General features: G+C 48.8%; 8 protein-coding genes, 1 long non-coding RNA gene and 1 pseudogene across 34 annotated transcripts; 4 read left to right on the top strand and 6 right to left on the bottom strand.

The window, feature by feature from the left end:
- Positions 1-13,885: 13,885 nt before the first annotated feature.
- LOC129196275 (uncharacterized) lies at positions 13,886-18,249 on the bottom strand. Its single transcript, XM_054803468.1, has 5 exons — positions 17,816-18,249; positions 17,138-17,256; positions 16,570-16,658; positions 15,047-15,159; positions 13,886-14,715 (listed from the first exon to the last, which is right to left on the bottom strand). The coding sequence occupies exons 1-5, from the start codon at positions 18,247-18,249 to the stop codon at positions 14,127-14,129; spliced, it is 1,344 nt and encodes a 447-aa protein (XP_054659443.1). The 3' UTR covers positions 13,886-14,126.
- A 3,309-nt stretch (positions 18,250-21,558) lies between these two features.
- BAK1 (BCL2 antagonist/killer 1) lies at positions 21,559-40,531 on the top strand. 4 transcript variants are annotated; one of them, XM_054803699.1, is made up of 6 exons: positions 21,559-21,726; positions 25,816-25,935; positions 32,222-32,349; positions 32,499-32,642; positions 34,775-34,955; positions 35,148-40,531. In XM_054803699.1, exons 2-6 carry the CDS (start codon positions 25,903-25,905, stop codon positions 35,250-35,252), a joined length of 591 nt encoding a protein of 196 aa, XP_054659674.1. In that variant the 5' UTR covers positions 21,559-21,726; positions 25,816-25,902; the 3' UTR covers positions 35,253-40,531. The 4 variants fall into 4 exon arrangements, with proteins under 4 accessions (XP_054659674.1, XP_054659672.1, XP_054659675.1 ...); XM_054803697.1 differs by having other exon boundaries at positions 21,560-21,726; positions 32,222-32,357; XM_054803700.1 differs by lacking the exon at positions 21,559-21,726 and adding an exon at positions 22,997-24,043.
- LOC129196351 (uncharacterized) lies at positions 32,559-45,504 on the bottom strand. The gene is made up of 5 exons (XR_008574155.1): positions 45,466-45,504; positions 44,567-44,672; positions 37,741-37,908; positions 33,693-33,798; positions 32,559-32,684 (listed from the first exon to the last, which is right to left on the bottom strand). It is a non-coding gene; the product is annotated as an uncharacterized LOC129196351 (long non-coding RNA).
- Positions 45,505-49,812: 4,308 nt separating this feature from the next.
- Positions 49,813-54,766, top strand: TSPO2 (translocator protein 2). The gene is made up of 4 exons (XM_054803701.1): positions 49,813-49,978; positions 51,578-51,784; positions 52,223-52,361; positions 53,311-54,766. The coding sequence occupies exons 2-4, from the start codon at positions 51,612-51,614 to the stop codon at positions 53,491-53,493; spliced, it is 495 nt and encodes a 164-aa protein (XP_054659676.1). The 5' UTR covers positions 49,813-49,978; positions 51,578-51,611; the 3' UTR covers positions 53,494-54,766.
- Positions 54,767-61,698: 6,932 nt separating this feature from the next.
- Positions 61,699-70,808, top strand: APOBEC2 (apolipoprotein B mRNA editing enzyme catalytic subunit 2). The gene is made up of 3 exons (XM_054803605.1): positions 61,699-62,054; positions 68,997-69,544; positions 70,168-70,808. The coding sequence occupies exons 1-2, from the start codon at positions 61,927-61,929 to the stop codon at positions 69,535-69,537; spliced, it is 669 nt and encodes a 222-aa protein (XP_054659580.1). The 5' UTR covers positions 61,699-61,926; the 3' UTR covers positions 69,538-69,544; positions 70,168-70,808.
- Positions 70,809-71,359: 551 nt separating this feature from the next.
- Positions 71,360-76,185, bottom strand: OARD1 (O-acyl-ADP-ribose deacylase 1). Of its 6 annotated transcripts, none has more exons than XM_054803608.1 (6): positions 76,068-76,185; positions 74,425-74,492; positions 73,740-73,884; positions 73,529-73,587; positions 73,119-73,231; positions 71,360-72,829 (listed from the first exon to the last, which is right to left on the bottom strand). In XM_054803608.1, the coding sequence occupies exons 1-6, from the start codon at positions 76,078-76,080 to the stop codon at positions 72,727-72,729; spliced, it is 501 nt and encodes a 166-aa protein (XP_054659583.1). In that variant the 5' UTR covers positions 76,081-76,185; the 3' UTR covers positions 71,360-72,726. The 6 variants fall into 6 exon arrangements, with proteins under 6 accessions (XP_054659583.1, XP_054659586.1, XP_054659582.1 ...); XM_054803611.1 differs by lacking the exon at positions 76,068-76,185 and adding an exon at positions 75,642-75,966; XM_054803607.1 differs by lacking the exon at positions 76,068-76,185 and adding an exon at positions 75,012-75,089.
- NFYA (nuclear transcription factor Y subunit alpha) lies at positions 75,214-91,642 on the top strand. Of its 17 annotated transcripts, none has more exons than XM_054803592.1 (10): positions 75,214-75,397; positions 78,491-78,611; positions 80,310-80,390; positions 82,816-82,962; positions 84,272-84,403; positions 85,043-85,148; positions 85,685-85,851; positions 86,648-86,821; positions 87,172-87,273; positions 88,084-91,642. In XM_054803592.1, the coding sequence occupies exons 2-10, from the start codon at positions 78,537-78,539 to the stop codon at positions 88,135-88,137; spliced, it is 1,038 nt and encodes a 345-aa protein (XP_054659567.1). In that variant the 5' UTR covers positions 75,214-75,397; positions 78,491-78,536; the 3' UTR covers positions 88,138-91,642. The 17 variants fall into 17 exon arrangements, with proteins under 17 accessions (XP_054659567.1, XP_054659564.1, XP_054659565.1 ...); XM_054803589.1 differs by having other exon boundaries at positions 80,310-80,393; XM_054803590.1 differs by having other exon boundaries at positions 80,307-80,390.
- Positions 91,643-97,050: 5,408 nt separating this feature from the next.
- Positions 97,051-103,149, bottom strand: LOC129196274 (uncharacterized; annotated as a pseudogene).
- Positions 103,150-103,674: 525 nt separating this feature from the next.
- On the bottom strand, positions 103,675-109,398 carry LOC129196539 (triggering receptor expressed on myeloid cells 2-like). Its single transcript, XM_054804188.1, has 4 exons — positions 109,255-109,398; positions 106,290-106,634; positions 105,879-105,936; positions 103,675-105,472 (listed from the first exon to the last, which is right to left on the bottom strand). The coding sequence occupies exons 1-4, from the start codon at positions 109,295-109,297 to the stop codon at positions 105,256-105,258; spliced, it is 663 nt and encodes a 220-aa protein (XP_054660163.1). The 5' UTR covers positions 109,298-109,398; the 3' UTR covers positions 103,675-105,255.
- A 589-nt stretch (positions 109,399-109,987) lies between these two features.
- On the bottom strand, positions 109,988-120,578 carry LOC129196523 (polymeric immunoglobulin receptor-like). 2 transcript variants are annotated; one of them, XM_054804137.1, is made up of 9 exons: positions 120,451-120,578; positions 119,069-119,419; positions 117,542-117,892; positions 116,854-117,174; positions 115,995-116,315; positions 114,863-114,938; positions 113,943-114,058; positions 113,480-113,529; positions 109,988-113,012 (listed from the first exon to the last, which is right to left on the bottom strand). In XM_054804137.1, the coding sequence occupies exons 1-9, from the start codon at positions 120,491-120,493 to the stop codon at positions 112,806-112,808; spliced, it is 1,836 nt and encodes a 611-aa protein (XP_054660112.1). In that variant the 5' UTR covers positions 120,494-120,578; the 3' UTR covers positions 109,988-112,805. The 2 variants fall into 2 exon arrangements, with proteins under 2 accessions (XP_054660112.1, XP_054660113.1); XM_054804138.1 differs by lacking the exon at positions 119,069-119,419 and having other exon boundaries at positions 120,451-120,573.
- Between the last annotated feature and the right edge of the window lie 4,522 nt (positions 120,579-125,100).

Genomic DNA, 125,100 nt, shown 5'->3' with positions numbered 1-125,100 from the left:
GCGGCCCCGGGCCCCGCGGGGGGGGGGGGACACGCCGGACTCACCACCGCTCCCGTCCACGCGGCTCCCCCCCCGTCTCGCCTCCCCACGGCCAGCCGCCGTCCCGGGGTGCTCGGACCCCGCAGCCCAGGACAGACCCCCCCCTCCCCCCCGCCAGCCTCCCCCGTGGGGGTTCCCCCCACTTGCGCTCCTCGCTCCGAAAGGCACCGGGCGCTTTCTCGCGAGCCGTGGGGGGCGCGGGGGGTTTCCCTGCACCGGAGCAGAACGGCGGGTGCAGCGGGCCGGCCGTGAGCACCGCCCCGCTCGGCGCCCGCCAGCAAAGGCGAGTGGCCGGTGGGATGTGCCCCATGTGTCCCCCCAGCCCCCTCCCCAGCCCGGCAGAGGCAGCGGGGGACCCCGGGTTGTCGTCCCCCCCCCGAGCCCTCTCCTGCCAGCGCAGGACCCCACAGCCCGGGTCCTTGTGTCGCCCTTGCTGCATCCCGCTCCCCACTCCGCAGCAGGACGGGACCCCCGCAGCCCCGCGCCCCGCTCCCTCGGGCCAGCGCTCCCCCAGCCGCAGCAGCACCGGCCCCGAGCGGGGAAAGGAGCAGGGAAAGCCCCAGGGCAGGACGAGGCGGCTCTCGCTGGATTTTTCTGCCCCAGGCGAGCGCTTGTGGCTTCCTGAAGCCCAGGTGCCTCCTGCCAGCGTGCCGCTCCCAAGCCGGCCCGGTTCGTACCCGCTTGGCCTCTCGCCACCTCCATCCCCTCCTGCCCCCGCACCATCGCCCAAACCCTCCCGCTGTTCAGTGCACGAGCTTTCCCCCTGCACCCCCAAACCAGAGTGACGCTCCAGCCCCATCCAACCTGGCGGTGCCTCAGGGTTCACCCAGCACCCAACACTGCCGTACCCAACCCACCCATCGCCACCAGGAGCTGTGAGCAGGAAGGAGCCCCCCACACCCGCCGAAGCCCACCCTGTCCCTGCAGCCTTGCCGCAGTCAACCCAACGCCGCAGGGCTGGGCAAGCAGCTCTGGGCTCCCAAAGTAGCGCCGGTGGAGAAAGACCGCATCCTCAGAGCATCTTCTGGACAGCACAAGTGCCCTAGTTCCTTACTTTTAATTAAAACTTACCTGCCGTAAAAACAATATCAGAAGGGGGGGAAAAAAAGCATGATGCTTTTCTCATTTATTTCCCTCCTGTCCTCTTTTCTCACAAACAAACACACAGGTTTCAGGAATATAAACCTTGCCCTAAATAGTGATATTTTTTTTTTTCCACTAGGAACCGGACAGGTCCCTTGGCAGAACAAAGGGAAAAAAAATTAGTGCAATTCCTCCGGGGGAGATGCGAATTCAGGTCCATCAGGATTAGCTGCGTTTTCAGCACAGGACAAATTTAGAAGCCTTTATCTCAGGGCAACAGAGGGGGAAAAGAGAAGATCATAAGAAAAAAAACTTGCTGCTGTTAAAAGCAAATGAAGTTTTCACAACAGGAGCTCAAAGAAAGCCCCCAAGGAATCAAAGACCAAAACTTTGTGTACAGATCAGCTGCTTTGATCTAAGGCACAAACAGCGCCTCAGCCGAGGGGCACCGCAGCGTGCTCATACTGGTGCCCACAGCGGTCCCACCAGCCTCGCTGGGCACAGCCGGGCCAGACACCACCTCTCCCAGTCTGGCCCAAACTGGGCTCCCCATGCACCAGTCCTCCCTTCACCCCAGGGACGGCTCACGTTTGCAGATCGCTGCGCAGTGAAGATCATTTGGAAGTGCAAAACTCCCCTTGCACTAAACAAACAGGCGGGCAGCCTGGTTTCTCCCACCCAGGAGAACAGGCAGCAGCAAGACAAAACCTCCTGAAGTCTCCTTCCCATCCCACGGCAGGAGACAGCCCCCTCCCCACGCTCGGGGTGCTGGACACCACGTCCAGCCCATGCTCGGGGCTGAACATCCCAGCTCAGCTCAGTTGAGGATGGGGAACCCAAGATGTTTCAGGGGTGCACTCCTGCCTACCCTGCACCCTGCACTGCACCTCCACATCTCCAAATCCTCCCTGGATGGATGAAACCCTTCCCGTCCTCCAGCCCTGGGAGGGCAACAGGCAGCTCCAGCTCCCTGGCTGAGCGGCTGGGACACGGCAGCTCTGTTGCTGTGGTGGGCACAAATGGGGACCCCCAGCATCTGCCACCCAAGGCTTGCCAGCACGCAGGCAACAGCACACACAGGTGGCTCCTAGGAGAAAAAAAAGTGCATTTCCCCTGTGGCTCAGTCGCTCTCAGCTGCGCTCAGCACAGCTATGACTACACTGAGCCATCACACTGCCCACCCTGCGTGTCCTGACTCTGCACAGGGTCTCTGGGCTGCTCGCAGCCCGCAGGGACATTTTGTACGCGGGCTCAGACCCGAAGATTCATGGGGAGCTGCAAACAGGCTGCAGATGAGTGAGCAGCCCTGGCCGTGGGGATGCTCACAGGCACATGCAGCAAGGTGGCCACCTCGCTGTGCCAGCGCTCGCTGCCCCAGGCCCCGGGGAGATAGTGGAGTTAAAAATAAGAGCGTTTCCTTCCTTACCCCCTACTTTAAGCCACACGATAAATAAAAACTGGGAGTTGCTGCCTCCCAGAGAGGAAGCGGCTGCAGAGAGGCAGCTGGTGAGTCAGTCCAGCAACAGTCATCCCCATCCCTAAGGTATGGTGTCCATCTCTGGCAGGGTCAGAGCCACGTTCTTCTCATGCTGAAATTGCTCCTTTGCAGGCAACTGCTCAAACTGCAGGGCCACCTCCCGGCCCCCCAGCCCTGTCCACAGGATGCTCCTTTGGCAAAAGCTCCCCTCTACCTGCACGCCCTTCCCACGACGGCCCTCGGCAGCGAGCACTCCCTGACACATGGGATGATGTTGGCTTCCCAACCATGCCGCAACCTTCTGACAGCCGGGATCGTATCCCCCCCAGGACTGGACAGGAGCCCAGCTAGAGGTCAAGTTTGTCCAGATGCTTTGGGAGCAAATATATCGTTGATGGAGAAGACAGCGAGCAGGGATGCTGGCCGGGGAGGCAGACGGGTTAGTGGTACCCGAGCAGCATCCCTGCGCCCTGCCAGGTCCCCATCTGGCTTTTGCATGGGTCTCCTCGGGCATCCCAGAACAAGGCTGGGAACTCAAGGGTGAAGCCACTTGGAAGAAGAAAGCAAAAAAATAACTGTAGCCTCCTTTGTTCGAGGAGGAGGAAGGGAGACACTCGGTCCCTTGTGCGCAAGCAGAGGGGGGAGCAGGAAGACTCTGCTGACAGACACGCATAAGAGGGGGATTCTTTGGCCAGGAGGCGAGTTTGCCCCCTCATCTCACTGGCTCCAGCTGCGCCCTGACCCCACTGCTGCCCACGGATGAACACAAAAGCCGTCCAGGCTCTGTATGGTGCCTTTGACGCTGCTGCACCATCCTCCCACCCCAGCCACCCCACGGAGAGCAGCAGAGCTGGGCCAGGACTGACTCTGGGCTGTAGCTGTCAAAAAAAAAGGGGTTGGTTCAATCTCTTTCTCCTGAGGATTTCAGAGCCCAGAGTAGCTACCGCTGAAGGAAAAAAAAATCACTCCTTCGGTGCAGAAGATACTGTGTGCATCCCCAGTGACCAGGGTTAGACCCCAAGTCTGCTTTGCCTGAGCTGCAAACCCAAACCTTTCGAAAGGCGAGCCAAGGTCTGCCGGGGCAGGGCTGAAACCCCCTCGGGCGACTTCATTAACCAGCAGAGACGAGGGCTGGTTCCCTCCTGCCTGTCCCATCTGTGCCTCCGCTCGCGCCTGGTCGTCTCCGACTGTGGCTGTGCCAAGGTCTCACGGGAGCAGCCACGGTCCCCCAAAATAGCTCTCAGACTGGATGACTTTGGCCCACATCCTCAAAGGTATTGAGGCTCCGGGTTACCTCAGAGAACCTGAGCCTCCGTCCCCGCAGGGGTGGCAGGAGATGGCCTGGGAAGGAGAAGATGCTGGTGCACGCGTGGTCCTGCTTGGACGGACCCTCACCGCGCGGGGGAGGATGCCCACACGCTGGTCTCACCCTGAGAAGACAGAGAGGCAGCGGCCGTAGGAAAATAGGGCAAAACAGAGCAATTCCTCAAGTTCCACGCTTGCTCCTTGCCCACCCTCCTGCCCCCATGTCCAAGCCCATGGGTGGGTGCATCCCACCCCGAGGATGGGCAGGGGGAGCAGTGGGAGCAGAGAAGAGGGGAAGGACCCCCCCCGCTCCCACCCTCCCTCCCCGAGAAGGGTTAAGCGACGCTCGCATCGAAGACACTTTGTACTTGGATTTAAAAATACAGCCAATGCCCCGGTGGCTCAGCTCCGTGCAAGTGGCAGGTATATTTCCACACTTGAGCCAATAACCTTCCCCGAGGGAAATTTAGGCTTTTTATGATTAAAAGGGGAAAAAATAATAGTGGGGAATTAAATATAGTACAGAACGAGAGAACAATTAGCAGTTGCCGTTAGCGACACCGGGCCAAGTTTGGGACAAACACTGCGGTTGTCTGGAGAGCGGCGGGGCTGGGGACAGCCACCGGCACGGCCGGGTGACACGGGAACCGTCCGGGTGCTCAGGGCAGGGAGGGACTCTGGGTCCTCAGCAGATGGCTCTCGGCAGCCCGGACCCAACACGACCCAGACCCACACGAGCAGCCTGCTGGGACTGGCCACACCTCGTGGGCACGATTTTTTTCTACCTTCACTTTATCAAAAGCAAATGGAAGTGTTTGCACAGGCTTGTAGCTTCCCTAATAAGCAAACACAGGTTAATTGTGGGGTGGAGCAGGGGCTGGGGCTGCCAGCCGTACCCTCGCCGTGGGCCAGGATGGCAGCCGGCAGCAGGGACAGAACGGGCGAGGGAAGAGCCCTGTTCCCATCCCTTCCGGTGCATTGCCCAAGAGTTTTGCGTTGCACAACCCTCCCTTGCCTCGCTGGCCGTCCACTGCCCCGCACCTTGCTCATCGCCTGTGTGCAGCTACCATGCAGACTTCTCCACGGTTGCACAACCGTTTTGCTCCACATCAGCTGATTTGTTGCCCACGACAGTCATGCCCATGTGAGAGCATCACTAACGGCTTTGCTGGCTCATCTCCAAGGTCACCCACTGATTTACACCCCAGCAAAGCCTCCCGTTATTTCCCTGAGCTCCCCTCGCTCCCGCACACCGAGGCAGGCGCCCAGACTAAACCTCCTCGCGCTGTCCCCATCGATGGGCAGATTTTCAAGAGCAGTCAGCAGCTCCAGAGCAGCCCTGAGCACTGCTGGAATCAGATCACACCAGCGTGTCTCAGCCCCCGACGAAATCCAGAGGGAACTGCTGCAAACCACGCTCCAGCACGGAGGAGCCAGCAGCGCAGCCTCTTCTTTCAATAGCTCTTTCGGAGATGGATTACCACGCCAAGCAGCATTTCCTCTGCCTCCAAGTGGACCACGCAGGCCCTCTTGCCTGGCTTGCGGTCAACACGCAGCGATGAATGAACAACACATCTTATCGGAGAGCGGATGGGAAATGCACTCCAGCTACAGCCCGGACGGGCACGCTGCCCACCTCCGCGTGCTGCTGGCGGCAGGACGGGCTCCGGCTCCATCCCGCTGCATCTTTGCTGGGGACGGGGATGCTTCCCCGGGCTGGTTTTAAACAAGGTGCACCCAGTCCAGCTCCTCTTGGGGTGGGTCTGAAGGGCGCAGGGATGGGCGGGAACGTGACCGAGAGGAGAAGGGAGAGCGCAGAGGAGCTGGCTTCCCACTACAGACCTGTCCTGCCCTGGCCTCCCTTTCTCCCTGTAAAGTTTCATATAAAATGGCTGATCTGAGGTTTTTCCCTCCTCCCCAGCTTTTTGAGACAAGTTAGTGCCAAGCAGCCTAATTACAGTCTTCGCTGAGATAACCACATGCTTTCCTGCTGAATGACAGGCTGGGTTACCATGTGGCTCAGGGCCAGGACCAGCTGCCTCCCCGTCTGGGCCAGGCCACCGCCTCCGTCACACCAGTCGCATCCCCGAGGGATGGGGGGGGGGACAAGCAGATGCTGCTCCCCTCCGGCGAGGGCGTGCTGAGAACAGGAGCATGCAGGCAGCCCTGCCTGCAGGAGCCCGGCCACCGCAGCCCGCGCTTGCACTCAGTTTTATGGGCTCCCTTAGTGCGACAATGAGAGGAAACACGCTGCGAGCGCGGCCAGGCTGCTGCACGGGTGTTACAGCTCCGAGATCAAAGGAGATGCTCAGGGCAAGCTGGGCGATGATGCAGCACGAGCGGCTGCACGCCCCGCGGGAGAGGGATCCCACGCCGTGCTGTACCCCCATCCCGGCATTACAAGCGAGGAGTGCCCTGGGCACCCGGCACAGCCCGCTGTCACCTCAAATTGGGGACCGGCTGCAGCACAGGACGGTGGGAGAGTTTCTGTGCATGCAGCACATCAAGGGCTGGCTCTGCACGTGGGGTGTCCCTGTGCTGCTGGTGGGCTCCCCGCTGGGGTCAGAGCACCCCCATCACAGGAGGGACATGGGGACACAGGTGCCCGATACGGCGATGTCCCGCGCAGGGCTCCGTACCCTTCAGCATGGGGCCCAGCTGCAGGCACTGCATGGGGGGGCGAGCGTGGGGAGCGGGGCTGTGCCCGTGCCCTGACCAGGGGGGCTGCATACAGCCAGAGCCAAACCCAGCCCAGGGCAGCAGAAAACCCGCAGCAGGGGACAGGGCTGGGGGCACAGGGACACCCCCAGAGGCAGCCAGCACACAAGTTACCAGCCCAGGCTGCAAAACATATTTTTGCTTTCACCCCAGGGGAGCCCTGTCCCTGCTCTCTCCCTCTGCTCCTCCAACAAGCCCCATGCAGGGGTGGGGGAGCAAGCCCAGCGCAGCGGGAGCAGCTTTCCAGGCTCACATCTCTTGCATGTGCCCCGATAGAGCAAATCCCAATTGCAGCAGCTGCTCACCAAAGCCCCCCCCCCTCCCAGTGCACTCACAGCTCAGGACCCACCGTGTCCTCGCCAGGGTCGGCATCACAGACCCCGTCAGCCCCAGCGCTGCATCCCAGGCTGCCAGGAGAGGATCCCCCCAAAGCCACATGAGAAACATCCCTGTGCCCCCTCCCTGGCTCCCTCCCCTTTAAAGGCTCCCCACCCACTGCTGCAATTAAAGGGCCAGGGTGGGCTCACCTCCCCACACACACTTGGGTGTTGCTGGACCAAAGAATTGGGCTCCCGGCTTCTTCCCACTTAGAATTTGCTCAGCAAAGAGAGAAAGGAAAGCTGGGGTGTGTGGTAATGGTGCCTCATCGGACGCGTTTCCACCCTCCCAGGGCTGGATGCCCCCCGGCGAGGGACGCCCTCGCTCCCAAGCCCATCTCACTGCGCTGGGGGAGAAGAGCGGCTGGATGCGAACCCCAGCAGCAATCCGCTTTGCAGTGGACAAACCCCCACAGCAGGTCCAAGAGCTGCTGGGGAGGAAACAGCCCAAACAGCACTGGGAGGATGGATAACAACCGGCCTGAGCTCTGATATCAAGGGACCGGCCACATCCAGCTCTGAGAATAACACTGGGTGTGATCGAGGGAGCGCCGGGCTCGGCGAGGGCAGGAGAACGCTGGCTGCTCCGCCTGCCTCTAGCCCGGCATGGCTGCGTGCATCGGTCCAGCCCGAGCTCCTGCAGCAGGATATGTGCAGAAGTGGCGCTGGACGACCTGGACATCCTCGTTTCCCGGAGATCGGCACGCACCTCCTTGGGATGAGTCACGCTGCTGTGCCAGGGCGGTTCATTAGGCAGCTTCCACCAGCACGGAGGAATTCATTGAACAAAGACCCAAAATCCCTGTTTGTTGTAGAGGGAAGAGTTAGTCATGCCTGTGCTCCACGCTGCTGAGTCACCCAGCAGCCACGGAGCTGTGGGATAAGGGACTGGAGAGGGTGGGAGCGACTGTTTACTGACTTTTACATGTAAATCAATCAGGAGGTTGTGACGATGCCGTAAACCAGGACAGTGACAAGCTGAGAGGGAAGAGGAAGCGTTGGGCAGAGTTTATAGCTGTTAAAGAAAAGAAAAAAGGAACCATAGAGGTATTTTATTTGCAGGACTGGAGCTGGCTTTAAAAATTATAGGTAACATTATATTGCATGTTATATACCACCAACAGACCCAAAAGCTCTTTTGTATGCTGCGGCAGACGCAGCTTCTTCCTGCCTCATTCAGAGCAGCAGCTGGGCCACAATTTCTGAAGGCATCAGCATCTCGGCTGGGCTGTGGGAAGGCAGCTGTAACTGGGCAGCCGGTGGCTTGAAAACCCCTCGGGGCTGTCCCAGGAGCCATGCTGGTTCAGTGCAGCTAATGGACAGCCCGCACAGAGGCAGGATGCAATTGCCTCGCTGGACTTTCACACTGGGACACAAAGCATGTTCGTGCTGGTAAAGCGGAGTTTTCTTTATCATGGATGCCAGCTTAACAGCTAGCATTTAATTTTAACACCAAAGGCTCGAGTCTCCAATGACTAACGTTTCCTTTGATCAAAATCACAGCTCTGGCGAGCAAAATGCCCCGACGCTGCCAGGAGGGAGGTGTGAGCAGCACGCAGCCGCCTCGCAGCGCCTGGCCCCTGCCCCGTGCAGGACACGCTTGCTGGAAACCCTGAGGTGGATTTCTCCGGTGAGGTCGGGCCATCGGCTGGAGCGAGCGGCCTCATCCCGGCCAGGAGCATCTCTGGGGCTCTGCCGGCAGCGTGCCGGGGTTTCCCGGGTCTCAGCTGCTTTGCCCCATTGCACGAGCCCGAGGCATCCCTCTGGGAGGGCTGTGGATGGGTGCAAACAGAAAATAGGTGTATCTGGAGCCTCCATCCACAAAGGGATTCAAATCATTCCCGAAAGTAAAGCAGGAATTATATCTGCTTGTAAAAGTAGCCCTCGCTCCCGTTGTGGACGAGGCAGGAGAATCGCTCAGCCCATGACACGAGAATTTCCTACCCACGGCTGTCTCGGCCGCTTGCCTCCAAGGCTTGAATCATTCCTCTCATTCGATGCAGAAGTTGGAGATTTCCCTGAAAACAGAGTCTTTGTTTGGCAAATATTTCTCCTGTCTGGTGTGGGGCTGTAAGTGCTCTTTGTTGATTAAACGACAATCTCTTTCTCAGCCAGCGCGATACCATCGGCAGAGGGAAAGGACTTTCGAGGCCCGTCTGAATTGCCAGGGAAGGGTCGGTGCCTGCGCAGACACCTTGCGCGGAGGAAGTGCTGTGTGTGTTAGAGAACAGGTTTGTTTTTAAAAAATACCAGGCTACATCCTTAGCGGTTTTGAATTTGGGGCACAGATTGTCGAGACGTTCTGTGATTTTAGAGCACCTGAAATAATGGGATCTTAGGCTGGAGGCGATCTCCTAGAACCTCCCAGCCACCATCATAATACAAATGGGTCGTAATAAAAAATAAATTAGTGTGAGTCCACAGAAGCCAGCAGAGCTCTATCCCCTTCACAGGCTGAGGATCCAGATGAATATTTCATTTAAAATATTCTATTATGTTGGCTCATATCATTGTAATATCTGAGTGTCTCACATCTGTAATGCAACTTTACATCAGCTTTGTGAGACTTGGAAATCTCAGATTGGAAATTATTTCAGGCACCAGCCATCTATTTTACTCCGTGTTGGCACAGCATCTTCACAAAGGAGTCCATGCCTGGGACTTCGTGGTGCTACTGAAGATGCAGAACAAGCAAAGCAAGACCGTGCACCTCAGGACAAGGTTGCACGGAAGCGCAGGACGATGCAGGAAACGGGATTGAGCCTCCCAGTGCCAGTGCAGTCCCACCGGCCCTTCCAGCCCCGCAGCAGTTACGGCACTCCAGCACTTGATCATCTTCTACCAGCACATGGGAAGAGAAGGAGCTTTGCAGAGGTTTTTCTGTCTCACAGGGTTTGTGAGCAGCCTCGCTTGCTCTAGCACCACATCAGTGTTTGTAAACAACGCTCTTAAAATACATCGAGCAGGATGTGGGAGCATCACGTGAACGTGCAGCTTCTTGTCAAGGCGACGGGCCCGACTCTGCCCTCGAAGGGTAGAGCAGAATAACTCACCGAGCTCATTTCCACCAGCCTTCCCTGAACACTGCCAAGGCCAGCTCGGCGTAGGCGTCTCTACTTCCCACCTACGCAGTGGGAACAGCACAGGGACAAGGACTGTGCTGACCAGGGATGCTCGGATGCTGTGGAAATGACTTGCTGTCTCTGCCAGACCTAATTTAGCAGACGACACCAGCTGCTTCCCAAAGAGGTGCACACAACCCTGAAACGAGCTGCTGTGAAATGACTCAGCCAAAGCAAACCCTTCCTCCTAACACCTCTAGCCATGTGCTGGTGTTTGACATATGACCTGGCAGAGGGCGATTGCTAATAATACCTACATTTTATATAGCACTTTTCTTCGGGAAATCTCAGATGGATTTACACAGAAGTCGTCTATTTGGAGCTCAAGGCTTCTAAGGGTGTGTCAAGGACAGAGAGTTTTGGTACCCAGGAAGGCAACGTGGGAAGGGTCTATTGCCAGGACAGATCTGCAAGAAAGCGATGATGGCTGTGGTTAATTTGCCATTGATAGGGTCCAGAGTAAACACCCCAGAGATGATCAGGGAAGGGGTTCTCTCTTTCACAGCCATGGTTTCAGGTTAGCCAGCAGAGTTTAGATGCTACAGCCCCATTTCAGGATGTGCCCCAGAGACTGGCGGAGCAGGAGATGGCTGTGAGAGCATCTCACGCCGTGCCAGGCCAGGAGCCCTGTCCTATCGCAGGAGGACCCAGCTCTGGCACTGCAGCCCAAGCAAGGTCCCGACCCCTGGGCAGGTTCGGGGAGGGGACCAGCGACCGCTCAGAAATAGCCCCGAGCCGCGCAGAGGAACGCCTGGGGAGAGCTGGTGCGTACACTGCAGGCTTTGTCCCGGGCAGGTCGGCTGGGTGTGTGCTTCCTGGCATACAATTCCCAGATTAGCAGGAGCCCGGCTGCCAGCAGCTCCTCCAGCTCAGCCGTGAATGAGCCGCTCGGGGCTGGGAACCGCTGCCGAGGTCAGTGGTTCAAGTGCCCGGCGCTGGCGAGCGGCTCGGGGCAGAGGCAGGGGATGGGACGAGGCGAGGATGGGACATCTCCTCCCACGCACCCAAGGGAAAGTGAAGGGGCAGGGGGGCACTTCTCCACTCCACGGAGGTAGGACCCCCCCACCCCTCTCTGGTACCTCTCTAGGAGGTTGGGTTTGCCTTTTAGCTCCGGGGGATGAAGACCACCACTGGGCAAGGTGACCTCACTGCTCCTTTTGCAGTGGGTGGGGAAGAGAGGCAGAGATCCATCTCTTCATACTCCAAAATTAATAAATCAAAACCTTAAAAGCCACAGAGAATAACTAATGTGGACAACATGAGAAAACTGGAGGGCGGAAGGGTTGGGAAAGGAGAAAAAGTAATTCAACCGGAACTGTTTAATAAAGGAAAGTGAATAATCAGAGGGAGAAGTGAGAACAGTTTATTCACACTAAATGCTTAATCTAATAAAACCCCAAAATTCCAACCAAAGCCAGGCCATGCCAGCCAAGGGGGTTGAGACTCACTGGTCCTTCCCAAGGAACAGGAAAGGAGAAAGCAAAAAGGGAAACGTGGTTCGTTCATTGAAGAGAAACATCGGGGAAAGAAGAGGAAAAAGCTGGAGCTGAGGAGCTCTTTGGGACAAGCCTAAGCCTGGCTGATACCGGCACGGGGAGCAAAGAGGAAGTGTCGGTCTCTCCTCTGGGAGCGCTGCCGATGTGGGGTGGTCCGTCAGGGGCTGCTCCCCACCTCTCCCAGGACCTGGATCTAGGGGGGAAAAAGGATGCACCTCAAGGTGCCACCCTCAGCACAGCTCTCACATGCACCTGAGAGGCCACCGCAGAGAGGCACTGCCTCCCGCCAGCCCTCCTGCCCGCTCCCACCCCTGATGGGACAGGGCTCCCAGTGCTGCCCTGTGCCCCAAAACGGGCTCTTCCCTTCTGTTACCTGCAGCCGCTGGGCAGCACGGGGCCCTCGGCACCTCCAGCATCTCTCGCTACGAGAGCTGGACCCATGCCGGCACGTTGCAACCATTAGCATGAAGCAAAGGCTGCTCCAACACCCCTCTGGTGCCCGGCTGCTTGCCCCCCTCCAGCCTCCAGCCCCATTTCCTGCCTCAGAGAAGCTGCACACAGCGAGTCCCCTCCGACTGCAGCTCCGGGAGCCGCGCCAGGCACATCCCTGCCTTTATTTGCCTGCAAAGCCCATGCTTATGAATCAGCATCTGTTTGCAGACACCCCCTCAGAGGCTGAAAGGAGTTACTGTGCGGGCTCTCGGGATCAGACCCGCACCCTGGACCTCATGGCAGATGGGTTCAGACAGAGAAGCATCCCTGTTAAACTCTGCTTTCCTAAACGCCCAAAGGCTGCTCCTGCCCACACACCGCAGAGCAAGGTGGCTGTGGAGAGAGCTGAGCATGGAGGGAAAAAAAAATAACCAAGCAAACAACGTGCTAAAATTCCTGGCCCGCACGGCGTGAGACAAAGAAAGTGCCTCCACGCTTCGGTTTCCAGCAGTATTTGGGAGTTTCCCACCCCCTGTTGCAGCTACTCAAGACAAGACAACACATCTGGTCTCTGCACGAGCGAGAAGATGGGATGCTGCACAGTGACCCCCAGCGCACACGTGCCCGATGGGCAGCGAGGGTGGGCAGCGAGGGTGGGCAGCGAGGGCAGGCAGCCCCCCAGCACCCTCTTCCCACCTCCCAGACATTCTTTTCCTGTGCGCGGAGCAGAGGAAGTCGCTTTTTCCTCTCTCCCGGGCTGTCCCTGCCTTTGGGAAGAGCGTGCTGGCGTTCAGCTGCCCTCATCTCACACCAAGGAGGAGCGATAACCAGCGTGCGGATCTGTCTTCGCAGAGCCAGGCTTGGAAACTCCCCACGTTTCCTCTGCGTGGGCACGGAGGGTTTCCGTAGCCAGTTGTCTGGTGCTGCCCGGAGCCCTCGTCAGCCCAGATTTCAGAGTCCTTTAGAAACATGGCACTGATCTATGAGGTGCTCTGGGGGTATGCAAGCCCTCGTATGAAAGGGGAAACTGAGGCAGGGAGCGCAGAGCCAGTCTTCCCAAAGGGGTGACTTAAAGCAGGGCTCATTTAATAAATAACCTCACTAAAACAGGCCGGGTATTTTTCTGTAGAAGCCACCAGCTTTTCTAAAATGGATTTATGGACCTGACCCCATGCAATTTTAAGCATATGGGCCCAAGTGCCTTGCCCATGGTCCCACAATGACTTGGTGGAGGCAGGAATACAGCTGTGGCCACAGAGCACCATGGTGGCACATGGAACCAGGACAGATATCCCGTGTCAGTGCACCGACGGCGTTTTTTATCTTCTAGACTGACCTCAGCCTTTTCCAGGGGTTCCTCCTCCACTTGCTCCCAGCCGTACCCAGCTTCTCCCAAAGCAGCCAACAGTTTCTTCTGCTCTGTCTTCAGAAACCCTCGGTTAGAGAAGGAAATGTGTCAGAGCGACAGACACTCCGAGTACTACAGCAAATTGGAATAACACTCTGAACATGTCCTCACAGCCAGGAATCGACCCCAGACACTGACTGCTTGGCCACATCCTCACAGACCCGCAGGACCTTATAAGCAAGTTGTCCCCAGCTTCTTGCCTGCAGAGAGGTCTGCTGCCACTCTTGAGGACTCTCTGTGCTGACATGCCAAGGACCTGAGAGTCTTCTCAAGGTGCTTGCAGGAGCTCTGCGCTTCAGGACTCACACCAAGGATGGGATGGGTTAAGCCCGTACGATGACACTCAGCCCCCCCCCCAATTTATCAGCTCTCTGATAGATACACGGCGTCACAGAACCCCCCCCTCCCTTCCCGTATTTATACAACAGATTATCAGAAGGTGTATTTATAAATTATTTTGTCCTAAACAGATTGTAGCTTGACGGTTCTTCCCATGCCTGAAAAACACAAGCTGGCTTATACTGGCTCCTCTGGACACAGCAAACAGACGGTTTGATTAACGTCCAACGTGCTCCAATAGCTATTATAGGAACAAGGCCTGGATCTGTTGGGGTTTTTGTAATCAATTTGATAAATCTGGTGCGTGTGAGAAGCACTTTGCCTGAAGCCTCATATTCTCTCTTCATCCAGAGCGCAGAGACAGCCGTGATAAACTCGGCGTGGAGACACCCGTGGTCTTGGCACAGCGGCTGTGCTCTGTGGGGAGCCGGTGCATCGCAGCTCCGACCTCGGTCCCCAGGCGCTGGGCACTGCCACCACCTGCATCCTCCCACCCTGCCCCACGGGGAAGGGTGCCGTGCGGCGCCGTGCGCTCCCCGCAACCCCGGAGGGAACCAGGAGGAAACTGCGGATAAAACCTGACGAACAACAGGGGGTTCGCTGTTCCTTTGCACATTGCAATTGCTCTCCGTACCCCTGGAGAGCTGGGTGCTGCGAGGCCAGGCGAGCAGAGAGCAGCCTTCCCTTACTCACATCCTCCGGACGGTTAAGCAACGCCATGGTGAGCCGGACCGAGCCGTGGGCGACGTGCACACGCTGCTGGCACTGTGGCCGGGGCTCACGGCCGCACTGCACAGCCCACGGCCACCCGTGCTCCAGCACTCTCGGGGCAGGGGTCGGAGCACTGGTTTTGCCAAGGGTTTGCAGGAGGCGAGCCTGCCCGCTCCCGTGACACCCACGCTGCGTGGGGGGACCAAACCTGTGTGTTGATGGAAAACCTCCTTGGCCCGCGCAGGGATGGTCCCTCGACACACCCCATCCTCCTGTCCCCACCGTCCCCCGCTCCCAGGCGCGGGGCAGGGAGCCGGGGGGGCCCCGCACCCCCCACGGGTGTCAGTGTCACCCAGCCGGGTTAGCCCGGCTCGGCTCGGCTCGGTGGGAAGTCGGAGAGTGCCATCTGGTGCTGCGAGGAAAGTTCTCTCCCCAGCAGGTTCCCGCAGCTCCGCCGAAGGGCTGGGGGCAGAGCCGAGGGCGGGTGCGTGGGGGGGGTTCTGCTCCCACGCGTGGCAGGAGGGAGGGGAGCTGCTCACCTCTCGGCCAGAACCGCGCCGGGGGGATTCGCGGGCAGGACGGGCCGGACCGGGGCGTTCAGAAGCGGCTCCGCTCGGCTGCCCGGCTCCTTCGGGCTTCTCCGGGCAGGAGGCTGCGGCGGGGAAAAGGAAAAGCTGATGTCAGCGTTGACAAAAAGTCTCTGTACAACAGCTCGGTTCTGATGTAACGCTAATTCCAGGAGCTGATCTTGAAAAAAACCCTCCACCTCTTCCTCCCCCTCTCCCTACCCCGCCATGCCAATTTATCGTCCAGAGATCTCAGAGAGCTTCATGCCACTGAGTAGATGTCTCCGGGCACAGGTGGGAAACTGAGGCAGGCGGGGGAAAAGGTTGGCCCAGGGTCACAGAGGGAGCGAGCGACAAAACCCAGCAGACATCTGGTCTCCAGGCTCCCACGCCCGACTGTTAACTTAGCTCTTGCCTCCCGTATTTTGCCAGGCAGAGGCAGGATCTGTAGCGTGGTTATGCAGTATAGAAAGGAAATCTATTAAAAAACTCCCAACTTTTTAACAGCTTCAGGCAGCTCCCCCAGACTATTGTTAAAACACTGCCCTGGAGTCCCCCTTTGCTGTCTGGAACAAAATATTGACCATTTCTCAAAGAGCTGATTTAATGCGCTGCACCATCCAGCAGAGAGGGGGCCTAATTTGTCTTTACATCTACATGCTGCACCATTCACCCCCACCCCCACGCTCCGGGCAGAACGGCTTTATTAAACCACCAACCTGTCCACCACCCCGGCTACTTCCTGCAGCTCTACCAGGTCCTGCATCTTTCTCAGCGCCTGTCAGAGCCCTGACCGAGCAGCTGGAGTCTCTGCTCTGCTGCAGATTTGTTTCTCTGCTGGAAACCTGCCCTGTTTACATTGTCTGGATTGGAGACACCCATCCTGATCCATCCATAGCCTCCTCTGGCTTGCTCATGCTGTCTTGTAGATACTTGGAGAAATCACCAGCATCCCTGACCTGACCCTCATCTCAGATGAGGACCTAGCCTGCAGGGGCATCCCGTGTTCTACTTTGGATCGACGTGTTAGGGACATCCAGAGCTATTACAATGAGATTGACAAAGACTGCAAGATAATTTTGCACACACAGCTTGTTTCAGGGCTGGTGGGTAACCAGTTACCCCAATTAAACAACCATAGTCACAGCGGGGGTCTGTAAGAAGACCAGGAAGGGAATCCCGAAGGCCTGGCTCTTGCCACCATCCCTACTTCACTCCCATCCATCCCATCTCAGCAAACGTCCCTATACCATGTGTTGCCCATCACTGACCAGCAGCATCCTGAGACCATTCCCTGCTCAGCTGGAAAGGAGATACAGAACAGACACCCCTGAAAGCCCACAGCCTCTGACCTTGGCAGTGCCAGGGATCAGTTTTAGCATCCCCCATCCTGATCTATCCCTTTGCCTTTTCTAAGGCCTGAGATCTGCCTGCAGGTAGATCCTGCTCAGGAGTGATCACCGCCTTAGCCCCATGCTCCATGTCCTTTCACCAACCTTATGTGAAGACCGTCGATGTCTGTTCACGTTGAAGAGCCAGTTCCACCAGGCCAGCTCTGCTTTCGGGGATCCTGCACCCTCATCTGCTGTTTAAAAGAAGCCCAAAGGAAACAGTGACTGCCCAGAGCTGTCACCTCCCTTCCTGCATGCGGTCCTTGGCACAGCAATTAAACATGCCCACAGCAGAGTGTCTGAAAGGGGATACCATGCCCGGTCCGGGTCCTCTAGCACAGCAAAGCAAAGGGGCTTCTTGCCAGGCACACGGGGCACTGAATTCAGTGGGCAACTGATGCCCCTCGCATCCCCGGGGCAATTTTCAGTGCGCTCTCTGGCCCGTGGGTACTCTCCCAAATGATCTGACTCGCGCAGCTTTGATGCCAACGTTTGGCCAGCGGACAGCGTACAGCACTAGCCCTGAGGCTCATCTACAAAACGCAGCATACAGGCTGGGAGAAGGGCTACCAGTCAGTCCTCAGGACTTCTCCCACCAACCAGCTGCCCCAGGCAGCCCTTGAGTCCTGAGGGATGAGGAGGGATCTCCTTTACCTCTGAGCTGTCCTCTCACCTTTCAGGAGCTGCTCTTTCTCCCATTCAGCATCAAAATCCACAGAAAATATTGGCTTGGGGCTTGCACTGCAGGTAACATCTTCACCATCAGCACCCAGACCTTGAAGGAGCCCATCCCTGGAGGCAAAGCAGAGTTAGGTGTGTTCAAACGAGGGCCAGCAGCACCAGCAGTGCAATTCCTGACCCTCTAGCAGCAACACTAGCACAGCTGGATCTGGTTGCACCCCTTGTCAGCAGCCTAGAGAAGCCAAGGACTGAAAAGGGCTGTGACCCGGGTGGGTGCCACATCCATACAGAGCCGCCGGGGACCTTCGGGGAGGGAAGAGCAGCACAGGCAGCGGTGGGAACGGAGCCTGTCTGCTGTGAATGCAGGATGCCCTGAAGCTGTGTGGATTCTGGAAGCCAACTGCAGCCTTACTGGAAACACTGGGCTCACTTCAATGTTTTAAGGAAATAGGGGGAAATCTGGGTTTTATAAAATCCATCTGAGCAGCTGTTTATAAAAGTCCAAACGAGCAGCCTTCTGCAAAACACCGGCTGCTCAGGATCTGACAAGGCTGACGCAGCCAAGCGTCCCTCTAGGGCATCCGTGTCTATGAGGACGTGCTCCCTTGATAAGGACGCTGAAGCAAGCTGGGCTTTTGGCCTCACCTCACCCCCCCACCCCAATGCTTACGTCCCCACAGCTTTGTCACCGAAAGCTTCTGGCATGGCTGTCCCCTCCTCGCTGACCACCCCGCTGCCTGCACGCTGCCGGGCCGGGCTGCCGGCAGGAGTGTCCACCACCTTGCCGGCCACCGCCAGCTCTGTGTCGCTGGTGCTCAGCGTCAGGCAGCTTCTGCTCGTGCTGCTCCCCAGGGAGCCGGCGAGGCTGAGCTCCTCCAGCTCCCCCAGCAGCGGCTCCGTGCTCTCCCCCTCGGCACCCCCCCAGGGCTCCCAGCTCGGGTGCTGCTGGCCTGACGGCTCCCCTGGGCCGCTGCGGCCCCCGACAGCACCCAGCTCCTGCCCCTCCGCTCTGGGCTCCCACGTCCCCCACGTGCTCTGTGGGAGCCCAAAGAGACTCCTGAGGAGCTGGAGCAGGGAGCGGTGGCTGGGAGGCCGGGCGGCCATCGCGGCATCCATCCGTGCCAGTGCTGGTGGCTCAACGGCTCAGAACTGGATTTGAATCAAACGGCCCCAAACGGCCCCAAACGGCCCAGAGCTCAGAGCTGTGGCACCGAGACGGTGGCAGGGGTCTGAAACAAGGCTGGGGGGGAGGCAAGATGTCACCCAGGGGGGCAAAGGACGCACAACCCAGGGCTGGGAGGGGGATTCAGACCTCCAGCAGCGCAGTACCACGGCCAAAGAGAGAAAGATTTCAAATTACCCCTTCTGCAGGCAGCAGCAGAGCAAACGGCTCTTAAAAGCAGCGTCTGCATTTGCTCATCGCAATGCGATACATTCCTGACAAGAATAGCAGGAATTGAAACAGCAGCAAACTCAAGGATCCGTTTCTCCCTTGGCCACTCGGGCACGGGGCCACCGCGTATTTTCCCGGGACCACAGCCTCAGGCAGGGGCATCGCTCCCCGCGGTGTTCCTGCGCTCGGCGGAGCCGTGCTGTAGCTGCAGTAACACCGCCATAAAGCTGCTCTCGCTGATGTCACGTATCCCTCGCAGAGGCACGCTGGTAGGAGTTCAGCTTTGCTTCTACGCTAGGAGTTTCTTCTGGCTGGCTCTGCCAGCGTCTGCTCATCCTCAGCTCAGCTAGCCCACGAGCTGCTAGCTGCAAGAGGTGGCTTTTTCCTCCAAAAAACTCATCTAAAACTGCCATGTCATCATGACTAGTTGAAACTGAGACTTTCCAGCTGCATCCTCCTGTTTCCTTTCCTCTGCCATCGCTGGGCTCAGGTGGCCAGCGCAGGGCATGGTTCCTGCAAAGCACAGACCACAGCCCCCCTCTCGGCAAAAAGTGTGTTTTCATGACAGCTCCTTGCTCTCGCTGGCACGAGAGGGCTGGGGATGCACAGCTGAGTGCAGCCCCCCTTCCAGCAGCAGCACGAATTACACTACATCAACCAATTGGTGAAACCACATCCTAAAACACCACGTGAATCCTGAAAGCAGAGGGTCCTTTTCTGCATCTGCCGTGCATCTCTTATTTACAGCAGCAAATATATCTCTTTATTTACACCAGCAGAAGGGGCTGCCGGTGGAAGCGGGGAACATTTCACAGGAGCATCAGCAATCACAAAGCCAGTGTAGCAGAGCCAGCTGGGAATTTCTTCCCTATTGCCTTAACATCTTAAACCCACTGCAATAGCAAGGCGGGCTGTCTCCGCAGCAGAGCCACAAGCAGGATTTAGACCACTCATCAAATGATCTCCTAAATCCTTGCTTGCCACCACCATTTCTTGATGTCCATATTGGCCATTCCCATAACAGAGCCAGTGCTTTCAAACTGATTTCCCTTTATCCCTGATACCTGCCCCCTCTCTGACACCCTCCAGCAGCCATTTGCAGGCACATCGTGGTTTGAGTCTCTGCTGCCCACCCACAGCTCAGTCCCCACCAGCTCCTTGCTGTGGACACAGAGGAGTTGTCCAATCCTCCCGCACAGCTTATTTTGCACAACTGCTGCTGCTCAATGTGATTAGAAGCAGCTACAAATACCACACAACTCATGCTTACCCAGTACCACTTTCCCAGCCAATTTTCTACAGCGATGCCACAGAGGTGTTACGCAATGTATTTGAGGTGGAAGAGAAGTGGTTTGCAAAAAGGAAGAAGGATTTTAGATGAGATTTGCTTTTGCAAAAGTTCTCACCGATGCTGCCACCTAATGAGGTAATACTAAGGGATACTAAATCTGCAATGGTGGTGAGACGCAGGAACAGCCCAGATTGATGTAATGTGGCAGAGAGAAGTGCAGGATTCATCCTGCAGCAGTCAGCACATCCTGCTCTGCCAGTATTCAGCTTAAAACCTGGCCAACCGCCACACTGGCTGTGCACAAGGACAGCCAGCACCAGCACAGATCAGCAGGGACACTGGGATAACCCAGGGATGGGGACACTCAGACTCAGCCAGCCACCATCGCTACCTTCACCACCAAAACTCACCCCAAGGCTCGGAGCAGAATCAAGGTTGGTGGTGGGACCTTGAGCTCCCTCCAGGACCAAGAGTTTCTCTGTGAGTGCACGCAGGGAGGAAGGCAGACCCCTTGCTACCAGGCTGATGGGGACAGTACCCACTATTGATTCCTCACCTTCCTCTGCTCCATGATGAGTCTTACTTCCCTGAAAGCCATCTCTCACCAGAGCACATCTCTGCTGGCCCCCATCCCCTGCCATCACTGCAGGCATCCTTCGCTTCGCCTTCCACAACCTCCTTTTTGCTGGTGGCAAAGCAGCTGCCACCCTTGGAAAGGTCTGCCAAGGCCACGTCCACAGCAGCCCCCACCTCCCAGGGGACAGGGCATCTCTGGAGCCAGAGCAGGACCCTCTGCACCCAGGGGCCCATTTTCCCCAGCAAAGTTCAGCCAAGTAAGTCAAGAATTCAAGAACCTTTCTGTTCGGCCCTGGGGCAAGGAGCATCCCGCAGGGCATGTCGTCCCCGGGCATGAACAGTGCTCCTGCCTTTGAACAGACAGGTAGTCTGATAATTAGCAGTCAGGCATTTATAACGGCCCCAAACCTCGGCTTATCTGGCATTTTTTAGCACCAACAGTGAAGTCCCTGGCAGTCTCCCAAGGACCCTGGGGCAGCTCACTGAGCCGAAGAGCCACCTCGAGCGAAGATGCTGTCCTGCGCCCAGGTTGAATCACGCCCTTTCCTCCAGCCACTGTGATTTTTCCTAATCTCAGTGGATTTCAAATTTCCTAAGTCAGTTGGTGTGAATCACCTCTGCCGCCACCGACGTTTTTTCTGGTGGATCAACACAGAAGTTTCTTATCAGAAACCAGAAATGCTGTAATAATGACTTTGACGGGGCTGCTGGCCCTGCCTGCCAGGGAACCTGACAGAGGGCAAACCGATCGTCCTAAGCTGCCACAGCCTTTACAAAAAGGTCAGAAAATCACTGGAGAATCCACGGAGAAGCCGAAGACTCCCGGGGAATCGTGGCGAGCAGGGTGCGGGGATGTGCTGTGCTGCACCATCACAGCAGCAGCTCCCAACCCCGCGCACAGCAAACCCCCCTGCACTGCACGGTGTCCCGCAGCCAGGCGATGCCCCGGCATCACCCCGACCCCCGGAGCCCCCCGAGGAGCCCCGCCGCCCCCGGTGCTCGGCGCTGCACAGAGCCGCTCCGCAGCCGCTTTCCCACGCTCCGGCCCGGGAAGGTGCCTCTAGAGGGAGCTGAGCCCTGTCCGGCTCCGCGTCTGCATCTATGGTCTGGGGTTGGGTTTCTTTTCTTTTTTTTTTTTTTTTTTTTTTTCCCTCTTCTTTTCCCTCCTCCTCCCCGGCCCTGCTCGCTTCCTTTCCCCGCGCCGCGCCGCTGCGCTCCGGGGAGGAGGCAAGAAGGGAGGCGGCGGGGATGGAGCAGCTCCCCGCCGGGATGCGTTAGCTCCCCGGGACACCCCGGCCCGCCTGGTCCCCGCCGGGACGCGGTGAGTAGCGGGGGGACCCCCCAGCCTCCCCCGGGACGGGTTATCCTTATTCGCCGGGCCCGGCCGGGCGGTGCCGCGGCTGCCGTGAGCCGGGGGAGGGATGCACCGGGAGCCCCGGGGTGCCGGCGAGCTCCGGGGGAGCCCGGCAAGGCGGGAGGGGTGGGCAGAGCCGCAGGGCCTCATCCTGCACCGCCCGGTGAAGAAGGTTAAAGTACGCGGTGGTACTTCAGCAAGCTGCGCTCCAGTGTGTGCGGGAGCTGGGCCGGGGCTGGAGGGACTCGCTCAGGGCTGATCGTTGCCCCAAGGAGGGAATATCGCCTCTTTTAATGATATTTCCTCCAGCTGGGTATTTTCCCCCCTCGCGAGGCCGCGGCGGTGACAGCCACACCCGGCATCCCCGTGCCAGCGCTCGGCGTAGGGGTTCGGGGGGGGCAGGATTGTGCGAGCTGTCGGTGGGATGCGTCGTGCCACGCTGAGGACTGGGGTGACATCCGTTTCACCCCGCTTTGGGCTGTGACCTCAGACATGAGCATGGCATGTGTGTGGCTTTGCAGGCTTGCCTGCACGGCTGCCTGCACGGCTGCCTGCACGGCTTCCCACCCAGCAGCGCCGGGGACCTCTGGGACGTGGGTGCACGGGGTTGTGGGGGAACCCTGGCTGCAATGTCTGCATCTGCTGGGGCTCGTGGGCCAGCCGGACCCTGGTGCCACGCTGGGTGGGTAAACACCGAACTGGGTGAACTCACCTGTTTGCTCTTCTAGGGCAGGCTGGGAGGAGCGGGGCTGATTCTGCGCTGTCCGTGCAGGGATGGCAGCAGGGCACAGGAGTCCTGGGGGATCGCTGTCGGGGAGAGGGTTAGCTGCCCTGCACGCCACATGGTGGAATCACTTCCATGCACGGGCCCAGGGCCTGTGAAATGCTCTTCCCAGAGGATGCTCCACGCATTTCCTGGAACAGGATCTTCCTAACATGTTGGGGGCTGAGGCCAGAGCCCCATAACCAGGCTTGTTCATTGGGGTTATGGCTGCTCCTGCAGATCCTCTCCCCTCCTGCAGTTTGCAATTCTGCCTCCCTCGCTGGGCCAGTCCCACCATCTTCCCTGCACCCAGGCACCTTCCTTTGGAGAAAAGTTGGGAGAAGTGGTGAGCATGTCATGAGAGCAGACAGGAAATATGTCAGAGACCTTTAAGGAAAGAAGATGAGGGTGAACTGAGAAACAGTTGAGGCAAAGGTCTTTTTTTTATTAGCGAAGAATGGCAGGTTTCAGGAAGGCTGATTCTTTGCATGGCACGTGCTCATTTATAAAGATGACTCCTGTGCCATCTTGGAGGGGTTGCTAAATCCATTTCCTGGGTGCTGCCTGCTGCTTTTAACCCTCCGCGGCCTCCTACAAGAGCAAAAAATCAGGGTGGAGCTGAATATTTTAGCAGCTGCTGAGAATTAGACGCTGCTCCCAGTAACCTGCAGCTTCCCTCATACCCTCTGTTGAGCCCTGTCTCAAGTCCTGGAGAGCCTTCATTTTCTGCAGCCTTGGGCTGTCTCTAAGTGTACGGGTGTCGTATCCTCCTTCACGCCGCTCCCTGCTCTCCTCCAGCACAGTATTCTCGTAAAACAGGGGGAACGGGGCAAATCAAAGGGGCATTGGGCTGGGAAGCAGAAGGAATTTGGGCGGCAGCGCTCTTGACACTGGAGAGGTTGGGCTGAGGCATTTTGACCCCCAGCAGAGGCTGGCAGTGAGATATCTTGGGTGTTCATTCGCTTTGCTGGAGCGGGAGTTTAGGGTCCTCCCCAGGGAGCAGGTTGGGGACCGGCAGCGTGCTGACGGGGACATAGCTGCCGGTCCCAGATGCGCATGTGCGCAAAAGGGCTGCAGCGTCTGTGTTGCAAGAGAAGAAAGCGCTGCAAGAAACTATCTTGAGAAGGAAACTGAAAATGAAAGTTCCTCTTAAGTGATGGCCACAGTCGCAGCCTGCCGCTTCCTAAGAGTTTGGCAGACGGCAAGGGTGAAGAATCACGACTCAGCTGCTTCTCGGGCACTGGCCTCCTGCGCCGACCAGCCATCCTTCACAGGGAGCAGTCAGGTCTGCAGCAGAAGTTCCCCGTTACTCGTGGCCGAGGTCTGGTCAGAGGCAGTGGGTTGATGTGAAACACAACCGGTTGCACCTATAGACCAAACTGTAAAAGCTCCCGAGGAAGCTGAACTCTTTGGCTGGATGCGTCCACATTGTACCCAGGGTTCAGTACAGCCTTGGGTTGTAGCAGCGTTACGGCAGAAATTCATACTGCTTTGGTTACCCACGAGCTCCAGAGAGCTGCGGTGAGTCTGGTCTTGCTTCCCCTCGAAAGGCACCGAGGCCTTCCTATGCAGGGCGGGATGCAGCTGTAGCCTTGCTAAGCGCCCGAGGAGGGGCTGTGGGTGTCTGTGGAGGAGGGGACGGGGGCACGTGCATCCGCTCCAAGCACTCCCTGAGCTCTCTGCACCGCGTCCCAGAGCAGAGAAGAGCAAGGAGAGGAGCGGCTCTGGAGCCCGGGTCTCGGCTGATCTAGGCAAGTGGGAGCCAGCTCTCTTCCCAGCTTTACCCTCGGTCCCAACTGCTGATCGTCATCGCGTTTGCAGCTTTTCCTTGGATGGAGATGTTTGAGGTTGGGGAGGAAAAGGGAAATCCTGTCCTCGGAGGTGCGTAGGAAAAAACAGCATCTCCATCTGTGCGTCACTACGCTCAGGCTCCCCGACTGCAGCTATGCAAATACACGATGGCTTTCTAGGCCAGGCTGATAAACTTTGCATTTCCAGGCCCCCATCCTCACCTTGACTGCAGGCTGTACTTCATTTTACTGCTTATGGTCTATTTTTTTTTTTTTTAATTCTGAACAGTCTTCAGTGTGAGGTTGTAAGCCTGGACCATGTATTGCACTTCTAATTTTGACATAGGTGGTTATTTATCCATAACCAGCGCTTTTTAAAATGCCCAGGATATAATTTAAACTTCTGGGTGTCGATGTGTCTTCATGAATTTAGACCTGGTGCAAATCAGAAAACCCACCGGTTTAGCCCTGTAGAAGCCTGGCCTGGGAACATGTACTGACATGCCAAGCAACAGGCTAGGAGCTGCAGAGATCTCTCTAACCCTGATGGTAACTGCGTGGCCACACTTCCTTCTCTGCAAAAACCGAGGGGTGAGGTGAGCGTGACGAGCAGAAGGCTAAAGGAGCTGCGATGAGCCCTAACCCACGGGTCTGGCTTTAGGATAGCTGTGAAGTTCAGCAGTACGAGCTGTGCGCTTGGCTCTCATTTAACTTCCTTATTCCGAGAGGAGCTCAGAAGACGTAAAGAACAGGGGGAATTAGAGCCTCTGGATTTAGGAAAACAGAGACCTCATCTCCTGTAGAAGCCGTGAAGACAAGTTGGAGGTGCTCGCCGGCAGAAATCGGCACCGGCGCTGCAGCTCCGCGCGGGAGCCACGGCAGCTCGCTGTGGTCGCGGGCTGGTTTGCTCCTGCCGCACTTTGAACCGTCGCGGTTGCAGGTCGGTTTGCAGCATTTCAGGCGGCAGCAGAGCCCCGCGGCTCAGCTCCCAGACATGTTCTCCGGGTGCAGCCGGGGAGTCGTTAGAGCCCTTTGCGCTGTGATTTCTGCTTTCATCCCAGCGTGCAGCCGCTGCAGATGCTGCTGTTGGCTGGGCTGAGTAAGAGCCAGTGCAGCCCGTGGCGCTGGCTGCACGGGTCAGAGGATGCTGGTAGGGTTCCAGCAAGGCTGGGGAGGTGGTGGAGTGGGGTAGGGAGTTGGGTGACTTCCCTCTTCTGGCATACGGCTGCAAACGCGTTACTGAGAAGTCAGGAAGAGAGGAGAAATCTAGCCAAGGGACTTGGTGTGGCTAGGAATCAGGGAGCGAGTGTGCCGGGAAGGGAGGAGCCCGGTCTCTGGCAGAGATAAAAGCAGGTAGCATTGCTCCTCTGAGCTCTTGGCTCAGCCAGAGGGGCTTCCGAAGGCTGGCCTGGGAGGTGCGTGAGGGAGCAAGGGGCTGCGAGGCTCCCGCGTCCCTGCTGGCTGCCCAAAACCTGGTTCACTTACCGTCTCTCCTCGCTCCAGGTAAAGCTGATACTCCCAAGCATCTTTCTGCAATGGCCTCAGGGAACGACGGTGACCCGCCGAGGGCCCAGGGACGCCGGGGAAGCAATGGGCGCAGGCTGTCGCAAGAGCTCAATTCAGGTAAAAGGGTTGCTGTGATACTCAGGGGAGGAAGCATTTTCAACCCATTCTTTTCTTTTTTCTTTTTTTTTTTCCCCCCTGCTGTGTTTCTTTGAAAAGATGTTTTTTTCATACTTCCAGGGCCCTTTGCAAGACTGGGATAACAAATCAGCTCCGTAAAGCTGAATTGAACTGGGAGAGCACATGTTGAGTGCTTTCGGGAGATGCTTGGCACTGGATTAGTGCGGTGGGCAGCAAGGGGGGCTTGAAAGGCACAGAGCAAATAGTGTGCAGGGACCTGCCGGAGGGCAGAGACGTTGGGGCGCGGGGCAGATCGCCCCGGCTGGCTGCGAGATGTACAACTGGTGCCTGGTGTCATTTACTTTCCCTTCCCTAAGCACAAGAGAGCAAAAGGTGCTCGATGTTTAAAAGACACAGAGAAACACGCTGAGCAGCGCCTGGTCTCAGGCAGCTGGTTTCAGTCTTGCTGCATCGGCTGCAGGATGCAATCGGGTCTCTGGTGCGCCTTGGCGTAGCAGCGATGAAAAGTTACGGTCACCGACATTCAGAAGCGGTTCAGTCCGTTTCTCACGTGTGCCGAGCCCAGCAGACTGTGTAATTGCGTTTCACACTAATGGGTGAAACTGGGAACGGGGCCGAACGGAACCCAGGAAAAACCTCAGCTCCCGTTTCATCCCAAAATGATAAAATGCCGCTGCACAGAAAGCTGTTAAACACGGGTGACTTCTTAACCTGTTTTGCAGGTGGACTTGTAAATAAGGCTGAGTCACCGCAGCTCTGTCATTAATGGAGATTAGAAGTTATACCTAACTGTTTCTGTGTTCGAGCTCAGATCCAGCTCACAGCTGTTTTATTGGCCTGATAATGTTATTTATACTCTGGTATTGCCTGGACTCCTCTCCGTCTCGGAGGACCATTCATGCTAGATCCTGCATGAATACGTTGGAAGAAAAAATACCCTATCCTTCCCTTACCAAAGTCTACAAGGTATGAAAATAAATAAATAAGAGCAGTTGTTTATGTATGCTGATTTCCTGTTGAGGCCAATGAGATGCTGATGTGAAAACCAGTGAGAGGATCAGGCCCTGAACTCTAACCACACTGTTTTACAGTCACGCTTCCTGTACGCTTGCAAACATTTACTGGCAGTACTGGCATCCCTCTGCTTCCCAAAACTCAGGGGGGTCCGTCTGGAATTGGGAAGTGGGATCTCTGCACTCCTCTTGGGCAGAGAGCTCGTGGGCTCCGGTGGAAGCAGAACCGTGCAGCTTCCACCACCGCGTGCTATGGGATGAGGGGACAGAAGAAGGCAGCTTTCACCAAGAGGTATTAAGCCTGGCTTTCATTTAGGGCTCACTTGCTCTGTTTATCTTTGGATGCAGTAGGGAGTGAAGATTTATCTGCTGCGCAAGGGTTTGCTTGAGCGTCGTTCTGAGCCCTTCTTCTACCAGCTGCTGCTTAGGGCATGGCCAAGATGCTGCTGCTTCCTTCTAGCCTGGGTGGCAATTTGCACTTCTGGTGGTTTTAGGGATTTGTAGATGAAGGCAGGAGCTTCATACTCCTGAAGTACAGGCTGATGAAGAGGAGGAGCAACTTAGCTCGTGAATACTCACACCAAGGGGACCAAACGTTGCAGAAGGAGGGGTGGGAGGCCCAGCACCAACGGTGCTGAACTGAGCTCAGGAAACAGGGCTCATACTTGAGAAAATTAACCTTGCTGTCCTTCGGTTCTCATCTGTAACATGGGGGTGGCAGCGCCTCCCTGTTCAGCCACGCTGCCAGGGCACGCACACAGCTCCCGGAATGGTCTGGGTAATTACATCAAGTCTGAGCTCTGTGGGACAAGCCATGGACGGGGCTGTCCTCACGCTTGCAGGTGACCGTGCCAAATGCAGCTCAGCCCCCCCACTGCGGAGGGGCTGGCCCACGTGGTGAAAATATTGTTTCTGTGGTCACACTCAGCTCCTGTGTGAACCAATCATAGAATCATAGAATTATAGCATGGTTTGAATTCCCAGAGAGTCCCAAAACACAGAATCCCGAAGCACTTTGCTAACAAAGGTGATATATTGCTATATCCCCCTGTTACCCAGGGAAGTGGAGGGAGCTTTGGTGCCGGTCTCTGCAGGGACGTCGGGGCTGTGCCTGGAAAGCCCAGCCACCCTGACTCACCGTTTGCGGTGCTGGATTGGCAACTGCTCTCTTCCTCAGATTGCCTGGGCTTTCTCATCCGTCTCTGTGTGTTTAACACTCACGTAGCACACCTGGAGAGGTGTGAGGCTTGGTCCTTGGTTGTTTATCTTAGCTCTGGACTTGACGTTGCGTGTGAAACAAGTCATGAACTGATAAATAGTTGCTTAGGGACATTAGTCATGCGTCTGTGAGCATCTCCGTGTCTTTATCGCCAAAGACCACCTGCAAAACGAGTAGGAAAAATGTGAGCTGCCTGTTTAAGCCTGGGTTCTCATACATTCTGTAGAGCGACCAAAACCATTTACACACACTGTCTGGTGCCCATGCAGTTCCTATCTCCAGCACAGACACGGTGTATTGGACTTCCCATTGAACTGCACCTCCCATCAATACGTGGTTTCCGCTTTTAAAAGAAAAACAAGTCATCCTTCTGATGGCTGTGCTGGGAAATAACTCTGCTATGGAATTGCCTCATGACTCCTTTGTGCTGGCCTGCAAAGGAGTTTTTCTTTTATGAAAAACTTGATGGGGCAGAGGGAGATAGATACCCACCCATCTTGGGCATCCCGCCGAGCACTGGCCCAGCCTCCCTTAGCAGTTCAGTAGCTTAGCAAACATGGGACAGGTCTCAGCTTGGGCAGCAAAGTACCAGAGCAAAACCTTGCTGCAGCCCCCAGCCCCTGCTGCAAGCCTGTGCCTCTGGGAGTGATGGTGGGGCACCGCTGAACATAAGAATTGAAGTGGGTGTCTTGAGTCCAGTGCAGCATCTGGCCAGGGAATCTCCCTTATTGACACATGATTTTCTGTCTCAAAACCAAGGGTGTTTGCCCGTTAGCTCTGCAGGGAGGCTGTTTGAGAACATTGCTCCTCTTTTGGGTGGGAAGATACTTGTTCTAAAGAGCGGGACAAGGGGAAGGGCTTTGTGCTGCACAGTTGCCTCTGGGGAAGGCAGTTTTCCATTTACCTCTCTAGAAGCTCTGCTCTAGGTGTGAGCTGAGCAGGATTATGCCAGCGTGATGCAGCGTCGGGTTGATCAGCCTTTGATCCTGGATGGCATTGCTGTTGGCAGGCGATAGGTTTCACAAGGTGCTGCCTTGCCCGGCGGAAGCCAACCCATATCCGTCGGCGCAAACGCTGCTCATCCCATGCTTGAATTGCAACTGCCATGAGGTGGAGTTGAGCTTCCCCTCGAGGCAGAAATCTCCAGAGACCGTTCTTGGTTCCCCAGAGCTGTCTTCTCGCTTTGGAGCCCGTTGCTGTTTCCAGGCTGTTTCTCCCTCTGTGCGAACAGCTGCACCTCTCAGCGTAGGTACTGCCTGTCTCCGGAGCTGGAACGGGATGCTGCCGCGGGATCTTGCACAGAAATGCAGATGTTGCAAGTTTGAGACTGGCTGGGGTCCGGCCAGTGTTGTCTGTGGGTCCAGGCAAGAGGCTGTTGTTGGGGCAGGTCCGGTCTGGGTGCTGAGAGTGTGCTGGGACCGAGGACGACGGTCGCTGCTCCGTGAAGCAGAAGCGGAGCGGGTCCTCCCTTGCAGTGTGGGGGTTCACAGCAGCTCGTGAGCCTCCTGACACGGCCCCGGTGATCCCACGTGGAGCCCGAAGATCCCAGAGGAGCTCCAAACCACTCTCTCCCTCTCTGCTGCTGGTACGGGGAGTGCACAAGGCAAATCTTGATCCAGATCCTCTTCCTTTGAGTGGGAGAGACACAGAGATGGTCCCAGTGGGTGCAGTGGGTTAGCACCTGGGGGAAAAACGTGTGTGTTCTCCTGTCCTCGTGTTACTAAAACCAGCGCTTGGGATAATGAAAACCAGGGATTTTTTGGTACGCTTATTTCCTCTTTTGTTCTCGCAGCGTGTTTACCCTGCCTCTCACTGAAACTGTGAGTCAGTCGGTTTCGTTTTCTGGCTCTCGGCGGAGCGGTCACCGGCTCCGCTGGCTCCTCCGAGGTGGGATTTGTTTACCACCAAATAAACCCGTTCCTGCAAAACAAAAAACAATCCCCTGAAAACACAGCGACTAGGGCTTGTCATTTCCATTCAGCTTTATTTATTTACCCAGCCTGAACTTGGTGTAACCAGTGTCTGCACGACAGGTCCTCTCCCTTCCCCACACCCCATCCGGGGCTGGGCCCATCTCCCCAGAGCCGCACGTGGGCCGTGTAGATGCGACCAGGCGGAAAAACTCTGCGACGAGTGGCACGGCATGTTTTGGAGACTTGGAGACAGGGTTTTACGGAACAGTGTTGCCAGTATCTGCGAAACCAGGTCCTCACATCCCAGCTCTGCGATATTGCTCAGGGAGGAGCATCTCTGTGTTGGAAATTCCAGTGGCCAGAGAACTGCATGGCCAGTCTGGCGGGTGGATATACTGGGATGCTGGCAGAGGATTTTAGCTGGGTTGGCTGCAGGGAGCTGCACTGCTGCTAGACAGAGTTGATGGTGGAGATGTGCCGATCCGCTGCGTGTCACCAGCAAGCCTTGCAGGACGATCACCTAAAGCCACGGGTCTGCAGGGTCCTGCACTTCTGACGTTCCCCCAGGCAGCTCATTTGCCTGGGCTTTGCACCTCGTTTAATGTCTGAGAGTCTCCACGCTGAACGGTGATACCCTGTCAAAGCAGCAGGGCTCTCATCCGTCCATACCATTTCTACCCGCTACAAATTTGGCATCTTAGAAAAGACACTGGGAAGAGCTGTGTAACCGGGACCTTAGGGCCAGCTGCCCCCCGAGCCCTGCAGGGTGGCTTAGCTGGGCTGCCGGCCGCCTGGGAACCTGTGCTCTAGCCCAGATTGCTTCTCGAGCCAGCCGAAACCGAGCTCTAATCAAGGACATCCCGTGACAGGCCGGGTACTTTCCCCAGGAGCAATGCAAGGCGTGTGATAAGGTATCAGTCACCATGGTACCTGGGGGACTGAAACGCCTCGCCGGGGGCTCCCTGCTCCGGAGGGGGCAGGTCCCGGCCGTGTCCAGACCCTTGCTGTTCCCCGAGCAGCGTGGGGATGGGGGACACGTGTGCAGGTCTCGAGCTTGAGCCATTTGCAGACAAGCGTACGCCGGTTGTTTCTGACTCATTTCCTGCTCACGCGGAGCCGGGTCGGTTTCCGCGCGCTGTCGGGGCCGGGTGACGCTACTGCATGGGTGCATTCCCCCACCGAACCCTGAGTACCTGGCATGCCGAGCCCTGCTTGTTTACGAGGAAGGAAGCCGTGGCACCCAAACCCAGCCTCAGCTCACCACCACAGTAGCCCCGGCTCGTCCCCTGCCCGGCTGCTCGCTGTGCAATGGGCTTATTGCTCCCACGGGTATTTGCTAGCAAAGCAGGGGATTTGGGTGTCTGCTCTCATGCAGTGGCAATGGGTGTGCTGGAGCAGGCATTCGGTTCACGCTTATCACCTGGCTGTTTATCCGCTTTCAAGCGCAGGATGGGGAGTCACCAGTCTGGGTTACGGTTTATGAGTTATTCAAAAGCTCTTCTCCTTTCTGTTCCTGTCAGCAGCCCATGCAGACGTTGCAAACCCTGCCCTGGCTCTGCCGCTGCCAGGCTGATGGGTGTATGTGAGACCAGGGATGTGTGATTGAATCAGCAAGGAATTACACTAAAATGACCAATTTAACTTTTGCTCGCCACGTCATTGCTGATGCCACACAAGGGCACGATCGTTGGGGACAATGAAAAACAAGATTGCTCGCTGAGGGCTGATGGGCAGCGCTAGCCGGAGCTTTGCCTCCACTTTGGGTTTGGATCTGAGATTCCTGAACTCGTTTGTGCTGAGAAATGCCCTTATCAAGAGGTAAGAGAGCTGCCAAGCACAAGCACTTGAACATCTGGTTTGTGTTGTGACAGTCCTGTACCTGTCTCTTGCCAACAAGAGATTCCAAACGTGGGCCTGTGCACCTAAGAACGAACGCTGGCTTCAAGATTAGTTCTCCGAGAACTGATTTACGTTGGATTCTTTTTGTTTTACTGCGAAAGGCCAGTGTTAATACGAACAGCACACATTTAGGCTGAAAATGAGGGAATGGTCTCTGTCCAACTTGGGAAAGGGGGGAGACAAGCTTCTCCCTTGACTTTTCTTCCCCTTGTCTCTCACAGAAGACCAGGTGGCAGAGGAGACGGAGGAGGTGTTTCGGAGCTATGCCTTCTACCGCTACCAACAGGAGAGAGAGGAGAGAGGGGAGGAAGTGCCCATGGACGCAGAGATTGAGGAGATCCAGCAGGAGGTGGGCAGGTAAAACTCTGATACCAACCACGTGCACGTCCCTCAACCCCATCCCGAGCCAGGCTCCATTACAGACCCACCCCTCGGTCCTGCTTACTGGTCTTGCTGGGATGGCAGACCCATCCATAATGCCGTCTTCCCTCTGGGCAGCACCGGGAGCCTGGTGGGAAGGCGCCTGGCCATCATCGGTGACGACATTAACGAGCGGTACGACGCGGAGTTTCGCTACATGCTGAAATCCTTGCAGCCCACCAAGGATAACGCCTACGAGTACTTCACCAGGATAGCCTCCAGGTAAGGCCACCGGCTCCCTCGGCGTGGGCAGGATGCCTTCTCCTGGAGGAGAACAGGGAAGGAAAGGTCAGGCAGGGTGCAATGCAGTCGGTGAAGCCCTGGCCCCCGCCCCGGAGCAGCTGCGTCCCCGGCTGCCCCAGCACACAGACCCTGTCCCTTCAAGCTTCACCCACTGTCCCTGGGTTGAGTTCCAGCAAGCTCATCGTGATGGTTCCTGTGTTTTCTGTCTGTCTGCTCTTGCTCCTGCACGCTGTCTGGACAGTCTTCAGGTGACAATCATCTCAGTCCTTGCACAAGCTGACCGCGCTCAGAAAGTCTGGGGTCGTGCCTGGGAAGCGTGGCCCGTGCATCAGTAGCCAAGCAAACGTCCCAGGTCCCGTTCAGGGGTACGACCCTGCTGCTGGTCCCACTGCCGCTTGCTGGGTAGCTGGGAAGTCCCCATGGGTCGGGAGGCACAAAGCAAACACAGCTGCGGGCTGTGGGGAGGGGCAGGAACTCGCTGCCCTTGGTGTGGCCCACAAGGAACAGGATCAGACTAACTCCGGATGCGGGATGCTCTGGAGACCCGCAGCCACCTCGTGCAGGCGATGCACGCCCAGCCCTCCCACTCCAAGCACAGCAACAGGGTGAAGAGCAGAGGCCGATATCCGGACAACTCATTGCCCTGATGGCCTGAGGTACAGGCTTGGATCGAGGTGGCCGTCAAGGGGTTCAGTCCTCACCCCTCTCTGTCTGTAGGGAAAGCGAGATGCTACGTGCATTAAATGATTTGCCCAGGGTCATGCAGAAGACCTCTGGCAGAGCCAGCAGAGAAGCCGGGTTCCCAGGTCCCAGGCTCCCGTCGCTCCTCCAAGCGCGCCTGGCTCCGGCGCAGCCCCGTCCCCGTGCACCCTCCGCTCGGTGTTTGTTGTCTAACTGCTCTCTTCTGTCCTTTTCCTGCTCCCCTGTCCTTGGGAAGCCATGCTGCGCTGTTTTCACCGCTTTGCCAGCCTGAGGCGGTTAACGCACCGCAAACAGGTAAATTAACCTCTGTCCCTCTCTTTGTGCTACCTGTTCTGCTGTTGTTCCTTCCCGGGCTCCAACTTCCCTCTCCCTCTGCGGCCGGCACGGCGGCAGCTCCAGGCCAAGGCTCTGCAGAGAAGACCGTTCCCTTCGGCTGTGCAGACAGGGACCGCCAGGAACAGGGCACAAGATTAAAAACACAGGGTCTGAGTCTACTCTTTTAAATTTTTTTTTTTCCTTTTTTTTTTCCTTCTTGCTTGCCTTGCTGGAAACCAGGAAAAACACCTTCAAAACCCAGTCTAGATAAATCAGTGCCAAACCTGCCCACAGTGATGCAGTCTGTGCCCACAGCAACCAAAACCTGGATCGGGAGCAGCAGGCAGCGAGTAGGCACATTTCGGAGCCCCCCAGCCCTTGGGAGTGTCAGTGTAAGGCAAGATCAGATCAGGGTTTGGTCTAGAGGGGTTTTTCTATGCTGGAAAAGGGGAAATCCTGTTCTAACATGCTTTGTCCTTAGATAAATGTAAACTTCCTTACCTCCAGGCACAAGCGAGGGATGCTTGGGGGCAGGTGGGCGGTAGTTCCTGCTCCCGCGTGCGTAGCAGCTACTGAGCTTGCTGCAGCCTACAGCCTGACGGCTTAAACCACCCCCAGTTCCAGCTTACCTTGTTTCATACCCTGCCCATGACAACACATGAACACCCTGTGCTCGGGTGGAGACCTGAGGGCAAGGCAGGCTGGGCAGGAAGGTGGCAGGTCAACCACAGCCACCCCAAAGCTTCCCCTCCGGCAGTTCAGAGCCTGTAGTTGTGTAGAGAGGATTTGGAAACTCCTTTTCCCTAGGACATCCCTAACGCACCTGGCTGAGGCAAACAGCAGTTGTGACCAAGACCGTGTTTGTTCTGCTCTGAAAATGCATCTGGTTATTGGGGGCCACGTGCCACTTGGCCATGAAATCACTACGTTGTCTGTGCGGCTGGGGTGCGCCTCGAGGACGAGCGCAGCATCCCCGTCCCTGCTCTGCAACCGGCACTGCTCGAGAGCCCGTGGCCAGGGCAACGCAGGGATGCAGAGAGCAGGGACGTCTGAGCCGTGGCAGTGACGTAACCAGACCGTCGGCTTCGTTTCAGCTTGTTCGAGAGCGGCATTAACTGGGGCCGGGTGATTGCGCTGCTGGGCTTCGGCTACCACATGGCCATGCACGTCTGCCAGCACGGCATGCCAGGCTTCTTCCGCCGGATCGCCCACTACGTCGCGGAGTTCGTGCTCCGGAACCGCATCGCCCAGTGGATCGCCCAGCAGGGAGGATGGGTGAGCCTGCGGGAGCGCGGGGCTGTCCGGGGGGGTCGGGGGCGAGGGGAGGCAGCTGTGCTCCGGCCGGCGAAAGGTGCAGCCGGGGACTATGGCAGTGCTGAGGCCGGCGGGGTCACCCGGGAGCAGGCAGAGCAGCGAGCTGGCCCAGGCAGATCTAACGTGCTCTGGTTATTCTCTGTTTCCCGTCAGGTGGCTGCGCTCGATCTGGACAATGTTTACATGAAGTACATGCTGGTGGTGGTGGCCCTGGTCATGGTGGGGCATTTAGTGGTACGACGCTTCTTCAGGCCCTGACTGACGTGGGGGCAGAGGCTGGGGGGGGTCCGGCCAAGCTCTCTCTTGAATCTCTGCTCTGCATTGACGTCTCCCAAGAGAGGGGGGATTCAAGGAACCTCCGAGAGAGAGAGCAGCTTGGACCTGTGACCCTCCCACCACAGGGCCCAAGGTCTCTGCCGTCGATGCAGGAGCTATGGAGAGAAGCAATGGCGGGGGGAAGGTTCATCTTTGCTGTTTGTTTTAAGCCTCACTTAGCTGCTGAGTGCAGAGCATCGCCGTGACACTCCAAGCGTGCAGCAGCAGGGCAGAACAGGCTCCTCTGGAGTTGAGAGTCTGGGGGAACAAATGTGCTGTTGTAATAACGCGTGCGTGTGTCTGTGTGTGTGTGTGTGCGCATGGGTCTTGTCCACCCCCTGGGGCAGGTGCGGAGCTCCCCCGGTCGCTGACGGCTCTGGCCCAGGCCATGGCTGCCTGTTGTTGTCTGTGAGTCACTGGAGGGGCCAGCCAGCCTCAGCCCGCGTGGGGCTTGCTTTCACCTTCCCCCCGTTCCGGAGCACAAGTACTTGAGCCTTCTTGTTCCTTTTAACAAGCCTCCCTACCCCGTTCTAAAGAAACACGCTGACCGCCTGTCCTCTGACGATCCACAGCAACATCTGGCAGCGCTGGCAGGCAGGTTTGCCCTGCCGCAGCCTGAGCCTGGAGACCTGCAGCTCTCCCATGGCCGAGGCAGGTGCTGGGGTGCAGCCTCCCAGCCCCCCGTGAGCTCAAAGGCAGCGTGCCAGCAGACCTAGGAAACACCGGCAGGTTTCCAAACACTAAAAAGCTGTGGGGTGCCTAATGGTCAGTGTGGGCAGCCTGCCTGCCCTCCCTGCAGCTCCGCTGGGGGTTTCCATTCAGTAGGCTTGGATGCTGGCAAACGAGCAGCCCAGTTGTGACCAGTTGGTCTCCGTTGCTCTCAGTGGGAGGTACTGGAGTTGCATCCCATCCCTGCTTCAGCTCTGCGCCTTCCGAGCCCAGCCGGGCAGGATGGTGCAGGCATGCCCTGGTTAAGCCCAGGGGTGCAGTGTTTTGTAGCTGCCCGGACAGCAGAGCCCAATCTGTTCTGGGCACGGTGTCTTTGGGAAGTGACTTAACCTCGTTCCGGTCCTCACTAATGCTTGGGCGTGACTTTTGGGGGAGGGAGGGAAGCAGGCTCCGCTCTCCCATCCCAAATCTTTCAGACTTTTGCGAAATAGGGGGAGAGTCCCAGTGTGGACTGCGTGGTTTAGCTGTGTTCTTTTTACCCCAGGTGACTCTGTAAGGCTTGAAACTGTGACTGGCCCTGTCTGAGCCAACCTCACCCTATTCCAGCATCACCCATGTCCTAGAGCAGGTCAGCCAGCTGGAGGAGGGAGCCAGAGGGACCTCGGAGGTGGGAAGTGAGCAGTGGTCCTGTGTCTGGGCTCCTCTCCTAACGCACACAGAGCCCTTCTGGGCTGGAGCCCGGGACAACGGGAGTCGCAGTATCGTAGCCCTAAGGGGGCTGAGCCCTCCTGCCCTCTGGGGTCTGGCCACGATGGCTGGAGCAAGGAACTTGCCTGCTAAAAAGCAAAACGGGCTGGGTGACCGCAGCCAATAGCGCTCTGACTCACCCCAGCGGCACGGGGATCGCCAAACCGGGGCAGAGCGCGGCTCGCCTGCAGCCCTGCCCAGTGTCACCTTCTGCAGCGACCACCGTGAGAGCCCGGGGGGGGCAGAGAGATCTGGCGAGCAGCTCGCCTGCCCCGCTGTAACAAAGGCGTTCCTGACGCACAGCTCGCTGACCTGTTCTTAAACCCCTCCAGTATTGCCACCCCATATCACTGATTCCTACCCGAATCCTTACCTTCAGACAGAGGTTTTTGCCTCGATGCTATCCCTTGCTGCAGTTCAAGCTTGTTACTACAGGTCCTGTCCAAGCACAGACACAGGATACCTTATATCCTTTCTCCTTGCGGCTGCAGAGGCTTAGCAGGACCAGCCATCATTTTATAACACTTACGTCCCTCATGTTCCCGCTTCTTTTAACAGAAGAAACGCCAACTTTTCAGCCTATTTCCATATCAGGGTCTTTCTGTGCTTCTCATTTTGACCCTGACCATTTCTGCAGTATCCCTTTCCCTGGTGGAGTGCCCCGGACTGTGCTTAATAGAAATGCATTAAAATATTTGCTATAATATTCCTCTTCTATATATCTCTGTTTTGGTTGCTTTATTTATCTGTGCTGAGCAGCACAAATCTCCAGCGGATTGCCCACGCTCGGGTTTTGCAGCCGTGCTGACTCGCGTTGAGCAGCTGAACGCCCACCTAGCTCGTTCGTCCCCCTGCATTTCTTTGCATTCATCCACACACAACGTCATTTACCATCCTGCCACCTGTTCACCGGTCTTGAGCAGATCTTGCGCTTTCCTCGAGATCTCGGGACTCTTCTCTGGTGTGAACCAGTCTGACTTAATATCATCTGCAGTTTCCCTTCTCCACACCTTACCTTCTTTTCTGGGTGAAAACACCACCAGATGGAGCCTTTTTGCCACGATGAAAATGAACTACTAATTGTTATTTTCCTCTTCTCTTAATCAGCCACATTATTGACATGCCACTGTCCTCTAGGCTAGTCTGGTTTGGTCGTGTGTCTAGCAGGACTTTTTCGGAGGACCTTGGAAAGAAAACAGTACATCAGCTTTTATTCACTACTTCACTGACACACTCCAAGAACTCTAACAGTTTGGAGAGAACTTTTGCTTATACAAAAAGCCATGCTGCTAGTAATTTATTCTCATCTTCCAGATAAGGTGTTTCACCTTGCAAAGGAAATTCAGCTGTAAGGCCAGCAGAATTTCAATGAAGAACGTTTTTCAGCTTTATGGTAGACGATCAAGCCGTGGTAAAGTCTGTGATACCGGGACAGAGAAGGGAACTTTTAAAATAGGTGCTGTAGCATAGGAAAGTTTCCGTTTTATCCGTTTTCTCAGGGGATTTGCGGGAAGGATTGTCTCAGGATATCAGCGTACGGTCTCACTCTGCTCCCACCTCTCCTAGCCTTCCTGACACTGGTTACCGAGTGGAAAAAAAGCTTGAACTGGGACTGTGAATGGGCAACTGGTCCATAGTACTGTGTCCTGTCACTGGATGGCAACAGCATCGCAGGCACGGCCACCTGGGTGCTGGCTCCGAGGGCTCCCAGGGAGGGGGAAACCCCCTTCCAGGTCCCCTCTTTGTGCAGGAGCCCTCGCCGTGCTTTGCACACCCAGAGCCATGCTCTGACCCACAGCGAAGGCAAGCGTCGCTGGCTCGCATCGCGCTGCTGTTGGGGAAAGCGCGGAGCGATTTGGGGGGCAGGAGCGGGCTACGGCAGGGGTGGGTTTGCTGGGATCAAAGCAGACCAAGGCGAGCAGCTGATGCTCTTTGTAGGGTTGGTGACCCTCTCTAGAGAGCCGCAGCGGGTATCTACCTCGAAGCCCCACTCGGCAGAGTTTGGGCAGGGGGCCTGGACAAGGTGCCACAGGCCACCGCGACTATGCAGAAGGGTTTTGCTCTGGGACTGGCAGTGCCAGGAGCCGTTTTTACAGAAAAACTAATCTCTGCTATAGAAGCAACAGCTCCAGATTAAACTACATTCTTAGAATACCCCAAACTTCCCTCACAGGGCTGAATCAGCCAGTTTTATCCTGCAGGGACAGAGCCCTGATCAACTGCAATATTTTTAATCAGTGTAAACTTTGATTAACCCCCCAGCCCAGTCCCGTGTTGTACCTTGTACGAAAGCAAGCCCACCCATGCCCGGAGTAGCAGGCTCTCCCTGCTGCCCCCTTCCCAGCCGCTGTGGTGCTCCGGGGGATGACTGCACCCAGGGCTTTGGCTTCTTGTCCTGGGAGCCAGGGAAACAGGGGTGGGAAGCCCTCAAGTGGAAAATGAAGGCAGAAGATGAGGAGAAGGCTCTGCCATGGCTGTTCACAAGGAGAGGATTGTTCACTGAATCATTTGGGCTGGAAGGAAAGTCTTACCCCCCCCCCCCCCAAGTTCTAAATCGTTGCAGGGTTTGGTGGAGAACTGCTGAGCAAGCGTGCCATTTCTCTAGCGCCAGAGACCCGTTTCCCTTCTCCACCCAGCCCCAGGATCAGGTGGGATGGCTTCAGCATCGCAGCGCCCAGTGAAGGCTGAGCTGCACCCCAGAAGTAGCAAAGAGGGGTGCAGGCTGTCCAGGCAGCAGTGCCAGTCCCCAGGGCTGGAGGAACCGTACGTGGACGCAAGTCAGGGCAGCCGATCGCAGCCTCGCTGGGGGCCCCGAGCTCTGCTCCGTGGTGCCTTCTGCCTCTCTCTGCCGGCTCCCTACGTACCAGGGGTGCGGGAAGGAAAAGGTGCGTTTGGTGAGGATTTCTTTGCGCAAGAGGCTACCCCAGGAGAGGTGTTAATGGAACATAGCACAGGGAGTTGTCAGACACAAAACTTTCGGTTCAAGCAGAACCATCTGTGTTCGGGAGGGTGGGCAGAAGGTTTCATTCAGAAGGTTTTAGTGGGTGCATAGCAAAGGGGTGAGAGACTGAAGGATCTCGTTTACTGAGCCGATCTGAGAGCATTTTTTACTCCCACCCTCTCCCGGCTCTTTCCTTCTGGATGGAGGAATCTGCCCAAGCCATTATTTTGCTTCTCAGAACCACCTCTCATTCCTCACACCACAAGCCAAACCCCGAGCCGTCCCTGCCACGCACTGGGTGCCGCAGGGTTCAGACTGGCAGGAGAGACCATCCTCTTCGTGGCCAGGACTGGTGACAGCCTTCCGTGAAGCTCTGTGTGATGGGTTTTACACATATACTTGAAATCACACTGTATTAATTCTGGTTCTTCCTTGCCTTTTTCCCAGTATCAAAGCGCACGGCGTTTCCCACAGCTCCTTCCCCAGCCCCTTTTCCCACCCCTCCAGGAAGCCCCGGGTCTCTCCCAGTACTGCAGGACGGGGTATATGATGGAGCAATACAACGTGCTTTGCACTGACTCTGGGGGGGGGCCACTGGTAAACACCTTTCTTTTCCAGGGGGAGGAGGAGAGGAAGACCACACGTTGTCCCAGTAGCAGTAGGGAGACGGGGAACGAGCTCAGCCTTTCCACAGTGCAGGTTATCTTTAAATGGCAGGAAAAGGGGTTGTGTGCAACATGGTGGGTTGCTTTTACCTGAAAAAACTGTTTCTTTCACAAATACTCTGTTTTAAAATGATGTAATATATATATATATGTATGCGTGTGTGTGAAAATAAAAATGGTACATGCAGTGCAAGCTCTTCCTGGCTGTGTTGAGGGTTTTCTTCCAGCAGCTGTACTCCTTTGCAGGGTGCTCTGGGTAGCTCTTGGGTACACTGTAGGTTCCCCTGCACAAGCTATTTAGTCTCAGTTGCCCCGTTCGTTTAGGGATACCAGGCCTTCTTACACTTTTTCTAGCACGAAGAGCTAGCTAGGGGGAGAAATCTGCTGCTGAAGCTTGCTTTGCCATCCCTGAGAAATAGTGCCTTGGCAGCAAATACTGCAGGGATGAAGAAGAGTCTGCTGTAGGAATCTGCTGTCTGATCGGCTGCTCCACCGGCCCAGAAGTTAAGGATCTTACCTCTGATGAGCCCACACCTCGCTAGCAGGAAATAAGATAGGAAATTGCAAAGGAAAAATCCATTACAGGGGAGTACAGCAGGATTCTCAGCTGCCATAAAACACTCCAGCACACGAAAGGAAAACGTGTGTTCTTATCAGAAAAGCCCGACAGGTACAAGACGGGGAGGTGTTACCGCTGTCCCGTACTGGGACGACAGCAGTAGCTCCTGCTACCTAACAACTCCGCTGGCTGCACAGAGACCTCGCTTCGCTGGGTGGACCTAGGGTGGGCACAAAGATGGGAACTGGGGCTCCTGCCGCAGTCGCTGCCTTGGGCCGCCTCCCCCAAACACCAGCCCAGAGCCCCAGGCTGTGCCCCTTGGAGCTGCTCTCTCTTCACGCGCCAAGACGGGCCGTGACCTTGTACCAAGCTGCCCTGATGACTGTTCCCTTTCCTGCACCGCTCCTCTTTGCTCCGAGATAAACCTCGCTGCTTGCCTGATTTTCCACCCCTCGCAGGACCGGTCTGGATGCCACTTCCGATGCCTTTGCGCCCCCAGCACTGGTCACTACAGCCCTCGCTTTTGGGGCTGGGAGGAACCTCCCCGTGGAGCCCCAGTCTCTCGGCCACTGGTTGTGGTGGGAGGCACGGAGCCCGGGGCAGCCCCCCGTGACTGCGGTGGGGCGGGGGTGATGATGTCTCCATCAGTCCTTTCTGGTGAATGTGGAGCATCCTGCCAGTTTCCCCGTCCCCACCCTCGATAAGGATCTGTTGTTCTGGGTGAGGGAAGGAGGGGGGTGGGCAGTGCCAGGATTTACGGTTACTGCAGGACTCCGCGGTGTAACAGAGGTGGGGGGGTTTACAGTGGGGGTGCAGAGCAGCAGAGCTGTCATCGTTCAGCCAGCTTAGCGACGAATCCAAGTGACTCCACAGCTCCCATCCCGCGTCATTGCCAGCGCGCCTGTCCCTCCAGCGGAGCAGTGACAGCTTCGTGCCATTACCTGCCAGGCACCCGACGCGCCTGGATTTGCAACTCCTGCCTCTGAGTGCCACTCAGTTAAAATGAGGGAGGAGACACGGAGGGCAGGATGCCTGCCAGGATGGTCCGGGACCAGAAGGTGCCGGAGGGTCTGAACCCCGGCCATGCCCATTTTCTGCAGAATTAATCCTGGGCAACGTGTATGGGAGCGTTGGGAGAAGGAGAGGAGGTGAAGGCTCCGGTAATAGAGTGCTGTAGAAAGAGTGGGGGCTCAGGCTTTCCACACGACCAGCCAGTAGCAGATTAAGCATCGGAATCTAAATAAATATTTACCCTCTAGTTCCTGGTCTCTATAAATAGCCGTATGAGAGACTTGCCAGTTGGTACTTTGGGATCTCTGCAGCGAGATTCGAGCAAGATGAGTGTTCCCAGCCGTGCACTCTTGCACATAGCTGGCTGCCCTGCACACGAACACACTCTGCTGAAATTCTGTCCCTTGCTGGCGCTGCCTCTCTGTGCAAGTAAAGGTTAAACTTTAACAAAAGATAAATGGCCCGAATTAAAGGGAGCCAGCTGCTCCTGTAATCCACTTTGTGTCCTGCCCCAAAACCAGATCAAGCTCCTAATTAAATTACCAAAAAAAAAAATTAAGGCCACAATATTATTGAAGTATTTGCCTTTGGCCATTCAACTAGAAATGACCCTAAACCAGAATCCAAGATCTGGTAGCAATCTAGATCTAGATCCAAATCCGGTATTTGAGACAAGTACCTTATCCTTAAAACTGGGTCAAACTCTGAACCACCCTGAGTTTTGTGGAAATAAAGGGTTTTTTTCTGGTTAATTTCCAGGCTATGAAATGAGAGCGGGCAGGAGCTGGGAAATCACACTTGGTTTTATCATCTTAATTTTTTTAAACAAAAATCCTTCGCCGCCAGGCAGGTTTCCTTCATTTGGCATGTGTTTGAAGATTCTCAGCCCCTGGCTAAGATTCAGCACGCTGTCATTACAATGTCAGGGATACGCTTCCTCCCAGGGGCTTGTTCACATCCATTCATCTCACGCATCATTTCTGCCACCGATATCTGGGATTCCACGTGGGACCTGGCTGCATTGACACAAACGAATTGAAGGAAACAGCCTTTGATGTCCCAGCTGAGAGGGGAACACGTGCAGCAGTAAAACCCGTGGTTGACACGAGCTGGCACCAGCACCTCCGGCAGCAGTGGTGCCTTTGTGGCAGCGCTGTGAGAATAGCTTGCAGCAAACAGTTTCCTAAGCCAACGGGGTTTTTTCCCATCCTGTGAACTGGCAGCCAGAGATGTGGGTTCTTCTCCAACTTATTCCTTATTCCCAGACCTCCCTGACTTTCCCTGAGCAATTTCCATGAAGTGTGGTGGTCTGGGCAAATTCAAGAGAAGACAACCCTGGAGGTATGTGTATCAGTTACCCCGTGGGATGAGATGAGCTTGTTCCAGCAGACGTGACCGTTCTGACACATATGAGGCTGGGCTCTGCTCTGCTTCCCTGGCAGGCATACAGCTTTCTGGATCTGGAGCTGGAGTCTGTCCAGATATCAAGAGCTCTGGCAGAGCAATTTCACGTCTGCACTCAATATACCATTTAGACAGACCCTTATCATCAGATGGCTGTGGGGAATACTGCAGTAATTCAGTGCCCTCGGATGGATCACTGCTGTAAAAGGAGGAACCTCTTCTATTAGAGCTTGAGGATCTGATGCAGCACACAGCAAGCAATAAATTCAGTTTTCTACTTACACCAGTCATTGAAGGAGACCAAACCATAACACTGTCTTTATACAAGTTGCATTTCTAATTCAGAACTCCCTCTCTCTAAAAATGTCCTCGCATTTGTTTGAACCGTGTCTCTTCCCATCAACTTGTTCACCAGAATAGTCCAGGGAAGTTCCCTGGCATTTACCATGTGCTGATTGTGCTCGTCTGGGGGGGATTTACACCCGTCATTTAGGTGGGGGTGTTCTACTTGGTCTGCAGAACCTGGACCAAAGGTCAGAAAGCTGAAACTGGATGAGGTCTACATGGCTCGGATGACACCCTCTTTGAACTCTACAGCAGCACACAAGTAGCACAAGATGTTTCACAATCCTTTTTTCCTTGCGATCTTCTTGCAAAAATCTGTGGCTAAACAATGACAAGAGATGTGTGCCCATGGCTCAGCTGCATTTCCTTAACAACAAAGCAATCCTACGTCAAGGCTCCAAGCAGCAAGGCTTTGCCAAGGCAGCAGGGCAGCTTTCTAAGAAGAAATGAGTCATTTTTAGTAGCTGGCATGTGTGAGGGACAGACCCATAAAGACAGCAAAATTCTGGCACTCTACAGCTTGTTCAGACTTTGAGCCTTGCCTTTAGAGCAATTTGTAGATGCTCATTTTGTTATCTGCAGTGTTACTCCTGCTGCACCCCCATCTTTGTTACCCCCCCGACGCAGATGTCAGGGGAAGACGCAACTGAGCATCATTCCCAGCGGAAGCGTTGTGCTCCATCCCTTCCAGACTGCAGCTGCCAACCCCTCTGCCGCTGAATGGAAAAAAAAACCCCAAACCCCACGCTCAAGCAGAAGCCTCTGCTGTGGCGAGTTTGTGTGGACCGTCACGCCAAGGGTAAAGCACCACAGCAAGAACCACCCCGACGGCTGAGGAACGGACCTTAAAAGCCACGAGAGAGGGGCAGCAGGGACGGACGCTGCCTTTCTCCTGTGACCCACTTGCAATCCCTACCTGGAAGGTGCTCAGACGTGGGGCATCTGCCCTCCTCCACAACCTGCAGCCTTCTGGAGAGGGTGCTGCAAGAGGCAACAGTCGCTTTACCCACACACCTCCACGTCTGGGGAAAAAAGAAAGACAGAAACAGACAGGCTTGTAAAGACTCGCTAACAAAAAGACAAACAGGGCTCAAAAAGGATGCAAGCTTCAGAACAAATAACTGAAAAACAACGTTGTCATATCTCCCAAACGTTGTGGTGTCTCTTCCTTTAATAAACCCTTGGTTTCTGAAGAATCTTTACCTTTATTTTCCCTGTGCTAGGAATTCCCTCCAGTCCCCATGTTCTTTCACCTTTTTGCTTTCTATTTCTGCTATGACTGAAGAAACACAGAAGAAAAACAGAGTTTTTCTCCTAACAAAACCTTCTTAAAGCATTGTTATGATGCATTTTGATAGATTCACAATTCTCAACAAAAATATTTAAACCAAAAAGAAGCAGTCACTGAAGTTTTTCCTCCTAGAAAAAGGGCATTTCTATTAAAAAAACCAACAAAAATACTCTGATAGAAGTTTCTCAGCCAATCTAACCTTAGGCTAAACTGTGTAATAAACATAGACTTAGAAGTAATGTTGCTCCCCAGATCTTGTGGGAGCCTTGAGTTAATAAATTAGGGTGGAAACCTCCTCCCACTGAAAATCCAAGACAGCTGGTCCCTTTCTTCTTCATCATCACCAGCAATAAAAACCTCGCAGGCTGCCCAGCACCTCCCCTACCACCTGGACAAAGCTTCTTCCCAGGCTTTGTGCTCCCTGAGCCCTGGGCAAGCCCAGAGCCCAACAGACCCCCAACCTCCTCCCACTGCCAGCTTAGCAAGGCTGTACAAGCAGGAGGAAAAGGTAAGTTACAACTCACAGGCAGGAGGCTGAGTTACCCAGGGTGTGTGCAGGAGAGGGTTACGCCATCCTGCTCCAGCAACAAGAGGCATCCGGTCCACTCAAGTTCACCATTTGCTGCCTGTTGCCTTCACTGTCTGAGCTACCTGGGTGGGGAAATATCTGAGAGCTTTGCTTACAGCTCCAGAAAACACAGCTAAGGGGCCAGAGGCTATCTGCTGCTCTTTTTTTAAGACCTCAGAGAGGTAAATGCTGCCCCTCAGTTTCTGGCTTTCTTCTGGAAGTACCAGCAGGAAAACCCTCTCCCCAGTTTTTTCATAACTGGCCCTTACTACAAAGCCTGGCTGGAAATCTGCACCAGCGTAATTTAGGGCACATCAGCATGTTAAAGTAAACTTGATTTAAGTGAGAGCATCACTTGAAACAGCAATAGCTTTTCTCAATTAACTCTGCATGTAGGAAAGACCTTGAAATGCATTTTAAACTGCTATATTAAGGCTTTATGAAGTCCTTTGTGAACACTGTTATTCTGGCTCACTTTAAACCCAATATCCCAGTCTGACACTAATACAAGGGTTGCAAACGTGACTTAGTAAGACATAACTAAGCAGCCGGGTTGTGATAGTACTACTTAACCCACTGCAATACAACGCACCAGTGACTCCGTACCATTTCTGCAGCCTTTTTCTGGTCTGAGGGAAAGGCAGAGTCCTCTGAGACAACCAGCCAGCCCCCTGCACGTCCCCAGGCACCATCCTGGCAGCACCGGGAGCTCAGCATCCTACTGCGCACCACGCAACACCAGCAAACAACACGGCACGGTCAGGGATACCAACGTTACGTGTTCTCATGGATTTGACTGCAGCAGGCCAAGCTTAGTGCTTCCAAGCACTCCAGTAAGGCAGGTATTACTGGTCGCGGCAGTTGAAGGCAAAATATTTTATGTCGCATCAGTGCTGGGCTGGGTCTGTGCATGTGGTTAATTAAAGAGGCTCAGCTAGAGAGTGGTAATTTGTTAAGCTGCATAACTTAATTGCTTGCAATCATCTGCCTGTCCCCACGCTAAGCTGCTCCTGACACGAAAGAAGGCGTTGAACTGTGTCCGTTAAAATTTATTCTTTTGGCTACTGAGGTGCAACTTCTGCGTGCAGATAAGCCCGAACCATTCCCCTTATGGTTATCGCACGTCGGCGGCTCTGTACGCCCGCCTCACCAGCTCCGCTGCCGACAAACAAGCAGTGCTAGGAAAGGCTCCGATATTCAACATTTACCTCAAAACTCAGCCTGGCTTTTTGGCTCACAGCTGGCCACAAGCAGCTGCAGAGAGCCCAGCCGTGGGCGAGCCCCCGCGGGCAGCAGCAGGGAGTCGGGGTGCGCCTGGTCCTCCCCAGGGGCAGAGAGAAATCAAAAGCTGAGCCCTAAAAAATTAAAATTTTCTGCTATTCATCTCACAACAGAGTTTGTTCCGGGACCGAGAGAGGATCTGGTGCCTTACAGAAGGGCCAGAGCTCCTGCGCGTCAGATACAGCAGCATCCTGCAGCAATGCTGCTTACACACCGAAAACTGGACTTCGACCCCAAGACGGATCTGTTCTAAAAATTCCCTCTAGTGGGGAGAGGGTGGAAATTCAAGCTGCAAGGTTCAGCTCATGGAGTAATTCATGTCCAAGTTTAAAGGGGCTGTGAGCTCCGGCGCTGGCCTGCCCACGGCCGCCTCAGCCCACGTGGGGAAAGACCAAGTGACCAGCTGGAGATTCCCGTACCATCTCATATTATCCGGAAATTTTTATTTCAACATAACTGAAAACTTGTAAAGACACACTTTTATGCATTAGAACTAAACCTAGCCATTTTATTTTTTTTTTTTTTGAATGGCTTCCCATACTGAAATAATGAAACATTTTACTTTGCAAGGTCAAGGCTGGCAGGTGTGGGCTGTTCAGAAGATGGTGATGGCCAGGACGGTGCCTCCCTGGCCACCGCTGCCTCCTTCGCGGCAGCTGGGCGAGCGCACTCAGGCTCTCATCACCGGCAGGCAAACCACGATGACTTTATTGCCGATGTAAATCAGAGAAGCTCCGCTGGCTTCCGAGGAGCATTGCAGATTTATGCCAGGAGCTGACCCGGCATCTCTATTTTCAAAACTAGGGCAGATTGAAATATGCTGTTTTTCAATAATATATTCAGGTTAACGGGGCTTTTATATTTGAGCAATTAATCTTGCATAGACTGAGAACCTCTTGGGACAATGTGCAAAGGTTGCTAAGAAGAGGAAAACAAACACAGTTGTGTAACTCCGCTCTCCCATGTCTGCGCTCTCATGAAAACACGCTGCAGCGATGCGGCAGTGGTCTGAAACCCAGCAGTGATGTTACCTTAATAATCAGACGCACGCCAAGACCTAGTACAGAAACGATTTTACTAAGAGGTAGTATTACTTCATCTTGTGTTACTGTAAAATGATTCAAACCAGAAATATTGAGACATATATCTGTGGTAACAGAGGAAAACCAATATTGTGCTAGAGAAAGTCTTTCCGGTTTATTGCAGGACCGGTCTCTCCCGCTGCGTGTGCTCACGTGCAGAAGGGGAGGCCTGGGGCGCGCACACGCGCTTGTCTCGGCGTGTCTGTGCACGTCCTTGCGCTATATTTAAAATCACGCTGGGTCCCAGGGCTGATCCCCGGTTGGTGCCACCAACGACCCTTCCCCAACCCGATCCTTGTCGTTCTGCGCTCCCCCCCTGCCCAGCAGCCCCCCAGCCGTCTGCCAGCATCCCCAACTCCACCAGTACCTCGGAGGCGCTGGGACAGATGCCCTTCAGAGTCCGGACAAGCGAGGTGCACCGCGTCCGCTTTAGGAAACGGGCATCTGCCCGGGCAACGGCACCCAGCCTGCCGTGAGCCGCTTCTGCCAAACCTGTTGGATATTATCCCATTTTTCCAGGTACCTCCACATCTTCACTTACCCCTTTCTTCGCCCCGGAGCTCGAGTAGGACTGGTACACGACTCTGAGGCCTGTAATTGCCTCTGCTATTTTTTTTTCCTCTTTGCATTTGCTTTTCCCCAGTCACGCAGCATCATCCGCAGCTTCACAGATTTACTGAGAGCACGTGATTTGACCCTTGATTTTTAATTCTTCCAGCGTATTAGACTCTAAAATAGCCTGGGAATACAACTGCTATGTGCCAAGCAAACCAGTAATCATGGGTTTGTGCTTGAGCCCGGGGAAGAAAATACTACCAACGAAAAAGCGTGGAACGGCTTGCTTTCTGACCAAGGTGCCGAAGCCTGGCGAAGGCGACGCTGCCCAGCAATCTGCAGGACGACAGCATCAGCGGAGAAGCGGCTGACTGCAGTGGAAACCATTCGGTCACATATAGTAGCTGCATCATTGCACGACAGAAGTTTCCAATTGCAAATAGCAACAGACTCTGAGAGAATATGCAGGTGGCTACTGCTTGATTAATGTGTGCTGCATCTGTTATTTCCAAGTGGCAATGGCACCGTACAAACACACCGCTGCAATAGCAGCGCATTGATTTATGATAGCTGAAAATCTGTCCCTTTACACTGGTTTGGTTTTTTTTCTTTCTTTCCCCTCCCACGAAAAAATAATTTCCTTCTGAGGCCAATAAAACAGAAGATCCCATTGGTTCTATGTTATAATAGTAATATCGCATTCTGCTAGGAACCAGCAATTCTGCCTCCGGCCATGAAATTCAGGTAATGACCCATAACTGAAGTAAATTAGTGTTTAATTTCCCATCCCTTGCAGACAGCTTACTAACAGAAATTGATTTCTAGCTTTTTTTCTTTTCCATTTAATGTGCTTGTGTAATGTCTTTATTTTAGATTCAAGTGGTTTCCAGCGCCTTTTAGCCGAAAGGCTAGCGTACAGGCGACCACCGAAAGCATCTGGTGGCGTTAAGCAGCGCGGGGCCGTGGCAGGGACACCCCGCGCGTGCAGCGGGCTCCTGTCCTGCCCTCGCACCCACAGACACGCTCTGGGACGGGTCCTCGGGTGGAGTACGTCGGCAGAGCTCACACCCGTGTAACACGCAGAAACGTCCCGCTGTTAGGGACCTGAGCCCTTATGCACACGCTCTCACACGATTACCACGTTCATTTCTACGTGACACGCTTTAATTTCTACTTTCGCGTGCCCGCTGCGCTCCCTGACAGATAAAAGGGTGCTTCTGCCCCGCACAGCCACCCTCCGGTCTGCGGGCGAGATCCCCGTCCTCGAACCACGCGAGGAGCCTCAGATGTCACACCTCGGCGCTGGCCCGTCCTGCCCCGCGCACGGTTGCTCAACCACCCCCAAATCTCCTGTAATTCTCGCCGAACGTGGGCTCTCTTGTGTAATCTGATACAGCCACCGGCGCACGCACACACACCCTTTTTTCTGCTATTTAGGTAAAACTCAACGGACAATTTCTTCACTGTATAGCAGCACCAGCATTAGACAGAGGCTGGCCTTGGATGTCCAACCCTTTTTCTTTGCAAGGGAGAGAAAGGCAGTAAGAGACGGTAAGGTTTTTTACAGCTCCTACCCGTCAGGTTGTAACAGCTGAGAGACAAAATAAGGGTTTATAACAGTGTTATTTTCAACCCTCAGTTACTTCTGCAGTCTATCGGGTTAGTCTGGCAACTGCAAAGGAGTTGGGAGGAGGGGAAAAAAAAAAAAAATCTACTTTTTCCCATTTTTCTTTGCTGAAGTGCTATAGAGGAACCAGAACTCAGCTGGTGCTGTTTTACACTTTAAAAGCAGGACTAACAGCTATTATTTTTCTCAGTGTTCATTTGATTTTCTGGTTCCATAGACACTTTAATAGTGCTATAAATTGTCTGGTAAAGGAACTGTTAGTTAGAGATGGTGTCTGGGGTATTTGTTCCTTATTGATGTGTAAATTGGCTCGTGCTGCTGGCGTGCGTTTCTAAAGAGGAATGCTTTGTAGCATGATGATAACAATAACAATTAGCATAGCATATAGCACAGTGTTAATTGTGAATTAAGATCCCAAACAGAGATGCCTGTGCAGATCAGTCCTCTCCTCCTGCTCCCCGTTTCTCTGACCGGTGCTCAGGGTGCCAGGGACATTTCTCTGGGCGAGGGAATTTTCTGTGCCTGCTTCTCTCTCCTTGTGTTGCTAAACCCCAAACTTTCCCGAGTGCGTTTGCGCTTCTGCTGATTGCACAAAACTGCTGTGCTCCTGGCGAACCCTGTGTGTTATCCCCAATGAATGCTAATTTGGGTTTAATTCCTTAATGGATCGCAAGGGCAGGTGGATACAGAGAGCAAAGACTGGCAGGTTCAGAGCGCTGCTGCGGCTAACGGCAGGGGAGACCCGGGACAGAGAATGAAATGCTAGATGTTATCCTTATCACAGCTGCCTTGTCTGGGAGCATAATGTAATTATTAAAGTAAATGTTCCTTCCTTTTATGCAAGAAGAAGACTGTGAGCAAATTAAGAAACTACTCTTGTGCCTCAGTTTACCTGTTTACAGAGGTGAGAATCCACCTCTGCAGGGAGGATTAAACAAGGTTCACTGAGCACTTGCAATTTGCTGTAAGGGTGTTGTCTTGTTATAGACCTCATTTAAAATATAAATCCATGGTGAAAAATTAGATGAAGTCATAATGGACGGGGGTTTCTGGGCATGATCTGTCTGCAGTTTTATATTCCGAATCGCATGCAGAGGAGAGATAACAGCTCTGCTGAGATGCGGAGCCCCCATGAACGTACATTAAAGTTTGTGTGCTGTCTGACTTGGGTATCCAGAGGAGGAATGATAACAGTAGCTGCAGTTTGGTCTTCTAAGAATATAACTGCCTTGGCTGAACCCTGCCACACGAATATTGTAAGAAGCCATGAAATAGCAGGGGGGAGGCACTTTGCTGGGTAGATCAAGGGGAAAAATGTAACTGTGACAGAAATAATTACCCCTATTTCAGAGCTCGGGAGATGGGCAGAGGGCAGTCAGCAGAGCTGAATACAATATTAAATACTTACCTTCTGCCTTAGAGACTAAAGTGGAATATGGGCAATTAGAGAAAAAGCTTGAAAGATCCAAGTAGGAAAAAAGGTCCTTTTACAGTGATAATCACTTATTGTTTTTAACTTACAGCACTCAAAGGGCTACTTCAAGCCACCAAGGAAGGATGTGGGCTTATACTGTTGGTTTTACTGTCCTGCCTCATGTTGGAGGCTTCCTTGGCTGGTTCATTAATCGAAAAGAAATTCCCGTTTGGTATGAGAAGCTGAAAAAACCTTCATGGTGTCCACCCCGCAAAATATTCCCTGTCGCTTGGACTGTCCTGTACACTGGCATGGGGTAAGTTCTGCCTCCTGCTCCCTCTCTTGTCCCGCTGTCTCTGGTGCAGGGAAGAACAGACATTTCCAACTCTTCCGTTTGCTTTTGGGATATCCCTTGTACCCGAATCGGCAGGGCGTGTCAGGGGTGCTCGTTGCCAGCAGATGAAGTACAGCCTGAGCCAAATTCTGGGCCAAGTTCCTCAGATTCACGCTGCAGGCAATGCTTTTGGCCAGGGACACAGCCCGTGCTCAGCTTTGTAAACGGACACTAAAACCAGCCGCTGTGCTGGGGACATTGCACGGGCCACGCAGGTGTGACACGGGCTTGGGAGCAGCACGCGACACGGATGCAGCTGTCCTGCAAATCTCTCATTGCGAAACGATCTTACAGGAAAAGACTTTGTCTGTACTAGGGGTTTACTCGCTGCAAAACACTGATGTGCTTCCCTCTTCACAGCTATGCCTCCTACCTGATATGGAATGACCTGGGTGGCTGCAGCAGCAAAGCTCTCGTCCCGCTCGGCCTCTACGGGGCTCAGCTGGCCTTGAACTGGGCTTGGCCTCCCTTCTTCTTCGGTGCACGTAACCTGAAGATGGTAACGTATCCGGCCATCGTTCATCTGCTGGAGGCTTGTTTGCCGGTCTCCCTGCCACGAGTTTTGGGGTCGTTTGGAGATTTTCTAACTAGCATTATGCAATTGTAAAGAGAAGTGCAAGAAGAGCTTTTGCTCAGAAACAGTTCACGCTGCACCTGGCTCTAGACAATGGTATCAGTCCCTTCCACCCCTCGCCCTGCTCTTGCCTTGCAGATAGCCGGCCTGAGCAAGCAGGGCGGGAGATCAGGGAGCCGATAGTCCAGCTGCTGCATCGCCGAGTTAAGGATTCGGGGCTAGAGATAAGTCCTCCTGGGAGTCACACCCTGCGCCGGCAAGCAGCACGGTTAGCATCTCTGGGGGGACACGTTAGCTGTGAGTGGCTTATCGAGCAAATACAATGGCCTGTGCACTGCGGAGCCTGCTAGAGGATGTGCACGAAGGTAAGGCACGGCAGGGCTGGACTTGTGATATATTCAAAAAGCACTCACCTGAGGTGCCAGGGCCAGGAGGCAACGGAGATGCAGAGTGGGACTGTTGTTTCCATCCGAATTTTGTCACTCTGTGGATGAAAAGTATGTTTAGAAAGTTTGATAAGTGATATTAGCCATCAGTACTAACAAACATAAGCACGTTTCTGATCTGTCTGCATAGGCGTTATCAGCAGAGGGGGACACTGATCATCACAGTGTATTAATCTGCAGAACTCAATAATGAAAAAAAATTAACATTAGTCTTGGCTCCTGGTGCGATACGTTCAGATCTCACTGATTAGTGTTCAGAGCCAAGGTCCTGGGGTTTAGGCTCGCTAAAAGAGCCATCAGTGCTAAAGCTCCCCCGTTCCTATTCCATCTCGCCACCGTGAGTAGGACAGTCTGTAGTCGTGCTGGGAAGACCGCTGCGTGTTCCCAAGAGCGAGCACCAGAGTCACCGTCTTCTCTCTGCTCTGCAGGCCCTGGTTGACATCCTGTGCTTGGACGGCCTGGCGATAGGCACACTGTGCTCCTGGTACCGCATCAACAAGATAGCGGCGCTGCTGATGGTGCCCTACCTGGGCTGGCTGGCCATGGCGACCTGCCTCACCATCCGCATCTGGAAGGACAACCCCGAGCAGAAACCAGGGAAGAGTGAATAAGAGCAGGATAAATGAAGGCATTTTGTGAAACTCAACTATGCTGATGTGAACCAAGATCTAATAATTTGGGGGGGTTTGTTTTTGGGAGAGGCATCAGAACGTGCCACCTCCTCCCGCCTTTGTCACAGCTTGTAAAAGAAAGGTTTGCCCCGTGCACCCCTGTGCTCCTTTAAAGTAACCCCGCATCCTTACCCTGGGAACTCTTTTCTCCAGCACTGTTGAGTTTGGGGCTACAGCTTAATGCAACCAGGTCAAATGCCATTAGTCAAATTAGGATCTCATGACAGCAGCGTAATTCAGGGTAGCAATCCTGCACCCCCTCCAAACTGCTGCCATTCCCCCAGAGAGCAGAACTTGTTCACACACGTGGTAAATCCCGTCTCCTCTTCTGGGACCAAACAAAAATGCCCTTTGCTCATGCACACCAATTTTTAAGAACTTGATTTTTTTGCTATTTGTGCTGTTGCTTCATTTTCTCGTATCACCTGGTTTGTGCTTTATACCATTAACTTTTTATCTGTCAGCTACTGAGCAAGCAGCAATCTCTCTTGTTCCGCTAGTGAAAGGAGACCGAGCACTTTGACTTCTATTTGTGGAGTATCGCACTTCTTGAGTTTCGTGCTCCAAGATAAAGCAGCAATGATTAGAATGCAAATGCTTCTCCTGAGAGGAAATGTCTCTCTTCCACCTCTGCGTGCTACTTCTCATCAGAAAAGAAAAACAAACATCTGTGCCTTTGAATTTTTTTTAAGTACAGAAACACAAGAGCCTTTGTACAATTTAAAAACTTGCTCACGCTGCCTTGCAGGTTGTAATTACATGATTGGCAGAAAGCCCCATGCCAAGTCTGTCAGACACAGTACAGGTATGTCATCCCAGAGTCTTTCGTTCCTGAATATTATTAATCAGGAAAGGTTAAAATACAAGTAGTTCTAGAGAAATGGGACCAAGCCATGACAGAATCAGACACAAAAGGTGCACGGACCAGCTCCTGTCCATCCTTTATTGTGGGCCTTGCCTTTGATAAATCTGAACCTTAGATGTTGCTGTCTACAGAGAATATTTACTACTATTTTTTAATTGATGGAAGCAATGTAGGTGAAGAAAAGTGGTAGGTGGATCTTCTTCCTGGCAGCTGACTGTAGATTAAGGTTTGTGGGTATACTTGCAAAGGGTGGGGGTAGGAGGGCTTAGCTGGGGCTGTAAAATAAATTGTATTTGCTTTTAATAAAAATAAGCCACTTTTGTGTGGAGAATAAATAAATCCAAATTATTCTTGTTTTACTGGTTTGGCACAAGGTTTGCAAAAGCAAAGGGGATCCTGTCTGGAGTCCTCGGCTTGTGCTCTGGCTCCAAAGGGAAGGGGATGGGCAGCAAGGCTCTGCAGGGCGCCGGCGGCCAGACCCACTCCTGGGTGCGTGTTAGGAGTAAAGGGGCTGTGTGGGTCCCAAAGGTTCCTTCAGCCCCCGCACGGCAGAGACAACGCTCCCTTGGGGGTGCATCCCTGTGACAGGCTCCTCCGTTACTCTTCATCCCCAGTGTCCAGGTAAGGAAGCTAATCCTCGGGTTTGGGGTCCTTCCTGCGTCATGGCAAGCCTGATTTTGAGAGATGCTGAATGTTCTCGGGTCCAGCTCACGTAAACGGTGGAGCTGGGTGCTCAGCATGACCGAAAGCTGGAGCCAAGAGAAACAAATACCAGTAGCTGAGAGCAGCTGAAACTCGTAGTGCCTTTTTAAAATTTGGTTGTATATCTTGTGCTGTCATTTTGATCCCATCCATTATTTTTCCCTTCTAGCTACAGTACACCTTGATCCAGGACTGCTGCTGCAAGCGTATTGCTGTAATCTCCCGAGCAAAACCTGCGTAAGAACAGGCCGTTGAATAGATGTGGCTGTAAGCAGGGGTAGGACTATAAACCATGAGCACTGCAAGCAGCACTAGAAAGATCATAAGCTACATTAAAAAATAAATCCTAAATCCTATATATTCCAGGGCTTTATATAACTGCATGTTACCACTGAGCTTATTTACAGTGATGTCTCGTCTGTGTCTTCCAGAAAGCCACATGCCAAAGGACAGGAAGACATAAATTATTTCTCCCTAAAAAGAAGCTAATATCTGGGCTGGAGATTCAATTCAGAGGAGTTAAGAATGATTTAGGGTGTCTGAGCATCATTATGCCTGTCCTCTCCCAGCCGGCACGGCAAAGCCACGAGGAGCGGGGATGAGCAGGGCCACCTAATGCAGCTGGGGGGGCGATAAAGCAAGTCCTTACAGTGATCTCTGCTCTTGAAAAGGGGAGAAAGTATTACTTACATCCCATTTAAGCTGGTAAGTCACTCTAGATCTGGTTCAAACCTGCAATGTTTTAATAACATTTCCAAATATAAATATATGGATATATATTTGATCAGCTTTCATAAATTAGTCCTCTTTCCCCTTCTTCCCATTTTTCTCTGCAGGTAAAGGAAAATCTGGAATTAATAGTAATAGATTTCTTCTGATTTTTTCATGTTTGCCCTGCCCATTTTCCCAACTGGTGTGACTGGCTGACTTGTTCTCATCTTCATTTCAGTTCCTCTTCCTTCCAGTGCACCTATAAGTGCACCAATAGCTTCTCTTTGCTACTTGCATTTTCTTGCAGGCAGCAAAAATAGCAAATGCTCCTACGTGTACTATACATAATAGCTTGAAATCAATTGACAAATTCAGCAAAGCACCCTCTCATATTAATATTTAAAGCATCATTTGTATATTTGCTATTTAGACAGATACACCAAAACCTTTTGCATAAAAATAACTTTAATGACATTTCAAAGTCAGTCATGGAGAAAATTTCTCAGTTACACTGTGCAGTGCAGACCAAAATCAGCCTCTACCCTTGTGAATCTAGAGGGGTCCTGACTTCCCATTCATGCTGCATAACAGGGCTTGTGCTCCTGCTCATGTGATGGCTGGAACAAGCACGTGGATCCATCCCCGTGTTACAGACAGACCAGAGGGAAGAGGAGAAAACCAAAACAGCGAGGTGCTAGAAATCCAAAGCACAGTTAGGACCTGGCTTGTCAAAAATCAATGAAATTTTGCCTCCAAGAAAGGGGATTCCACACAAGGTCTGTGGTGTGTGAGCTCGGAGCTCTCCTCCCTGCCGTGCACCATCATCCCCAGGGACCCTTTTTCCCAGGGACTCCAGAAGGAGCACTGGGATGTTTTTGCTTATGCCAGCATGAACCAGGCAGCAGCAGCTGGATCACCTTAGCACCCCCCCTAAATTAGCTTATGGAATGGATACCATGTCCCAGCCAGCCTCAGGAACATTCATAACCCACGGCGGGACATGTCACAGTCTACATGATTCAAGCAGTGACTCAGACAAAGGCCGTGCATTCGTGACAGCTTTCATGGGGTCGTGGCATTTCGAGAGCAGAGCCATCTCTCAGATCACCATGCCTAATGATGATCCCTCTCTTCAAACTTCAACCAGTCTTTCCAGAAAGACATATTTGATATTAAACTGATTGTTACACTTGATCTTAGCCCAAAGGGCACATCCCTGGCTGCTGGGTACACAACACTTGTGCATAAACAAAATCTTTCTGCTGTTCAGTCCAGCCTCTTTTCCTAAGCCTTGTCTCATTCAATAATTTACCAGCTGTTCCAGAAAACTCTCTGGCTTCAGCAGTAAGGAACTTTAATCGATTTGTTGATGTCTGGAGCTATGTTAAAACATAGCATCAAACGCTAGAGAGGATTTGCTGCGGTGTGCACGTAAACTTCAGAGAGCAGGCTGTGGCCCGCAGCTCCCCCCACCCCTCCGTTAGGAACAGAAATTCCTGTGGCTTTGAGCACCGGCAGCACGGTTGGGGCTGACCTTCCCCTTGAACTGCGCCCAGCGAAACCGCGGCAGAACCCCAGCAGGAAGGAGGGTGTGCTGCTTGGTGCCATCATTAACTTCCAGTTGGGCTTTGCAGGAATCGGGCAGCCAGCAGTGCCTGCTCCTTCCCAGCCCCTCGGTAATGGCCATGCGAGGGCTGGGGGTCACAGCCAGGGAAGATAAGGCAGGAAGGAGGGAGATGATCGCTTCTCTCCACCTGCACCGTGTCTCGCTTCAGCTCTGGTGTAGCTTCATGGGGAGCGACCACCCTGCGGAGAGGGAGGTAGGCACCGGACCCCTGGGATGCTGCAGCCCCTTCTTTTAAATCTTGGCATTGCAGTCCTGCCGTGGGAGGAGAGGGACACGCAAGAGCCCGCGAGGGCTGCGGGAAGGAAAGCTGCCTCTGCACATCACTGTCAGAGGGTGTTTATTTATTTATCACGTAACGGTAGTTACAGCTGAAAAAAGCAGGAGGGGGATTGCTGCCAGACAATGTAGCCAGGGAGATGTTTTGTTAGTGCCACCAGCTGTCCCCCCGGAATAGAGAGCGCGGCTGAGCCATGACTCACGCAGCCGGGGTCTTATTTCACTCTCGCTTCGATCCAAAAATGTTCCTCCAGCCCAAGAATGCAATAAAAACCTCCTTTGCCTGGCAAGGACTTTTGCAGCCGGGTCTCTCCCACTGCCCCTTTGTGATCAGGAAACCAGCCATGTTAACCTCAGGACAGTGGCTCCTGCTGCAGCCAGAGGAACAGCAGATGACCTGCCTGGGACATAGGCCAAGGGAATACAGGACTCTCTCTATGAGATACTTATTTAAGATGGGGAAAATGTCACCAGATTGTTCAGAGACGCCTCTAAAGTCAGCGGAGAAACTCTTCTGGACTTGGATGGATGCAGGATCAGACCTTAATATCCAATACTTCAGCAAAGCAGAAAGCTTCTCCTAGACCAGGTTGTCGTCTTTGCCTTGCCTTGCCGGCGGTGGCCTTTGCTGGCAGCGTCCCATGCAGACAGCTCTTCAAACCTCACTGCGGGTTGGTGTCCCTGAGGTCTGCTCCTCCCCATTACTCCACCTAGTTCTGCTCAGGCATTCTGGCCTCGATGTCCCGACACAGTGAAGCCAGACCTTTTAAAACAGAGGGAGACAGAGTGCCAGATGTTGCGGGAAACATCTGGCACAGGGTAGAGAACGGGCTCGGGCAGTAAACGCTAGCTTGGGGTTGTGCCACTGGGATGGAGTGGGCTCAGCGGCCGATCCCAGGGCTGCGGTGCCGGGCTGTGCTGTGCTGTTGGAGGTTTCCCCACACACGAGGTGCAGCTGCTGAAGAGAATTACCTCTGAGGGAAGAGCCTGGCCTCCCGGCTGCATCCAGCATGCTGGGCACAAGCAGAGCCCACGGGGCCACGCCGAGAACAAGCGTGGTTTCGCCCTTGCCATGGGCGAGTGAACGGGCAGAGGCAAGGGGCCGGTTCTCATTCTCCCCGCACGAGACTCGACGTGCGTGCGGATCGTCTGTGGCTGAACAGCGATCCCGCTGTGCAGGGCTCTCCAAGCAGAATGAAATTCATAGTTGACTAAATAAACCATTACATCAGTGGGGAGAGGGGCACGGTGGAGGGAAACCTCAATAAAAAGTGCTGGTTGGCAAGCGCAGTGATTTCAGTTAACCAAAGTGCCGTTGGGAGGTCCTTGCGTGAGGCTAGCCGCATCCCCGGCACCACAGCACCGTGCCCCAGCTCCTTCTCCAAACTAGCCGACGGAAAAATATTTCCATCGCTGGCTGCAGTCATTAGGCCCATGCACACACACACTCTTGCACACACGTGCACACTTCGGGGGAACTAGGGTCACTTAAAAACAACCCAACAAAATTGATCAAAGCTTTCATTCCTGTGGCTCTAACGCAAAATGTCAGATTGACAGCAACTCAGTGGTGTCCCTTTATATTTTTGGCGCAGGCAGACGCTGCAGGGGTTGGATCATGACTATTCAGTGCACTGCCCTAGATGGAGCGGCGAGGCAGCTGGGGAAGGGCTGGACGGAGGCAGAGTCTCCATGCCACATTCCCAAGATTAGATTAGAGCTCAGCCCTGAGCCCTGCGGAGGGGCCCAGCCAGTGACAGCCAAAGGCCGCAGGAAAGATGGGAGCCTAGCCATCGAGAGCTTCCAAAAATAAAGAAAAGTGGGTCTGAGGGACTGAAGAGAGGCTGGAATGCTTCTTTAAAGTGTAAGGGCAAGAAGGAAACAAGCTGTCACTCATTAAGAGAGGATTCCCATCCCCAAAAACATGGCCTGAAATGTCAAAGGTGAGAGTAATTGGACAGGGGAATTGGAATTTGAGCATAGTTAACGGTGCAAGGGGAAAAACACTACACCTGCCCTCCAGGAAAGTATTTTAAGCTTAAAAATAAATTTCTGCACCGTGAAAGTGAAAGATATATGTTCCATGGATAGGATGTCTTGGAACTTGTCAAATCCTTGATTGCACTGTTGTCACAATACTCTCCATGTCAGCTGTGTCAGTCACCAAATAAACAACTCCCCGTCACTAGCAAACAGTGTGGGAGCAACAGGGAGCTCTGTCCCCGGAGCGACCGCGTTTCGGTGATGTTACTAACGAAAACCTACAAAGGATACTGTAGCACAGCAAGGCAGGCTGTCGTTAGCAAGGGGGCTTGAAAGAGTAGCCAGAATAAATTATCTATGGTAATATATTAGTTATTATCTATAATAATAAATTACCTGCCCAATGGCATAAATTTACTTCACTTTGTGATGGTACAGACCCCTCTAAAGTTGAACGAGCTGACTACAGCTTCACAAAGACCAAGTTTGGCCTCAAAGCAGGATTCACACCTATTTGATTTCTACGGAATACAGTTTATCCTCCTCTAACTAAGAGCAGGTTTTCCACTAAGTACAGGCTGAATACTCAATCAAATATAGCTTAAGATTTCATATTTATCCAAATCTTGATAGCGGTGGGTTCTGAACTAAGTGCAGAACCCAAGATACTGGAGATTTGATTTCCAATATGCTTTGGCTAAGACAGGAGTTCTGCACAGCTACACGTTTCCATTTATTTTCACCCTCATGGCATAGCGGGATTAGTCTCTGAGAAAAATCTTACTCAGGTTTTCATTAGGCTTGGCTCACATGGGATTTACACACACTTTAAATGATTTAAATTTAGAGTGAGAAATTGGAAGAATTTCACATAATCCTGAAGAAAAAAAGGGACAACCCCCCAACCCAAACATAAACCCCTCTTTTTAGAGCTCACGTGAAAGCTACATTACCCCTGAGCATCCTTCTAAGTTACCACAGCCTCTTCAAGCAATCTGCTTGACACAGTGCCGAGCAAACCAAACATCCCAAACTCATCTCAATAAAACATTATAGTCCTTCTCATGCCTCTTTGTATGGAAGGCAGAACCCACATCCCCGCTAGTTCAGGCAAACCCCAGTCCTTACCAGAACATCTCCCGTACCGTGTCCTCGGCACGCTGATGACACCAGTCCCAGTTATTACTGCACAACCATACACCCCTCGCTTCTCATCGCACCTCTGTCCAATTCTTTGGCTCCAGGGCAATCACTCATTCAACATCTGCATCCTCTACAGCAGCAAATGTGAAAGAAACAAAGAAATACTGCAAGAATCACTAAGCCCAGCAGTTTTCAATTCTGACTCTTAACTAGCTATGTCACCACTCCCGGTATGCTGGGCACTTTTCAAACATTCAGGTGACAGAGAGAAAAAAAACAACAACAGGCAGATGCTCAGCGCACACACTTGGAATTGCCCTGCTCCAGAAACACTGCCCTACTGTGAATTATAAGGCTGACTTTAAAATATTTGGGAGAAGGTTCTGGCTTGCATTTACACCAGTAGGATCTGACACCAACTTCAACAAGCAATATTTCACCCTGTTCAGCTCCTGTTTTCAGTGTCCCTGCATGGACGAGCAGGGTGGAAGGAAAAGCACATCTCTGCTCCTCTGAGCACTCCTGCCGCGATGCTCCGGGTGGCCCATGAGGCCAAATCCATCAGCAATGGGATTTTTCAGCAAACCAAATGGGGACTGCCCCTTTCCCCTCTTGCCTGAGCCAAACCAGTGGTCCTTCAAGGTCAGCAGTATAATAAACTGGCAAAAGATGATAGATGGAAAAGCTGCCAGCCCTGCGCCTTGCCAGCTATCTGTCAGACTAATGGATAAATAGATACTTATGCTTCCAGGATTTTCCACCCATTGCTTAACCCGCCCACAGTGAAGTCGTCACTTAATTTTAAATTAAAAGGGGAGCAAGAGGGATTGTTCAAAAGACCTAGAGAAAGCAAGGGAAGGAGGCGACATCTGAGAGCCCTGGGTCATCCTACCCCATCCAGCCTCTATCATTGCTGCTTTGTTCCATATTTAGCTCCTGACAAGTGCGCCTAGTGCAGGAACTCCCAGCTCTGTTTTTCCCTCCTCCCTCTGCTGTCTCCTCTCCCTTAGAGCTCAGAAATCGCTCTTTCTTTTTCCCATAATTTAATACCCCTATACTCAAGAGGATGGCAGAAAAGCAGGAGGAGCCCAGCAACACCCAGAACGGTGAACCTGACAACGCAGAAGAGGGCGAGGAAAAAAAGAAGAAGAAGTTGAAGCGGGAAGACCTGCCACCATTTGAAATCGTCACAGGGTAAGAGGTTCAGATATAAATATGAGGGTGCAAGAGTGTGAAGTGGGGACATTCAAAGGTCTCTGCCTCAATTCTTACGCTGGGTCATTAAAGACAGCATCTTCAGCCAGTGCATTTCTGAATACCCTTAAATGGTCTAAGTACCGCTTTTGTTATTGTGCGATTTTGTTAAAAGTTTCGCCGAGTTTTACAGAGGACAGATTCACGCCAGGCAGGCGGACAAATCTGTTTGTTTTATACAAGCAGGTCTGTTTTTATAGTGTTGACTGATTCCCTTCCAGCGCAAGTAGTCCCACTGACTGCAACGAGATCACGTGCCTGATGATATCGGGATGGAAGGAATCAGCCCTTACGAACACTGAATATTGATTTCTGGGTGTGATCAATGGCTCTTGTCTGAAAGTTTCTCTATCTGTGGATTAGGAAAAATACCCCTGCTATGGCTGCTTTGCTTTATGTACCTAAGGCATAGATTTTTCAAGCCCACATTTTCAAGGGTTCCACAACTGGAACCGGACTTTCAAAAAGCCTAACTCACAGAAAGGCACCAAAACAACAGGCAGTTTTCAAGACAGCAAAGCAGCAAGCAGTTCCTTTTGCTCCAGTGAGCCTGGCCTTTGAAAAAGGCAGATAAAACAGAGATCTACTAGGAAGCCGAACTCTGTCAGACATAATTGACAGCCACAACTAGAAAAAAACTCTGTAATCTGTTATCTCTAAGCATTCCAAAGTGCTCATTGTAGTAGTAGTAAGATGCCTTATGTCATTCTTCCCTCTGGTCTCCCTTAGCAGTCACCAAGGCAGTGCTCCCAGCGCATAAACCAAACCCATGATTTCTTCCAGCTGCTTGAACATAAAGCTCAGACCAGACTCTTAAAATCCCACTTGGAATCCTTCTGCCTATGACGTGCTCACTGGTAAGAAAGATTCTGCAAATAAAATTTGGCTGGCATTTCTGAAAACACTGCATGAGGCAGGACAGCACCTATGTCTGATCTCACACAGTTGGGTTACATTCCTGCACAAGGGTGAAAAACCATTTTCTTCTTAAAACATGCCTGCTCTGAAAAATCATTTCTTGGGGTGGGGCTGTTCACAGCCTTTGGTGTCTGCATACACAATCACAGAAATAATACACCTCTGCTAGAGCAGTGATTTTAAAGAAAAGCACATCATCCTGTTAGGAACAGAGCTAAGACAACAAAAATTTTCATGTAAGTCACTGGTCCAATGAGACATATGGTGACAACTTCTAGACACTTAAGACATACTAAAATGAATCTCAGTGAGGAAATTAGATTTTTTTCAGCCTTAGAGCACTCAACTTGCCATTAGAAATGCTAAGGAATTGGGCGGTATCTTCAAACCTAACCCAAACAACCTCGATAGGAATTGGTGGTCTAATTACAGATGAAAAATACTTAGTGTCATCCCGCAATGAAATTATTTGTTGAAATGACATGATTTTCTGCTCTGGAAAGGTGGCAGCAGGAAGGTGAGGGATGACATGTACTTGCAGAAAGGGGCAACAATAGGAAATATTACCCGGCCGAGGCTTAGGAGCAAGCGGTGCTTCTAGAACCACAATGGCACAGAGGTACCAGAGTGAGAGCAGCAAGTGATGCAAGGAAGCCTCGAGTAACACATTTCTAAGGACAATTTGAAGTCTGTACTACATGTTAAGCTGGTACCAGCTGATTTTCACATTCACCAAGCAGGACAGGAGTTTAAGTTTCTGAAATGAAAGTGCTCAGCCATTTGGTGAGGGACCATGGAGCTGTCAGTATGTAAGTATTTACAGTGTGCTCATCACACTATTTGGAAAGTGCTTGTAAATACCTGGTGAATTGCTGTAGGAATCATGACCAAGTCTCTTCCGAGTATTAGTTTATTACTAATATGCTGGCTATTAAAGATGAGAATGAGGAAGTAAAGCAGAAATCCTGAAGGATCCTGAAAGAGGTACAGAAAAATCCAGCAATTTTTACTTTTGTTTGAAGAAGTACCCTGTGAGTGCAGACTGTGCCTCGACCTGGTATGGTCACTGTTTGGATTTTTCCACTTATTTACAAGTTTTCAGACAGTAAAGCCAGTTATGTGAATTATCAGAAAAAACATAACTGCAACTGTGGAAGCACCTGAATTCAATTACACTGCTTTTCAGTTTTAGCCCTTGGGTTAGGGGCATCTTATGACACAGCAAAGTTTTCAAGCTGTTGCTCATAGCTCTAAGGAGTCTGGCTTACATGAGAAAACACGGGGAACCTAATCACTCTGTTTAAGAATATGAACCCCTTTTTTGTCAACATTTGGCTCAACACAGTCCTGGGTAAATATAAGCCCCAACTGTGTACATTTCATGACATTTAAGTAGACACATTTATTTATACTTTCCCCAGGGTGTAAATGAGGCTCCTTCTAGCAGTGATAAATCCTTGGCTCCTGTTACAGTTCATCATTACAGACTTTCGATAATCAATGAGCCAGCATGCATGTGTTTATTTGTGTATAGTTGTCAGAGAGCAAAAGGACACTGTTTTATCAGCTCAAATAACCTAAGACTATAGTATAAATACTCACTGAAAAAAATATTTAAACTAAAGAGTATGTCCTACTAGTTTACAGCATCTTTTAGATAATCCCACATTTTTATTCTCTCATTAGAAGTTCTAATTCTCTTCTCCAGCACTGGGGTCATGCTGGGCAGCTGCTGTATTCCTCCAACCTACCTTAGCTCAGCAAACTTCAGAGCACGTTATCTCTTCAGTCCAGTACCGTTCTTACAGATTGAGGTTTCTGCCTCAATGGGTAGAATAGGGATAATGTTAATATTTGTACAGCACCCGTCATTCAAATCTGGGAAAATAGGCTTGGCAAGAATTAGTCATTTAGTCAGGAACAGTCAGGAAGCTATCCAAAGCTAGACCTGAGTTTCCAAAGAAGTTGGCTTAGTTGCTTTGTAGTAGTTGACACAGCTATTTCAGGGCTGTATTTTGATGCTCGGTTGTTTGGAAAGAGTTCTAATCTACCATCATAAACAATACAGTTGCAATACTTCACTTTGCGATAAGTTATGAGGGTCATCTGCCAAGCACACTGTAACTCAAAGGTGAGATTACGCAGCATACGGCATTTCACACATTTCAGTATGTGTGCAGCCTTACGGTGCGGGTGGTTTGTGCCTGCCCATTCCTTCACTGCTGAATCACTCGCTACGGGGCTTTCCAGTTACTCATAGGACCTGAGACACCTTGCCCAAATCCCTGCTGCTGGGAAGACAACATAGCAAGGACTCAGCTAAGCCCTGTCAGGACAGAAGTTTACAATTCACACTTGCGCCGAAACATCCTCCCTGCTCTGGTTTACATGGGATTAAGCAGATTCTTGCTAACCAGCACACACAGCTCACTGGTTGCCTATGTATCCATGATCAGCAAATTTTCCAAGCTCTCAGCCAGCTACTTACAGACTTGGAAAACACCCTTAGCTTTGTTTATATCCTTTATCGGAAACTTATTAAGCTGATGCATATTCCATGTTGCTAGGAAGACAGATTTAGGTGAACATCCTGGATAATCTTAGACAGACGCCGAGATGATTAGCAATAAAATCCGTCTAGAAGGCCTGACTAAATATACCTCTGAGTCAACACATCCTGCAACAGATCACTGCTGTTTAAACATCAAAACATACAGACTCAATCTCATCACTGATGTAATCGCTTTGCAGTCAAGAGAGTTAAATCAGGAATGAACGTCCACGTGACTCTGATGCACTACATTTAAATACACACTGTTATTTTAAAACAACTTATTGTAGCTTTACAAACTTCGCTCTGAAACAAGGCAATGGGTGGCTTCTGTCAGACCCAGCATGGCTGGTCTTCAAAGAAATAATTAAAGATTCATTAAATCATTAACCAAAGCACCATTCATTATCTAGGATGTAAAGCAGGAAAAGTGCTATTCTCAGAAGGATGTGAATTTTTTTTTTTTGTCTCAAAGAACAAGAGAAAGGAGTTCAGGGAACAAGAGGCACTATGCTGAATTAGAGTCTGATAATGCTCTTTAATAAAATCAGTGGAAGTGTTGCAATTAATCTTAAAGAAAAAGAGACTCACTCTAACAGGTAACTAATTCATCTAACGTCAGGGAACAGAGGTCAAAATGCTACGAAAAGGAAGTTAAAGTAGTCTTTCCGGGTAGATTACAACTTGTGCAAGCCACTGCAAGTTTCCCCTTGTGCAAACTCTCAATGCAAACCAGAGAACCACTGACCAAATCATCCCACAACAGCATAATTTATTTGCTCATTAATCAAAATAAAAGTCTGTATCCACACTACTGCTTCCCATCCCTTGTTAATACACTGCCAGCTAAACCAGCAATAGCATGGAAGGCTCCCAAACAGGCTTTTCTATTGTTTAAGTCTTGTCTCGTGCAGATCTCATCTAAGCAGAACTGAACAATGTTAAGGGTTTAATTGTATTGTTTAAGAAGCAGCTGAAAACCTGCTTCTCATAAAATCTCTAAAGCCAGACTAGTACTCTAAACTTCCACTGTCACGCATCAATGATATGTGAGAACTACAGTGGTCCTTGACTGACAGCGACAGTAGATATTCCCAGCGTAGATGCAATTCTGTGAACAAAATTGTTCTGATTTGTGCATCTTGTTGCATTTGGAAGATTTCTGATCTTCCCCTCTCTGTGCAAAGTACAACTGTGCCAACCTAACTGCATTGACTCTCACACCATTTGGCTGGTATAGTACACTGATATTCCAAGTTAAGCTGTTCATCTGTAAAATCATGCTGTTGGGAAATCTGGAACAGAAGTGGGAATAGTAACTCCAGGCCTTTTACTGCAAATCTGTGTAGCAGACCCAAAAGGACCCTAGATACTACTGTAGTATCATAAAAGATTAAATAGAGAGGGTGTTCTTTTATGTTTTAACTTTCTCACATGCCAAAAATGCCACAGGACTTTGGCAGCAAGAAAATTCCTGGCTGCATTAAGACAACTATGGAATATACACACACTGAAGAGAAATTTCTGAAATTTTGTAAGTGGAATTAAACATTTATGGAAAATTGTATTTAAACTTTTGAAGTAACACAGCCAAAGAAGCTTGATGATAGCTATCATTTACTCTGAGTTATGTATTTAGACAGCACGCTATTTCCAAGTCTTTTCTAAGCAAAAAGCCATTTGCTTACAGTATGTAACGTAATATTTGCAGCCAGGTATTACATGCAGAACTTCTAAGTGCTGTTCCCTGGTCTTTCTGCTCAGACATTCCCGTTTCAATCCCTCTGATTTGCACAGAATATCATCCTATTTCGGGCTTTTCAGGCAGTTCTAGCAAAGCTTTATCCATTGCACTCTATAGGAAGACATCCGCTCATTTTAAAAGGCATCAGATCCAGCTCTTCATGACCAGTCCTTATTCCTGACCTGTGACCATCCCACATTTTCAGTGTGGTCCTATCGGCATTTCCCCCTAACCAGTTAAGAGTACATCCACTCCTTGCTCCCACATTGCTAAGCGAGCATAACACACCGATTTTGATTCTCTTCACTCTTTTCCATGCCATTCACTTCCACTGTCCCTGGAGACATCTTGTGAGATGTTGCATCACAAATTTTCTTTCCTCTCAGCAGAACGACACTTTGCCACTTACTCCTGCAGCCTCGTTGCTCTCCCCAATTAAAATTTTCAAGAGCCTGAGAATCTCTCCTGACCTTTGCTCAGTGTACCCCCTGGAGAGGCCTGACATTATAATCTGACTATAGATGAGACAGTGATGAATAAGACACTTACTGTTTTACAAAGATTCATTATTGCCTCACTGGGAATATCAAGGTTATAGGTCCACCTAAAGCTCAAATGAGAGAAGTACAACATGCCAGAAGATTACTTGTGCGTTATAAATGAAATGTTGTGTTACTACTTTTCATTATTTCACTTTGGCTTTGGCTACTCTGTGCAGTCTTCACTCCCATCCTTTACAGCACCTCTTCAGTCAGCAACACATAAAAGCTATACACAGTATTTTAAGGGACTAATTTTAACTTCCCTAAATAACAGTAGACTACCTGTGAAAGACAACTGCAAACACATTACTCACTGCAATGACTCACTTTGGATTATGCTCATTTAGGGACCCAGAATGGAAGAGGTGCACAACATTAAAAAAAGTAGTATCTATGAGACAGCTATCAAACTTGAGTTGGAAATACACTCTTTCATAGTGAAGTTAGATTTGATGTCAGATATTTTATTAAACCAAAGTCACAACATAATCCTACGGAATATTAGGATTCAGCTGGCACAGAGTAAAACTAGAACACGTAAAAACTGCAACTAGGTGGTCAGGCTTGCCTCTAGTCAGAGGAAATCCAGACTGCAAAAGCAGCAGGGGTAAAACATTAATTAGCAATGCCAGAGTTATCATCTTAACAATTTAGGACAACAGATACTGCAGATTAACATTGCAACACCACACTGAAAGAACTGTATTAATGGCCTAGAAAACAGTAGAACAGTTCAGTCTACAGGTGCATTAAGACTGGGAAAATGCCAATTGCTGTCCCTCCTTACTAACAGTAAATATCAGAGTCTCAAGAAATATATTTCAGAAGCAAGTTCCTCTTCAAATACCTCAGTGCCGGCGCCAGAAATTCCCAGTACAAGTTTATTAAAATTAAGTGAAAAAGACTAGGTAGTGAGAATGGGCCTGGAAACCTTACTACACAGTAAAACTAGCTGAATATTTTATTATTTTTCATCCTCCTATTAAATAGCATCTCCTTTCAATACACAGAGAAATACAGCCATCGTAGATGCAGCAACTTGTCCAAGATCACACAGGGACTAAGTCAATGCTATAGCCCTTTATTATCTGCCTCTGAGATGCTTCTCTCCTCTCCACTCTCTATAGGGAACGCCTCCCAGCCATATTTTTCAAATTCCAGTTCAGGAACGTGGAATACAGCTCAGGCAGGAACAAAACCTTCCTGTGTTATGTGTTGGAGACCCAAGGCAAAGAGTCAGTGACTTCTCGGGGTTACCTGGAAGATGAGCATGCAGCGGCCCATGCAGAAATGGCTTTCTTCAACACAATTTTACCTAAGTGCGAGTCAAGCCTTCGCTACAACATCACCTGGTATGTCTCCTCCAGTCCCTGCGTGACCTGTGCCGACCAGATAACCGAGACCCTAAAGAAGAACAAGAACCTGCGTCTGACAATCATGGTAGGACGCCTCTTCATGTGGGAAGAGCCAGAAATGCAAGCTGCCCTGAAAAAAATGAAATCAGCTGGCTGCAAGCTGAGGATTATGAAGCCTCAAGACTTTGAGTATGTCTGGCAGAACTTTGTGGAGCAGGAAGAAGGCGAGGAAGCAAAGGCTTTCGTGCCATGGGAGGACATTCAAGAGAACTTCCAGTATTACGAGGAAAAATTGGCTGAGATTTTGCACTGAAGCTCACGTAAGCAAGGATTTCCACTTGCTCACCTAGCTCCTTCTATTAGTATTACACTTTTTTCTTCAGGTTGTTAAAGGCATAACCTAGAGCCAATTTCAGTTACTGTTACTCTCACATGTACCTGGCTGGCTTTGCCTGTACCTGAATACTGAAAATAATCCTGGGCAGCACCTCACCCCTTCAAGGGTAGTAACAGCGGGCTCTGCCACAGCAGGCATGTAAGGGATTTTTTTGGTTGTTTGCGGGGTTTTTTTTTCCCCTCCTCCTCAAATACCTCCAGGAATAAAGAATGAAAAGGTACAAGGGTCACTAGGTACAAGAATACCTCTTTGTTCCCCACATTCCCACATGTGGAACCAGTAGGAGGAATGTAGATGAAAAGGGGATTTCCCCCACCCCCAAAGTCTAGCCCTCTAGGAAAAAAAAAAACCAAAACAAAAACAATGCAAAAACCCAATAAAAAACCCCCAGACAAAACCAACCACTAAAGGAAATCAGTTATCATTGCAGAATTCCACACACCCCCCCTTTTTTTTTTTTAAGGGGTACTAAAGAGTCACCTATTTAAGCCATAAAACATGAAAGCATTTAAAGCTTCTGATATGTCTCCCTTTTTCCTTCCACAGAACCAATTCAGGAAAGATCTATGAAGAGAGATGTGACAGACTTGGTCATCCAGGATGCTCCCGCTTTCCAAAGCTTTGATTCCAGCAGGACAGAGAACCAACTTCCGCCAGACTAGGCCCTGATGGACTACAAATACACATACAACACAGATCTTTGGTGTTCGGGATTTATTTTTTTTGTTTATTTTGTTCCTTCCTCCCCACCCCAAACAAACCCATGCTGCCTCTGCTGATAGGGGGGGGAAAAAAAAAAAAGGCAAAATAGTGTGTGGTTAAAGCCTTGAAAGAGATGGATTGCTGTGGCCCTACAGGAAAGGCCATAGGCCTCACATACTGGGACTACTTTAAAAGAAAAGTTCTTAGAACAAAGCTGCCAATTAGATAAACGCATTTAGAAAGTACATACTTCATAAGTATTAAAAAGAAAGGGATTTAAGATGAAAAATAGGTTTTCTTCCTCTGTCCTCCTCAATAGTCACAGCTGTGATTTACATTAGGGCTAACTGGTCTATTCTAAATTATGATAGAGCCCTAAGTACTTGATTTCAAATACATCAAATTCCTTTTCCCCTTGTTCAATGATGTTTGTGATATAAAATTGGGAAAAGCAAAGTGAAATAAAATTGGAAGTCACTGCAAAAGCTATAGCACTGTTTATTCCTTCTCTCTTTGCAAGAGGTCCTAAATTCAATCTGACAAGTGAGACATCCTGGGACAGCCACGTATGAAATATCTCATCACTGAAATGCAGGATGGTGAGAAGGGAGAATTACTGTATGCCAAAAAAATTTCAAGAGTACATACAAATGGGGGAGATAAAGAATATGGGCCTCTCACTTTCGATATAAAACAAGGCACAGACCAAACAAGGGGCAGGGGGACACTCATCAGCTAAGAAACTGAGTCAGAGCAGGTTCGTTGTTCTCATCAGTTCACACTGGTTTCTCCTGTCACTAGACACACACACAAAACTCCTGACTGCACCCCTCTCCTGCCCCAGTCAACAGCACTAAATTCTGGCACCAATTTTCAAGATAGAAAAAACAAGTGCCAATGAGAACACCTTTGTGGAGCCACGGTGGATTTCATCTCTTTACCACTACATTTAAAAAAGAAACATAAATAAGCGCAATGACTAAATCAACAAGCGGTCTTAATGCCCACTCTTAATCAACTCAATACTCCAAGTTCCAATTCGTCTTACAGAGTTTATTTACTTTTCCAGTTGTGTATTTAGCTACAGCAATTATCCACCAAAAACAAGTTTACAAAGGATGGTCAACAAAGGGGGAGAGTGAGATTATGAAGTTCTTAAAGACACAAACAGGATTTGCAGATCTGCGTCAGCAGAGAAACCACACAATACAGATTAACCCACAGAACAGAAAACGCTCTACCCATTCAATACATCATGAAAAAAAATTAGGAACCCTATTGTTGTGCTACAAACTTCTCAACTGTTATGTCCCATCTTTTAGGTTTATTCAACATATCTGGCATTTTTCTGGGCATTCAGTATAAGAGAAGTTAAAAAGATCTGTTATTACAGGAGGGTAAGAAAAAAAACACACATAAAGGAAATGTGGAATATAAGGTTGTTCTTCAGTACTGGAACCAAACTTTGAAAAATCAAGTGTTTACCAATGATCTGATAAACTGTGTTACTGATTTGCTTTTGGTGACATCAAACACCAACCTACATGTAACAGCTAAACTACAAATGCAGTAAAACAAACAAATACGAAAAACAAGCCTTAAACTTCACACTATGACTTCTAACAGCACAGTCATTCACGTGTGAAGATTCTCAGAAAACTGAGTTCTGCAGACTATACTAATGATATGGTATAAAATGCACCTACCAGGTGTCTTTACACATCTCCCGCATTCCCCTTCAAAACCCAGCTTTCCTCCAAAATACAGCCACACCACATACAGACATAGCATGCCTTTCAAAAGGCCTGTGCTCTGATCTGACAGCAGAGTACTGAGAGCTGTTTAACATTGACAGCATGATTCTTACTGCGTACAATCTCCTAACAAAAAAAAAAGTATCTGTAGCCAGATGGTAGAAATTAAGTTTTTAATCCTGTAACAGAGTAAACTGTATGCTAGATACGAACATCACAAAACTTTAAAAAAAAAGTGACAGGGCTCCACAGCTCATCACTATCAACCGTAACTACAAACCAACAAATACCTAAGCAGCAGACAGCTCCAATTTCACTCTGCACAGGAACTGTCAGCTTTAAGGAGAAGCTCAAGCGCAGGCAGATGCTCCGTGGAGGACCAGTGACATCTGGTGGCTTACTGGGACAGTAAGCCCTGTGGGCCCCAGGGTTCCCACAACACTTCTGCCTTCTTCACAGGCTCCTTCAAAACTACATCCCAAATTAGCTGCTCTGGAGCTTTTCTTGTTGTTAAAAGCCACTGCCACTGACAACAAAAGAGCGAGCTACGCTCAGAGGAACAGTGTGCTAGCATGCAGTTTCCTCCCTCATCAGTTAACAGGTTTCCACTCCTGAAAGCAAGGGCAACGGGGCTCTCAAACTCTTTTGCTCACAGAGTGTAAACTGTGATCTTTATATCTGTGTCTTCAAACACTTCCCCAAGTATTGTTGAAACTTTATTCCAATCCAGGCGGTCAAGTCCACATCCAATCCTGGAAAATAAGACATCAAAACCGCTGTAATGGCCTCTCTTGGAGCATGCTATGAACAACTAGCCCTTCAAGCAGCTACAATTTTATCTGGAACTAACGCAGCTCACCATAAATCAACCAAGCCTACACGCTTTGCTATAATTTAAACACACCGGGAAATGCAAATTTCGTATGCACAATTTGAACAGAAGTGGATACTTGAACTCTTATTTCACAGCAAGGGATCATCTCTCAAACATCCACCTACTCAAGAAACACCAAAGTATTTACACCACAGTAACTTTCTTACCTAGGCATGGAAATGTCAGTAACCCCATTGTTCAGACAGTGAGCTTTCATGGCTTCTAAACTCTTTCGCATATTCTCATATGTTGGTTTGTGAGAAACTTTCTTCTTCGTAATCTAAGTATAAATGTAAAAGGTCAGTTGTGCCTTTGGCATGATCACTGCAAACTACTTGTTTTTAAAAAAGTATTCCACTACAACTCTGAAACTCCACACCCAGACTTTCCACTGTAAAGAGAAAAAGACCTGGAAGAACAACTATGTTTCACAGCTTAAAAGAGTATGATTTAGCAGCTAGTTCTGTCCGTTTCAAGTTTAAATATTCATACACAAGGCTGCTTGGCTTCTCCTCAACTAGCAATATTTGAGTAATACATCTCAACTCGAAGCACCTGAGTAATGTCCCACTCTTACCAGGTAGTAAATGTATCGGTCCTCTCTCTGGAGGACTGCCACCTCCCCAGTCTTCTTTTCTAAAGTAAAGAAATTAAGAGGGGATTTTTAAAGCAGTTACATTCCACTACATAATTCCCCCTGCACCCCAAGTAGCTTGGAATACCCTTACTGCTGGTAATCAAGGTTTTCCCTTCAGCTCCTGCACGTCCACCCCACGTGTATCACTCACGTTGATCTAACAGCTCTTGTACGCCTCCGAACTTTTTCTTAAAAAGAACAGCTATGCCTGCACCCATGCGACAGTCCTCGCTGATGCAATTGGCCAATGAGTCCGTCTTGGGGCATGAGAAAAGGTCCCCTTTAACATACTTGATCTGGAAAACACCAGAAACAGAAGGGTAAATGAAAATAAGCTAATAGTGCAGACTCTGATAACCGAAAACACAGATAACAGGGAATATGGCAAGCCTGTACAGTAAAGAGTGTAAGGCTTTAAGATGCAGTTCACAAGTAAACGCGTTGGCATAGATTACAAACCCAATACACAGATAACTATCTTTTCTACAAGATCTGTTATGAGTATCACATGCCAGTTCAGCAGTTAATTTTACAAAATCAATGCTCAAAAAGGAAAATTCTGTAATAGAGAGTACAACTGGATTAGTGTACATCTTCAGCATACCCTCAGTGTGTCAGTGCTGGACTTTCCAGACATTTGGTCAAGCAGGTAAGCTCTGTGCTGTTCTACAGCACCTGCATCACTGATGTAAGCACAAAAAATTTAGCTGTATCAGCCACTTTCCTCCAAAAAGCTATGTGGTACAGCCAGCTGCCATGTTATTAGGAGGACAAGAACGTCCCTTTACAGAGACACGCATCACAGTGGTAACCCAGATAACCCATTTTTTACGCACTCTCTCCTCCTGATCCTTGGAAAAGTGGGTGGCCATGGTAACGTGGGCTATGGTGAAGAGTCTTGTGGCTGGAAAGATGACAGAGAGAGAAACAGAGTTATTAGGAACCCTAAACTAGGCAATAAACAGGTGTGCTAGGTGTAAAGCTCAGCCTACTTTCTCTATGAGCAGCTGGGACAGTTTAGACATCCCCTAAAAACCAAAAAGGAGACAGCCAGTTCCCCGAGGAGCGTGGTGTGGTGCAAGCCTTCCCACTGCAGGCCCGCAGCTCCAGCCCATGAGGTACAAGGTGACCCCAGCCCAAGGTCACCACACAACTGGCACCCACAGGCCTTCCATCCTCCTCCAAATCACCCCCGCCCCTTCAGGAACCCCTTCAGCAGGCCACACCCGCGGGAACGATCCGCCGTGCCGGGGTGTGAGCCACGAAGCCCTTCCCCAGCGCTGCCCACATCGGCCAGGCCAAGCCCTCCTCCGCCCCACCGCAGCCTTCTCGCCACACAAAGATGGCCGCCCGCCTCTCTAGGCAGCCTGGAGGAACGCTTTCTCTATGATACTCGCCCAGAACATTCCGAGGGCCAACTTACCCTCGCCCCAGCGCATGCGCAAGACACTCAGAGGCGGAGCCTAGCGTAAGACGAGTAAGGGGGCGGAGCCGCAGCCGGCGTTTGCGCATTGCTGGCCGCGGCGGCTCTAAGAGGCGCGCGCACTGCCTAGAGCGCAGGCGCAGGAGCCGCGGATGGGCAGGGCGCAGGTGGGCGGTGCCTGGCGCTAAGGGCCGCGACGAGGGAGGCGGGGCTATCCGGGGCGGGCGCCGCAGTGCGCCTGCGCCGCCCGTGCCCGCCCCCTCTCTTGCCTTTGTTCGGGGTTGGGCGCCATTTTGCGCGGCGGCTGAGTGGAGGCGCTGATTGGGTTTCGGGGGCCGGTAGCGGAGCCAATCAGCGCGGGACCCGAACCGGGGGAGCGAGGCACGGTGAGTGCGAGCAGCCAATATGGAGCCCCCGAGCGCCGGCCCCAGCGCCGGGATTGGCGGGGCCGAGTGACCAGTCAGGAGGCCGCTCGCAGGGCCGGGGCCGGCCGGCCGGGCACTGGGGGAGGCGAGGGGACGGGGCCCGGCTCCTCCGGGGGCGGGGGGGGGGGCCACACCGGGAGCGGAGGGGCTGAGGGCGCCGGGCCCCGGAAGGAGAGGGCCCGGGACGGGGGCGGGCGGAGCGTACCGGGAGGCGCGGCCGCGGGGCCGAGGGCGGCAGCGACGGAGGAGAAGGCGCGGCCGCGGCCTGGGCCGCTGAGAGGAGGCGCGCGGCGGGCCCGGCCTCCCTTGGCAGCGACAGGCCTTGCCCGTGCGGGGCCGCTGGGACGGGAGCCGGCGGGGCCCCGCCCTCGACCGGCCGGGCGGGGGGAGCGGAGTGGGCGAGCCTCCCCGCCGGCCCTGCTGACAGATGGGCCGCGGGCAGCCCGGGCTGCCCCTCCTCCTCCCCTCCCCTCCTCCTCCCCGCCTTGCCCGGGGGAGGTGGGGAGAAACCGCCGAGTGTGCGCCGAGGGCAGGTCGCTGCCCCCCTTCCTCCTCCCCGGGGCTGTCGGCGTGCCGGTGCAGCCCGTGTCGCGGGGGTGCGCGCTCCCCCTCCCGCCGCCCCTCAACGCACCTGGACGCCACATGTCGCCAGCCACGTGCTCCTCGGCGAGGAGAAACCGCCCTTTTTGCGGGAGCGAGGGGCCCCGGTGCCTCCCCGCTTTCTCCTCCGGGAGCAGCAGGGCGTTGCGGGGAGCACTGCCCGCCGAGGAGATCCCCAGCTCTGAGGCTTTCTGCAATAAAATCACAGTGTCCCTGGGCGAACTCCGTGACTTGCGTGTTTGATGAGGAGATCGGAACCAGAATCCCGGTACCACATGTTTTATTCTGCCGAACGGTGGAAGATAAGACTGTGGCCTGTCTATGCTGTTGTTTAGTTGAATCCTCCCTTTGGCTTTGCGTGGGTGTCTGTCCTCCGCCGGTGTCCTCAGAGGACAACGGTCCTATGGGTGGACTGACGGGCGCTGCCCTAGAAACTTCTGCCAATTTAGTAGTGTTGCTTCAGGGCGCAACGCATTTTCAAATGATGCTTTCAAGCTAGCTCAAGTCCTAGCACGTATTTGTTCTTAGCATAGCTTATTTGTCAAGAGAACTGTTGTTGATGTAGCTTCTATAGCCTCATATGTGTATGTGCACATATACAAATATACGCTGATAGAACACTAAGTGATTTAGAGTGCAGACAAGGGCCTAGTGAAGGAGGACCTGACTGGGGAGCTCAGCCGTGGGGGGAACATGCCACTGATGTAGATCACCAATCTTAAATTTTAAACTTTGATACGGTAATGCTGGTGCTCTGCGTTTTAATGAAGGGAATGAAATAATCCCTTGGAGGACCACGATCAAGCGCGTGTAAAATCTTCTGTTTGGAACTTCAACTAGCCACAGCTGGTGCAGAGTTAGGATTACAACACTGCTAATGTTTTAAGTAAACAAGACAGAGGCTTGATACAGAGGTCTGTGAAGAAGCACTCTGAAGTAGAAGTATGCCTGTGCTCTGTTACTGGTTGTGGTGTTAAGGAAGTCAGAGAACTTTAGGTAAATACGGTTTATTGGCATCCTGTGCTTCCTATTGAAATACATCCCTAAAGAATGAAATGTGGGAGCTATTTTCTGACGGGCCCACAGGTATTTAGGGTCAAAATTAAGTATACAGTGCAAAATTGAAATGAGAACCTTGGTAGACAGCATCATTCTCAGAAAGAACATGTTACTAAATGGGCCAAGGATAGAGTTAAAATTGCAGTAAAATGTAGTGCCTTTCAGTTCTGTGACTGAGATTATCTTTGCGATCTCCAGGGTTAGTGTCATCACATCTTATTCTGAACAAAGGATCTGATAGGGACTGAGAAGGTTCTTACATTATTGTGGCTGAGTTTTATGCCCCCTATAATGAACATGCTTCTGGTCTGTCATGATGCATACTGATTAATCGTTCATTTTTGTAGGGAAGTAACATTTGGTGTTAATGTGCAAGAAGACAACAAAATGTGAAATAATTGTGTGATTTCTTAGGCCGTAGTGAGGAGTAAGTTGATGAAAAAATGAAGTGTTCTTAAGATAAATGCAAGACACTGAAGCATAAAGGATGTTTTAATGTTAAAGAGCAGGAAGTGTGAGAGGTGTGGTTACAGTAGTAACCACAGCAACAGTTACAGTTAGTTGTGAATAAATTTTGTGTGCATTTCTTTGAAAACTGAAGAGGCCTGGGTTTTTTGTTGCTTTAGACTTCAAAGGTTAAAGTTATAGGCTGCTTTTTCACTAATATAACAAGTACTTGTTCAGTCATAGCATAAATCAAATACCTCATTAAAAGTAATAGTGAGAATTCTTCCCTTGTTGATCAACGGAGAAGAGATGTGAGGGAGAAGGAGGTAATGGAACTAAGTATTTTATTTCAACAGTGTGTTCTTCAGATGTGTAGGCAAGGGTCCAAGAAATGAGAGGCAGTAAAAGGATGGAAGCGGTGAGAAGTCTGCTGGCTATTTTCAAAATCTGTGAAAGTAGGAAGAGAAGGAGATAGGAGGGAGTGCTGCGTAGTTGGGGAAGGAGAGACAGTTTCACTTAGCTTTGCTGAACTCTTGAAATGTAGTTTGGCTTTACACCTAAGCTTTGTATATTTTGTGAGGTTTTCTAGTGTTAACACCCCTCTCCTCCACCAATATGCAGCAACTGCCTATAGCCCAGAATACACAGACTTGAGGGGTGAAACAGGTTCATAGCTACCATTTGATTCACTGAAGATAATAACAGAATTGAGATACTTTCTGGTTCTCAGTCAAGTTACGTGTTCTTGACGTTAAAAGTCTAGTTTTGTTACTCAATGAAAGTAAGGTGATATTATGAAAGAGGTAGGTCCTTGATTAAACAGTGGCTCTTACTGTGTGATTCTGACCGCAGTGTCAGCAGATGGCTTGCTTTTCAGCTATTGTAAGATAATTCTGATCTTCAAACCTTGGGACAATAATCACATACTTTTCTAACTTGTCTTGCCAGATACACAGACTGAGGTGTGCCTTTTACATATTGGAACTGAAGCGCTATGGAGCAGTACACCGCGAATAGTAACAGTTCTACAGAGCAGATCGTCGTGCAGGCTGGTCAGATTCAGCAGCAGGTATGGAGAGTGATAACGGGTGAGCTGGTGTTGCCAGTGCTGAGTTACAAATCTGTTTGTACTTCTCAGAGCTTCACAGAACCAGCAAGATGCTTCATGATACTGCCTGGATATGTGTTTATCTGATTTCTGTCACCTGATCAGTGGTCAGTGATCTGACTTGAAGTCAGAGTAAATATGTTTTTTAAAAACTACATACTATAAAATTAAATAAATAAAATTGCAGGTATACAAGTTGCTAAATTTCAGTGTAGTAGGGAGTTTGCAAACTCATAAGTGACATGAGGAAAGTAACAAATCCTCTCTGAAAATGGAGGGGATGGAATATTAATCCAAACCATCAGTCATCCACAAGGAACAATGTAGATTCCCCCCGAAATTGAAATACATTTTGTTCAAGTCCATAGAGGCCTTCTCCAGCTTTCTCAAAAGAGGTATTTATCGAGATCCTTCATTTCAGAATTACAGGTGGATCAAAACAAACGTGCAGTGCAGGAATTGCGACAAAACGTGTTGCTTTTGATGAATTCATTCATTCTGGAAAGAAGTTTCTAGTTCACGTTACAATGTGCAGATGAGTAGGGCTGGGGTTTTTTAAGAGCTTATAGATTTTTGCTGTTGTTAAGCTTCACCCATTCAGACACAGTAATGCATTTTCAGATGAGCTGTGCTGCTGCTGAATTTTTGTTGCGTCTTACGTTGGTTCTAGTTCAGGGCAAGAGGAGTTTCTTAGCTTGTCATGCAAATGAGTGAGCCACTGGATTATGTTTTCAGTGAGATACACTTTGCTTCGTCACAGCCCGTGTGAGCGTTTGATAGTGGGGACCAGCTTCTTCCACTGAATTGACCTTTTCAGTAAGAACAAGATTGTACTTGAGGTTAAAAATTATATATTAAGAATTATCAAAAATACCTGTTTCCAGCAGGTAACCAAAAATTTACTTGTTTTTTTTCACACTTTGTAGGTAAAAAGGAGGTAAAACGCAGCTTGGCTTGTATCACTTTTAGTACATGCTCTTAAAGCCTGCGTTGTATTTGACATGAAATACTGTTCTAAAATATTTTTTTAATAGGCCTGTTGTAGTACAGCTTTTAGTAGAGAGATGTCCTTCATCTCTCAAAATGCTAACACAGTTAACGCAGATTATTTTGGGACTCTTACTAAAGAGGCTAAAGATAGAAAAGGCTTTTAGATTTAACTGCTTTTGCAACCTCTCAAGATTGTCCTTCAAGGTCAGTGGTGGGAAGACATTGATGCAAGGGTGACACAGATGAAGCTTAGACTATAGTCATCTGTGCTGCTGTTCTGCGCAGAAAGGAATTTATGGTCTTTATTGTAACTAACAAGTCTGACAAAAATCTGGAACCCCTTCACAAGAAGAAACCTGGGCAGTGAAAGGAAACATGAAGCAGAAAGCTAGCAGTCTAAAACAATGAAGCTGAGATTTTAACTTCTGCAAAATGATCTCTCATGTTCTTTGTAAGTGCTTTTTGCTTGGGATGTTGAAGCCGGTCAGTATCATACACAGTTTTGTTGGTGTTCCATTCTTAGGTTTGCTAAACGGATTCACATTCCTTATATTCCAAGAGCAGTGTGTATGAATTCTAAATTCACCCTCCTCCAGCAAAGTGTCGTTGTCTCTTGTCAGAGCTGTTCATTTCCATGTTTCAAGCTATTCCTGTTCCTATTCCCAGCAGCAGGGTGGTGTCACTGCTGTCCAGCTGCAGACTGAGGCCCAGGTGGCATCCGCCTCAGGCCAGCAAGTCCAGACCCTCCAGGTAGTGGTGATCTCTCTAATTGTGTTTGTGAGCACTGCATGACTCTCACCATCGCCACATATCTAATGCTGTGTTTTTTCCAGGGTTTGAAATAGGACCAGGAAAATTTGCTAGCAGTAGTATCTGTGCTTTATGCTAGTTGGAGGGTTTTCCATGGGGTTACAGCTTTTCACTGGACCTCAGGTGCATGCCAGAAACCCTGGTGCATTCATGAATTCCTGCTGTTGTAATCCTGAAAGTGAATAGTGGTTGAAGTGGGACTTACAAGGAAAAAAAAAAAACAAGATGAGGAAGTAACACTCACGATCCCACTGAGTAGTTCTGTGTCTTCACTACATGAAAGAAAGACAGAGGTGATGGGTGATCCACCAGCTTGAAGAGTGAAACTTTTTCATCTGTGATTAGAAGGGGCACCTGGGGACAATATTGGCCTCTCTGGGATTGAGAGATCCCATTTCTTATTTACTTGTCAACAACACAGGGAAACCCAGGAGAAGTATGTATCCTAACAGCAAATACATCATAAATTGGAAATAAATGCAAGGTTATTTCAAGCCATGGTGTGTTTCAATGTGAGGTATTTTCTGTCTTATAAACTTCATTTCATTAGCTCACGTAGGAGGCTTTTAAAGGAGTTGATAAGCTGTTCAGGAGTGCATTGTTCACTCAGTATTTTGGTTTTGTTTATTTTTTAATTCTTCAGAGGTGGAGAGTTCAGAGAGGCTGGAATGGTCTTGCCAGGTGTAAAGTTGAACACAGCATTTTTTATGTTCAGAGTTAAAATATGACAAGCTGGCTGACTTGAATTGCTTGGGTCCCTCTGGCCTCCTGGTCGTCGTCATGTGTCTCCCCCTTCTTATTTTTTTTTTTTTTGGCTTGTTCTAATCCATTAACAAGAATCCTGGAATGTATCATTTTTCTTTCTGCTTTTTGGATGTTGTACTGCTGACTGTGCTGCTTTGTGACTGACATGAGCATGCTTATCTCTCTGTTGTAATTCAAAACAAGTACCACTGATTTTTGATAGGGACTTGTATGCAATATTTACAAGGTTGAGGAACAGAGCAGTGTCGCAAGGGTATTAGGTGACCTGTAAAGCCACAATATTCTATGTAGGGTGCTCATCGCTGAGGTCCAACTGTGGTTGTTTCCATGGATGTGTTAGCATATAATTCACTAAGGTATTTGAACTATGCAGTGAAGCTTTTTTTAGGTAGTTCAGTATGTGCTGAAAATCTGTACTGATGTTTAGCCTGGTATTTTACAGTGGTTGAAGAGTGAGCATTCACTGTTGCATATTATTGAAATGTACAGGTAGAAAACCCAAGAACTCAGTGACTCTATCATATTGTGTTGCTCTTGTTTCTAAACAACTCGGAGAGTGGTGAAGAGTGATTACCTAGTTATAAGACTCATTTCCCATTTAAGCTGTGGAGGTATGGTATTTTCAAAGATATATTTTGGGGAGTTTGGGGACTTAGCAGGTAAGGGTGTTTAAACAGAGAGGTTTTTCCCCTTGCTTTTCTTTTCTCTTCTCTTCTTTTTCTTTTTCTCTTCTCTTCTTTTTCTTTTTCTCTTCTCTTCTTTTTCTTTTTCTCTTCTCTTCTTTTTCTTTTTCTCTTCTCTTCTTTTTCTTTTTCTCTTCTCTTCTTTTTCTTTTTCTCTTCTCTTCTTTTTCTTTTTCTCTTCTCTTCTTTTTCTTTTTCTCTTTTCACTGGCCTTTTTCCTAGTGACCAGAGGCACACCTGGTCCAAGAGTCCAGAGGCTCTTATGCTGAATTTGTAAGTCTGCTGTAAGCCCTGTTGGGCCAAGAAGTGGCTGCTGCTCATTTTCTTTCACTCTTCCTTACTTAACTACATTTTGTGTTATTACATTTATAATTTCACTTAATAACCATGAAAAGATTCTCTTAAGAACATCACATGCTATATATCGGTTAGGAAATGGAAATGTTGTAAGCATGTAATTGGAGAGAGTTGAAGCTACCTCAGAATCTCAGTCAGAATAGCTTATTTAGAGCTTTTTCTCATTAGGAACCCCAATTAAAGATTAGTAATAGTGATGTGGATAATGAAGTTTCTTTCATTACACTTTGCTCTTGGGCTGTGCATGAAGATAGTTACAGTGTCTGGAAAATTTAACCGTGCTTTTCATGCTTTATTGCAATTAGACTTGGAAGTTTTGGTTAGACTGCAACAGAAAAAGATAATTTACTAAATCCAGTAGTGCATCATGGAAAAAGTTTTAGAAACTAAAGATATTTGATGCTGATTATGAATCCCAAGTTAGTAACTGTTGCTCAATTTCTCTGGTCACTGCATTAAAATAGGTAAGCATTTAGCATTACATGCTAGCCACTTCAGTTTCTGGCTTCGTATCACCAGACTTTTTCATTGTCCTGGTTGTTTTTTCTCCTGTTTCCTAGGTCCAGGGTCAACCGCTCATGGTACAAGTAAGCGGAGGTCAGCTGATCACATCAACTGGCCAGCCGATCATGGTGCAGGCTGTGCCTGGGGGTCAGGGCCAGACAATCATGCAAGTCCCGGTTTCTGGAACGCAGGGACTGCAGCAGGTGAGATAACCCTTATTTTATTTAAGATCAATTGTAGAGAATGAACTGTGATGTTCACGCCTTGTTGGATAGGACGTTTGCCTCAGCACTCTTAAAATAAACTGGGCAAAGAGTTCTGCAGCTATGGATCTGGCAGCGAGCTACATGTTAAGAATGCAGTGAAAATTCTTTGTGTATTTGATTTTTGTATTTTATGGGAATGTGCAGACCTTTTAAATGAAGTCCATTAAAATACAGCTGGAGCTGATTTGGGGTTTTTTGTTTGGTTGGGTTATTTACATATTTGTTTTTATTTTAACTGGCCCTTGCAGTATAGTTGGTGATCTGGTGCCTACTCAATTTATGGCTCAGAAAGAGGATTTTTTAATATATATTTTTAATTAAGAAAGCTTCTTGAAAATAACTCTTGTGCTTGAGTTCATCTAATACGGGATGGCTGAAGGTGAATTCAAACATTTCCATTGCACAGAAGGTAATTCTGTAGAAGGTATAGAAGAGGGATTTTATTAGAAGCAATTATTGTGAAATATTTGTCTAAAAGACAGTTTTTAAATCTTAAACAGGTGCTCACAGTGTGTTCCTCAAAAGCAAAGGGAAGAACTGTAGCAGTGGCATAATGAAAGTGTTCTAGTGATTTGAGAATGGGATTTAGGAATCAAGTTCAGCACAGTCCAGGAAGACACATGATGTCTTGGTGTTTTGAGAGGTTTATTTAGTGTTTATTTTAAATTTCTTTTGTTGAAAGACAATATATTTTGTGTTAGGTTCTTTACGATCTGGTTGTTGGAGGACAATCAATAACTGGGTTTTTAAGCACAAGCTTTGAACCATATTCCTGTTCCTCTTTTTTTTAATCTGAGAAATGTTCCACATCAGTGGAAAGACTTCTGCAAAGCTGAAGACAACCTTGATATATATATCCAGGAGTACTTCTGTATGCTGGATAATTAACACCCTACAGATACCTTAAATCTTAGTCCTCTTGTTTCACCTGAGTATTATTATTCCTAGTTTCATGTGAATAATTTATTCCTTTTGACCATTTTATTGTGTAAGCAGTGGAGAACTGTTAGGGCATAATGACACTAACATGTTATGTTTCCTCTATTCTGTATGGTTGTGACTGCTGTGTCACAGGGAGGAATAAATTAAATCTCTTCATATTAAAATGGAAAAAGAGAAGAATCAGTGCTTTCTTTTTTTCTTTGCAACAGTAAATCATCCTCAGAGATGATTTGGTAATGCTGAGGCCAAGGAGGGAGAAATAAGAGGCATAGTTAATGTTCCTTTCTGACTCTTTCTTCCACAGATTCAGTTGGTCCAGCCAGGTCAGATTCAGATTCAAGGTGGGCAGGCTGTGCAGGTACAGGGGCAGCAGGGCCAGACCCAGCAGATCATTATACAGCAGCCACAGACTGCAGTTACTGCTGGCCAGACACAGGTAACTGCACCAGCATGAAAGGGTTTTCTTGAGAGAAATAGGAAGAGAAACTTGACAAATGACTTAAGGTGTGGTTAAGTTAAAAAAAAAAAAAAAAGGAATTATTAATATTGAGGAGAACTTGAGAGTAAATTTCATATTTTTATAGTGTTTTCATACATAACTCTGGGGCAGAATAAATAGATTGCATGTTTTTATCCATTGTGTTTCTGTATTTTATTGGTTCATGGTTGTTTTTGTCTATTTGTGGAAATTTGAAAACATGAAGTATTGCTAATTTCATACTTGCGCCATTTTGTGAAGTAGTCTAGTCATACCTGGGTTTTCTGCTGAGTCTTTTGTTTAGGACCAAAACTAAATTTCTGAGCAGAATAGTACTTCCTTTAACATATTTGTAGTGAGACAGGAAGCCTAGAACTTGTTTCCTTCAATATTAAATTCTACACTGCTAGAAATACATGCTTTAGGTATCTTAGCTACCGTTCAGTTGGTTTGTGCTCCATCCTATTTCTTGATGCTGGTAATAAAGCAAAAGAAATAGATGCCTGAAACACCTTAAGCACCATGTGTTAATTCAGGAATTGTAAAATTTGAAAAATAAGCAATTTATAAAGTTACTGTGTCCTTTGTTTTGTTTAGACCCAGCAACAAATAGCAGTTCAAGGACAACAGGTAGCACAAGCAGCTGAAGGCCAGACCATAGTCTATCAGCCAGTTAATGCTGATGGAACCATTCTCCAACAAGGTATGAGCTTTGGTGTGAAAAGAGCCAGGACTTCTCAATCTCCCTTCGATAGGTTTTTATTGCCTTGTAATTATTGTCAAAGAAAACAATGATTTGCAAGGCTAGTAGTGCTGTGAGTGCTGTGATGCAAATTGTTGGCACAGTGAATGGAACAAGAGATGTTTATGTTATTTTACAGGAATTCAGCCTGCGCTTCTTTCCCCAGAAAAATAAAAAATGGCACTTTTTTTTGGCAGGGGCTATTAGAGTAGAAGCACTTAAGTATCCTTTTACACCTTAGCGTACGTGATCTCTTATCTGACACTGGGATTACTATGCAGATACAAAGGCAAAAATAGGAAGTATGAGGATGAGGTGGTGGAATGTAGTTAATAACTTGCAATGCTTTTCTTAATCTTTTTGAATGTTATGGAAGGATGAATGTGTAAAAAAACCAGAAGTGGGACTAATGGTGTTCCCTTCTTTTTGTGTGCATGTTTTTGGTTTGTTGTTTTTTGTTTTTGTTTTTTTTTCTTTTGTGTTTTATTTTCTTAAAGTTACAGTCCCTGTTACAGGCATGATCACCATTCCAGCAGCCAGTTTGGCTGGAGCGCAAATTGTCCAAACGGGAGCCAACACCAATACAACCAGTAGTGGACAAGGGACTGTCACAGTGACGCTGCCCGTTGCTGGAAATGTTGTCAATTCAGGTGGAATGGTTATGGTATGTATTTAACATTCCATTGATATTTTTAAAGGTTGAGTTTTAAGGTGTCTGTACAGAAACTGTTGTCTGATTCATGTCACCTTAATAAGGTGAGTCTTCTCAGTAGCTACCATTACTCTAAACAATAAAAGTTTTCAGTTTTAATGGCCTGTGTGCTATTGTGATCTATGTATTTCTGTACTCTTTCTCCAACAGTGGATTATTGAGTTCAGAAATCTAGAAACTGAAATTCAAAATAAGCTGTAACTGATAAGCAGAGGTTTAAAAAGATGGAGTCAACTATTGCTTTTCTTGAGGATCCCTTAATATTTACCTCTTTGATTCATAAGAGGGCTTTTTCTGCTCATTCTTAGATCTTTGCAATGTGATGCCTCTTAACTTGAATTTTATTGTTCATCCCCACTAGATGTCAGCAGCTCTACAAGTAATATTTGCTTAAGAAATGCTGTGAAATTATCGTATAAATTAAGTGATAACCAGAAAGAAAGGGAACCAATGGGCATGTCCTGTATGCTTAATTGTGCAACAAGCAGTAACATGGTCATAGAATTATATATTGTATTGAAATTTTACCATAATCAGGAAAAAACCAAGCACGACTGATATGTAATTGATTTGTTTAAATTTGTTCTGCAGTTTGAGAATAACTTTATTGCTTCTTTCAACTTAAGTAGGTGCATTATCTGAACAAAACCCAGACACTTTCCTTTTTAACTTTTTTTTTAATTACTTTTTTTGCATTCACTTTGTGTTCTGAGCTACAACTACTAAACCCATATTCTTCTCTGTACAGATGGTACCCGGAGCTGGATCAGTACCAGCAATCCAGAGAATACCTTTGCCTGGAGCAGAAATGCTGGAAGAAGAGCCCCTCTATGTAAATGCCAAGCAATATCACCGGATCCTTAAGAGGAGGCAGGCACGTGCCAAGCTTGAAGCGGAGGGAAAAATTCCCAAAGAAAGAAGGGTGAGAATATAACTCAGATGAAATACAAGGTTGTTCTGTGAGAAAGGCACAGAAAATCACCTGTGCTGGAAAATGAGGACCGGAATGTTAGTGTTCTTCAATTATTTATAATTTTTTTTTGTTCATAAGCTGTATCAGAGTAATTTTTTTAAGTCCCTTCCTTTGCATGCTTTTAATTGTTGAATAGGTATGTAGCTGTGTTGCAAATGAGTGTTTACTGTAAACACTTTATCTTTGGGGAAAGATGGGGACTGGGTAGGCTTTTTTAGTGGTCAGGAATTTCCCCTATTGGAAGTACTGAACTAAAAATAATAGGCTGGTCTCTCATTACCTCCTTCAAATTGTTGCAGAAATACTTGCATGAATCTCGGCATCGTCATGCCATGGCCAGGAAGCGGGGAGAAGGTGGACGTTTCTTCTCACCAAAGGAAAAAGACAGCCCTCATATGCAGGTAAGTAGAATTTTTTCTGTTCTTTGGACAACTGCCGCTTTTAGTTCTTCAGAATATACTTCAGAGGTGTCTTTGTACTGTTTTGTTTGTTCTTTTTTGGGCTAGGCTGCTGACCTTCATCCCTCTCTGGCTTTTGAATTTATGTTTTGGACATTGTACAGAAACCTTCTGTCTCACTTCTTGTAGAGAGCAAGTGTCTATTTGCCTTGAGTAATTAAATTATAGTAATATTGATAGAAATGTATTCACTTTGTTTTACAGAGAATGCTTGTATTTGTTTGTCCTAAGAAATACAGTCTTTGCAGCCTTTCTGGTTGCATACCAGAAGTATTTGTTTAGGGCATGAACTAAAGGTAGAGACACCTTATCTATCTTACATCTGATGGAAAATTAAAAAATGTGAATATCTGATTCTTAGCTGCATATTGATTTACATTAAAAGTGCAAGACAAATTTTCAAAGGAATGGACACAATAGAGTAGAATTAGCAAATTCTGTTGTTGATTAGCACTTTAAAGCAGTCCTGTGGCTTTAGTGGAAGAATATTTCTTATTCTGAAGTGGAATCCTTCCCAAATACTAGACTAGTACTAGGTCTTCCCTATTATCAGAAACAACATGTTACTAGGAATTACTAAGGTTTATATATCTCATTCTCTTACACTAGCCTGTAAAACTCAGGAAAAATCTGACCTGTTCAGAGATCAAGGGAGGGGGCAGGAGTATCTCCTCTTTATAGTTGTGGGTGATTCTCTCTGCTGTTACAGAAAAATGTTGAAGTTACAACATGGTATGTATTTTGTATCTGTAGGATCCAACCCAGGCCAATGAAGAAGCAATGACACAGATGATCAGAGTCTCCTAACCACTGCTTAAAGAAAAAAAAATAACTGAATAGAATTCCCGTCCCTTCTGCAAGTCTGTCTTACCTTTCCAGTGTATCAAGCGAGTCTTTCAGTGGGACAATCACCATATCACAGCCTATCCTTTTCTACAGAACAAGCACCACGTTTTCAGTATGTGGTCAAGATTTTAACAGCAGTTGACTCAACAAGTAGAAACTTAACGACTTTCTTGGTATACTCTTCTGATCCAGCACAGGGATTTCAGAGTCTGCTCATGCCTTTTCTTTTTCTTTCTTCTTTTAAACATCTCTTGCATTAAGATTGGCCGTGAGTGAGAGTGTGCCATTGACTCAGCGATCAGCAATAACTCTGGTGTGCTGAAGCAGGGCCAGCAAGGACCTCTTGGAGTTACGGCCCTTCTGTACAGAGACACAATCCAGTTTATGGCAACCAGCACTGACGTGGCTACACCACGGTACTTTGCTTTCCCAGCAGAGACTTGTTATTTACATCCACTCCTTACACCTTTGGACTTTACTGGCAACTGAACTGTTCCTTGTTGTTGCATCTGCACTTCAGAAACTGAAGGGGGTTCTTGTAAGTTCCACCTTGTAAAATATGTAAACAGCAAGCTCTTCTCTGGGAAAAGTTCAGCCATCCAGTCACAATGATAGAAATATTTCAAGATGATTACAGGACTTGATATATTGTGTATCCGTTCCAAGAAGTAAGAGGGGAGAAGGTGATGTGGGGATAAGGATTTAATTCATAAAAGCAATCTCTTGATGGGTTTTGGTATGTTTATTGGCAGTAGTTGGTGCTTTGGAAGAAAAGTGGATACTGGTATAAAAAGGATTAAAACTTCGAAGTGAGGCTCTTCCAAAGGAGTTGGGTTTTTTAATATTTTTTTTTAATTTTAACCTGCCAGTTCAGTGCGTGGTTCCTCCAAAAGACATAAAATCTGCAATCTCAGAGTGATAGCACTTGACCATCTTGTGATGGTTGTTCTAAATCAGTTCCACAATTCTCTCATTCTGCACAGAGCGCAGGATTGTTTCCTGACAGCAGAAGCATACGGCAACTCAGTTCATCCTGATGTAACTGAAGGACTGTTAAACAATTGAAGGCGGATATTGATGAACGTTTCAGGCTTTTGATAGACTATCCTCTTTAAATAAAAATAAAAAAGTGGCACTTAATGGAGGAGTACTTACATTTTTAAAAAAGGATTTTTTCATGACCAAAGCTGGCTTCTGGCTGAGTATTTCAACAAAACATATTTTTATCTTTAATTCCATAGCTCATTACAGATTTTAAGCTTGCTCCATTCTTACTAATTTGAATTTTGGCAATGGAAGCTGTAGTTCATAACCATTTTAACAGATGATACCTGCATCTTACCATGCTCATCTCCCAGACTCTGTGTATCACCGGCATGTTATAGTCCCATCTTTTCCAATTTTTGTGTTCTGTAAAACATAAAACTGCATCACAGCAGTTAAGCATACGCTTGGAAATATAGCCAGGCGTTGTCATGGAGGGAGGCAGTGATGAACCTGAATCGCTGAAGTAGCAGAGGGTGAGGTGTTTTGAGGAAAGCATCCAAGGATGGGCAAGACTGGTTTGAGTTCAGTGAACTCTGTTTTCAAGTGACAAAAAAAGTAAATGCAACTTGAAAAATACAACCTGTATTATCTTCCTGCTATGTTTTTCCCATTTACTGAAAACTTATGACTGAATGCAAAATGGAGGACAAATGAGCAAGTTGTAGACAACTGGGAGGATACAGAAAGAGCCTTGAAAATTCTATTTACTTTGGATAAGAGAAAAATACTAGACCTAAGAGTATGAGAAGATGGGAAGGAATGCGAGAGGAGGGAGCACAAATGTGAAGTGTTGGATTCTACATTGCCAGCAGAAGGAAGAGTATGCCTGTCTAGATACTCAGGATGACAAATGTTTAGGTCTGCTGTCTGGGAGGAACATAGCCAGGGTAAGAACAAAGAATAAATGCAGATTGGTATTTGTAGTTAGGCACTGGATTTTCTCCATGGAGTTCAGTTAATTTTCTTTCTGAATTTTTAGTTCCATGTTCTTACCCTTAACCATAGCTGCCATGGTAAACTGAAGCTGAGAAAGAAACTGTTTGACACACAGTGACACCTGCAGCTATGGGAGGAGATGGCCCAGTTCTTGACATGCAAATAAGTCTTCTTTCTTTCTATTTTGTCTTAAATTATATTTATAATCTAATGCTCTGCTCACAAATCTTACATTAGGATTTTTTTTCTAATGATTCAAAAGACATTTGTTTACCTTTGTTGCTTTTATGGCATCTTTGGTGCTTTTGGTTGCTTCCGCCTTAAAATATGTGGCCATTAGAGTATGGTGCTTACTTTCTTCAGCTGGCGACTATGAAATCCTCACCTAGCATTTCTTGTGAGGTCACCCATTTCAGGAAATATGTAGCTGTCCTTTAGTGAAGGAATAACAAAAAAATCTGCTTTAGTTGAATTTGCAGCATTATTGTAAATATTTTTTTAGATCATTTGTATGCTTTGTCAGTGGAGTATTCATGTGCTGGAGGAATATTTCTGTGCTGGAGTAAGACAGCCTCTCCATAACGTTTCTGCTCTTCAACCGATGGCTGATCTCTGGAGAACCCCCTTTGAGAGTTGGAAGTTAGGGAAGTAAGATTATTGCTCTGACATAGGCTTTTTTTTTTTTAATGAGTAATTACTTCTTTTCTTAAAGAACTTGTAAACTTCTTCAAAACAGCTAGAACATTTTTCCCAGTAAGCCTTTCATATATAGGTTCTCTGATCCGTTGTTGTAGAATGTGTATTAAGACTTATGGATTTGTGTTATATAGGAAGTCTTACCATTAATACTTTAAATAGTGATGTGAAAGCCTGAGTGCTACTGCCATTTCATTTGCTTTGGGTTATGTGTGTCACTTCTAAAAGTAGTGTTTGCTTGGTGAGGTTGGAGTTATCGGTCAACACCACGTTACCAAAAAAGTCTGCTTTCTTTTCCTGGGTAAATTGATTAAATTGGAGACGTCATCAAGTTCAAACCTCTCTAGTATTTAAAAGAGAATTTTTTGTGGATTGGCTACACTTGAGCAAAACCTCCACTTCAGGAGCGCATAAAAGAGTGGATGAGGATAAAAGAAGAGGCTCGGGGAGAAATGTGGTTGATTGACCCAGAGAGCACTGGAGCAGCGAACCGATCAAAAACCAGTTTTATATGAGTGTAAGGAATGGGATGTGGAAAATGGTCCTCAAGTGATGCTAAATGGCTTTAAGGCCTTGCATGTTAAAAAGAGGAGGGGGGGAGAAAATCTTTTCTTTGTGAATGGGTGTGGGAGGGTACTGAGATTAACGTAAGCAAAGTTTGTATATAGTTTAAAGTTTATAATTTTTTTTATATGATGCATTTTTTCAAGTGTATTTTGGTCTTTAATAGATGCAATTGTAAGTACTGTGTACACTATCCAGCTAATAAAAATTTATAAATGGAGAACAAGCTTTGTCTCTTGTTTTTTCAGACCTTCTGCTCTTTTCAGTCAAGTGGCAGCAGGGACACGGAGCAGTCAGGGCAGGCGGCGGTTTTAGCACCACTGAGAAACGCTTAGGCGGCTGGCGAGCTTTCCTGCCCTCCATGAGGGAGCTTGGCTTCCATCCGAGGTGATGGCTGGGGGCACCTGCAGCTCTTCTGCCCCTTTGGTGTCCATCTTCCCCCCATCCCCATCTTGCCTCCTGAGGGGACTGCACCACCTGCCCTTGGGGCCTGGCTGCTGGTGAGTGCTGGAAGCCGACTGGCTGAGGGAAGCTGGGGTGTCCCACCACAGGTGTTCATTGGATGAGTGTTGCTCTGGGACACCTCTGATTGGCTAGTGAAGAAGGACCGCCATCTTGCCCCGCTGTTCTTCCTCACAGGTTGAGGTGTTGTGCCTCAAGATGGCGGCTGTAGGGTGGTTTGCACGTGGAGCTGGGCTATCTGAGGCAGGGCTGCAGGAAGGCTGGAAGGAGGCCTTGCCTCTCCGTTCTGGGCCCAGGGAAGCTGCTTGGAGTTGGGAAATGGCCTCACTGACCTGGGGTGGGGGGGGCGAAGGAAGGCTGCTTTGGGCTGGCCAGCTCTTGTGTGTCTTTTCAACTGTGGGGAAAATGTTCGGTGAGTCTGGGCTGGGAGGAAAGAGGATGCACTGCAATTATTGTTTGAAAGAAAAAATTACCATTCTAATGATGAAGAAAAATATGCCCAGTAGTCACACTATGTCCCATCCATAGCTAGCCAGCTCCTGGATGTCTGATGGCATAGTGCTCAGCATGCCTCAGAGATGTTCCAGTCTCTGCATGCTTGCTGCAGGATTCATTTCATTGAGTAATTATCCCTGAAAGGCCATGCAGAAGAATCCAGGGATTATATAGAAGCTGCCCTGGAGCACAGGGAGTGTCCTACAGGTGCAGTGTGGAGTCTGTACAGGGTTGCATAAGTGTAAGAGATGACAATCCAATTTCATATTACCCAAATGCTCTTCTTTTGAAGACATTCATTCCTTTATATTCTTGGTTACCTTCCAAGAAGATGATTTCTTGTCCCCAGATTCCCAAGTATGTCACTATCTTTTTTTGGCCAAATACAACTGAATGGACACCCTTAGAAAGAGCTTATTTCTTGTGTTTTGACACAAAAGGAAGTTTTAAGAGGATTGGGCAAGCTTTGAAAGGTTTAAGAGAGAGTCAGTCTCCATGTTTGCCTGCTAATCCCTCTCAGGCATGCTGTTTCTTCCAGGCGTGCTGCTCAGGATCTCTCAGCAGTATTGTAACTTAAACATTCACTATGATAACAGAAATACTTTTATCAAGGCTGAGGTCCCGCGCTGTTAGGCAATCTTTGTGTGGTATCAAGTAGTTGTATGTTGTAGTATTGTAACAGTTCCTGTGAATGTTTACAGTTTGCAAAGCTCTTTGGGTTAAAAGCAGCCATATAAAAAAGCAAAACATTATGTTCTGCCTGGGTTTTTTTTCCTGTGTTCCTGGGATAGGCACTCTTTTAGAAGGGATATGCTGAACTTCACAGGCATTTGTAGCTATACACTACGTTCCTGAAAGAACAGTAATCACTACGACAGTTCTGGGGGGCTGGTTTTGCCCTCGCTGGTGCAAAAGCATCTCTCTGCTAGCAGAGGCTGAAAGCACACATAAATGTCACTATAGCTGGTGACAAACAGAACAAAAAAGGCAAGTTGTACCCCAAACACTATTGGATTTCTTTCTCCTGCAGTGGATGCCTTAGCTGTGCTTCCCAAGTGAACCAACTATGAGTGACATCTTTACACTAACTGTAAACCAGCTTGGAAATACTGCATGAGTTTGTATTTAGCAACACTGAAGTGGTCCCAGAGCTCCAATGGAAGACTGGTGTGTACTTCTAGTGTCAGTTATAATGGGGCATAACCACGCTGAGTGTCTGAATGAGGAGGATGGTGTCCCCATAGGTGAGAGAGAAGATCTGGCCTCCTAACTCAGACCGTTGTTACATGCTGCAGTCAGAGTGGGGCCTGATGAAAGCTGGCCTGGTTTTTCCATCACTGCATTGCTGGCAGCTCTGCAATCGTGATGAAATACAGAAATGCAGGAAGTGTAGTTGTTGCAAATAGAGCAGAATAAATCCTCAAGGACCTCACAGCTGAAGATTCGTGAACGCAGAAGAGCGTGAAGGGCAGTGGCCCAAGGGAGTAAGCAGGCATTGTAGGCCTGGAGGGAATGCCCTCAGCACATAATAGGTTATCTGATCACAAAGTGACTCAGATATTGATTTTTACAGCTTTTTGCTTTATTCTTAATTTGAAATTCTTTTCAGTTCCCTAACAAGAACAGGAGCAGACTAATTTAAAGCAATCCCTCACTTTGGAGAGAAGTTCCTCTATCTGCTAATCTTGGGCAAGTCACGGTTGCCAGGATCTTGTCCTTTATTGCTTAGTTTTCCTGTCTGGTAATCAATGTTTTGCAATTGCTGGGCATGGGGGAGACCTAAGGGAGGAAGTTGAGAACAATTGAACAGGTATTCTAAAGTGAACAGAATGAATAAAATTTTGTGCTAGTAACGTGAAGTGAATAGGGTTGGTAAGCTGGGTTTTCTCTTTCTTTAGGTTCTTCATACAACAACACTTTGCTGATTGTTTTTACTTGGAGGAGTTAGACACAATCATTTGTTCCAAAAACGTTGTCATGTTTCAGTGACTTCCAGAGGAAGAGGAAAGGTATGAATGAGTCAACTTCATTTTGTCTAGCAGGAGACTCCTTGGTCTCTGTAGTTTGTAGTATATCCAAAATTCAGTTTACTTTCCCATTTTGCTTTCTGTGGGTCTTTCAAGACACAGGGCAGAACTGAATGGTTTACATAGTGGCTAATAAAACATTGTCCTTTTCATCTCTGCCTTATGTTCACATCTCCCTGGCTTCTGAGGCATATGGCAAATTTTACCCAATTTGCAAACCTGCTACTGGAAAGCACTTAGATGGCATAATACTAGGAGGACTTGAGCAGAATCTCTAGAGTATAATTTATTATATGATTGTTATGTTTTATAGTGCACTTAGGGCAAGAGCTCTCTGCAGTGAACAGCAGGTAACAGATGGAGGTGCCCAGTCATTAGTCACATGGATATTTGTTTACTCCCTATTAGAGATGAAATGGTCCTCGTAGTGTTTACTGCTTTTGAAGTGAGACAAAGAAGAAACAAATAATTATTTCGGCATAGGCTGCAGAGAATGTTTAGATTTGGAGTGAGTTTTAACTATATGTCATGTAGAAGGCCAGAGGAGATGTCTGGAGGCACGGGGATGGAATGTATTGACTAATAGCCTCAATCTTAGAAAAAACTCCGGTCCTCTTACATCCTGTCAGCTGTGCCCTGCCCATCTGATATGCCCAGTTCCCAGAATGCCACAACTTTATTTCCTGCCACCATCAAATGAAAGACAAGCTGGGAGGACGTGTGAGATATTAGCCAGATACATGTCTATACCACTATTCGACAGCCAATATAGAACTAGGTCACTGACTAGCTGTCTCCGTTGGCTTATCTGAAGACACAGCCAGGTTTGTAATGTCCCAGATGTCCAGAGGCTGCTTGTACATAGGTCAGACCATTCCTGAATGTGATTCCACAGCTAAGCATAACAGAAGCAGATTAGATGGGCTACTGATGCTTTCCAAACTCCACTACCAAACGTGCCAATCTGAACGGGGACTTGCGATAATTCTTCTTTCATTGTGGGCAGTTTGGGTTACTAGCAAATCTGCATCATTTGCACAGAAGGAAAACACCTGTAAGATGTTACAAATTTGGAAAGATTTGAGAATATTTCTTGTGTCTTTGTTTTAAAACAGACAATTACATATTTACATTTTGTGACAGAGGGCTGATGCTGTCCATAGAGATAAAAAGTCCCTAGAAACACCCTCAAATCCATCATGTGATAGTAGATCAGCTATGTAGGCAGAAAGAAGTGTATACCAGTAAGCCTCTCTATTTTAACTTCCATTACTTTAGGATCTGAGGCCGCCAGAACCTTCACTGTGTATGCCATTGCACCCAGATGAGAAAGTTAGGCATATAAAGTTTTAGGTGCTTTCCAAGAGTCAAACAGGGTAAATAAAGAGTTGAATTTGTATACTGAGGCCTATTATGTTAACTGTTTGTCTTTCCTGTTGTGGATCATTTCAGATCTTAATGGTATGGTCCCCACACCAACACTTTTGACATCTCAAAAATGACCCAAAGCACAAAGGTGTCAGTCATTAATTCTTTCCAGAGTTGGTCGATGCAGTGCAGTTGGGAAGCTGGGACAGGAAGCGAAGAATGCAATCTTGCAAGCCTGTTTAGGAAGCCAGAAATTGATTTCTTTAGCTATTATTATGAGGTTTTTCTAGCTATATTTTCAGAGAATTTGCAATAGAGGGACAAAATAATCTCAGGTATATGGCAAAAAGCCTGCTATCATGTAGCCACATCAGACCAGCCATCAGAATTTCCTTCTTCTCTCCCCCTCACCCAGAATTGTATAAGCACTCACAGGCAGGGTGGAGTTCATATGATTTATGGACGTCTTCTCTGTCTTTTCACATTCCTCCCATGCCACTCTGTACCTAAGTTGGAGTCTTCTTGCAATCTTAATACCAAAAAATTAAAGCCATTTTTGTACCATATTCAGCATCCTTGGGCCAAACTCACAGAATTAAGATGAAAATCTCAGTGAGTTTAATTTTGGCATTTATCCGTAATCCCTAATGGATGTTTGCACATATCACCATGATAACAGGATTCAGGATTTTGATCAAAAAGTGTGTAATTTATAATGAAGTCAAGCTAGTTTTAAACTGTAGCATGGGTGTGGCATTAGTAAACAACAAGTACCAACAGCAAGGAAATACAAAGTTATTTCTTTGTAAAAACAAATAAATAACTTTGGATGTAAATTCTGTTCAGGCTGAAGGTATTTTATACTGTAACATAGACAAATACTTTTCAACAAGACCCTTGTATACTAAAACATGTCAAGTGCATTACTTGTCTCTATCAAACAACTCATATGTTGAAAATAAAGCAGCTTCTTTACCACTATTAACATTAGTTAGCAATAATTAAAATCTATATATATGAGTATTTAAGTGAGCTGTTGAAGAAAGTCTAAGAGGAAGCATCATGTTCCCATATCTCACAGCCCTTTGTTGACTGTGGCACTGTATCAGTTGCTACCAAAGAGAACCAGTTTCCTGTATTTGGGTTCATAGTTGCCTGTCACTTAAAAATAGAGCTGTTTGTAAAAAGCAAATAAACCACAGCCTTCCGCTGGATTTGCTTACCAATAGCTGAATTGTGATGCTGTACTATTAGAAAAATGCAGTTATTTTCTGTGCATCCATGTGCCTCATCCTTTCAGCTGCTTTCTGCCTTGCACCCCATGTGCATCCAACTTCAGCAATTGGTTACAAATTGATTATTTCTAAATGTAGTTCAGCAAAGTTCTGTGAATAAGCCCAAGGCTTTGTGCTGCTTTGTTTAGGAGGACTTGCTTTTTTCTTTTCATTTCCAGTATGTAGAATTGTGGCTCTGAAGATAACAGTAGTGTATTCCACAGCTCCTGAGGAAAGTTAATTGCCTAGTGGTTCTCGAGTGTGGAAGAAAACTTCTGGTGAAGGCTGTATGTTGACATATGACGAGGGCAGGGAGTGACAGGACAAGGGGGAATGGCCTTACGCTGAAGGAGGGGAGATTGAGATGAGATCCGAGGAAGAAATTCTTCCCTGTGAGGGTGGTAAGGACTGGCACAGGTTGCCCAGAGAAGCTGTGGATGCCTCATCCCTGGAAGTGTTCAAGGCCAGGTTGGATGGGGCTTTGGGCGACCTGGGCTAGTGGAGGGTTGGAACTGGATGGGCTGTGAGGTCCCTCCCAACGCAAACCATTCTGTGGTTCTATGATCTTCAGGCTTCAGCTGAGTTTGGTTCCTTATGACAGCATATATATTGTACCGTCATTTAGTTCCCCATCTGACATTCTACTTCGTTTCTTCTGTCCTTCTGAGAAACCACAAAGAATGAGAAGTTAAAAAGAAATTCAGCATTTTTTGTTTCTGAATATTAGTCTTAGTTCATCTACGATCACAAATGTTTTCTTCTCATGTAATGAAACTAGGGAAGAGGGGAGGGGATGCATGGGAAGAGGGAATGTGCGCTCAGAGAAGTTTAGAAAACTTCTCTTACACAAAACTACTTCCTCATATTTAAGGGACTGGGTAGAAAGATGCAGCAACAGTTAACACAGGAAATATTTAGGACACAATAAGTTTTCCTTTGATGAGAACCTCTGATGATGTTACTGAAGATTCAAGGCCAGTTAATTATCAAAATTACATATTTGTTATTACATTTATTTTTCTGAGTATTATAAACAAAAATATGCAGAAGGGCTATGACTTACTCAAATGACCAAGTTAGGTTGTGTCTGCTTTGCAACAAGATGTCATCAACAAATACAGACAGCTAGCTTTAGTCTGCTAGCTTGAGCGGATGCTACGCACCCACTGTAGGATGGATGGTTCTGTGTGCTTTATAACCCCCGTGAGTGCTGAACACAGAGCCAGTGTCTCTGCATGACAGAGAGCAAACAAAGCACTGGGAATGTAGGATTTCTGATGATGTCTTACCTGCAGTGCTGCTTGTCCGAAAGAAGGATGTCTGCCAAAGTCCATCCTTTTTCCCGCCACAAAGGACAGAATTTCCTTTGAGTGTAAAACCACACCTTTACCTTTTCATTTTAAAAATCACTACCCCCACTATCCCTTCCCTGTAATTTAACTCACGTCTTGCATTTCACTGAGCTTGGTCTCATTGCCACTCTGGACAATGATTACTATGAACAGACCTTCCTTACAGTCAGGGAGATGGGATGACAAGCTGTAGGGGCAGGAAAACTAGACAAGAAGATTAGGGAGCTTTACCTTCCCTTTTGCTTCTGACGTAAGTGGTGACAAGGAGTATAACGGTAGCAATCAGAGCAGTTGTAGGCAGGAAGGAACTCAGCACCATGAGAGCATAGAGAGTCCTGCAGGGAAAAGCATGATATCTCCGTTACTATTTACAGCACCAGAGGTGACTACGTTCATTTGGGAGGGGATTTTGTGTGTTTGAAAATGGATTATGGTTCCAGGATAAAAATTCAGCATGCAAATATTACCCCTGCTGTCTCTAAACAAGCGTGATTCCATGAGGTCTGATCTACAGCCACAGAAGATCCTTCCCAGCTGTATTTTCTTTGGCACTTGGCAAGCCTGGGGAATACTCAGGAGTTTGAATCCTCTTCCTGCAGTCATTTGCAGTGCTACCAGAGTTCAAAGGCATCCCTCATCAGGATGCAGTAGCCCTTCTCATGGTCTGTCTTTGATCAGGATCATTAACAGGGTAATAACTCTCATCTAACTTACCACGTTGTTTAGCTGGGATTGGTCTTGGGCTGGTCTGTTTGTACAAAAGGCAGAGTTATTGTAGCATTGCATGGGCAATAGAGTTGTTCTTTTTTTAAGCAGATAGAAAGTAAGAACACAGTCAAACTGAGCGTCATCAGTAGAGGCCTCACCTAGCGCTCCTGAAACTGATAAGAATGTTCTGCAGTTTTTCATGGGACCTGGGGAGGTTGGACCAAACTCTCTAGGGGAGAAGGGGAAGCCTCTTTGTGTGTGTATGTGTGTGCATGCACATGCTTAGGTTGTCTGTCACACCACTCCTCAAGTCCTGCAGTGCATCCAGAATGCTATAGAGTCTGGGAGTCTTTGGTTTTTACCTCTGATCCTTACTGCTGTTGTGTTGGCGACACCCCCCTTCTTAGGGAAATGAAGTGGTGTCTAAATCTGCATCCCCATTCCAATTTTTCTCTTGGAAAAAACTCAAGAGCAGGTGATTTTCCCACATCAAACCACCCCGGTGACTTTTTCTCATGCTAAAAAATCCTGCTTTGCAGGTTTGTAGAATGGTCCAGAGTTACTGCTTGCTTGTTAGCTATGAAATTGTGAAGTTGCACGAGAAAATTCATCCTTTGCCATTTGCCAGTAAAAGAAGGTTAGTTAATGCAGCTGAATCACAGGAATGGGATCAACCAGTTCCTCAGGTAAGAGCTGGGAGTTTTGTTTGGGTTGTTGGATAGTACCTGTTATCAGTGTATCTAAATGAAAATATCAAGAGTAGGCCCAGCCAGAGAGCTAGTAGTAAGTATGACAGGAACAGACATACTGTGATTTCAGTTTTCTTCCCTTTGGGTTGTGGTACTCTTGTGTTTTTTCATTCTTGCAAAATATTTGATACTTGATTGCATTGGAAAACCTACTTATTCAACAATTATATCATGTGCAGAAGGACAAATGAGATTTGGTTTCTGCTTTCCTTATAAGTTTGGGTCCTGTGACAGATCAAAAGGAAAAGACAGCTCCTGCAGGAGACAGGTTTTGTAGAAGGTATAGACCAGCCATGAAAATTTGTACCGTTTTAGAGAATAATATGAAAACTGAGTTGCTTATTTTGGGCACTTGAATGCTTTTAGAAAGGAAGCATCTTAGAAACAAGATGTGTCATGTGATTCCCCTCCACACACAAATACAGATTTTTATTAATGAGCAGTGGCAAAGAGATGAACTCAGGTAGAAATTCAGGCAAAGATTCAGAATGCTTGAAGTCTGTTTCATCTGTTGATATAAATATAAAATTTCATTAGTCAATGAAGCCAAGCCAGACTCCCCCCCCACCAGTTGGCTGCAATTTATTTATACCATTAGTATGTATCAAAAATCTGTTTAAAAAAAAGAAATTCAGGAATTATCTGTGTCTCAGGAAATTTCCAGGCTCAGAAGAGAGCTCTTTAACATTGACCTGTAATCTTTCTTGTCAAGTGGTAAGAAATTGCTGACTTTTAGAAGATCATTAATTCTTTGATTAACTCACCCAAAACTTCTAGCATGATCCTATTCAGTAGTTTGTTTCTCCCCTGGAAATGGCTCTCAAGATGATATTCTCCTGAGTCATTAAGTCAGAGCTTTTTCAGCCACACTCTAATAATTTTCCATGAGAAGTCATTCATCATTTCAGTCCTTCCTACTTTAACGATACTTTGATCAGAGTTACCTCCGATAATAGGTTGACATCTAATTCGGGACACCGTTTTGCACCAAATAAAACGGTGAAGCTTCCTGATTTGGTTATCACAGAATAGGAGCAATGGAGGGACAGGGAGTTCCTTTTTTTTTTTTTTTAGGTTCTAAAGAAAATAGAGTGGTGATTCATTAGAGGGAGAAAAGACAGGAAAAAACAATCCCCATGGTGGCGTACATCTCACCCAACAAAGGAGCAAAGCTAAGATCAGCACAAAGAGAACTTGCAGAAGACAAGGAAATAAGCAGCCCCAGTTTGAGGAGGGTGGTCACTGGAGATGAGGTTGGGGCGGTGTTGTGGTTTAACCTGGCAGGCAGCTAAAACAACCATCTCCAGTTCTATATGGAACATGAGGCCATATGGTATGGAATATCCCTTTGGTCAGTTGGGGCCAGCTGTCCTGGCCGTGTCCCCTCCCAGCTTCTTGGGTGTACCCTGCCTTCTTGGTGGTGGGGCAGCATGAGAAGCTGACAAGTCCTTGACTGCTTGGCAACAACTAAAACCACCAGTGTGTTATCAATATTATTCTCATCTTAAATTCAAAATGCGGCACTGTACCAGCTGCTAGAAAGAAAATTAACTCTATCCCTGCCAAAACCAGGACAGGTGGCAAATGAGAAATTCAGATTACTGCTGCCCTTCCTGAACATGGGCTGTATCAGGTTCTATTGCTGTCAAATTCCCCAGGTGCTGGGACATGGAGCCACCTCAGTATATTTCTTATGACTCATATATGTGTTCAAGTTCAAGATGGTGTTGCTCCATCTCACAAGTCTTCTACGTGAGTTATCAAAGCTTTTCTGTGTGAAAGGTTTCTGTGACTGTAAAACTCTTAACAGAATGGAAAATTTTGTGCAAAAGGAAGTATTGTTTTTTATTTTTCATCAATTTACTGAAGTATTTCTGTCCCAAATCCATTTGGTTTTGATTAATACAATTCTACAAAATTGTATTCATAGTTTTTGATGGTAATCTGTAAAATATCGATAATTTTCTTTTTTTTTCCCCTTTGAAACATTTTGATTTCATACAGCAACAATAATTTCCTGGCCATTTCTGCCTCTAGATACATATAGGTACATATTGTAGTTCTATATTGAGCTATATAATAGAGTTTTACCCTGTCCTTGATAACCTCTAGTGGGATCTCTGTGTTTAGATACACCGTGTTTTGCTGTGAAACAAAAATGGAAATGACACATCATTTTTGATTTATTTTGGCTGTCTCCAACCCGGTGCACTGCTGACCTCATAGCTCACCCTCAAGTGAAACCACCATCTGTATTCTTTGCAGCAGAACATTCTTCAGATCACCCCACACAGATATGTGCCAGAATCCTGTCTTCGAACTGCTGTTGTGATCACAGAAAACTAGCTTCATCCAAAGTCTGTCAGGTCAGCTGAACAATGCAGTGCACGGTTAAAGTTAATCCTTTCTTTTAGAGGGGAACTCAAGGCTAAGACTGGACAAGATTTTTCTGACAGCTCCTTGAACCACAATTTCTTCTTATGTAAATTCTTGTGCACATCGTATGAGCAGTTTGCTCTGAAGGACTCTCCTTCTGTATGCAGAAACACTTGGGTGTCCTCTCCTGCTATGCATGATTCTTCTAAAGAAAGAAGAAAACAATGCTACAGCTAGTTGCAGCTTAGTATGCCAGTTTTTCTTACATTATACCACTGGAACTCTCACACTGGGCCTCTAAGAAGAGTAATTTAACTCTGCAGGTTTACCTTAATAAACATCTATGCTTAGCCTTAGTGCCACTACCCCTTTTCCATTTTTATTCCTATTGTTCCTCTCTGTGGACTCAGTATTTATTTGCAACAAGAAAGCAAACAGCAGCTAGCCTGTCTGTGACAATACTTGATCCATGACATATCAGGAGAGAGCAACACACACAGGTTTTCCTCCCCATATGCTAGGTGATTTCAGACTGAGAACTTCACGATAGCGGGAGAGAAAGGTCTCAGAAGAGCAAAGATTGCCAAATGTCCTACCATGAAGTTCAGTTTCTGCACAAAATACAGAACTACTATAAACAAAAATGAGAACCCAAAAGCCTGTATAATTAAAATAAGCAAACATCAGGCTGAACATTTCCTCCCTTCATTAACTTCTGGGAAACTGATTCTGCACCTGGCTATAGATGGCCTGAATAAAGCATGCTCAAGAGAGTAACAGTGTGCAATGCATGGAACAGCACAGAGAGCATCCTGTTCCTAGGAGAAATGAAGAGTCTCTGAGCCTTACGTGGTAGTGCTAGCAAGAGCAGCAGGGCTGGAAAATGCTCCATCCTGAAGTAGAAAGTGGTTTAGGGCATGGAGGAAAAAAATGTATCCCAGTGCTGCTTTATCACTGAGAAATTCTCTGTTGCAGGGGAAGTTAACTTGCTGTGTCACTTGCAGTCATCTGCTGCCTAGAGTGATGTTGCCAGTTTGGAATTGCTGAGAATATCTTTTAACTAACAATATTACTTCTTGGGTGGGAAGTAGTTATGAAGGCTGCGTAACATTTACTGGCTACTTTTTTGCTTTAAATATATTGTTGTCTTGGTAGCCATATTTAGCAACAGGCATTTTTGGTCTCTAGTGCTACCTTGATATATTACAGAGCAGCTTTCAGTTGGACGTGTTCATCCTTTCTGCTGCTTTGCACTTACGTGCAAGTTTTATATCCCTCGTTCCCAAAGCCCTCATATAGTGGTGGAGAACCATCACTGTGCCATCACAGAGGCAGTGGATGGCCCTCCCTGAGGTCTCTCAACAGGTTGGAGCTGGAACTAGGACCCAGATCTCATGGTTAGAGCTGTGATTCCCTTGTTTTATAGCACATCTAGCTTGGCATCACGGTACCACCTGGGAATACTGAAGCTAGGTTTATGTTAGTACAGTTGCAGTGGTGTGCGACTGTGTATGAGCTAAATTACCCTCTGGAAAAAAAGGAAATTAATTTAGACAGAGCAGAACCATGCATAGCCTGATCTGGTTTCAGGATCTGAGCTGCCATTTCTGTGTGGTGCTAAATAGCTGGCTGCATGTGCCAATCTGCCCAGCTGGCTCAGAGCATTTCTGTACATTATAAACACACCAGCGTGTTCCTCTTCTCTGGGTGATGTATCATGATGTGGTGTACTGCAGCTCTTTATCATGAATCCACACTAAGTCAGATAATCAGTTTGATTTTATTTAGCTTTGCAGGCAGTGCAGGGAAAAGAAGTGTGAATGCCCTTGGGTGTGGGGTCTTCCTGGGAGAGCTAAATGCAGCTTCACTTTGGGGAGTGATGAACAATGATGACATATTGGTAACATCCCCTTGAGAGGGTAGAAAATATACCGAGAGACCGTTCATTCTTTGTTCACAAAGTCATTTGAGAAATGAGGAAGCAGGCTCAGAGCTGCGTGTAGTCTTAACATCCCTTCCTGTTACGTTCTGCAGTTCCCTACACCTTTCCACCAAGCATCCACACTGTCCAAGGCAGTTTTTGGGAGCTACTCTTCATCACCTTGGAAAGACAGAATCTCTCACCTGCCACTGCTCTGAGATGACATGAAGTTGATGGGTCTCAGTTCAGACCCTGGTGGAATGATACTAGGGATGAGTATCTGGAATAACTCTGCCTGGTGGTGTGGCGGTGATGATAGCAGAGCATTGCATTGCTAAAAGTGTGTCAAAAGCTTCAGTCTTTAGAAAGTGGAATCTCAGTTAAAAAGCTGATTTCTAGACAATAATATTAGCTTTCAATACAAAACATCTAGTTCTGGTGATATTTCATGCTTTTGGGGGAAGCATTCGAGCGTTTTGTAGAGACATGCAGGACACCTTGAAAAAAGCTATTAGTTCTTTAAGACCGGTCTTCAATGAATCAGGAGAAGTGTCTGGAGATTTGAGACAGAACCATGTCTTCCCATTTTTACATTATGTGGATGTGTTTGTGAATTGCTTAACACATGGTCATTGAGATGTGTTATCTGAAGTTCTATTTATGTTCACTGGTGTATCTGTAGCTTCATTTATAACAAAGCATTTGCCAGTAGAGTATGGAGTGGCAAAGTTTTTTCTGGCCTAGCAATGAGCTGGGGGAAAACTGAGCAGAGCTCTCTCACCTTTACCATGCCTGGGGGAAGCATCTCTGTGCATAGGTAAGTCTGTTCTGGATCTCTTCACAGAAAGGCTTCACATTCCTCCTTTCCCCATGGCCCTCGATCCCATCCTCTTCCATTAGGTTCAGGTGTCACCGGCAGCATCTTTTCAGCTCAGTTGTGTTGGAAAAAGTTGGTCAGCGCCAATGAGAAGAGGTGGTAGATGGCAATGTTCCCTCTCCAGAGTGATAGGTTCAGCGATACCTATGTTTAATAGGTGATCCTTTTCTTGCTTTGCCTCCAAATGCTTGCTGTTCGTTTCCCTGTGGATTCCCTTTGGTTTAGCTCTAAGCAGTGCTCTCCCAGGAGGGGCTGATTCTATCATGTGCAAGGTCACCAGTGAAAGGGAGGACCTGCTGCTCATTCAGGGCTGGGTTCTTCTGCTCTCTTTCTCTGTTCTTCCTGCTATTGCCAATGATAAACATCAGCACAGCCACCATGAACTTAGTAACCAGGATTCCAGCAATGATATAGAAGACAGTGAAATCAGCTTCAGGAGAGATGCTATGGGGAACCACAAATACAACAATGAAAGAGATGGTTCAACCTTTAAAGAAACGCTTGTAGTATACAATGTGAGGATGGTAACATCTCCTGCAACAGGCAGTCCCTGCCTGTGCACAACAGAGCCTGGGAGGTTAGAACACCTCTAATAGGTTATCTCACATACGGATAAATTGTGATCTGCAGGAGTTGTTTTGCTTGGCGCCAAAGTACCGTATTTTCTGGATTAGGATAAAGCTGCTGTTTAGAAACCACACAGCAGCTCTGAGAATTGTCATAGATTATGAAGAGGTAGAGGATATGCCTGTGGTGGTATTCCTCTCAGCTTCAAATGGGGTTGCCAATGCTAATCTGCCTCGGTCCTAGGAAGACTAGAGATCACAGCATGAAGAGTTTTATGGCTTACCTGGAGATGCGCTGCACAGCAGCACTAGGCTCCTCTGGCATTTGGGTCTCCAGGACAGCTGATGACAGAAACAGAACAGTTTAGTCTGCAGATGTTTCTGGGTGATATTGATTGGTGTCACCAACACCAGTGCCCCAGCTAGGCATAGATAACCAAGGTGAGATTGGGCACTGGGCTGCGTGCTAGAAGATTAATCTGAGTAGCAATAAGGGGATGACATGTTAGATGCCCTGTGACAGTGAGGTCATGCTCCTGTAAATCAGGAACTAAAAAGAGGCAATGAAACACAGTACCTCCTTAGAGTAAGACCAACATAGATGTTTACTAAAATGAGGCCTTGGCATCTGCAGACACACACGAAATTTAAGTAGGAACTCAGGAACTCATGAAACTCACAGCCCTGGGACATACCTGTCAGCACTTCCACTTGCACCTTCCTTAAGGTATTTGTTTCCCCCAGGTAGTCAGTTTTGCACTGATACAACCCAGCATCCTGCTTCCTGAGTCGCTTCATGGTCACTGTCAGGACCCCTTCACGGACATTGTCACTGATGGAGGTGGTGCCATTCCTGTTCTTTAGGAATGGCAGCCAGAAGCGTCGGGCGCTCACCACGTGTTGGCACTTGGTCTCGTCTGTCTGCTTGCACCAGCTCTTTTCTCTCCACCGCTGCTGCCAGGGGTTATAGGTGCAGTTGACAGAAATGGTGCCCCCTTCCATTCCGTACACCACAGTGATGTTGTCTGCAGCACGGGATGCTGGGAGAGAAGGCAGAAGTGGTGAGCCAAGTCTCTTTCCCTTATCCCTTACCACTATGTTTATGCTAAATATAATTTTCCTCTTTTGCAACTCTAGTGACAGCTGCTGTCCAGCTGTAGGGATGTCACCTGCCTGCTTCCCCCATGAAAGACGCAGGGTGCTTGGGCTCAGAGCCTTGGTTCAGACTTTCTTGAAATATGTCTGTAGTGATCCCTCTGACTGGTGTGTTACTTGGCTCTAGCCAGGCAGCTATTCTTGGGGGGGGAGACTGAGGGGAGGAGGAGGTATCAGCTTCATTAGTATTTGTGCATTTTCAGAAGTTCCTGAAATTTTGGTCCTCGCCTTCCCTTCTGGCCCTGTGGTGACTCCTCTGGATTGCAGTCTGGAGCTCAACCACATCACGCTTTCTGTAAAAAAAAGTGGGTTCCTGTGCAGTATGGGGAAGCAATTTGTCAGCATGATTAGGGGATTAAATATAAACTTGCATTTTCCTCTGGTCCTGAGGAGCATGAAGCTGGGCATTCAGGTAGATTGAGTTGGCATCAGGCAAGCCGTCTTGACTTTTAAAAGCTCTTTTACAAGCAGCTCATAAAAACATAGCTTGACCCAATAATGACAAATGGTTTCTGTGTAACTCTCATTAGTCTTGCTGTAACACCTCTGCTTTGCAACATCCAGCCTGCTTACTTGCATACAGCTGCAGCAAGGCAGCTTGCTTCTGGCTTTGGCCTTGACCTCAGCCCTTCCACCGGTGCTCATAGATGCAGATTTAGCTCTGGAGTACCCTCCGCTGCAGAAAAAATCCTTTGCAGTAAATGTCCGTGAAGTTTATCCCCATTTTAAGGCTCTTTATACAGCCAGGGAGAAGCAACACAGCACTGGAAAATGCTAGGATCAAAGTGACACCTACAAACCAGCACCCAGCTACCCGTTCAGGAGGTTACTTCTTAAGCCCACTCCTAATTTCTAAATCCAGGAGTTTAGCAATTTTTTCACCCTATCTTTTAATATTCTACTAATTTTAATCATGTTGACAACTCGTCTTTGGCTGCTTGTTGGGTTTTTTTCTTGAGGGGGGAGGGGGTTGCCTTAGTTCCTTATTTCTAATTTTCATTCCTCTTTATGGTAGGCAAAGGCAGAAGGGACAGTCTGAGCTATTAATACTTCCAGAGAGAGTGCACTGCGGTATTTGGGGAAATCTGTATGTCTAGTGAAAAAATACAGAGGTTCTGTGAAACCATATGTAATGATAAACCAGAAGTAAATTAAAAAATAGGTTGTTGTGAGGACTTTGTGCTGGCTGTGCCTTCTAATAACACTTCTTTAAAAAAATTCAACCATTCTGAGTGAATTGTAAACTAAAAAAACAGAAGGTCTTTCAGGCTTGACTACAAGAAGGCATAAAAATGGATCTGTGCTCTCCAAGGATCCCACACCTACAAGTCTTTATCTTGGTATGTTGCTCCCCTCAGTTGTTCCAGTCAACGCTTACCTCACTGCACAGCCAGCCCAGTCCTGTGCAATCCCTCTAAACATTTTCACTCCCTCTCCTGTTTCTCTTGTGGACCCCTCCTCACCCACAGTGCTGCCCCTTCAGTTCCTGGAATGGCCCCAGGGTTTTGGTTTTTGTTTTAAATAGAAACAACATTGCAAAAAATCTCTCTAGCAGAATCAAGGCATTTAGAGATTTGCTGATGCCCCTGTGGAAAACTTTGTGTCGTTATCTTTCCAACCAGTTCTGCTGACAGATCATTTACTATTTATGGTCCTCCTCCCTTGTTGTGTGCTACTGAAAAAAGTATAGTGGACTTTTTTCCAAACCCATTCAGATTTTTGAGACAGGTTTCTGCGTCCCAAAGCCTGAATCTGTTGCCTCCCTGTGCACTGCTGCAGGCAGCTGGGATCTCCAAAGTGTGGCTGGAGACAGAAGGCTGTCAGCTGGGAATACCAGCTGGGTCTTGTCCCATGTTTCTCATTTCAGATGAGCATTGCTTTCCAAGCTGAAAACAGTCAAGTGCCCAAGATTTCAGAGATGTCCCCTTCATTGAGTTTTACTTTCCTCCTCTTGAACTCTAGATGCTGCAATTTATATTTGAAGCCCTATAAATGCAAACAAATAGGATTTTGCAATATCACATTTCACTCTGAGAAGACACACAAGACTTCTGTCAGCAGTGTTTCCTGTTCTCTCTCAAAAGGATCCCTGTGAAAAAAGCTGAGCACTTGGATCACCACTGGCCCTTTGTTAAATTAAGGGAGAAAAGCAAACTCTGAGGAAGGAGTCTGACAGCCCTGCAATATAATTGAGGAGGAAGAGTAGAGTGCAGAACACACCGCAGTGCTCCAGGTTCCCTCTGCTTGCATTGCATTGGACCTTGCAGTGTACAGCCAGGCACTGAGACTCTTTATCCATAGTAAGTGTTTGTATTGATCTTCTGAAGAATGGCATGCTACAACAAAGATGCTGTTGCATCTGGAAAAAGCTACTGTGTTTCAAGACCTGTGTAGTCTTTTCCCATAGCATTGTCAGTCATTTCATACCAGGTGCAGGTAGGGACCAAGTTTTGCACCAATCCTTTACCCTACCTGTTAACCCCAAGGCCACGTACGCTTTCTTACCTGACAAGAAGGCCAAGAAGATGAGGTGCACAAGCTTCTCCATGCCAGTTGAGCAGAGAAGGGGACAAGAAAGGAGCCTGGAGAAAAGTGAAAAGAACTCTTGCCCAAGAGCAGCTTGCTTTTCCCCCCTCCTTGCTCTGCCGGAAGGAATGAGCACAGGAACTTGGCATCTTTTTTGACCTGCATATTGAGCAATGCAGCAGGGACGGGCATTTCTCTCGTGGGCTGAAAATTCAGGCATCAGCACTGCCCACTCATAGCCACAATTTAGTCCAGACAGCCTGAAAGAGAGCATCATGTGATGGCCTGAAACTGTGGTACTGGAGTCCCTGTGAGCTCTGCAATGGCTTTACATGCAAGCTTTGCATGGGCGAGTTTCTGGAAAGCCGAAAGGGAAAGCGCGGCTTTCATCAAGACTCTGCAGGTAGCTCAGTCAGCATCACCAGGGTGAAGGGACGGCAAGGACATAATCTTGGGGTTTACCTTCAGGGGAAAGGAGGTTTAGAAGAGGCTGTGCATGAAGTACTCCTATTTAACATATAGCCGAGGACAGGAAGAAAAGAACACTGTGCTAGGTGAAGCTGTGAGGTGCTTTAGATGAGCAAAACAAACATCTTTATTTTGTACCTAGCAGAAAGGACATAAGACCAAGGGATGATGCCGTAGTTCAGGACTGCAGTTAAGGGAGCCTTCTTTAGCGTTAGCAAACTGGTAAGCTGTGGATCGGTTACTATTTTTTCTTTTTTGAATTTATTTACTTGATCTTCCATGCAAGTACCAATAGACCCTGGCTTCTTAACCTGTGTGCTTATCTGCTTCTTAACAGGCAGATAAACCTGCAAGCCTATCCATTCATGAATGTGCCTTCTTCTTCTCTCCTCTAATTAGTGTCGAAGAAAATGGAACCTTACAGTATCCAAAAATTCTCTGTGAGGCTTACTGATGCAGTTTTTGTTCGTTCTTGCTTGAGTGAGCACAAATCTGTATTCTCTTTGATCAGAAGCAACTGTCTCCCTGAAAACATCTCTCTTGAACTCAATTGTTTTCTACTATTACTCTTCCACTGTTTGACCCAGTGTAACTGACTGCATGAATAGCAAATAGTTAGGGGAATCTTGGGCTGAATGAACCATTTCCAGAACCATTTTCTTTTTCTTTCTTTATTTCAAGTTAACCACGTCAACTCTGAAGATCCCAAAAAATAGATCAGCTTCCCTGGTGCAGCCATAGCAAGAGAAGCCTGTTGGATGTGACTGGCTTGTGAACAGGGAGTGCTTCGATTTGCCACCTGTCTGCAGAGCTTGGTGCAGCCAAATAAAGTGCGAGGGTTTCTGGTCTTTTGGAGAAATTCAGCTGAGCCCCAGCAAACTCATTTCATATCGCTCACCACATGACTGCTAAATAAAGGCAGCAAATGTGTAATTTGGAGTATTTCCAGCAGAGAGAGGGAAGTAATGCTATCGATTTCCAAGGCCCTGGTGAGCTCTCCTATGAAACTGCACATGCATTTCTGCTCTCCTGGGACTTTAGAAGAAGCCACAAAAGTTACTTTCTGTGCTGTAGCCAAGAAAACAAAAAGTGCTGGAAGCAGGTGTGCTGGTTTGTATTGGTCTTCCAAAGAACTTACGAAGAACCAGCTGCACTGGTGAATTGGCAGAGAAGAGCTGTTTAAAGTACAGCACAGTGCTGCAGAAGAACAGAGCTACATCTGAGAGTGGCTGGATAGTGATTCCTGAAGAGATACAAAGATGCCTCGTAAAAGTGAAGGTGAGACACCAAATCCATTGGAAAAACATGTTTGATTGATAGTTGATGGTGTGATTATTCAGGATAGCAGGGTTTGATGAGGTCCCAGCCAGTCTAGTGTTTCTGCGAGCTCTTAGAAATTGCCAACCTGCATCAGAGCTGCACTGGAGATCCATAAATATATTGTGTGTCTGACTCACTTGGACATTTACATCTGTAAATAATCCACTCATAATTACCATCGTGTCCCTTCTGTTATATCAGCTGATGTTGAGACCAGCCCTCTTATGCTCATACTTCTTCCTCTTGTTGTCTGTGTCACACTTCCTGCAAGTTCTTCGCACAGCCTACCAGTTTCTTGCTCAGTACTACTGTCTGTACAGACCTTCCTCATGTCTATCTGTCTCATGGCTTGTGCCTGCAGTTAGCACAGCAAGGAAAATTCTGTTAAAAAACGTTCCGGTGCCCTGTCCACTCCTCTAGTGCAATACTACATGTTGTTTTCTTCTTCCCTTTCTCCAGAAATACTAAGTTTTGGTTCTCCTTGCTTGTCTTGATTCCACACTGCCTTGGTTTAAGCAGCCAGTTTGTGTGTTCTTGGGGAACACGGGGTGTAAGACAGCAGGCCAGCCAGAAGTTGTTGAACAAAGTAAGGGCCTTTGATCAGGGGGTGGTGAAAGGATGGGGCAGTCTGCACAAGCTACACACGCGAATCCATGCCTGTAACTTCAGATTTCAGCTGCTGCTTCATTCTGTTTTCAATGTATGGGCCTCAAAGACTGCATAAATATGCTGTGGCTGTGGATGACCCTGAGAGCAAATTCAGCCCTCACAGTGGGAAACAATTGAGTTGTCTTGAGGGTAGAGTGTTGGTGGCTCTCGCTAATGTAAGCCATAGCAGCCGCACTGAATCCTTCCCACAACCCTCTGCACTCTGTAAATGGACACTTGTACATGCACTCAGAAGTGACATCACCTTCGTTCCCTCCTACCCCCAAACTCCAGCGTGCACACTCTATTTCTTGATCTAAAGCTAAACATTTAGCTTTAGTTCGAAAGCCTCTTACCATCTTGCTTCTTACCTAAGCAGACTGGTAAATTTTGGTCATAGGGGAATTTGCATTGTCTCAAAAGGATATGTATTACTTCTATGCACCATTGTCGTTTTGTCGCTACAAGACCTTCTGGTGCTCAGATTCATACAGCACAATCCTCAGTCTGCAAAGTTTGCAGTGCAGCATATCATCGTGTTGCAATACACCCTCAAGCTATTTGCCTTCAGGCAGATGCTGGTTCTGCTTATTCCTATAATCCAGTGTTCATATTCCCCGCACATTACATGGCAAATGAACCCGGTCACAGCAATGTTAGAGTTTTATCCCTACAGCACTGGAATGAGTTTGCTTGGCAATAGTAGCTCAACCCTTAGGAGCGGGATAGAGTTTCTACCAGAGAAGATAGTTGAAATACCAAACCCATCCCTGTCCAGATGAATATTGCTCTTTTCAAAAGGTCAGTCCTCCACACCTGCCTCTCCAAAGAGAAGACTGAAGAAAGCAGATGTGCAAGGGATACTGAGAATTACCCAGCACCTCTGTCTGACCCGAGAGAATCTGCACACTTTTGGCAAAATTCTCTTGTGGCCTCTAATAAGAGGGAGATCTTAAAATGCATAGGCAACATACACATGGCAGCAAAAACTTAGATCTTTTCTCAGTGTCCATTCACACACCTTCTACTCCCCATTCCCGCTTTGTATTCCAATTCTTTTCTCCCATTTATGGATCATTTTGGGATTCTGTGCTTCATCCTTTGTCATTTGTTGGTAACTGCTTGAGTGCAATGACAGCATATTCCACATTTTCATCTTTGGCTTTCTTGTGAGCCTGACTTCGTTCAACATTACAGTAGAGAGGATCCTCAGAGCTGAGTCGGGATTTAAAGTTCAGGGTAACATATTTGGGGTCTTTGCTGTCATCAGTGGGACTTTCTATTCTTTCAGTGCTGTCCAGCTACGAAAAGAAAAGGAAAACACTTGTTAGCATGATTCATTGCCAGGCCACAGCTGTTATCAAAAGAACAAGTTTTTCCTAGGAGCAAAGGAGAAACGATGTAAAAAACTTAACCTTCGATCATGACAGAGGTGGAAGAACAGAAAACTCTTTCCTTCACCACCTCTCCTTGATGCAGGTTACAACCTCATTGTCTAACCTTGGTTTCTAATCTTTAAGTCATTTTTCAGAGATTACTAGAATTTGCTCTACTGTGTTTTTTTCCTACTGGAGTTTCCTTACACTAATTACCCCCCTCTCTCTCCAGCTAGGAGCATTCCTCTCTCTAGGGACATTAAATACTATCTCTCCTCCTGCTCACAACCAAAAATGAGCACCAAGGTCCTCATCAGCTGGGTCAGCCAGCTCTTCACAGACTATTGGAAAGGGATTCAGGTACCATATGGGAAATCTACTGTTTTTCTTACCTGTGCTATGTCCTCTGGTTTCTCATAGATGTCCTCTTCTTGTCTGGTACCTTTGGAATGAGCCAAAATCAGAGGTTTTAGAAGTACAGAAGTCCATGAAATGCCTGGGCATTGCCTATGCTTCAGGAGTTTTGGGAAAGGCTGTGGGGTTGCCCAGGGATAGAAGCAACGGTTGTGCCAGTGGGACCCATCTACCCTGAATCTGGTGAACACGTTGCTCTCGCTTCTCCTTTAACATGTTAGGAGGTGTCCTGTGCAGAGTCTGGAGGAATGTGGGTTTGACTTATTGTGAGAGGAGATCACAGCAAGGAGCCTGCCTTGAGGCTTCCCAGGCTGCACCAGCCTTATCTTCTCCAGGGCACTGTGAGTTGGGAATAAGCTTGCCTGGAGTGGAAAAGCGATGGCCAGAGAAGGCCCTATTTAGTACAGACTAGAACATGGGGCATCACCAGTCTCCACATACCTCTTCTCTTCAGCTGCTTGCGTCGCCTGACGCACAGTGTTACTGAGCTGATGAGTGCCAGGATGAACAGAATGCTCAGGACTCCAGAGATTAGGATGAAGGTATTTACATTTGAGCTGAGGCCAAGAGAACAAAGGAGTTACCAGTGTTAGATGGTAGCACAGCATGATGCTGGCACAGCCCATTACCAAACAGTGACCAAAAAAAGGGACAGGAATAGCTTTTATACACTTGAAGGAGGGTCTGGTTCTGTTGCAGCAATGCTATCTTGATTTTTCTACCTGGCTGTGCCTTCTGAGCTTTTGCTAAACTACTCCCCAGGCTTTCAAAACGAGCCACTGTTCAAAGTTCGGAGCACAATTCCAGGTGCTCTGGAAGTCTTTTCCTCCTGTGTTTTCCCACACCTGGTGCACTGGGAGCTGACATATGATTATACTCTGTACAGTGCTGCTGTAGCGTTGATGACAGCAGATGTCCAAAGAGGAAGAAAATCCTTTACATTTAACAGCCTGGTAAATGGATAAAATAGCAGCCAAGGACTATTTCACTGTTAAATATTCATGGACAGGAGTAAGCAAAATGGAGACAGAAAGGCTTGGGGACAGAATCCAGGGGTTTCTATTGCTGCAAAGAGCACAGCCCAAACAGATAAGGATAAAAAAGTAAATAGGCATCTACATTCCAGAAAGCTGTGACTTGATTTTATCAATGTACTTCTTCCTTTGTAATTACACTCTGGGCAGGAGCTGGAAGAGGAGAGGCTATCTTTGGTAAGGACACCTGACATAGCTAATTCCTCTGTGAGCAGGAGTCTTCAGAATGCCCAGAAACTGCTTTCCCCAGGAAGACAGGCATATTGTGGACAAAACATTAATAACTCTTGTCTCTGTTCAAGCTCAGAGACTTTCTCTAGGCCTTACCTCAGTGCTGTGGTGTTGCCAGATAGGGTTGTTGAACTTGTGCCTGCAGTACCTGACAAAGTTGTTTCACCCAGTGCTGCAATCGCAAACATGAAGAGAAGAGTAATTGCTACTGGGCTGCTTTGCATTTACCAGCTAAACTTCCCTGCCATTGCTGTGTGGATATAAATCCTTTCCTGCTGTGACACCCAATACAGACAAGCTGCCCAGGCTCTAACCTGTCATTCAGACTTGCTGGCAGTAGGCAAAGCAATGTAAGGATGAAAACATGGGAGGGAAGGGCAAGGAGCTCAGCAGGAGCCCCGCTCTGTGCATACCCACCCCAATGCATGGCAGAAGGAAGTGCAAGCAAGTGCAAGCAGATATGCTCTATGGCAAAGATCTTCAAGTAGCAATGAAGTACTTAACGACTCTGTGCTTAAGCAGAGGCTTGCAAAAACTAAGCAAAGAGCATTGTCTGTGAAAGACTCAGCTGTAAGAATTGCTTCCAGGACTGTTTCTGTGCCCAGGGGAGGTTGTGTATGCAGGAGCCTGCTCACTTAGAGACTGCATTCAGTCCCATGTGTTAGGATTTTCTCCTAGGGAATTATGCCATCCCCTCTCATCTTCTGGATTGCCATATCCCTTCAGAGCCGCTCTGCCACATTCCAGACAGGCTGCAGCAGGGTGCTGGTCTGCCACTATCAGGTGCCTAAGTGTTAAAACATCATGCTGAAAGAAAACCTAGAAGTCACAGATCTTTAAAATATGCATCTAAAGGTTGTCCGCTTGGCAACCAAACAGGAAGGTCTTAATAGTCTTTGAAAGCCAGGGGATGAGTTGCTGCAAAGGGACAGAATTGGTATCATGAGAATGAGTGACAGAAGCACCTCTGTGAAAATGTCTGAAACTGCTGTCACGTAAAAGACAAGCAACACAGCACATTTGTGTGGTTCAGTTCTGATCCTTGCTGCTATTCCATAGCATGGTTGGTGTGAGAAGGTACAATGATGTAGGGTTTGGGCAGGGAAACGCACCCAGATGTAACACAGGAGGTGGTGTAAGCTGGGCAGTGCAAAGACTAGAGGGACAGAGTAGGACAGTGAGTCTGGAATCTACAACCAACCACATTTCCCTACAGGTCAGTACTCACCATCAGAAATATTGAGCGTAACCTCCACCATTCGGAAAAGATGATCGTGTTCATAAAGCGCACACCAGTACACACCGGAATCCTGTGCCTGCAGCTTCTCCATAGTGACGGTGACAATCCCCTGCTGGGTGTTGTCCTGCATCGTCACTCTGCCTTGCTGAGGTGTCCTTGAAGTACTCCAATTTGTGTAGGCCAGTATGGTACATGGTTTCCCATCTTCCTCTTTGCACCAGGCTTTGCTCACAGCCCCATAGTCCGTGGCATTGTATAGACACTGGACAGAAACATTGCCCAATTCCTTGGCTGAGTATTGCTGGGTCCCTGGAAAACACCCGGCATGTTTGGTGAGATCCCAAAGCAGGCACAATGGCACCCCCTCCCCATCACTAGAATACATGCTGTGGGCTGAATGCTCCCAGGATATCCTTCTACCTCCAGACATGAGGAGCAGAAGGAGACTGGACCCAGATTACTTGTTCTGAGGCGAGTCACAAATTGGGTGGGGTCCTGTCCCCTTCCTTTGGTTCCCCTAGGGTTGAATGCTCACAGGTGCTCAGCCCATAGGGTCTGAGAGGCAAGGACCAGGGAGGGCTGGCAGCTGCGGGGCCAGAGCAAGAGCAATGCCGGGCAGTGGGGAGGCCTCCAGCAGTACCCAGATGGGCCAGCTGAGTGCTGAGCTGGGGAAGCTGCTCCTGGAACCCTTGGATCAGCCCTGTGGGAAGCAGTTGTGAAGAGTGGGACCATTTGTGGGAGCTCATGGGAAACTCCACGGAGTCTCTGCTGGGAGCAGACAGGCACGAAGGGGAGATGGGGCTGAAATCTGCCAACAGGCACACTTAGCTAGCAAGTATGTACTCACTCTTGGACACAGAGAGCTTGACTTCCATTATCCGGGTAGGATGAGGGTATCTGTAGAGCTCACATGCATACACGCTGCTGTCCTGGGCCTGCAGCTTCTTCATCGTAATGGTGATAATCCTGTTCTGGGTATCATCCTGGATCAATGTTCTGCCTTCCAGAGCTTTGCTATTGTGCAGTGTTGAAGGGTAATCTGTCCTCACCATGGCTTTACACTCAGTCTGACCTTGTCTTCGACACCAGACTTTTGTCTCTGTGCTGTGCCCCAGGGTGCTGTACGGGCACTGCACAGAGAGACTGTCCAACTCCCACCTGCGCAACACTGTGAAACAGCACGTGTGGTCACTGACCCGCGAGCGGTGGGCACACGGGCATCCGCCCCCGGCCTGAGCGGGGCACCTGGGCCAGACCCTGCCATGGGGCAACCCCCTCACGGAGTTGGGAAGGGAAGGGGTGAGGTGGGGCAGGACAAGAGGGAGCGAGAGCCTGCAGGGCCAGCCGGCTCTGTGGGGCTCCTTCACACCATGCTTGTGGAGCGGGGAAGGCGGGGAGCAAGGCTGGGGAGGGCTGGGGACTGTGGGGGTCAGGGGCAGCCGCTCAGCTGTGTGGGAGAGGGGAGACAGAGCAGGGGAAGGAATGATGTTGCTTTCTGACAAGCCTTGGGTTTGTATGGAGAGAAAGGTACTCACCCTTGAAAACGTTCAGAGAGATTGTCTTTAGCAGAACATAGCCGTAATTGTAGGAAAGTAAAGCACAGGAGTATGTGCCTGAGTCCTCTGCCTGGAGGTTTGTCATGGTGATGACCACGGTCCTACAGAAGACGTTGTCCTCTATTGTAACTTTTCCCTTTGTGGCGCGGGTTGCGTATGGGTATTGTCTTGAGTTGGTCGTCTTCACTAAGACCTCAGGTTTGTCATCTCTCACACGGACCCAGGCTTTCTGCTGCCAGTAGTTATCGTGTTCAGTGTAAGGACACTGGATACACAGAGTGCTTCCTTCCCATTGTCTCTCCTCGGCATCTGGGGTTTGGGCTGGGTGGCCTGTAAATATCAGATGTGGTGAGGGAGAGGGCAGCTGAGGCAGGGCTGCCCACAGCCTCCCGATGGGCAAACTCTGCCTCCAACCTTCTTCCATGGGCATTTGTGGCTGGAGGAACTCTGAAAACTGAGATCCATTTCTCCTGCTAAATGCACCTGCTTGCAGATGGGAAGGTTGATTTCTGGTGCGGAGTGTTGAGATAGGAGCCGGGATCACAACTGTGATTTAAACCCCACTATCTCTGATGTAAAACCCAGACATGTGGGTGCTAGCAGTGTTGGACCTTCAAGCCTAAATGGAGCCGTGCATGGTGCAGTGTTTGGAGCCGCCCCAGCAGCCCAGCCCTGTTGTTACTGCCCCTTGCCATGGGCAAAATGGAGGCCAACCCCTCCCCAGGCAGGGGTGGCAGTGGTGGAGCTCAGCCGCCTCTCAGAGAGCAGCAGGCTCTCCTTGCAGGTGGGTGGCCATTTGCTCTGAAGGAGTCCCTGCTTCAAGGCTTTATCCACCAGCACTGAGTGATGAGCTGGGAGAAAGGCAGTGATTGCTTGGGCAGAGGGAGAGAAAGGGACAGAGGGAGAGGGAAATAGAGGGGACTGAGTCCTGTCTGGTGGCAATCCCTGTAGAGTGCATCTGAGCTAGACGGATGGCGCAGATCGCTGTGTGTGCCATGTTGAAGGGTAATCTGTCCTCACCATGGCTTTACACTCAGTCTGACCTTGTCTTCGACACCAGACTTTTGTCTCTGTGCTGTGCCCCAGGGTGCTGTACGGGCACTGCACAGAGAGACTGTCCAACTCCCACCTGCGCAACACTGTGAAACAGCATGTGTGGTCGCTGACCCGCGAGCGGTGGGCACACGGGCATCCGCCCCCGGCCTGAGCGGGGCACCTGGGCCAGACCCTGCCATGGGGCAACCCCCTCACGGAGTTGGGAAGGGAAGGGGTGAGGTGGGGCAGGACAAGAGGGAGCGAGAGCCTGCAGGGCCAGCCGGCTCTGTGGGGCTCCTTCACACCATGCTTGTGGAGCGGGGAAGGCGGGGAGCAAGGCTGGGGAGGGCTGGGGACTGTGGGGGTCAGGGGCAGCCGCTCAGCTGTGTGGGAGAGGGGAGACAGAGCAGGGGAAGGAATGATGTTGCTTTCTGACAAGCCTTGGGTTTGTATGGAGAGAAAGGTACTCACCCTTGAAAACGTTCAGAGAGATTGTCTTTAGCGGAACATAGCCGTAATTGTAGGAAAGTAAAGCACAGGAGTATGTGCCTGAGTCCTCTGCCTGGAGGTTTGTCATGGTGATGACCACGGTCCTATATGTGTGCTTGTCCTCTATTGTAACTTTTCCCTTTGTGGCACGGGTTGCGTATGGGTATTGTCTTGAGTTGGTCGTCTCCACTAAGACCTCAGGTTTGTCATCTCTCACACGGACCCAGGCTTTCTGCTGCCAGTAGTTATCGTGTTCAGTGTAAGGACACTGGATACACAGAGTGCTTCCTTCCCATTGTCTCTCCTCGGCATCTGCTGTTTGGGCTGGGTGGCCTGTAAATATCAGATGTGGTGAGGGAGAGGGCAGCTGATGCAGGGCTGCCCACAGCCTCCCGATGGGCAAACTCTGCCTCCAACCTTCTTCCATGGGCATTTGTGGCTGGAGGAACTCTGAAAACTGAGATCCATTTCTCCTGCTAAATGCACCTGCTTGCAGATGGGAAGGTTGATTTCTGGTGCGGAGTGTTGAGATAGGAGCCGGGATCACAACTGTGATTTAAACCCCACTATCTCTGATGTAAAACCCAGACATGTGGGTGCTAGCAGTGTTGGACCTTCAAGCCTAAATGGAGCCGTGCATGGTGCAGTGTTTGGAGCTGCCCCAGCAGCCCAGCCCTGTTGTTACTGCCCCTTGCCATGGGCAAAATGGAGGCCAACCCCTCCCCAGGCAGGGGTGGCAGTGGTGGGGCTCAGCCGCCTCTTGGGAGCCGGGTGGCTGTCTGTACGGGATGTGGGGATGGGGCAGAGGGAAGGAGCGAGGGCAGTGCATGCCCTGGGGATGAAATGCTCAACCCATGGCTGGGCCTGAGCTTGCTCCCTGCCTGCAGCTCCTCTGTGCCCCATCCTCCCACTCAGGGGTGCAAGGCTGGGCTGGGTACAGGGCTGCCTCGATTCCCCAACCTCCACGTGCTGAAAGCTTTGTGCTTCCTGCTGGGACAGCAGGGGAGGCAAGCGGGGCCCCTGGGCAGCTCTGTCCTGACCCAGGACTGCAATCAGAGGAGCCAAGCGGGGCCAGGCAGTGTGCTGGGAAGTGCCGACTGGTGGAAGTGCTGGGGCTGCTGTGGAGGCCTCAGCTCTGTGCTCCCAGGGTGGTTTGGCCTGAGAGCCTGGAGGAGCCAGATGTGTGGTGGTGGGAACTGGGGCTGCCCCTTCCCTCCCCATCCCTGCTGTGAGTTGCTCAGCTCCGAGTCCTGTCGGTGTCAGGATTCCCTGCACTGTGGAGCTCCACAGGCAGCAGGCAGTGGAGAAGTGTCCCCGTTCCTGGGTGCGTGGGAAGCTTGAGGCATGCCCAGCCCTTCTCTTACCTGGGAAACAGAGCGGCAGCAGGAGGAGGGCTCTGAGCTCCATGGCCGTCCTCAAGCCCAGGGAAGAGGCATTGCTGGGGGCTGCCCAATGTGACCCGTTCAAAAGTGTCTGCCTTGTGAGCCCTCCTGCATCACAGTGACGCTGCTGGAGGAAGTGCTGAGGTCTTGCCTTCTCACGGAAATCCTTCACCATGTTTTGCAACAAGACTGATATTAAGAGAATTTCAGGGTGCATTTGGGGAAGTGGCTGAGAGCAGAGCTCAGCTCATCCTGATGGCAAAGGCCCTTTGCTGCTCTCGTCTGGCCGGTGTTACACTCTGCCCTCATGCCAGCAGGACACTCCTTTGGCTGTCCCGAGCCATGAAGCAGGTCCTTTGCCTTGGCCTAGCCCTTCTCTCTAGGCTCCCAATGCACCCTCTCCCCAGGCTGTTGCTGGAAAGTCTCCTCAAAGCCAGGGTGGCAATGAGTCCAGGGCTGTGTCCATATGGACCCCCCCACAGGCCACGGCGTTTGGGATCCCAGATCTCCACCACCCCAGCCAGTCCCCTCATGCCCTGTGCTCTGCCATGCACAGAACCCTTGGGGTGCCCACCTCCAGAGTGCCCAGCTGGAGAAACCAGACCAGAACCATTTGTCTTTTGCACATTACACAGTAATGTCTCCACAGGCATGACTGAAGGGGTTTTAAGTATAGGGGAAACAATGCAAATATTGAAATAATCCATTTAAAACAGCTCCCGACATGGCTGACTCTGGGCTCACTGTGAAAATGGACAGCTAAACATAGCTTCCTGACTCCTCTGCATGTCCTTTTCACAAGCATTTTAGCTACAGGAGGGTCAAATTAAACTGGGATGCTGAATAAAAAAAGTAAATATCCAAAATATTCTGTCCTTCTGAAGAAATTTTAGAGTAATATACTCATGTCCCCAAACAAAGCAAAACTCATTGTAACAGAAACATCAGGAGTCTTTACTCTGAATTCATCAGCTGACTTGGTGATCAACGAAAAGCAACCATGACAGAGAAAGATCTGAGGCACCTCATGTACAAGAAATTACTAAAACAAGTTTTTGCCTGGAAAGGTGTCCTGCTTTTGGCTGAGATAGGGTTAATTTTCTTTCTAGTAGCTGGTATAGTGCTGTGGTTTTGATTTAGTATGAGAATAATGTTGATAACACACTGGTGGTTTTAGTTGTTGCTGGGTAGCTGTAGTGTCTACACGAAGTCAAGGACTTTTCAGCTTCTCACGCCCTGCCAGGTGTACAAGAACCTGGGAAAGCACGGCCAGGACAGCTGACCCAGACTGGCCAAGGGGATATTCCTTGCCATATAACATCAAGCTACAGACATAACCAGGGAAGCTAGCCAGGATTGCTGCTCAGAAACAGACGGGGCATCGGGTTGTTGTTGGTTTTTTTCCTTCTCTTGTGGTGAGCAATTACATTTGTGCATCATTTTTTTTTTTTTTATTATTGTTATTCTCTTCCGTTGTTATCATAATCAACTGTCTGTATCTCAACCCACGAGGTTTTTTTCATTCTCCTCCCCATCCCTTTAGGGGAAGAAGGGGTGAGCGAGCGGCTGCATGGTGCTTAGTTACTGGCTGGGGCAAAACCACAACAAAAAGAAATGACAGCGGTGATATTACAAAAGTCTATAAAATCAGGAATAGCAGGGAGAGAGAAAACAGGAGCAATAATTCACTGTCTCTTACAAGAAGGAAGTCACTAGTTAGGAGACGAGGAGAAAAAGGAAATTCTCCACGCGTGCATCGAGCGTGGAGTTCACTGCCACAGGATGTTTATATACCAAAAGTTTTTATGTGTTAGCAGAATGAGTAAACGAAATAAAGAGAAAAAATAATTTAGCCATTGCTATTATAATAAAAATACCCTCTCCAGAAAATCACTGGAGGCTGGGAGAGTATTCTGGAGAGCTGTTTCTATGTGCTTCTCTGGTTTTACACTCCTTCGTAATTGTCTTGTTCAGCCAGTGTTGGAGACCTTTGGTTTGATGTACTACGGCTATTCCTCAGTAACCTCAGAGAAGTTAATACAAAACACTGAAATGGGAAGCAGAGAAGGAAGCAGAGAAAGTGAGGCAGAAATCTACAAAAAGCCCCACATTCTCCTTAAAAAAAGAAATACTCACTCTTGGAAACAGACAGCTTCATCTCAATTATTTGGGAAAAAAGAGAACACATACAGTGTGCACACCAGTACACTCCTGAGTCTTCAACTTGCAGCTGCCACATTGTGACAGGGATTGTTCCTTCTAGGTGTCATCAAGCATAGTGCTTCTCTCTGAATGAACATTGTTTTGATGTGCTGATAGGTGATAATTGGCACTGACCAAGATACCACGTTTATTTTTATCTTTCCTTCAGCACCAGACTTTCCTCATAACATTGTAGTTCTGGGCATTATAGGGACATCCAACAGAGAGACTCTTCAGCTCCATAGCAGAGTGGTATCAGACCACTGCAGAACACAAGAACCACAGTATAAATCCCAGACACATCTTCCATAAATACATATCCACAATGGGATAAAGTTGTCACAGGTGAAATGCAGACCCTAGTTTCAGCTGGGACCCCAGTCCTGTGTACCTCACACACCGCCTGCTCTCTCTGCCTCTCCTTTAACAACTTACAGGACACCACAGCACCCCAAGTTCTGACAGGAAGAAACTGCTGGATTTAAGTGTAGTAGCAATTTTAATATAGAAGCACTCCTCCTTTCCTGTTACCACCGTCACAGCAGAGCTAGGAGAAATTTATCAGTGCTCACAGCTGAGCATTCATCAGTGTTCACAGCTCAGCCCATTATCAAATGAGTTACTATAAAACCTCTGGTAGAGGAAGTTATTCCCTTTTTCAGATTTTGTGGAAGAACCTAGCAAGTTAGAAGCTGCTGAGCAAATTCTTAGGCTGCCTTATCTCAGGTTGTGGTTTTAGAAAAAAACAAATCTTTTGCAAAAATATTTGAAAGAACATAAAAATGAGGTAAGCCTTAAAAATAACTTGTTCTTTTTTCATAGACATGGGGAAAAAGGAGGCCAATGTAACAAATTTTAATAGCATTTTGTTTGAGTTCTTGGTATGAGGAACGTGTGATCTAGCAATAAGGTAACAAAAGGTTAGGGAAAAGGGGAGTCTGGGGAATGTTCAAATGTTTCCCATAAGTTTCATGGTTATTTGCCATATGCATAGTTTTTATAGCCATTATTTTTGTGCTGTCTGCCTATCTATCAGTACAAGCATTGCAGTAAATAAGATGGAACAAGGGCAGGGAAAAGGACTGTAAGAGTGCAGGGAGTGGAGCATTGGCAGAAGCCAGTTCTGCAGTGGCTCTCATGGAGCAGGTCCATCCATGCCCCATGCAGCATCACCAGTTGGGTGAGAGGATAAAGCACCCAGCTTGCAGAGGGAATGCTCTTGTTTTGGTGCCAGCTTATGAATGTTTCCCTGCTCAAGAGGCTGTGATATGCCATATAGGGAGGGCAGGCTCCTAGCTGTACTTTCAAAATTTCCAATATTTAGCTTTCTCCACTGAAAGAGAAGAGAAGGAATGTTGTATCTCAGCATCCCTCTGTATTGCTAATAGGAAAATGGGGTCTTGCCCTTATTTCAAATTCATTTTTTACTGTATTGTAAAGGATAACACAAATTTAAGTAAAAATTTGATCTTTCACATAAAACAAATTTATTTTGGGGTTAAAAATCATAATTTTGCACTATAGTTTTCTTCAACCAGAGACTGCTGGTTGTGAAGATCTGGTGTAGAAACTGTTCTTTGTGTTGTAGCGTTGGGGGATTCCTTGGGTTTAGTCTGTCCTGCTTGACCATGAGAAACAGTCCCCTAAAAAACCAAATTGTGTTGTGTGGCTCGGTGCTGGCTCCACTGCAGTTCTGCACAAGTTCTTGTGGTGGCTGGTGGGTTCAGTGTGTGTATTTGAGAGAAAGGGAGGGATCAGGCAGGAAACTCTGGTCCTCAAAAGATGAGGAGATTCTCCAGCTTTGGTTACAGCTTAGTACTGTGCTCGGGGACAGATCTTTTCATACCTATTCAAGCTTTGTGTCTAGAGATACAATGAACACAAACATATATGGAATTATATTCCCTCCATGGAACAGTTAACAGGCCTGAGTGGGCTCTGCAGACGCTTCAAAAGACAGGATATAAAAGGTTTGGTAAGGAAACAGCAGACTATCAGTTGTGTGTGATAGTAAATCTGTGCTAGTCATTCCTGGGGACTGCTGGAACAGTATTACATTTGGATGATCCCAGTTCCAAAATTATTAGCAACTCTTTCATGTAGGTTTGCTTCCTTGCTGCCTCCTTTTCTTTGACAGAGGCTTTCAGAGGGATCATTCACCTCAGAGTTGCTTTTTGTGCTGGATCAAAGGTACAGTGCTCTATACACTTAGTCTGGTGTGTCTCAGTACCCAGGATTTTGCATCTTAATAATCAACTCCTAAAAGGCATTTAACAGCCATGAAACAAATGCTTTAAGGCCTTCCTATCTTCACACAGATTTAGCTGTCCCTTAAGTAGCTGTGATTTCTATTAAATATGGCATGTGCAGAGAAGGAATCATTGCCAGGACAGTTGTCCCTTGAGCCAGTGACTCGATAGTCCCTTCAGG

Source organism: Grus americana, chromosome 25 (genome assembly GCF_028858705.1).
Source record: "Grus americana isolate bGruAme1 chromosome 25, bGruAme1.mat, whole genome shotgun sequence".
NCBI classification, from domain to species: domain Eukaryota; kingdom Metazoa; phylum Chordata; class Aves; order Gruiformes; family Gruidae; genus Grus; species Grus americana.
The sequence above is the reverse complement of the archived record's forward strand: the minus strand, read 5'-3'. Positions and strand labels throughout refer to the sequence as shown.

Bases quoted from the DNA above. Each gene is read 5' to 3' on its own strand.
- BAK1 (XM_054803697.1), top strand. From the start codon at position 25,848: ATGGCCTCAGGGAACGACGGTGACCCGCCGAGGGCCCAGGGACGCCGG. The intron at 25,936-32,221 runs GTAAAAGGGTTG...TGTCTCTCACAG, and splicing joins GTCGCAAGAGCTCAATTCAG to AAGACCAGGTGGCAGAGGAG. The intron at 32,643-34,774 runs GTAAGGCCACCG...GCTTCGTTTCAG, and splicing joins TTCACCAGGATAGCCTCCAG to CTTGTTCGAGAGCGGCATTA.
- LOC129196275 (XM_054803468.1), bottom strand. From the start codon at position 18,249: ATGGCCGCCCGGCCTCCCAGCCACCGCTCCCTGCTCCAGCTCCTCAGG. The intron at 17,257-17,815 runs GTAAGCATTGGG...CTTTGCCTCCAG, and splicing joins GGTGACAAAGCTGTGGGGAC to GGATGGGCTCCTTCAAGGTC. The intron at 15,160-16,569 runs GTTGGTGAAAGG...TCCCCGCCGCAG, and splicing joins ATCGACGGTCTTCACATAAG to CCTCCTGCCCGGAGAAGCCC.
- LOC129196539 (XM_054804188.1), bottom strand. From the start codon at position 109,297: ATGGAGAAGCTTGTGCACCTCATCTTCTTGGCCTTCTTGTCAG. The intron at 106,635-109,254 runs GTAAGAAAGCGT...CTTCTCTCCCAG, and splicing joins CTTCTTGGCCTTCTTGTCAG to CATCCCGTGCTGCAGACAAC. The intron at 105,937-106,289 runs GTATGTCCCAGG...TTCTGTCATCAG, and splicing joins GCAAGTGGAAGTGCTGACAG to CTGTCCTGGAGACCCAAATG.
- APOBEC2 (XM_054803605.1), top strand. From the start codon at position 61,927: ATGGCAGAAAAGCAGGAGGAGCCCAGCAACACCCAGAACGGTGAACCT. The intron at 62,055-68,996 runs GTAAGAGGTTCA...CACTCTCTATAG, and splicing joins CCATTTGAAATCGTCACAGG to GGAACGCCTCCCAGCCATAT.
- OARD1 (XM_054803606.1), bottom strand. From the start codon at position 74,878: ATGTGGGCAGCGCTGGGGAAGGGCTTCGTGGCTCACACCCCGGCACGG. The intron at 73,885-74,424 runs GTGCGTAAAAAA...GGTGTTTTCCAG, and splicing joins CCAAGGATCAGGAGGAGAGA to ATCAAGTATGTTAAAGGGGA. The intron at 73,232-73,528 runs GTAAGAGTGGGA...ATTTATACTTAG, and splicing joins ACCGATACATTTACTACCTG to ATTACGAAGAAGAAAGTTTC.
- LOC129196523 (XM_054804137.1), bottom strand. From the start codon at position 120,493: ATGGAGCTCAGAGCCCTCCTCCTGCTGCCGCTCTGTTTCCCAG. The intron at 119,420-120,450 runs GTAAGAGAAGGG...TGATATTTACAG, and splicing joins GCTGCCGCTCTGTTTCCCAG to GCCACCCAGCCCAAACAGCA. The intron at 114,059-114,862 runs GTAAGGCCTAGA...TCTTGGCCTCAG, and splicing joins GGCAACACCACAGCACTGAG to CTCAAATGTAAATACCTTCA.
- TSPO2 (XM_054803701.1), top strand. From the start codon at position 51,612: ATGTGGGCTTATACTGTTGGTTTTACTGTCCTGCCTCATGTTGGAGGC. The intron at 51,785-52,222 runs GTAAGTTCTGCC...CCCTCTTCACAG, and splicing joins GTCCTGTACACTGGCATGGG to CTATGCCTCCTACCTGATAT. The intron at 52,362-53,310 runs GTAACGTATCCG...TCTGCTCTGCAG, and splicing joins GTGCACGTAACCTGAAGATG to GCCCTGGTTGACATCCTGTG.
- NFYA (XM_054803586.1), top strand. From the start codon at position 78,537: ATGGAGCAGTACACCGCGAATAGTAACAGTTCTACAGAGCAGATCGTC. The intron at 85,149-85,684 runs GTATGAGCTTTG...ATTTTCTTAAAG, and splicing joins TGGAACCATTCTCCAACAAG to TTACAGTCCCTGTTACAGGC. The intron at 85,852-86,647 runs GTATGTATTTAA...TTCTCTGTACAG, and splicing joins ATTCAGGTGGAATGGTTATG to ATGGTACCCGGAGCTGGATC.